The 138,921-nt window shown below is 31.4% G+C and overlaps 7 protein-coding genes, 2 long non-coding RNA genes and 2 pseudogenes across 49 annotated transcripts; 2 read left to right on the plus strand and 9 right to left on the minus strand.

The window, feature by feature from the left end:
- Window positions 1-25,262: 25,262 nt before the first annotated feature.
- Window positions 25,263-30,435, minus strand: LOC114381337. Of its 17 annotated transcripts, none has more exons than XR_003660013.1 (8): window positions 30,210-30,435; window positions 30,017-30,100; window positions 29,824-29,913; window positions 29,211-29,284; window positions 28,941-29,021; window positions 27,967-28,033; window positions 25,605-27,766; window positions 25,263-25,463 (listed from the first exon to the last, which is right to left on the minus strand). It is a non-coding gene; the product is annotated as an uncharacterized LOC114381337 (long non-coding RNA). The 17 variants fall into 17 exon arrangements; XR_003660011.1 differs by having other exon boundaries at window positions 25,575-27,766; XR_003660025.1 differs by adding an exon at window positions 29,361-29,514 and having other exon boundaries at window positions 25,384-27,766; window positions 29,215-29,284; window positions 30,210-30,429.
- A 4,287-nt stretch (window positions 30,436-34,722) lies between these two features.
- LOC114381123 (LEAF RUST 10 DISEASE-RESISTANCE LOCUS RECEPTOR-LIKE PROTEIN KINASE-like 2.3) lies at window positions 34,723-39,394 on the minus strand. The gene is made up of 3 exons (XM_028340304.1): window positions 38,520-39,394; window positions 36,651-36,674; window positions 34,723-36,117 (listed from the first exon to the last, which is right to left on the minus strand). The coding sequence occupies exons 1-3, from the start codon at window positions 39,274-39,276 to the stop codon at window positions 34,871-34,873; spliced, it is 2,028 nt and encodes a 675-aa protein (XP_028196105.1). The 5' UTR covers window positions 39,277-39,394; the 3' UTR covers window positions 34,723-34,870.
- A 4,022-nt stretch (window positions 39,395-43,416) lies between these two features.
- On the plus strand, window positions 43,417-45,712 carry LOC114381125 (rust resistance kinase Lr10-like). Of its 2 annotated transcripts, XM_028340306.1 has the most exons (3): window positions 43,418-43,698; window positions 43,773-44,241; window positions 44,439-45,712. In XM_028340306.1, the coding sequence occupies exons 1-3, from the start codon at window positions 43,636-43,638 to the stop codon at window positions 45,530-45,532; spliced, it is 1,626 nt and encodes a 541-aa protein (XP_028196107.1). In that variant the 5' UTR covers window positions 43,418-43,635; the 3' UTR covers window positions 45,533-45,712. The 2 variants fall into 2 exon arrangements, with proteins under 2 accessions (XP_028196106.1, XP_028196107.1); XM_028340305.1 differs by having other exon boundaries at window positions 43,417-44,241.
- Window positions 45,713-47,898: 2,186 nt separating this feature from the next.
- On the minus strand, window positions 47,899-54,046 carry LOC114381132. 18 transcript variants are annotated; one of them, XR_003659956.1, is made up of 9 exons: window positions 53,743-54,046; window positions 53,300-53,344; window positions 52,620-53,156; window positions 52,445-52,521; window positions 52,172-52,252; window positions 51,194-51,260; window positions 50,913-50,993; window positions 48,979-49,083; window positions 47,899-48,859 (listed from the first exon to the last, which is right to left on the minus strand). It is a non-coding gene; the product is annotated as an uncharacterized LOC114381132 (long non-coding RNA). The 18 variants fall into 18 exon arrangements; XR_003659959.1 differs by having other exon boundaries at window positions 48,979-50,993; window positions 52,620-52,769; window positions 53,060-53,156; window positions 53,286-53,344; window positions 53,743-54,037; XR_003659957.1 differs by having other exon boundaries at window positions 48,979-50,993; window positions 52,620-52,752; window positions 53,060-53,156; window positions 53,266-53,344; window positions 53,743-54,037.
- Window positions 54,047-55,799: 1,753 nt separating this feature from the next.
- Window positions 55,800-78,576, minus strand: LOC114381121 (LEAF RUST 10 DISEASE-RESISTANCE LOCUS RECEPTOR-LIKE PROTEIN KINASE-like 2.4). Its single transcript, XM_028340301.1, has 5 exons — window positions 77,737-78,576; window positions 77,362-77,394; window positions 75,217-75,240; window positions 73,723-74,954; window positions 55,800-55,906 (listed from the first exon to the last, which is right to left on the minus strand). The coding sequence occupies exons 1-5, from the start codon at window positions 78,524-78,526 to the stop codon at window positions 55,889-55,891; spliced, it is 2,097 nt and encodes a 698-aa protein (XP_028196102.1). The 5' UTR covers window positions 78,527-78,576; the 3' UTR covers window positions 55,800-55,888.
- On the minus strand, window positions 56,674-59,635 carry LOC114381128. Its single transcript, XM_028340309.1, has 4 exons — window positions 58,799-59,635; window positions 58,234-58,266; window positions 57,401-57,424; window positions 56,674-57,141 (listed from the first exon to the last, which is right to left on the minus strand). The coding sequence occupies exons 1-4, from the start codon at window positions 59,595-59,597 to the stop codon at window positions 56,894-56,896; spliced, it is 1,104 nt and encodes a 367-aa protein (XP_028196110.1). The 5' UTR covers window positions 59,598-59,635; the 3' UTR covers window positions 56,674-56,893.
- On the minus strand, window positions 67,459-71,711 carry LOC114381129. Of its 7 annotated transcripts, none has more exons than XM_028340313.1 (7): window positions 71,513-71,711; window positions 71,360-71,404; window positions 71,205-71,216; window positions 70,686-70,819; window positions 70,518-70,587; window positions 68,214-70,324; window positions 67,459-67,627 (listed from the first exon to the last, which is right to left on the minus strand). In XM_028340313.1, exons 1-5 carry the CDS (start codon window positions 71,700-71,702, stop codon window positions 70,552-70,554), a joined length of 417 nt encoding a protein of 138 aa, XP_028196114.1. In that variant the 5' UTR covers window positions 71,703-71,711; the 3' UTR covers window positions 67,459-67,627; window positions 68,214-70,324; window positions 70,518-70,551. The 7 variants fall into 7 exon arrangements, 4 of the variants coding, with proteins under 4 accessions (XP_028196114.1, XP_028196112.1, XP_028196113.1 ...); XM_028340311.1 differs by having other exon boundaries at window positions 70,514-70,587; XM_028340312.1 differs by having other exon boundaries at window positions 70,666-70,819.
- Window positions 78,577-87,120: 8,544 nt separating the features above from the next.
- On the minus strand, window positions 87,121-106,135 carry LOC114381568 (annotated as a pseudogene).
- A 7,707-nt stretch (window positions 106,136-113,842) lies between these two features.
- LOC114381126 (rust resistance kinase Lr10-like) lies at window positions 113,843-116,130 on the plus strand. The gene is made up of 2 exons (XM_028340307.1): window positions 113,843-114,654; window positions 114,852-116,130. The coding sequence occupies exons 1-2, from the start codon at window positions 113,901-113,903 to the stop codon at window positions 115,943-115,945; spliced, it is 1,848 nt and encodes a 615-aa protein (XP_028196108.1). The 5' UTR covers window positions 113,843-113,900; the 3' UTR covers window positions 115,946-116,130.
- Window positions 116,131-122,028: 5,898 nt separating this feature from the next.
- LOC114381131 lies at window positions 122,029-125,490 on the minus strand (annotated as a pseudogene).
- Window positions 125,491-131,616: 6,126 nt separating this feature from the next.
- On the minus strand, window positions 131,617-135,688 carry LOC114381120 (LEAF RUST 10 DISEASE-RESISTANCE LOCUS RECEPTOR-LIKE PROTEIN KINASE-like 2.5). The gene is made up of 4 exons (XM_028340300.1): window positions 134,835-135,688; window positions 134,199-134,231; window positions 133,410-133,433; window positions 131,617-132,980 (listed from the first exon to the last, which is right to left on the minus strand). Exons 1-4 carry the CDS (start codon window positions 135,643-135,645, stop codon window positions 131,725-131,727), a joined length of 2,124 nt encoding a protein of 707 aa, XP_028196101.1. The 5' UTR covers window positions 135,646-135,688; the 3' UTR covers window positions 131,617-131,724.
- Between the last annotated feature and the right edge of the window lie 3,233 nt (window positions 135,689-138,921).

The raw sequence follows: 138,921 nt of genomic DNA on the forward strand, positions 1-138,921 counted from the left end.
AATTGGATCCAAATGCGAGGAAGTGTTTTTTTATTGGTTATGGATCTGACATGTATGACTATTGGTTTTGGGATGACCTAAACAAGAAAGTTATTAGAAGCAGGAATGTCACTTTTAATGAGAACTTATTTTATAAGGACAAATTCTCTACAGAATCTACATGTGCAGATAAACTGTCAGAAATTTCTGAGAAAGCAACACTTGAAGAAATTTTAGAAAGTGATGTAGCCAACAGAAACCAGAATACAGGCGTAGAGGTTGAGTCAGAATCAGAACCATCAACTCCTCTAAGAAAATCTGGCAGAATTTCAGTACCACAATATAGGTATTCCCCTTCATTGCATTATTTGTTGTTAACTGATGCTGGTGAGCTAGAATGTTTCAATGAGGCTATGCAGAGGAATGACTCTATTGAGTGGGAGCTAGCAATGAAAGATGAGATGACGTCCCTTCAGAAGAATAAGACGTGGTCCTTAATTAAATTGCCAGAAGGAAAGAAAGCGCTACAAAATAGGTGGGTCTATAGGCTAAAGGAAGAATCTGGCAGTAGAAGAAGATACAAGGCGAGACTTATGGTGAAAGGGTTTCATTAAAAACAAGGAATTGATTTCATAGAGATCTTCTCTTCAGTTGTAAAGATGACTACCATCAGAGTTATTTTGAGAATTGTAGATGCAAAGAATCTTCACTTGGAGCAGTTAGATGTTAAAACTGCATTCTTGCATGAGGATCTAGAGGAAGACATTTATATGACCCAACCAAAAGGTTTTGAAGTGTCAAGCAAGGAGAATCTTGTATGTAAGCTTCATAAAAGTTTATATGGCTTGAAACAAGCATCGAGGTAGTGGTACAAGAAGTTTAATGAGTTTATGAGCAACTCAGGATTCAACAGATGAGACATGGACCATTGCTACTAATTAAGAAATATATTAATAGCTATGTTATTATTGTCGTGTATGATTATGACATGTTGATTGCAGGATCTAGTATGGCAGAAATTAAGAGGTTGAAGCAACAGTTGGCCGAAAACTTTGAAATGAAAGATCTTGGTCCAGCTAAATAAATCCTTGGTATGAGAATTCTTAGAAATAGATCAGAAGGAATTTTGAAGTTGTCTCAAGAGAAATATACACACAAGTTGCTTGATAGGTTTTACGTTGAAGATTCTAAGACCAGGAATACCCCTTTGGGATCTCATTTGAAGTTTTCAAAGAAGCAATCTTTGCAGACAGATGAAGAAAAATGTTACATGTCAAGAGTAGCATATGCATCAGCAGTCGGGAGTTTGATGTATGCTATGGTGTGTACCAAACCTGACATAGCACAGGTAGTGAGAGTTGTCAAAGAGGTTCCTATGAAATCCAGCAAAGGAGCATTGGGAAGGCGTAAAGTGGATACTCATATATCTGAAGGGTGCTTCAGGGATGTGTTTGTGCTTCAGAAAAAATCAATCTTACTTTACAGGGATTTTCAGATGCAGACTTGGGAGGAGATTTTGATACAAGAAATCACCGCAGGCTACATTTTTACTTTGGGAGGTACTGCTGTGAGTTGGAAGTCTAAACTTCAACATGTTGCTTTCTCAACCACAGAAGCTGAGTACATAGCTATCTCAGAAGCAACTAAGGAGATGATTTGGCTATAGAATTTTCTCAATGAATTAGGGAAAGAACAAGATAATTCTTCATTGTTTAGTGACAGTCAGAGTGCTATAAGTCTTGCTAAGTATCTAGTCTTCCATTATAGATGAAAGCATATTCAATTAAGATACCATTTTATCAAGGAGTTGATAAATGATGGTGACTTATCTTTGTTGAAGATCTTAGGATCAGAGAATCCAACAGATATGTTGACTAAAGTTGTTACAACTGGCAAGCTGAGGTTTTGCATTGCCTTAGTTGAACTTCAAGGATAATTGAAGATGAAGGCGCTACACTAGGTAAAGAGTGGATGAAATCATTGCTTACAAGGAGCTGCTAGAGTTTGGAACTTAGACCCCTAGTGGGAGAATTGTTAGAGTCTTATGGTCTTAGTCCCACATCGCTTGATTTGTAAAAACTTGTGTCTCATTAGTGTTATATGTAGAGACATCTTGTAAGCTTTAATGTGTGCAAGTAATAAAATTTCTCTTAGTGTAGCCGTGGATGTAGGCATATACATTGTGTGCTGAACCACGTTAAACTTCGTGTTTTGTCTCTTCTCCTTATTCCTTTCTCTTCTTATTGCTCTATACTAACACTACAGGCTTGGAATATTGAAACCCATGGATACACGATCTAAAGCTCCAAAAAAGATGATGAAATTTCATGAAACCCTATACTATTTGACCTTTTTGTGGTGGCATTAACAATGTTTTCTTCTCCATGACCATACCAAGAAAAAATTGTTGCATAACTTGCAATAATCTCGATAAATCATGGAACGATCTTTCCTAGTTATCGTAGATGTTTTCAATGGCTTTTTGTTTTGCTAACCATGCTTTCTGATATGTGGTAGTGTATCCTTTAGTGCTTCTGACATGTGCTGTCAAGGTTGACATTGGATTTGATGGGTCATTTTAAATCAACGTGTGGATGCTTTTACTAATGAGTATATAAGACAAGTTTGCATGATATTGTGAGATGGATGGATTTGAACATGTATGGGGTTTACATAGATTTCTTACTTCTCACTTCTTACTTGCAAGGATGTGTGTTGCCCTGCACCTCCAAGCACAACCATCATCATCATAAATGGCAATTAGCTTTGTTGAGTTCGATAGTTGCAACTTGTAGTTAGCTCCTTTGCTCACATGATATTGTTGCAACGCATGTTGTACCACTTCTTTTGTTTGAAAATGTATCCCTTCAAAGAGATTTCTCACCAGATGTTAGACTTCTTCATGATCCAATGTATGACAATATTCAAAATCTTCAAAATTAGATTCAAGGTCAACATTATTCATGTGTGGTCGCATGTAGTTTGGTGCTACAATTGTTCTTGAAGAAATAGGCTTAGCTTTTTCCTGAGGTTTGTTGCAATGTGGGCCACGACGGTCGAAATAAAATTACATATATTATTTCCTGAAAAAAAGGAAAACTTGGGGAGTTGCCACCAACGTTTATTTAAGAAAAACGTTGGGAAAACAAAAAGGATAAGGAATGGTCTACGATTTGAGAAAAAGGATTTGAGAGTTGTTTACTGTTAACTCATTGGCAAGTACATCAAATTGTCACAAGTAGTAAAGCTACTCGAAAGTCATTTGAGAGTCGTTTACTGTTAACTCAGAGGGACTTTGTTTGTACTTGAGTTGGTGTTGTTAGCGTTTTATGGTCTTTGTCCCACATCGCTTGGATTGTTAGAGTTTTGTAGTCTTAGTCCCACATCGCTTGGTTTGTAAAAACTTGTGTCTCATTGGTGTTATATATAGAGACACCTTGTAAGCTTTATATGTGCAAGTAATAAAAAGTTCTCTTAGTGTAGCCGTGGACGTAGGCACATACATTGTGTGTTGAACCATGTTAAACTTTGTGTTTTCTCTCTTCTCCTTATTCCTTTCTCTTCTTATTGCTCTATGCTAACAGATGTATATCCTAATTTTTAAGCAAGAGAAGAGTAAAAGAGATAAGAGATTGTAGATGTAAAATTTAAAGAAAGTAAGGGATAAGAGGGATAAGAAGGATAAGAAATTTAAAATAGAAGATAAGGAGAGATAGAAGATAAGATAAAAATGTAAAGAGATAGGAGATTTAAAGATAAAAAAGTAGAAGATAAAATAGATAAGAGATTTTAAGGTAAAAGATAAGAAAAGTAGAAGATAAAGATAATGATAATACATTTGAATGCTTAATGATAAATTCATAATTTAAAATATATTGGGGTTTAGCATGTCAAAACTACTTGTGATGCGACTTTAATAATTTTTCTCTATCTAATGTTATCTCGGTTTTCACCCACCTCTACTATGATACTCTATCTTGGGTTCCCCGCATGATAAGCCTAATTTATCTATTTTCTTTCCCGAATTCCTTAGTAAAGATAAAATAGTAAATTAGATTAAGAATAAAGATGCATGAAATAGGCTAAACAAACATCAGTTTATTCCTAGCAATGATTTCATATTGATGTCCTTTCCCAATTCTTTAGAAAATAACCATATTTCAATGTATTATTTTCTAAACAATGCATGAGTATGAGTTGCCAGACAACAATCAACAACAACAAATCACATAAAAGAACAATAAAAACCAGGATTGCATTAAATAGATAGTAAGGAAGAGTTATATTACAAGAGGTTGGTCTGTCAGGCTCCCAACAATGAGATACTCAGGCTTATGATGTATTCATTAGAGAGTTGAGTCTCAGTATGCCTCTTTCACGCTAAGCTTGTGTAGGCCTAATCTTCAACTTTTTCTTCAAATTTTTGCATCAATTTTTTCCTCAAAAGCATGTGCAATTTCCTTCTTTTGAATCTCTTTGGTAAAAAAATTAAAACGATATTAAAATCCTTATTATTTCATTAAAAACAATAGTAAAGTAGAAGATTTTTAATCATTCTTTGTCAAAATTGACTATCAATTAAACCCAAATTTTGGAGTTATCATTTACGCACAAGGAAGGTGTTAGCACCCAACCCCTGTCAAGAAGACGACAACCTTTAATTGAGTGTGCTAAAAATAAAATGACTTTTTAATTATTATCTTCCCTTGAGAACATGAATTATGTTTGTTATATTTTTTATTTAGAAAAAAGAAAGGGAATTTTTTTTTATGGAAAAAAGGGAATTTTATGTTTTTTGTTTTTAAGTTGACAAGGGGTTTGATCTCGCTCTTAAGTATCTTTAGGTGCAATGAGAAAATTAGACTTACGTAGTTCTTTGTAGAAAAAAGAGTTTACGTGTTGGGTTGATTTTATTTTATTTATTTGAAAGATTTTGGTTTTGTGGTATACTTTGTGAATTCAAGCAAGTCGGAGACCCAACATGGCATTCACAAAATTTACTCACACTTTATTGAAATACTACCAAACAAGTCGAAGACCCAGCATCCAGTGCACAGAACATCAAAAAGGAGAAATGAGTGATAATTTATTTTATAATTTTTACCGTTTTAGGAAAGATTTTAGTTTGGTGGTAAACTCTATGAAGTCAAGCAAGTCGGAGACCCACATGACTTCCACAAAATTTACTCATACGTTACTGAAACACCACCAAGCAAGTTGGAGACCCAACATGGAGTGCATGGAACATAAGCATGTACTAAAAAATGCAAATGCGGATTTGAAAAAATAAATAAATAATGGACATAATACTAGGAAATCAAATAAAAAGAATGAGAATAGAAAGGGACAAAATACAAGTGATGAGTACACTTAGTAATTAAGGATGCAATATTGAAATATGGGGAAAAAAGATGAATAATGAGATATTTACAATACATTATTAATTAAATTAACTAACTAGACAATGATAAAAAGAAAATTATATTGAAGAATAAAATAAACAATAGAGACAATAAAGAAATAAAATAAAATAAACAAACTATCCACTAATACTTATAATCATTTTTATTTTCCTTTTTTGTCAAAGTCAAAGGGTTGACTTTGACTTAGTCAACACTGACACAATGCTAACATGGCGGGTCTAGTCACCAATCTAAGTGGGTGCATATATAAAGAGCAGCTGTAACCATTAATATTTATTTTATTTCAAACCTTGCAAAAAAAAATTAAAATGAGCTAGGCCTAAACTAAAAGAAGGTACATGTGTTAAAATAGGAGGTTTTAATAACAAGTTTGTTTTATTTCAGACTTTGCAAAAATGGGTTAGGCCTAAAACGAAGGAAGGTGTGTATGTTTTAAAGAAAAGGTGTAAATAGAAATACTTTTTTTGGGCTAAGGTTGGAACCGGGCCAGGGCGACCCGACCCAACCTGTAATTAGGCATCAAGGTTGGAAAACCCTAGGTGCATAACTCCCTAAAATGGGGCAGCAAAAGAGGAACCACCATGGAGGGTGGTGCCCCCCTTTAGGCACCACTAGTGTAGGACCCAGTGACACAAGGCTACCATGAGGACGGTGACAACAGAGTAGAAGAGGCGTGGAAGTGACGACCTAAATGAAAAAGAAGAACATGGGAGATGATAGAATGCGAGAAAACCCAAAACGAAATGTAACAAAGAAAAGAATATATTGATTCATCTAGAGAAACCTCACTGGCGGCCAAGGTGCTCATCGACGAGAGGAAACAAACTAAAAATGGACTAAAAAATGGAAAAGAATGAAAAGAACGAGAGAGAAGAAGAGGAAAAATAAAAGCAAGAAAAGAGCAAGGAAGACGAGACAGTGAGGACGGTGACAACAGAGTAGAAGAGGCATGGAAGCGACGACCTAAATGAAAAAGAAGAACATGGGAGATGATAGAATGCGAGAAAACCCAAAACGAAATGTAACAAAGAAAAGAATATATTGATTCATCTAGAGAAACCTCACTGGCGGCCAAGGTGCTCATCGAAGAGAGGAAACAAACTAAAAAATGGACTAAAAAATGGAAAAGAATGAAAAGAACGAGAGAGAAGAAGAGGAAAAATAAAAGCAAGAAAAGAGCAAGGAAGACGAGACAGTGAGGGAATGCGGGATACCTAGAGACCCCTCTCCCTTCTCTGATGGCGGTGCCAAGTGTCGCCCTTTTGTTGGTCAATTCTCAATCCTCGGGATCCTGTTGCTTCTTTGTGCATTAATTGCATAGACTTTCCTCCTTTCCCCTTTTATGCATTGTGCTCTTCTCTTGACCGAATGGGCTCTCCTTGATAGCCCAATAAGTCAGACAATGTATATTTTTTTGTTCCCTTTTTTTTTTCTCGTTTCTCGTTTCTTTTTTCATTTTTTTGTTTCTTTTTCTTTTCTTTTCTTTTTATTTGCCTTTTTTTTTTCTTTGTCTTTCTTGTTTTGTTTCCTTTTTTTTGGGCCTAGACAAAATTAGGATTTGACAAGGTTGATTGCGTAAAACTTCATCTTTGTCTTCGCTAAAGGGACCAAGTTCTTCATTACGTAAGCTAGCCTCTACTTTAAACTCAGGCTCATTTGGTTGGGTTAATGAGGTAGGCTCTACTGCAAGGGTACTCTAGTTTGGGTAAGGTTGATCCTCAATAGCATAAAATGTTTGTGAGTCTAACAAATTGGCGAAAATTGGTGCCTGAAGAAGTTGAGTAAAAGAAGATGTGTTTGGTTCCAATAAACTTTCTTATGAGTGGGTTAAATAGAATGTCTCTTGGGTGGTATCGAATGTATGTGAAACTTTATATTGATGAAATATTAGTTGAGAGTTTGAGGTGGGAAATGTATATAGCTAAATGTTTGGATAAAATTCAGTGCATGTAAGAACCTCATGTTGGCGAACAAAAAATATCATACCTTTGACATCTTTGTTGTCAACAAGTTGCATTGTTGAAAACTTGAGCATTCCACACCCAACTAGTTATGAGTATCGAAATGAAATATCATAGACTTGGTTCAATGGTTGAAGTCGAATTGTTTGGTGGTTTTTTCTTTTCAAGGCTTCAAGTGTGAGAAATCGCTTTGTTTGAAAGAACACTAGGTGAGGGCATTGAAACGTATCTTCTTCATCTATTTTGATTATTTGACCATAGTAGTGTACTAACCAAATGATAGATGAGGAAGACATGTTGTGTATTGTGTTTGCAAAGGTGGAAGAAAGTAATAGCGAAAGAAAATGTTGTGTGGATGTGCTATGTGAATATGAATATGACCTCTATATATAGGGGTCACAGTTCAAGGTGTACAACCTAGGATTAGGGTCAGGGCTTGAAACATTGGATTCCTCGACGTAAAGAAAAAGTGTATCTGATACACTGATGTAATGTAAAAGTTTCTCTGTTGAGCTAACATAAAACAATGTTTCTGACGCATTGACGTAAAATAGTGGATCCCTTGACCCAAGGTTAGGGTTAAGGGTTGGGGCCATATATTATGGTTAGGGTTTATGGTGCAGACTTAGGGTTTGGGGTTCAAAATCAAAGCTAGGGTAATGCTTAGGGTTAGGGGCTAGAATTAGTAAAAATGGTACATAATTAGGGTTTAGGTTAAGTTTCATTGTTTTGTGTATTCACGTATTAAATTTCTTGACAAAAATGTGCATGCACATTTTTTATAACAACAAAAAAACACTTTATCTTAAGAAAAATCATTCCATGAAGGAAACTTTTGGCACTTATTATTATGTGTATCAATTATTTTGTTAAAATAATGTTTCCTTCCTATTGTTTTTTTGTTAATGATGTTGGATCAAGTGGCCTCGGAATAATTAAGAAGGGGGGGGTTGAATTAATTATTAATGTGTCTTGACTAATTAAAAATTTATCCTTCTTAATGTTACTAGATTCAACTAGGCTTTTACTACTAAGTTAAGAAAGTAAAGAACAAAAACAATAACTTAACCAAAAGTAAAAGCAGCAATTAAAAGTACACAGTGGAAATTAAAGAGTGTAGGGAAAAAGAAGACAAACACAAGATTTATATTGGTTCTGCCATAACCCGTGCCTACATCCGGTCCCCAAGCAACCAACTGTTCTTGAGATTTCTTTCAACCTTGTAAAATTATTTACAAGCCAAAGATCCACAAGGGATGTACCCTCCCTTGTTGTCTTTGAACAACCAAGTGGATGTACCCTCCACTTGAATTGATTCACAAGAGATGTACTCTCTCTTGTTCTCAGTATAACAACCCAAGTAGATGTACCCTCTACTTATACCACAAAGGATGTACCCTCCAATGTGTTAGGACAAAGAATTCTTAGGCGGTTAGTCCCTTGAATTCTCTGTGAGGGGGATACAAAAAATATCTCAGGCGGTTAGTCCTTTGAAATCTTTTGTAAGAAACAGAAGATATCTCAGGCGGTTAGTCATTTGAGATCTTTTGTCAAGAAGGAGAAGGGTAAAAACAAAAGAATTCTCAGGCGGTTAGTCCTTTGAATCTTTTGGCAAGAGAAAGAAGTGAATGAAGAAGAAGAGTAGCACAAGTTTTTTAACAATGAACTTTTCTTGGAAGAGAAAGTATTGAACAAAAACTTTATGAAAGAAATCTGTTAATCATGAAAGGAATCTGTCTTTTCAGCAGTATTTGAAATTCGTGCCATGGTCACATATTTATAATCATTTAATGACTCAAGTTAAAGTTTGTGACTCTTGGCAATTTCTTTAAAACTAGTCACTTTAAAAGTTGTGACTCTTTTGAAAACTAGTTACTTAAAGGTTGTGATTTTTGAAAAATCTTCAAAAACAAGTCGCCTTAAGAATTGTGACTTTTGGTAATTTATTTTTCGAAATCAGTCACTGGTAATCAATTACCATCATAGTGTAATTGATTACACATCAACAGATGTGACTCTTCATGTTTAAATTTGAAAATCAAAACGTTTAGAAACTCTGGTAATCGATTACAAGTATTGTGTAATCAATTACACAAGTTTAAAATGATTTGAAAATGTTTTATCACTAGTTGTGACTCTTGAAATTTGAAATCTAACGTTTTAAAACATTGGTAATTGATTATATGCTCATCGTAATCGATTACAGCTTTGTAAATCAGTTTGAAAAATAATGTTGGCTACTGGTAATCGATTACTACCTTCTGGTAATCGATTACCAGAGAGTAAATGTAACATCCCATTTTTCGTAAGCTAATTTAAAAAAATAATTTCTTTTTATTTATAAATAAATAGAGTAAACCTAGCTATAAATAGTGTTAGGTCATTTTTCATACTGACGTTGTCTCTTCTTTCCCTCATTTTCGTTTTTACCTTCTCCTCTCAAAACCCTTTCTTTTTTTCCCGCAGCCCACCAAACCTGTCTCAGAAAAATGACGATCTCAGACTCATTCACCGTTGGATCGTCGTGAAATTTGATCACCACGTTCACAACCCAATTCCGAGAATTCTCACCGTTGGGAATTTTTATATCATGTCTAAACTGAGAGAAATACCCTTCGCATTGTAGCCTTTTTCTTTCCCGCAGAAACCCAGAGTTGTCTTGGTAAAACTACGATCCCGATTTCGTTAACTGTTTGATTGTTGTGAAATTTGGATATGTTGTTTGAAATTCAATTGCGCACGCTTTGACCATTTGGATTTGCGAGATAATGTTCGTGGAGAGAGAAAAAGGAATCGCATGAAGATAGTCCAAATGGAGGCTTCAATCTCTTCTACGTTTCTCTGACGTTTGGGAACTCTATTGGAGCAGAAACTGGAGGAATCTTAGGGAACCGCTAGAGATGCTGCTATCACTATCGGAAGACACGTGAGTCCGCTTAGAGGTAAGGGATGAGTTATTCACAGTTGAGGATTAGTGAGAACATGTGTAGGGATCCTTAGAGGATTAAATTGGGGTTTTATTTTGGGATGTTTGTTAAATTGCAATTTTTCCTTTATGATTATAAATAAAATATTGATGTCCTAGTGAAAATTGATTGATAAATTGTGTTCTTGATATTTGTATATTTTGACCTATGATTTTGATATAATTGTGTAATATTATTTGAGGGGTTTTAGTCCTCATGTTGTGATAGTCTTTTATATAAATTGTTATATTGAGGATATGAAATGATGATTCAAATTGTGAGTATGTGATGAATTGTAGAATAACATGTTGCTTTGAGATTATAATATTGTTATTGAGATTGGGTATAAGTGTAAATTTGAACATGTGTTAATTTGTGAGATACGTGTAAACATGTGATGGTGGATTGTGACACTATGAGATGTGAAATTGTGAATGAGTTCTAGTTGTGGATAAGTGTGTAGTTAACACTTGATGTGAAATCACTTGTGTTGTAAGCTATGAATTGTACAATAACCCGACCAGCGTTATCTTGAGAAAAGCGTTGATGCGCAGTGTTAAAGAGAAAATGTAGGTTTCATATTTAGGAACCAGTGTTAAATCGTAGCGCAATTGTGTTGAACTTGTTTAAAATACGAGTGTAAGGTCGTGGGTATTGTATAATTCATGAGCAGTGTCTGCATGCAAAAAAAAATTATTTTAGGGGTTGGACCTGAATCAGGAGGGAGAGGCCCTGACGGACTCTTCGGAGTGTAGGCCTTGGGGGTCACCGGGTTTGAGTGCTCTTCGGAGTGTAGGCCTTCGGAGTGTTGGAACATTCTCGCAAAACATCGTGACCCTGACTGGTCTCCCTATGATCTTACTTAGTGAGAGTGACCTGACAAACCCATGGTGTGGTGTGTCTTGTTATCTACTCCTAAGCGCCCCAGGGTGGTTTTTCACTGACATGGTACCACATTGCATATAAGATTGAGTCTTAGCATAACTGTTGCATATGCTTGCTAATTGATGTGTTATTATATCTTGATCGAAGTGTGGGATTCTTGTGTAATGTGATTGATGATTGAAAAGTGAATTTTGAATGACGAAGTGGTGAAGTTACATGAGCTATGTTTAAGCAAGTGGTATCTCATTTATATAATATGTATATTTAATTGTCTTGTTTCTCTATTAGCTAGGAATGTGATAACTTACTCCCTGTGTGTTGTTGTGTTTGGATCCTGTGATGATCTTGAACTTGTGTTCGGGGGAGCAGATGAATAGGTGGATGACTATGAAGAACCTCATGCTAGAGGACACGGGAACACAACGCTCTGATAGGATGTGACATTAGGATATATGTTCTATATTAATTGTATGAAGCTTAGACGACTTTGTTTGAGTCGAGAATACTTTATTATTTATTTGGATAAGTTTGAATATGATGTAGAAGAAAATGAATGTGAGCCTTTTTCCCCTTTGAAAGACTTGTAAAAAAAAATGCTTTAAAAATACTTTTAATTAATATTTGAATTTTATTTTTCCTTATTAGTATATATGTGAGGGGTAGAGCGAGTCACAGTAAAACTCTTTGGTAAAAGATTTTGTGAAAAATTCTTGTGCTACTCAATGTTTTGAAAAACTTTTTTAGTACTTATCTTGATTGAGTCTTCTCTTGATTCTTGAATCTTGAGTCTTGATTGCTCTTGAATCTTGAATCTTGAAACTTGATTGTTCTTGAATCTTGATTCTTTGAAACTTGATTCTTGAAGCTTTTTCACTCCTGATTCTTTGGAGCTTGCTTAACTCTTGATTCTTTGACATCATAAAAATAATCTTGGAAATCATTGCTTCCACAAATGAAGCCAATAAAATAACTTTTGAGTCTTGATTTGACCCTAAAATGAATTAACGAAGTATCCAAAAACAAACAAAAATCAATAAAATTTCAAATTTCATTCCATACTTCAAACTTTTGGGCTTAAAACACACATGGCGATTATTTTTATTATAAAACAAACACTTAGTAATACAACAATAAATAGCACATATGATGACTATAAATCATTAAATAATAAAATAAAAATCAAATAATTTAGAGGGGTCTTCAAAACTCAATTCAAGGTTCATTGTTTCATCGAACTATTTATCAAAATCCTCAAAATTCAACGAGCTTGCAGAAATTGGTGGTTGGTGGTGGTTATGCACATGTTTGTGTGTGTCTGCAGTAGTAAGATATAACTTAATCCATGTCAGGTTGAAGGGTTGCCCAAATATAGAAAGCATAGCAATTATTTCCTCTTCATATTGCAGTATGTATGCTCTGTACTGAAAACAATCCCCAACAAATGATACTTGTAATCGAAAATGTATGTCCATGACCACTTTACCATTTGGTAAACTAATATTGTTTTCAATAGCTTGTTTCAAGGCATCAATTGACATTCTATTGTCAAGTTGAACGATCTTTGATGAAACCGCTTACAAATGTTGAACCATTTTTAGTTGTTGTGATGACACCATTGTGATGCATAATTGCAGTGGCTGATGAGCATCATGGTTTGGGTTTAAGGTAGCAATGAGGTTTTTAATTGAGGTAATGTATCAAATTTCCTTAGTATAAACTATATTTATAAAGTTTAATGACTTTCCACATGTACTTAAAAAAGAACAACCAAGATAACATCGACAAAATCAACGCCTTAGATAACATTGATTAGAGAAACACACATTGAACGACCAAGATCTCATTGACAAAGTAAAAGACCTAGATAACAATGTTTGGAGCAATGCACGTTAAACGACTAAGATCCCACTGAAAAAATGAACAACTTAGATTACATTAATTGGAACAATTCATATTGGACGACAAAGATCCCATCGACTAAATCAACGATGAAGATCGCACTAAATAAATTATGTTACTATTAAATTTTTGTCTATAAATACAATGAATGTAATACCATATTTAACTTCTTGATGTTAGTACCAAGGCCTAAACCATGGAAGCTACAAGTGAACCTCTTTGGAATAGATTTGAAGAAGTATATAATACATTATGTTTAATTGAATGTTAATTATGTTATGATTTACAAATATTCATGTTGTTAATATTTTTATTTTTGCATATAATAGTGATGTAATCCCATCATATGCTCAAGTTATGCCTTCTCCAGATCCCATAATTGAATCTTTGTTGGTTCAAGCTGGGTTTTTAGATGTTGCAAAACTCAAATTGATTAAAATCGACAACACTTTAGTGATCACTTTGGTTGAAAGGTTGATACCTGAATCACACACATTTCATCTTCCAGTTGATGAGTGCATAATCACTTTGGAAGATGTTGCTCTTCAGTTGGGTTTATGCGTTGATGGAAAACCAGTTACTTACCCAACATTTTATGATTGAGAACAAATGTGCCTATAACATATAGGTGTTGTTCCCCTAAAGAATGCACTAGTGAGATCAACACTGAAAATAAAATGCTTTAAGGAAAACATATCAACTCTCCTAACAGAAGCCACACCACAACAATTAGAAGCCCATTGTAGGGCATACATTTTAGGGTTGATTGGTGGGATCTTGATACTAGACAAGTTAGGAAACAAAGTTCACATGATGTATCTACCTCTATTAGCAAATCTTGAATGAGATGGACGATGCAACCGGGATTCGTCATGTTTAATACATTTGTACAGAGAAATGTGTAGGACAATTTATCCATCATCCAAAAAAATGGGAAGATGCATAGTGTTGTTGTAGTCTTAGGTATGGTATTTCATGTCATTCATTCAACCAAGGGTCGAGTGCATGTCATATCCACTAGCAAGCAAGTAAATAATTTTTTTACTCAAAGAAAAACCATTTTTGGTAATGTATTTGACACTACCATATTACATTTCACTAGATAAAGTGACAAAAGGCTACAATTTTCTAGAATCCCACATGGTGATGTTATAGGCTACAAATTAAGATCCAATAACATGTGTAACAAGAAGGTTGAACCATTTATTTTTGTTTTATTTATTTAAGTGTTAATTGCATTGTTGAATAAATTATTAATGCAAATTATATTTTTATTTACATTGGATGCCTTCTAAAGGGTTTAAGTTATTTCTACCAAAACATGAATACAAGGATTCCAAAATATGGAGTGTTTGTGTTGCTTTAATTTGTTTTTGAGTGGTAGTATGAAATCAAAATGATAGGATTATGCTTTAATTTGGATTTTGTCAAGATATACTAAATACACCGCATAATCTTGACAAACTACATGATATTGATATGAGGGGGCACAATGACACAAATTGGGTAGAGGATCATCAACAATGGATTGCAATTCGGAAGGAAAGGCTTCAATATGTGCTAATTAGCGAACCTATTAAAGGACATCCTGAACATATGAGTCATTAGATGAACTAGTACCAAGTAAATTCAAAAGTTTTCCTTACACGATTTGCAACTCATTCAAACATTGTTACCACATCTTGCTTAGCTCCGAAGATGGAAATTGAACAACATCCTCCATCACAAAGCCCACCAGTTGTTGCCATCATGCATGATGGAGGACTACAACCACCTCCTCAATCGTATGAATTCACACCATAACAACATCATCGTCAAGATTATGGGTACAATAGTTCTTTAGTGTTAGCAAAGAAGACTTTATAAGTAACCTCATTGGTATAGATCTTCGAACACTAGAATATGCTTATGGGTACATGCAAAGTATGTCCATACCTTTGTTTGCATCTTTTCGCCAAACTATTGTCGACAGTTCTTCAACCAAATATTAATGATTTCATCTAGGAAGAACAACATGTTGTTTCTGAAGAAAAACTTCAACCACAAGAACAAAGACAAGTATGTTGGCAGTCAACAAGAAACAAACAATCTCCCAAATATTGAATCGATGGACACAAATGACATCAATTGCCCTTGTTAAATTATTATGTACTATGAATGTCAATTTTATTTTTTTAATTGATTGAACATTAACTAAATTGACTGAACATTACTTTTTTTGGGATGATTTGACCCCATATTGCTTTTTCCCAGATGATTTGACTTCACATTGCTTATTTAAAGATGAAGTGATTGAACAATGCTTTTTATGAGATGATTTGCTTGAACACTGCTTTTTTCTAAATACACAAGTCAACTGTAACAAATTAAGATGCAATCTAACCATTTATATTGTCAATGCGATCTCAGAATTTGGTATGAGTCACTAGAGAATAGTTCATCACCTAATGTAAATAGCAGTTGGGGTTAGATGCAACTCAACACCTTTGTTTGATATTCATCATATTGCTTAAAATATAGAGAATGCATCCTCTCTTGTGTATCACGATGATGGCATGATTCCTCCATATGAAGGGATGTGTATGAATGTCTTAGTGATCCTAAAGTCATCACAATAACTGAGGACATGTCGCTTGATGCCTTGAGGAAAACAATTTTTGACACCAATGAAGGTTACAAAGTTTTACTTGATCTTTTTTACTAGCAACCAATTTACGTAGGTGATGATTGTATTGAATACGACTATGAGGAGCTCAAATGTGACGATGATGTGGGAATATTATTTTTCATCTAGTTAGAATTTAGTACCAAAGGTTCAATTGAGTCGAATGAAACTTTTTGGTGTTCTTTAGATGAAATCCTTGCCCTGCTGCACAAACCAAGGAAACCAAGAACGACTAATGAGATCATTGCTCTGATGTGTGATGAATCTGTGTAGTCATTATGCAAATTAGTTGTTACTTTTTTATAATAAACATGCAATTCATCATTGGAATTCTATTGATACTATTTTTTAAAGATTCTCTATTTTAATCGTGTTAGTCTGAGAGGATTATGATGATTATGTAAGTTTTTTTTTCTTCTTCAATCATGCAAAATAGCACTACATCCACAATTTCAAATGAAAAAAATATAACTATTGTATGATTGAAATATTTTTTTTCAAGAGTGAATTTCCATTTTCTTTTCATTTTTAAAAAAATATTTTAACCTTTCTATATAAAATTTAAAATTAATTTATTATTGATAAAATTTGTATTTAACCCAAAATTTATATTTATGGGACTACACTAACATTCGATCGATAAAACATCATAAAAATGAATAAAATAGCGCAAAAAGTCACCTCCATGAGTTATTTATCTAAGCTTTCTTTATTTATTTTTTCGTCTTCTTCAATCTAGATAAACATGATTTCATCTTTTTTTTTCTTTTTTTAGTTATGTTTAGTTTCAAACTATGCTACCTATTCTAGATATTTCATTTAAGGGTTAATTGTTTTTTTAAAACATACTATTTGATAAAAATATATCATAAGTATTTAAATTTTTTTTTATAAATTAATAAAAAAAAAACAAAGGAATGTTTAGAAATTAGCTCCCTAAGCATCAATTTCTAAACGTATACTAAAAAAAATAGGTGAGAAATCAGTTTGGGAGACTTGATTCTCTAGAAATCGGTTTTGAAATTAGCTCCCTAATAATCCCCTTCTTCTTTGTCTCTTCCAATTTCATAAAACTCTTCTTCCTTGGAGAGCCAATGACAATGCCTTTCGAACAAAGAGTTAAAGTTAAGGTAGCTCTGAGTCAGACTCAAAAGAGATATTAATTGTTGGGGTTTTTCCATTATCTTTGGTCCTAAGAGAATGAGTAGTTTGACTTTCTAAACTAGAAAAGGTTTAGGGGTGTTTGATAGCAGCGATCTTAGTTTTGGCCATTTTATGAGGTTTAGAGGAAAAAACACGTGAGAGAGATATTAGATAAGTGACCTCAATAACATAAGGGGGGTGAATTAAGTTTTAAATTTTTTTTCAATCAACAAGTTTGAATTCCCTTTTTAAAATGATAGGTTAAAAATATTGAAGATGAAGATGAAGGTTTAAATTATTTCAACAAAGTTCTTTAAGTATGCAAGATAAAAATATGTGCAATAAAATAACCAAGATAAGGGAAGAGAGAAATGTAAACTCATTTTATCCTGGTTCAACCACTTCCTGTGCCTATGCCTACGTCTCGTCCTCAAGCAACCCACTTGAGATTTTCCATTTTGTAAACTCTTTACAACTTCTAAACACACATTGAAATCCCTTTCCTTTGTGCTCAGGATTTTCACAAGTCAAGAGATGAACAGCCTCTTGATCACAACAAAGTTTATAGAATTGTACAGAAGAATTTCTCTCTTTTAGAGATAATAATACAAGTTGAAGATCTTAAAAACAATTCTCAATTGATTTGCAAGTGTTTGACCAATTATTTATTCAAAGAGAATTTTACACTCAAGTTCTGACTAAAAAAACTCTTAATATTTTTTAAGAATAGAAACATATTTTTAGGCCCTTTGTGGTTATTCAAAAACCATTTTGAAGAGATGTTTCTTTTCAAAATTCTCTCACTAGTAATTGATTATAGCATCTTGGTAATCGATTACACAATTATGTTTTTGAAGGGTCATGACTTTTGAAGGTTATTTTTTGAAGATTTGTTATTGGTAATCAATTACAAGCAGTTGGTAATCGATTACAAGATTTTAAAAATTTTCAAAATCCTTTTTGAAAAGCCCATTTGCAATCTGTCTCTGACAATTGATTACAATTCCTGGCAATCAATTACCAGTGCAAAAACATTTATTTTTGAACCGATGTGAGATTCTTTTAACACATAAACTAAGCCTTATCTTTCTCTTAATCTTTGTTTGCTTGATCTTGAATTCATCTTGAATCAATCATATTTGCTTAACTTTGAATTATTCTTGAAGCAATCTTGTGTGCTAACACTTTAGCATCATAAAAGCTTGTATAATCAAAAACTTTGTATACATACATTCATATTAGATTTGTCAAGTAAAAATTATCTTACCTTATGGATATCTCTCCACCTTTGGCAACATAAAACACAAGGAAGCACCATAACAAAGAAGGAGCAGAAAATCCATACATATGACAAAAATAATACCATAGAAAATATTATCCACATAGCAAAATAAATGAGTAAATTCTAACTAGAATTAATCACCAATATAAAGTACCAAAGCCTAAAAAACCAAAGGCAGAAAGTTTGATATACTAAGAAAGATACAGGCATATAATGCTATAAAGATGGGACTAGATAAACTCTATGGATCAGCCAGACAATCAAAGCATCGACAAATAAAGCTCATATCATCCTCAAGTCGTGTGATACATGAATCCATAACATCAAATTGGTCACGAAGCTCACTAAGAACATCACTCAGTAATGAAGAAGAGGGATCCCTTTGTGGTGGTGGAGAGGGTGTGCGTTCATCACAAGCATTTGGCGGAAGGTCTTGTTTACGAACCCATTAATCATCCATATCCTTCCGATATCCAAAGGATGCAACAACGACAACTCCAATGGCAAAAGAACGTTTAACTTTAACAAAAGGTTCATCATCTAGAGAAATGTTAAAGTGTTGTAGAAAAAGAGTAACAAGGTGGGGATAAGGAATAGATGCATTTACCCATAATCCCTTATGCACACGGCATCAGAAAAGATGATCTCAGTCCATTTGACAACTGATTTAAATGGCCCACAAAAAAAAATTAAATCATCCTTAGGAGCTTGAGCAAGATTTATGGAATGAGGAAGCAAGACTCGACACAAAATGTAGTGCATGATACGACATTCAAAAGTGAACGAACCAACAAGCAAATGGCTAGTCATATCAGCATTATCATTATAAATCATTTTTTGGGCATCATGACTAGAATAAATGGATTTCAAGTCATCAACCATGGTTCCCTCAAATGGTACACCTTGACTACTTAATTTGGTAGTGAATAGAATAAGGACTGATCAACAACAATAGGAATTTTATGCACCTTAGAAAATATTACTCCATCATGAATTGTCAAGTTATTATAAAAGACATGAATTAATTCAGGATAGTAAGGCAACTTTAGAGTCATAAAATCTATCAATTTAGAGTTTTGGAATACTTGATACCAGTCAAAAGTTTCACCTTCAAAGAACTCAAAATCTAGAAACTTAGGATCAAGAATGACTCGATTTGAAAAAGAGGAGTAGTACCTTTGACATTGATCGTTGGAGGAAAACAGAGTTAGAGAGCATGGTGAGGAAAGAGAGGGATTGGGTGGTGTTGGAGGGTCACCGAAAGTGTCATGGACTCGTGCCGACATTGGTCTGTAGTGGTGGTGGAGGCAAATGAACCCTTGCGCTTCTTGGATGATTCTTCCATTTCGTGAGTTTTTTTTTGCAGATTTTGATCGATGAGGCTTATAGATAATTGAAAATCATGAAGTTTGCACTTTGTTTGAAGCGATTTGGGTAAGAAATGAGAAAGTTGTGAGAATTTGAAGATTTGGGGATGAAGGGCGCCATAAGTGAGACATGGAGGAAGAGGGTTCTACAACAAGAGAGAGAAAACATGGTTTTTATAGGCAGGGATGAGTTGTAATCGATTACAGACGTGGGAGGAAGTTGTCAAACTACCTCTGATAATTGATTACATCCTATTATAATTGATTATTGTAGTTTTTTTATGGTAATCGATTACCATACCTTAAAACATGAAAATTTCAAACTAGCAAACATTATAGGCAATCAAATGGGCTAAAAATCTAAGTCATTTAGGTCCATAAGTCCTAATAGCAAGGAAACTCTCTTTGGGAAGAGGTTTTGTAAATATATTAGCCAATTGATTCTTTGTGTCAACAAACTCTAATATGTAATCCCCTTTTTGAACATGGTCTCGAAGGAAGTGATACCTTATTTCAATATGCTTTGTTTTAGAGTGCAGTATAGAATTTTTGGATAGATTGATTGCACTCGTATTGTAACAGTGGATAGGTGTATGATCAAGCTTTAAGCCATAACCAAAAAGTTGTTGTCTCATCCAAAGGATTTGTGCACAACAACTTCCAGCAGAAATATATTCTGCTCTGTAGTTGATAAGACAATACTATTTTGTTTTTTACTATGCCATGATACTAGAGTAGAACCAATAAAATGACAAGTTCCACTAGTGTTTTTTCTATCGGTTTTGCATCCAACAAAATTAGAATCGGAGTATCCTACTAAGCTATACGAAGAATTCTTAGGATACCATAATCCTATATTTGTAGTGCCCAATGAATATTTCATTATTCTTTTAACGACTCTTAGGTGAGATTCTTTGGGATTGACTTGATATCTAGCACACATACAAACACTAAACATGATATCAGGTCTACTTGTTGATAAATATAAAAGAGATCCAATCATATCTCTATATTTCTTTATGTCCACTGATTAACCGACTTCATCTTTATCCAAATAGCAAGAAATGCTCATAGGAATGACCATTTGTTTAGCATTTTCGATCCTAAACCTATTAAGCAATTCTTTGCAATATTTTGCTTGACTAATAAAGATTCCATTCTTTGCTTTATTTGTAGTCCAAGGAAGAAATTCAACTCATCCATCATGGACATTTCAAATTCACTTTGCATATCTTGAGAGAATTCTTTGCACTAAAAACCATAAGTAGACTCAAAGATTATATCATCTACATAAATTTGAACTAACAAAATATCATGCATGTTTGTTTTGATGAAAAAGTGTGGTATCGACCTTTTCTCTTGTGAAACCCCTTTATAAAAGAAATTTGCTCAATCGTTCATACCAAGCCCTAGGGGCTTGTTTTAAATCATATAAAGTCTTTTAATTTAAAGACATGATTAGGCAAATCTAAATTTTCAAATTCAGGAGGTTGATCAACGTACACTTCTTCTTGAATAAAACCATTTAAAAATGCACTTTTAATATCCAGTTGATAAAGTTTGAAATCCATTATGGATGCAAAGGCTAATAACATTCTAATGGCTTCTAATATGACTATTGGAGCATAAGTTTTTTCTTAATATATTCTTTCTTCTTGGTTATATCCTTTATCCACTAATCTAACCTTATTTCTAATAATTATTCCATGTTCTTCCAATTTGTTTCTAAATACCCATCTAGTTCCTATAACTGGATGATCATTAGGTTGATCAACTAATTCCCATATTTGATTTCTTTTAAATTGATTCAACTATTCTCGTATAACAATAATCCAATGTTCATCAATTATGGTTTCATTTATGTTATTAGTTCAATTAAAGAAACAAAAGTCATGTCATTGCATACATCTTTAAGAGAGTGTCGAGTTGTTACCCCTTTTGAGATGTCACCTATGATATTATCAAGAGGATGATATCTTAAAGTTCTTCACTAATTTGGAAGATCCACATTTGTTTGATTTTCATTGATTTGAGAGTCTCTATTATTTCCATTTCCTTTGCCTTTGTGACCTTTTTCATGAATGTGTATGTCTTCTAAGGAATCTATAATATCATCAAGTATTTCCTTTATTGGCCTTATAGGGTTAGTCTCATCAAAAGCCACATGAATTGATTCTTCAATAATCATAGTTCTTTTGTTATAAATTTTAAAATTTTTACTATTCAAGGAATATACCTTCATCTGATTTTGCAACAAACTCGCCTAAGTTGCATTTCCCATTGTTTAACACAAAGCATTTATGTCAAAAAACATGAAGATGGGAAAAGTTTGGTTTTCTTCCTTTGTACAATTCATATGGTGTTTTCTTTAAGATAGATCTAATTAATGTTCTATTCATTATATAACATGCAGTATTAACAGCTTCAGCCCATAAATATTTAGGAAGATTTGTATTATTAAGCAAAGTTCTAGCTAATTCTTCCAATAATCTATTTTTCCTCTCAACTACTCCATTTTATTGAGGAATTCTATGTGTAGAAAAGTTATGTTCGATGTCATTTTTATCACAAAATAATTCAAAATTTTTATTCATAAATTCTCCTCCATGATCACTACTAATGGATGCAATGCTGAAAATTTTCTTATTTTGAATGATTTTAGCAAGTTTCTTAAAAGTATGAAATGCATCTCTTTTGTGAGTAAGAAATAGAGTCCATGTGAATCTTGAATAATCATATACTATAACAAGAGCATAATAATTTCTACCAAAACTCATGGTTCTAGAAGAATAAAAAAGATCCATATGCAAAAGTTGTAATGGTTAAGTGGTAGAAACAATGTTTTTTTATTTGAAAGAGACCCTTACTTGTTTTCCTTTTTGACACGCATCACATAATCTATCTTTTTCAAATCTAAATTTTGGTAACCCAATTACTAAATCTTTTGAAATTAATTTATTTAAATGTTACATATTTATATGAGCAATTCTCCTATGCCACAACAATGATTTATCTTTGCTTAAAAAGCATTGAGCATGATTTGATGTTTTATCTAAATTTATCTTGTATATATTATCAGTTCTATATCCTATGTTTTATATTCTTGTCGAGTTTACTTTCAAAAAAACAATTATGAAAATCAAATGATACTAAAAAGCCTTTATCACATAATTGGTTAACACTTAGTAAACTATGTTTAAGACCATCAACAAGTAACCCATTTTCTATGGAGGTAGATTGATTCATACCTATTTTTCCGACTCCAAGAATTTTACCTTTGTTGTTGTCTCCATAAATCATATGTCCACTATTTTTGGGAGAAATATGAGTAAACTTTGATACATCTCTCGTCATGTGTTTAGAGCATCAGTTATGAATGTACCAACTTTTCTTTAAAGAAGCCTTCATTAATATAATCATATTTTTGATTTAGGTACCAAATTTTCTTGGGTCCTTGAATGTTAGTTTTGATTAAAGATCCTTTTGGAACCCATATCATTTTTCCAATGCTATTACTATTTTTCTTAAAATACCATGTTGATGCACTATGTCCTTTCTTACCACACTAAAAACATGTCAAGAAAGGAGAACTATTCTTTTGAGTAGATGTAAAAAAGTTTTTATACATTTTTTTGTTGTTTTTCAGGTTTATATCGTAATTCAGCCTTATCAAACACACATTTGTTTTCCTAGTATAATATCTAAATTATTTTTGTCAAGAGTAAATTTGACAAGAGAATCTTTTATATCTTTAATTTTTTCTTTAAATTTGTTACAACATTTACATGAGTGAGATGCTTCATTGCCATCTTGTATTAAATTTATATTAGAAGATTGGTTTGTACCTATTGGTTTCAATGTTTTAACTTTAGACTTAAGATTTTCTAATTCTACATTTAATTTCAAAACTTCATTTTCTAAATTTGAAATAATTTTCTTAGAAAATGAAACTACTTTGATAAGTTTGACTGATTCTTTATGTAAGTCATTGAATGCATATTTAAGAGGGGCATAAATTAAGTTTAAATTTTTTTCCAATCAACAAGTTCTAATTCCCTTTTTAAAATGACAAGTTTAGAATATTGAAGATGAAGATTCACATTATTTCAACAATATTCTTTAAGTATGCAAGATAAAAATATGTGCAGTAAAATAATCAAACTAAGAGAAGAGAGAAATGCAAATTCGTTTTATCTTGATTCAGCCACTCCGCGTGTCTACGTCTAGTTCCTAAGCAACGTACTTGAAATTTTCCACCAACTTTATAAACTCTTTACGACTTCTGAACACACCTTGAGATCCCTCTTCCTTGTGCTCAAGATTTTGATAAGTCAAGAGACAATCTCTTGATCATAACAAAGTTTATAAAATTGTACAAAAGGATTTCTCTTTTTTAGAGATGATAATATAAGTTGAATATCTTAAAAGAATTCTCAATTGGTTTACAGGTGTTTGCCCAATTGTTTATTTTGAGAGAATTTGACACTCAAGTTCTAATTAAAAAAAACTAAATATTTTTTAAAAACATACACATAATTATAGGCCTTTGGTGGCTATTCAAAAATCATTTTGAAGAGATGTGTCTTTTCAAAATATGTTTCAAAATTCTCTCACTAGTAATCGATTACATTATTATATTTTTTAAGGGTTATGACTTTTCAAATTTATTTTTTGAAGATTCGTTATTGGTAATCAATTACAAACAATTGGTAATCAGTTATAAGATTTTAACATTCAATTTTCAAAATACTTTTTGAAAAGCCCATTTGCAATCTGTCTCTGGCTGATAATCGATTACCAGTGCAAAGACATTTATTTTTGAACAGATAAAAACATTTGAAAATCAATTGATGTGGCCAAAACTTATCAACTAATGTGAGATTCTTTTAACACATAAACTAAGCATTATCTTTTTCTTGATCTTTGTTTGCTCGATCTTGAATTCATCTTGAAGCAATCTTGTGTGCTTACACTTTGTCATCATCAAAACTTATATACTCAAAAACTTTGTATACATACATTCACAAGAAAGAGATAAAGAGCAGGGGAGAGAAAAGTCAGAGAGTACAAGTGAAAACAAACTTTCACAACAACTAAATATATATAAGAGTAGAAAAGAAAGAGAGAGAGAGAAGATAAAAAGAAAAAGCCATATAAAAAGTTCAAATAAAAAAAAGATAGTTGTTGGGTCAAAATGAATATAATTCTTATAAATATGCTTTGAACATAAAACACCAAATAACATGAATGGGAAAAAGTGATCACCAATGCAATTAAGAAATAGAACACACACCCATGCAAATGTTTCAGTTAGAACAAAAAATACACAAAAATTCTTGGTTTAATTAAACATCATACTGACTCTTAACATTAATTAACAACTTAAGAAACTTGAACTTATCTTCAGTTAGAAGTTTAGTGAGAATGTTAGCTAATTGAAGTTTGGTTTAATTGTATTTCAGCCCAATATTTCCTTTTTGAGCATGATCTCTAATGAAGTGGTGTTTGATATCTATGTGCTTTTGACCGTGAATATTGAATTCGATTCTTTGATAGATTAATAGCACTTGTGTTGTCACACTAGAAGCAAATTTTTGTATATTCCAATGAGTAACCAACATCTGTTGCTTAATCAATATGATTTGAGAATAACAATCTACTGTTGAGACATACTCAACTTCAGAGGTTAATGGGGAAATTGTTGTTTACTTCTTGGATATCCAAGATACCAACGATTTTTTATGAAATCAATAGGCACCCCTAGTGCTCTTCCTTTCTACTTTATCACCAACAAAATAAACATCACAATATCCTACAAGATCAAACTTAGACCTTTTCTTAAACCAAAGACCATGATTAGTAGTTCCAACAAGATATCTTAAGATCCTTTTAACTGCAATAACATGAGAAATTTTTGGATAAGACTGAAATCTTGCACAAAGGCAAACGACAAACACAATATCTGGTCTACCAGAAGTTAAATATGATAAGGAATCAATCATACCTCTATACTCCTTTTATGAAATATCATAACCTTTCTCATCCTTGTCAACGATTGTGGAACGATGCATAGGGGTTGCCATAGGTTTGGCTTCATCCATTCTGAACCTTTTTAGAAGGGGCTTCATATATTTCTCTTGATGGATAAAAATCCCATGAACTTTCTGAATGATTTGAAGTCCTAGGAGAAACTTTAGCTCACCTTTCATACTCGTTTCGAACCCACCCTTCATTAACTCAGAAAACTCCTTTCACATCCTTTTTGAGGTTGCACCAAAGATTATGTCATCAACATAGATATGAATAATAAGAAGGTTTCCTTTTTGAGCCTTTCTGAATAGTGCGGGGTCCGTTATTCCTCTGGTGAATCCATTTGAAACTAGAAATGAACTTAGCCTTTCATACCAAGCTATTAGAGCTTGTTTCAAACCATAAAAGGCTTTGATAAGCTTGTACACATGACAAGGTCTTTCTTTATCTTCAAATCCTAGTGGTTGCTTCACATACACCTCTTCATTTATGAATCCATTTAGAAAGGCATTCTTAACATCCATTTGGTACAGTTTGATGTGTTTGTGTGCAGCATAAGCTAAGAGTATTCTAATGGCTTCAAGTATTGTTACTGGTGCAAAGGTTTATTCATAGTCAATTACTTGTTGATTGTATTCTTAAACAACCAGTCTAGCCTTGTTTTAAACCACTTCTCCTGCTTCATTGAGCTTGTTTTTAAACACCTCTTATTTCCAATCACTGACTGATTCTTAGGAGGAGGAACAAGATTCCAAAACGCGTTCTTGGTGAACTAATTAGTTCTTCCTCCATGGCTATCACCTAAGAATCTTCAGTTAGTGCTTCCTCAATGTTTTTAGGATCAATGGTTGAGAGAAGAGTCATTATTCCTCTGTATCAGTTTAGAAAGGCTCTTGTTTTTTACTCCATAATACGTTTCTCCAATGATTAGGTTTGGAGGATTTGAGGAGACAAATCTCCAATCTCTAGGCATATTAACTTCTATTTTATGTTATGAGCTTTGCCTTTTTGAACTCGGCCTTTTTTAGCTACCTCAGAAAAATCTTTTCAGTTTTCTTTGGGCCTTCTGAGTAAGTACATTGTTATGATAAATGGGACCCAACATCTAAATCAACATGCACAACCTTTTTTTTATCTTATAAGGAAAACTGTGAAAGGAAATATAAAATAAAGCTTGAAAAAATGCGGCCACTCTTTAAATGATAATCACAATGGCTTTTAAAAGTGATCGGTCATTGTCAGTCACAAAAGTGATAGCATATCCTTCTCTTCTAGCTCTTGCAGTACGACCCACTAGATAAACATAGCTTCTTACATTAACATGTTCAAAGCAAGATCAACATGCTATCATGTATGATAAATTGTAACTTATGTAACAACGAAGGAAAGTGATAAAAAACTGAAGGAAGTCAATAACACTAAATATTTCAAGCAGAGTTACTACCAATAGGGATCATAGACTATAAATGGTAACAACACGTGGATACACAAAGTTGATAATTGTTTGAACACCAATAATTTCATATCTATATCCAAATTCTAAAATGCCAAAAGAAATAGATTTAATAATTGCATGTTCTCGTTAAGCTGCCATAGTTTTATTGGATATATATCAAAAGGGAATGTTTGAGATAATAATACAATATTCAAATTCAAAGTGAGTAAAGAATAAATAAAAATCAAGGATTGACTCTTACATGGGCAGCCGAAAAATCCACATGCTGCTTCTTGAACGAAAAAAATCTATTGTATGGTTTCTAGATAAATTCTTATATCCCAATTTATTGTTTTTAATTGTTGTTGACAACTTGATAAATTGACCTTCGACATGAATTTCATAAGGTTATATATGCATTAAATATGCTAGAGTAGCATGGCTAGTGACTAATTATAATAGGTGAATCAAAGAAAGCTGTGAACAGAAACAATTACATATCTTTCGCAAGGCATTACAAATCATTCCAGTATCATAAGCTATTTCTCAAACTTAAAATTAACGAGTGATGAAACTAAAAAAGCTAAAAGGAAAATTAATCACCAAGCATCTAAAAGGAAAGAAAGGAATAAAAGAAATATTCAATATACCATTAAACTGTCATTCACATAGTGAATATTTGGAAAACCTTGTCAGAGCACTCTCCGATTTTCATCCAGATTCATCATGTTCTGAAAAGAAGGGGCAAGTAATTTCATTGTTTAGAATTTAATAATTTTTGTTTGCATAATGGCCTGTTACAAACATAGTGTCTGAATGTGAAAGGCAGCTTTAAGTCAAATATGATTAATAAAAAATTATTAGCAAAATCTATTTATTAAACAGAGTTGGATCATGTGCTATGTCAACAAAATAGAGAAGGAAATGAAACCTGTGAGAGTAGGTCCAGTCCTATCCACAAGCATCTCAATCTTTACATTTTATGCTTGGGATGCCACCTGGATTAAAGAAAATAAGAAATTAGAAAACTTGAAACCTCACCAACTTCCTAACAGTAAAACCTTCCATCTCAATGCACTAATTCATTCATCCACTCAAACACACACATACACACTCAAAATTATCAGGAATCCATAGAGAGAAAAAGATCATGTTTAAAGTAAGATCAACATGCTATCATGTATCATAAATTGTATCTTATGTAGCAATGAAGTAAAGTGATAAAAACTACAAGAAGTCAATAACACGCAACATTTCAAGCAGAGTTACTACCAATACAGATCATAGATTATAACTAGTAACAACAATAATTGTTTGAACACCAATAATGTTAGATCTATATCCAAATGGCAAAAGAAATAGATTTAATAATTGTACTTTGCTGTTAAGCTACCACAATTTTATTGAATATATATCAAAAGGGAATGTTTGAGATAAATATACTATATTCAAATTCAAAGTGAGTAAAGAATAAATAAACATCAAGGATTGACTCTTAAATGTGCAACCACATTTTTTGAAGCCAAAAAATCCACATGCTGCTTCCTGAGCCAAAAAATATGTTATGTGTATAGTTTCCAGATGAATTCTTATATCCCAATTTATTGTTTTTAACTATTGTTGACAACTTGATAAATTGGCCTTCCATGCGGATTTCATAAGGTTATTTATGGATTAAATATGCTTAGAGTAGCATGGCAAATTACTAATTATAATAGGTGAATCAAAGAAAGTTGTGAACAGAAACAACTACATATCTTTCACAAGGCATAATAGATGATTCCAATATCATAAGCTATTTCTCAAACTTAAAATTGGGGAGTATGAAACTAGAAAAGCAGAAAGGAAAATTAATCACCCAGCATCTAAATGGAAAGAAAGGAATAAAAGAAATATTTAATATACCATTGAACTATCATTCACATGGTGAATATTTGGAAAACCTTGTCAGAGGACTCTCTGATTTCCATCCAGGTTCATCATGTCCTGAAAAGAAGGGGACAAGTAATTTGAAACTTTGAAACCTCACCAACTTCCTAACAGTAAAACCTTCCATCTCTATGCACCAATTCATTCATCCACTCAAACACACACATACACAACACTAATAATAATTATTAATAAAAAACAACAAAGAAAATTGCTTAAAATTATTATTAAGGAAAAGAAAACTACCTACTTCCTACTTGAAGAATATTATAGAGTTTGGTCTCCTAAAGTAATTGCGGATAGTTCATTTTACCATTCTCCTGCAACACCAAACCAATGAAAAAATGAAAAATACAAAGGGTTTAGGAATCTGAATGTGCAAAAATGGATTATTACTTGCAAAGTGAAAGAACAACCGTGCTATAATTAAGCCAATAGTTGCATGAAGAATCCAAGTATCAACTTGCAATCTTAGGAGAATAAGCAACATAGCTTGAAACCAGACCAATACCACCCTGACCTAGGTAATGACTTGCAACTTCCTCTTTAACTGAAACCATAATAAGTCTAGATACATAATCAACAAAAATTGATATTTGATCAATTTCACAATGAATGAGGACAATTTTAAGCTTGCAACATTAGAAAAACTTTTTGTGTGCTATGTGATTGTTTTATAAGCATGGAATCAAGGCAACAAGCTATTGGATTGCACCTTGCCATTCAAAATTTAGAGCAAAACTAACAGTGAAATGAAAATTAGATGAAGTGCTCAAACTAAAGCAAAGAAGAAATAAGACAATTTCATCAAACACATTGCAAGCAACCTAAGTTTTGCAGTGGAAAAAAAAACACTTACATTATTTGAGCACTATCAATTGAGAATTAGTACCACAATTGCAGATCTGTTACAGGAATCCGTGTCTTTACTCCTCACCTTCCTTCCAAGCTGTCAAAAAAGAAATTTCATAGTAATAATACATAGTAATCAAAGAGGCTTCAAGACAACTCAGAATACAAGCACAAAATGCAAAAACTTAAGCACAACGTACACATAATATGTCTAAAATGAAGTGACCTGAGTTCTCTTACTTGTTCCCAATCTTGAAGCTTCATGACACTCAGTGGAAGAACAACTTTTCACAGAAGCAGAGTAATGAAAAAATATGAACTAAAATCCAATAAATGATGAAAAAACAGAGTGAGAAAATATTGGAGAATCACAAAATAGGATTTAAAAATTACCTTGAATGGATGCGATTTTGTATGCAAGAGTCTGGAAAGAATGTGAGACTATGAGAATGAGAGAATGCGAGGAGTGATCTCTAGAAGGCGAATGCGAAGGCGACACGAATTCGAGCACGAAGTGAAACTGGTCGTCATGGTGGAGAGATCGTAATAAATAGTGAAGAATGAGAAAGGAATGCAGAGAGAGAGTTGTTGTGTCGGGACACGTTATCAAAATAAAAAATAAACAAGTGTTAATAAAATAACATACTTAGAATTAAAACTGTGTATCATTTGTAGCGGTCAAAATAAGCCACCAAAAACTAATTCCTAGAAAAACCATCAAAAAAGACATTTTTTTCCATGCTTCCTAAACTCACCCACTTAATTCTTATCACTCAAGCTTCATTCATCTTGGTCAAACCATTCAAAGACTTACTATTCACCCCTAAACACAAGGTTTTCACCTATGTAATTATAATCATATATATACAAACATCACAAACAACCACCTTATAATTAACTAATTACATATATTTAAATTAAATTCAATTATTCTTGCAATTTAATTAAAATCACTTAACTAGACATTAAAAAAACATATTGTTACAATAATAATTTATTTTAACTAATAATTATGGATAGATAGTAAAGACTAATATATTACAGAGGAGTCTTTTTTTTATTCATTAATTTGGTTTTTATAATATGCTTTGTATCCAATAATAATTAAAAAAATTAAAATAAATTTATTTAATATAGTTAGCTGAATTTATTTTTTTTATAAAAAACTAAATTTATTAAACTTATGAATAATTTCTTTTATTTAATAACATTCATGATTTTTTTTAATCATGTTGAGGTTTTAAATATCTTTATAAATTAATATTTCCACTAAATATTATATATATTCAAAATTTTATTAGAAATATTTTTTAAAAATTGTATATTGAATATCAATAATGCGTGTAATTAAATTCTTTTTTCAATATAATTAGGTATGTTAAATTTGATTATGTCTAATCAACAACTTTGTATGAATTTGATTTCGTAATATATATTACAGACTTAATTTTTAATCTTTGAAATTATAAAATTAATATATTAATGCAAGCAATTTAACAATTCATTTTTTACTTCATTAAACATAACTAGCTTTATATATTATTAATTTAATTTAAAATTGATAAAATAATATCTTGTTAGATTTGTTTGAATTAATTCAAAATTAATTAAATAATATTTGATTAAACTTAAAGTTCATTATACGACATGGCAAGAGCAGCAACATGTCAATAAACAAATGCATGAATTATCAACCTGTGTGGGTTATTTATAATTTACACCAAACTAATTCCACCAACACGGTTAAATGTGAATCTTTATGTGGAATGATTGCTATTAAGACATTCCAAAAAAATCAAAGTCAAAATATTCAATAATCTCTAAATTTCTAGACTTTCAATATGAAAACATATAGTTTCTTATTCTCTTTAATTAATGCGTAATGCGCTTTACTACTTTCTAGTGTTGCATACCAAAATTACTTATATATCACCTTAGGACTCCCACAAAAAAATATTTCAAGACAATACAAAAAAACTTAAGCATTCATGATAAATTGTAATATAATTGTTTTCCAACAATAAGTCATATGATGATACTAGGATGTCATCAACATATAATACCAAAATAATAAATTTACTCAAACTAAACTTTTACCATACACAATCATCAACCAAATTTTCCTCAACATCATAAGAGATAATCTTGATGAATTTTGTAATATATCATAGATGAGATACTTGTTTAAAGCATAAATGAATTTCTTTAGTTTACATACCATAGACTTTAGATTATCTTAAACAAGGTTTTCTGGTTGCACTGTATAAATTGTTTCATCAATGTTTCCATTTAGAAATCTAATCTTTACATCCATATATGCAAAACAATTATCAAAATGATCTGCAGTGTCATTATAGTCCTAAGAAAGTCTTTCTAAAAAATTAGAGAAAATTTTTTTTTGTGATCAATGTCTTCTTCTTGTAAAACTTTTGGCAACATGACAAATTTTATATATTTCAATATTACCCATTGAATCCCTTTGGACTATAAATATTTATCTACAACTTATGAGTTTTACACTTTCAGGAAATTTGATGATATCCCAAATGTCATGTTCAACCATTGGTTTTATTACATCATTTATGACATCAATCTACTTGAGAGTTAGAGCACAACATGACTTGACTAAGGTCAATTAAACTTCTTCAGTTAACCTAATGTCATATTCATGTTCTTAAAGAAATATGACATAATCATATCAAATTATATTTTCTCCTTTCTCTGATGGATCTTCTTGATGACACTTCTTGAGGTTATTGAGTTTGAACTTTAAGTAATACTTGAGAATCTTAGTGTTGTCTTATCTTTTAATAATGTTAGGAGTAACATCATTATTTAATTATCATATCTATTTTTTGAACAATGGTAAGTACAAAGACTTATCTATTATCAATAACATGTTATTCTTTAAAGACAACACTCATTGTGTTTCCTTTTCCTCCAAACTCAATTTCCTCAAGGAGTCTTGCATTCTCGTCTCAAACATGATATATCCTAAAATAAGATGTAAAACTTATGCATGCAAAAGCTTTAAATAAAGAGGAACCATTTGTGGCAGTCATAATAAGTCACCAGAAATGAAATACATTTCTGGTGAATTCTTCCGATTCCCAAAAAAAAAACCATCAACAAAGACATTTTTTTTACGTGCATCCTAAACCCACCCACTTAATTCCTATCACTCAAGCTTCATTCATCTGGGTCAAACCATTCAAAAACTTATTATTCACCCCTAAAACAAGATTTTCACCAATGTAATTATAATCATATATATATATATATATATAAAAGCATCATAAACCATCACCTTATAATTAATTAGTTTCATATATTTAAATTAAATTAAATTATTCTTGCAGTCTAATTAAAATCACTTAACTAGACATTACGAAAAATATAATGTTACTATAATAATTTATTTTAACTAATAATTATGGCTAGATAGTAAAGATTAATATAGTACACATGAGTCTTTTTTTTTATTCATTAATTCGGTTTTTATAATATGCTTTGTATCCAATAATAATTAAAAAATTAAAAGGAATTTATTTAATTTAGTTAGCTAAATTTATTAATTTTATTTTAAAAAACTAAATTTATTAAATTTATGAATAGTTACTTTTATTTAATGACATTCACGATTTTTTTAATCATGTTGAGTTTTTAAATATCTTTATGAATTAATATTTCCATAAAATATTATATATATATATATATATATTCAAAATTTTATTAGAAATATTTTTTAAAATTGTATATTGAATATCATTAATGCGTGTAATTAAATTATTTTTTCAATATAATCAGGTATTTTAAATTTGATTATGTCTAATTAACAACTTTGTATGAATCTGATTTCGTAATACATATTATAAACTTAATTTTAATTTTTGAAATTATAAAATTAATATATTAATGCAAGCAATTTAACAATTCATTTTTACTTCATTAAATACAATTAGCTTTATATATTATTAAATTAATTTAAATTTGATAAAACAATATCTTGTTAGATTTGTTTGAATTAATTCAAAATTAATTAAATAATATTTGATTATACTTAAAGTTCATTATATGACATAGCAAAAGTAGCTACATGTCAGTAAATAAATGCATAAATTGAATTATCGATCGGTGTGGGTTATTTATAATCTACACCGAAGTAATTTCCAAATATTAAATTTCTTAAAACTATTATAGAACTTATTGATGTCTATATGAGAGCCCTACTTTTAGTTAATTGAACTAATTTTTTAATTATTCAGGAAAATCAGATGAAAATTTTCAAAATTCTAATTCCGAGGACTACATTTGTAATACTGAGTATTATTTAGTTTCGAGTTTTAATACTTTGCTTGGACTGGGGCCTAAGAAATGATAAAATAAATTATTTATTCCTAGAAAATCGCATAACAGGATGAGATAGTAAAAATTGTAAAAGAGGTTTAAATTTTTTTTTCAAGTCATATAAATGTGCTTAAAATAATAATTTTAAATTTTTTCTAAGAACTAATTGAGACACTTTTTGCAAAAAATGTTTGAATTAATTAATTTTTTATAGGGTTTTAATTCTAATTAGTAATTACTAATTATAATTTTTTATTGATAAATATTAGTTTGTAAGTTAATTTTATTAGAAATAAGAGTTGAAATTTTTTACTGATAATCTTTTTCATCTTCCTTCTATATGGTTGAATCAACCTTATATCTCATAATTACTAGTTATCATTAATTTCATAAATTTTTTGATTGTCTACCCATTTTTACGGTGTAAGCCTACATTGCTAGCTTATAACACAATCATAGCTTTGGTAGAATTATATGCTAAAACTTACAAGTAACACATACACATTCAAGTAGAATCAGTTTATATCATGAATCATGATTACATATCAGGGAACTTTAATTTGAACAAAATCTTAAATTTTCGTAACCCATTTTTTTAAACTTTGAAAGATAAAACAATAGGAAATCTTTTAGATAAAATAAATATTACAGATGAACAGGTGTTTAAGACAATAAGGTGAATACAAATACATAACTACTGTGCATTATCAAATAACATCCTCTACCAAAGGATTAGTCACAATTTCCTTGGAATAACTAGAAGAACTAATGAAGTCCGTTGACATTGTTTGACTAGAGTAGATGCTTTGATCATTTTCCATTGTATCATGTGGATATAGAGAAGGCTTTGGAGGTATTTCCAGGCTTTCAATATCTCCTTCAAGCATTTCCACTACTTTGTTCATTGAGGGGCGATCGCTTGGTTTCAACTGTATACACCAAAGTGAAACAATGATCATCTTCTTTTCCTCCTCTGTGACACCTTCCATTTCTATATCTGTCTCTTTTCCAAGTTGATTATAAATCCAAGTAGGAAAGTAAAGTTGACTTGAATGATCATCTGCATGGGGATTTGGGTTCTTCCTCTTATTTGTCATATCTATCAAAAGCATCCCAAAGCTATAAACATCAGCCTTGTGGGATATTCCTCCAATATTTCCATAAAATAATTCTGGAGCCATATATCCAATTGTCCCTCTTGCCTCTGTCCTAGTCACAATGCTATTATCTATTGGATATAGTTTTGCCAATCCAAAGTCAGAGACCTTTGGGGTGAATGTTTCATCAAGAAGGATGTTATGGGGTTTGATATCAAAATGCAAAATTTTCATCTCACACCCATGATGGAGATAAGCAATCCCACGAGCTACTCCAATTGCTATATTATATATTTCGTCATATGTTAAATGTATATTTCCATCTTTGGGAAAAATAAATTTGTCAAGAGATCCATTGGGCATGAATTCATAAACAAGGGCACGTTTTGAGCCTTCAACACAATATCCAATTAGTTGTACTACATTTTGATGATGTATTCTTCCAATTGTTGCAATTTCACTAATAAAGTCTTGGCCGCTACCTTTTGCTTTATGTAGCATTTTAATTGCCACAGAAGGCCCACTATGCAACTTTCCCTTGAATACAATGCCATAGCCTCCTCCACCCAATTTCTCCTTGAAACCTCTAGCCATCTTCTTAATTTCTTTGTATGAGTATCCAATAGGCATCAGGTTATTTTGTTCCAGATAATTTTCAATATTTTCATATATTGACAAATGCCTTTTTCTCCATTTGTATATCAAAAGCACAATAAACAATGTCATCCCAAACAAAAACTTGCCTGCCAAGAATGGTAGAAAGTAGTGTCCAAAGGTAATAAATACAAATGAGTTATATCCATACTCATCATAATGACCAAGTCTAAATTTTGGGTCTCTTATAACTCCAAACAATCCTGCCAATTAATATCACCAATGTGATGATTATGTTATAACAATGGTAAAGGAAAAAAGATGACTATCATACAACCTATATGCACCATTTGTTAATCTTAGAAGATTCTTGATTTAATTACTTATCTAGTTCTTAAAGTTTCTAAACTTATCTCTTTTAATATTTATAGTTAATAAGTTGATTTTTTAGTTTTTCAAATTTATATTTTAATTATCAAAAGGTTCCTACCGTTAAAATTCTTAAACTAACGGAGTTAAATTTTTTTAATGAGAGAGACCTTTTTAAAATTAAAATGTAAACTTCGAGAATTAAAATATTTACTTATTAACTATAAACACTAAGTTTGAAAACTATAAAGACTACATGAATAATTAAACCAAGATTCTTAATTATTGGAAGAGTCAAAGACACAAAGTGGGGCATACCATCATATAATCAATAGTAATAATACTGTCAAAATAACAGATACTAACTCTAGTGAAATGTTTTGCATGGTTAATATTATGTGTAGCATATAAAAATAGAGGAACTCACCTATTTTGACAGCCAAAATAGTTTCTGCAAACAAAAAAAAAGGTTTACTTGAGTGAATAGTGTGATAAAGAATCGTTTGATTATAATGTTAATGTGAGATGCAATAAGTAAGGTATTTGTTAAAGTAGAATATCAATTTAGTTCTTAAAATTGATATTATCCATCAAATTTGACAAATATCAACCAATTTAGTTGTTGAGGATTTTGCATATCGGTCAGTTTCGTTACTAATGCATCAAGGACCAAATTGATTAGTGGTTATCAATTTCTTCTCTTATAGAAAGGAGAAAAACAAATAGTTACTGTCAAATCTAGCTAGGGATCAATTTGATGTTTAACTTATATTGTTGAATTATGTTATATTATACTAAGAAATCATATAAGTCATGGTTTCTAATCCAAGTCAATGGTTCTATTCGACTGTATGTATTAAATAACTTGCACGTACATATACATACATTTAAGAAGGATGATTCATCAGATGGATTAGTATTAAGGTTTAATAGTTATGCATGCAATGACAATGTAAATAAAATAATTCGCAAATGATGATTAAGCAACTAAAAGGAAGAAAAAAAAATTGAATGACATAAAATTATATTATTTATGAATTTTTTTACATTTGTATATAATTTTTTTTAATTTCTTAAAATACTTATTAACAACCCAAAATAATTTTATAGAATCAACCAATGAAAAAGTATTCTTGATATAACTTTTGAGATAATTATTATAAAAACTTCAATATATTTTGAGTCCTTATAAAACAAAAAATTAAGTTTATAAAATCCTTACCTTTTGCATATGATAGCAGCTCTTGGACCATGTCACTATTGACCAAAAAAAAAAAAATCAATTTCGGATTTCATCACAACGAGACAGAGAAGACAACTAGCATAAGTGTCAAAGTTTATACCCATTATCAGTTTAAAAACATTTAATCAAAACAAAAAAAATGTTTTATTTAATCCTTGGGTTCATATAAACACAGGTAAAAAAAAATAAAACTAATAAATTAATTTTTTTTGTTTAAAAAATGATTTTATTAATGGGATGAATAAGAAATATAATTTAAAATATAAATACAGACTTTTGAAACCTTGTTTTACCAAATGCAAAAATATATGGTTTAACAGATTAAAGATGGTTCTATTGATGATTTGTAAATATATAATTATTTACGATGTTAATTGAAGAAATATAATTGGGTATTGATAGAGTGCACAAAGATTATTTTTTCAAAGTGTACGAGAATTCACGTTTAATATATTGGTTGGATGTTCGAAATGAGTGAGTAAAACGGCAATGATCAAAGCAGGGAATAAAATAAACATTGTTATGTTTACGGTTTAAACAAATATTTCAAATTTTGCAAATGATGACGAGAAACTCATAATATATATTAAGAAAATTAAGGGGTGTTTGGTTTGAGTATTTTTTATTTTTATTTTTTTTGGAAATAGAAAATGATGATAAAAATATATTTGGTTAGATTTTTAAAAATATTTTTGGTGAAAATATTTTCTCAAATGAATTAAAAATTAAAAATAATAAAATCTCATTTTCAGTTGAAATCAGAAAACTCATTTTGGATAAAATGAAAACTAAAATGAAAACATAGTAACAAAAAATATAATTTTAAGCAAATCTAAAAATACATTTTAAGATGCATTTTTAGTATTTTTATTTCTTAAAAACAAAAAACAAGAAATCAAACAAAATATATTTTTAAAATTTTAATCTTTAAAAAATAAAAATAATTTTAAAAAAATGAAAACAAAAAAAGTAAAAATAAAAAATACAAACCAAACATATCCTAATTAATTAATAATTTTTACATCCTTTACCACATTCAGTAAGCTTTTGTACCATTCATATTTTGGGTGCATTGAAGCATGTGACTGGAAGCGTGAAATGCGCAGTTGGAATTTCCACACTGATCGTCACAGGCGAGATTGATCCATGAAAGCTCAAATCCATAGAGAAGCGCTCTGTGCATCTGAGTGTATGAAGAATTATTTGTATCCAAACCCCACCATGATGTGGGAGCAACCAGCTTTACCTCACAACCAACTTCAAAGTCCTTTGCTATTAAGTCACCAGCAATAGCGTATATGTACCCTTTGGAGAAGTGCCACTTGATGCAAGGATCAGTTTCCACATACTTCTCATTGTCAATCACTGCATGCCTACAATTTAAGAAAACTATATGCTGGAAAGCGCGCTCCCAAGAATCTCGATTTCTAAATAGATGGGATGAATTCACTTCAGTTGAACAACCAATTTCACTAAAATTGGCTGGAGACAAGAAGTGGCGAGGAAGGGAGGAGCAATTTGGCTGTTGAACACCCGGATCCACCACACGGATTGTGAAATTGTTGTAGTTGATAGCCTGCACATGATATTTTCCAGAGTACAAATATAACACCGTAACATTATTTTCACAAGCTAGCTCATACCATTTGTCACCGCAACCTTTTGGGTCGCCTGTTAATCGAAATGGATAAGTTATGTGGGTGATTTTGCCACAGGAAGAAGGGGGGCAAGCATGCTCTTGCTCACTGGTAGCACAAATTTGCTGGACTAGTAATAACACGAACACCAATAAAGCTCTCTGTCTCCACATGACGCTCAAACTGTTTCTCGCTCACCTTTAAGTGCATAGTGCATAGTGCATAAGATCAAAGTCGATATTTAAAGAAAAATTTTCTGTCCTAATATCTTTCTTTTTTACTTTTTCCACATCTTAAATTAATTCCACCATTATTGTATTGTGTAACATCCTGATTCAATCACAACAAAATAAAAGAGATGCGCAAAAATTATAGATATGATGATACTTTTATAATGTCTTAAAAGAATTAATTATTATTATCTATAACAACAAATTATATACATATTTTATTTTCCCTTAAAAATATTATATTTAAGCATGTTTGATAAAAAGTAATTATGATATGAGTGATTTTTTTTCAGTGAAGATTCTGATCAACAAAAACTGATGGAGACAATGCTTGGCACTTCATATGCATGCACCTTGTAGAATTAAATGAAATTGAACAAATAATGCAGCTAATTTTAGTTATTATATATAACACTGAAAGCTAATGAGATTTGAAAGATGGAAGATGTGAAAGGTAATGAGGCACGTAAGCATCAAGAATTCAAATCAATTTTTATTTTCATTTTTGTAAAGGAGCACCAAATCAATTATCCTGTGCAGCTAGTGGCACCGAATCAATGTTCTTTTTTTTTCTTCTGAATTGGACGAATAGCTCTTCTCTCTGAGTCAAAAATGACATTTATTTTGTTATAAATTATCTACATATATTTCATGCATAAACTTATAATTCATGCACACATTTCCTTGAACAAACTTTAGTTATTGTCACAGGTATCATTCATTTGTCTTTGGCTACACTTTTCTGTAGTATTATGTGTAGAAGGTAAAGGACAATGTAGATTTAGGAGAATTCCACACACTATATCCAAAAAGTCCAGCACACCATTTTGGACTCGTGGAATAGAAAAATTTATTAAAGTCAGTGCTTACATAGCTGGTATCACTCATTTGTCTTTGACTAGACTTTTCTGTAGTATTATGTGTAGAAGGTAAATGACAGTGTAGATTTAGAAGAATTCCACACACTATATCCAAAAAGTCCAGCACACCTTTTTGGACCCGTGGAATAGAAAAATTCATTAAAGTCAGTGCCGACAGCTTAATGCAGGTTTAAATTTTAAAGAATTTGATAAGGTCAAGTTTGTATCGGTATATGTCTGAGTTTACTTTCTCTGTCATAATTGTGTGGGGGAGACAATGCTTGGAACTTCATATGCGTGCGTGCACGTACGGCACCTTGACCTTGACAGACTTTCAAAAAACAAAATTAAATTTAAACTCTATGTAAATTTTAATCATAAGAAAAACAAAAATATATAAGACAAAATTTTCTTTTTTCAATCAAGGAGACTATGTCCAGTTTTTAATTGATTGCATTTTAAATAACAACTATAATGAAATAATAAAAATAATAAAAATAAGTGATAAATAAATATTGGTTAAAAAAAATTTAAATTATTGTTCAACACTTATATAAAGATACAAAATTTATTTTCTTAGGATCACACGCATAAGCAGTCTTTTAATATTAATGAGTTACTCAAGGATTGAAAAGAAAAAATAAAATAAGAAAAATTTGTTGAGACAATTGATAGAGAATAAAAAAGATAAAGAAAAACTTAAATTACTTGTTTCAAAAGACAAGTAAAATAATATTCTTCTAAACTTTAATAGTATAAATCTTTTAAATTGTTAAAGGGACCTCAACTCAATTGAAAACTTATGTGTATTGTAGCTTTGCCCTTAAAATCATGTGCTGCTGATATAAGAATATAAATATGGTTGTATTTGGTTTAGTGTTATAGTATAATTAAAGTACATGATAATAGTTAGAGGGAAAATTATAGTAGAGTAGTTATACACATGTAGGTTAAGTCGAATTGTAATTAGCTTGGGACATTTCTTTCATGTGTCTTACATTTGAATATTAAGTTATTAACATTCCTTTAATTGTGCACCCTTATTGATATTTGAAAGGTAATCTATGTAATTGAGAGGAGAAATACATATATTAATTGCATGTATAAATATGTGAATTAGCTTGTGAGCGTGTTTTTGCAGCTTTGTATGTGAATGATTATATTGGTATATGTATATTTGTGTGTTTATTTAAGTATAATTGAAATGTTGTATTGTTCATATGATAAATTGATAATTTTGAATTATATTATAGATATATTTATCTAAGATGACATGCAGTTATTATAGATACTTCCATCTGGGATATGGGAGAAAGATTCTAGATACCTTCATTTATGATGAGAAAGATAACAAGACACCGTTGCATATTGCATGAAACATGAATTCATGGACCCTTTGAGATTCACACTGGTTCTAGGAACCAAAGAATTGAGTCTAACGACTAGAAACTAAGTTGTGTCTATGTTATATTTATTTGAATGTGTTGATGTATTGTTGTTTATTTAAATATTTTATTTATTGTGAATGTCATAAATTATAATTGTTTTAATCTGATTTTTATTGGAGTATATAGATACATACATTTATATACATATATATGTGTATATATATATATGTGTGTGTGTGTGTGTATATATTCATATATATACATACATATATAATTTTATTTTAAATTTATTGCATATATCATAACTAATTTTTTGAATTATTATGTCTGCTAAGAACAATACTATTTACAAATATTCTAGAATTATTTTATTCATTATGATTATCATTTCAATAAAAGTGTTATTTTCATATCATGATGTTGTTGGAACTAAGGAGACTTTTGAAGACTTAGTTATCTTTAGATATTTTTTTAGTTATGTTGAATTGGCAACTTTATACTTTTAGCGTCGATTATTTTTAGATGTTCATATTTAAAAATAATGTTTTTATTTATATAAAAATTTAATTATTTGACTTTATTTGTTATACATAAAATATTTTTAGATTACCATAATTTTAAAATTTTATATTGTTTTAATATGAATTATTATTTTAATGATGGGTGTTACTCAAGAAACCTTAATTTTTTGAACTTGTAGCCTAGAAAAAGTCACTAAAGTTTGTACCGTGAAGCTTAATGCAGGTTAGTTTCGAAGAATTTGACAAGATTGTCTTGTATTATATATGTCTAAGTTCAAAGAGTTTGACAATGTTGTATTACATATGTGCAAAAGGTAAAGCATAACATTAACAGAAACAGTTACACACACTATACTGAATAGTCCAACACACCTTAATTTGGACTTGTGGCCTAGATGTCACTAAGGTTGGTGCGTGAAGCTTATAGCATGCTTAAGTTTCGAAGAATCTGACAAGGTTGTCTTTTGTTATATATATCTTTTGTTATTGTTGTGAGGAGACAATGCTTAGGACTTAAATACGCTTAGTTGACCTTGAGAGTTAAATGAAATTGAAGAAATCATATAGGTTATTTTAATTAGGTCTAATAAATATTCAGTCTTTTGTTAAATTTTAGATTTTGAGTCTTAGTCTCCTTTGAATTATTTATTCATTTTTAGACCTTTTATATATATTTTATCTAATAATTAATCACTGAGAGAGAGTGAAAATGACATAAAAAGACAGAAATTTAATTTTGAATAGATTAATTATGATTATTAAAAATAAATAAGAGTTTAAAATAAAAAATAAATGACTAAAACTCAAAATCTGAAATTCGATGTAGATTAACAATTTATTTAACCCTTTTATTATTATAAAACTAAAATTGATAATTATTCAGAGCTTATAGGTTGGAATTGTTGGATTACATGCAATAATATCTTATTTATAAATTTCTGAAACCTTATTTTGATTTTTACATACAGAATATGGGCTTAGCTGTTTTAGCTTAATCAGAGTCTATAGATTTCGTAAGAAATTCATAAGTCTCACCCATGATGATCTTATTATTTTTTTATCACGATTACCTTTGATAAAATATACATATAATCTATAAAAAAACATACTGAACAGGAAGATAAATGCATACTTATAATTATCAATATTTAAGATAGGGAGTAGGGACTTGAACTAAGGGACCTCATTTTTCCTTTTAAAAAATTGTGTGAAAAAACAGGGACTTTGACTGAGAAACCGAGTTTTTCTCCCTTTCTATCTGGTTTCCGCACCTGATTGAAAAATAAAAAAATATAAATTAAAACTGTAAGCATGAACTAAAAGAGACACCGAAGTGTAGTTTGTTAAAATCACAATTCTTTCCTCAACAAAAGAAAATAATGCTCCAAGGGAATTCCATATTGATCACACTGTTACTAATGCTACTTCTTATCAGAAATGGCAACGGTCAGAACAAGGGCAATAAGGAATTGTCTTGTGGACCTGGCGAACCCCTTATTAGATTTCCCTTCCAACTGGTGAAGGGGATCAAAGATGAATGTGCTAATCCCGGGTTTTGTTTATATTGTACTAAAAAAAATGAAACCATGGTTGTGCTCTCTACAATAGAATTCCGTGTCTATTCCATAGACTACGAATTTAACTTCTTTAGGTTGAAGGACCCGGAAAATTGCCTTCCGAACAAGTTTCTACAAATCAACAATTTTTTTCTTCAGCATAACCAACTTGAACTAGGATTTCCTGGACATGAAGGAACAAACAACTTGAGCTTCTTTAACTGTTCTTCAGTTGGGTATACATACCTCAGAAGATTTGTTTATGGTCCTTACTGTTTGGATTTTAGTCAACAAGATATGATCTCCTGTCCGATTTACGTTTCTAGTTCTTACGACAGCGTCCTCGATTTGGATCTAACATCCTGTACCAGGATGTTTGACCTCATTTCGCCAGCTGAGGCAGACGACCTGCAGTGGAATTCTTTGAATATGAGATGGTCCATACCAAATTGTACAAAGTGCGAAGCAAAAGGCAAGAGATGTAAATGGAAGAACAACAGCAACACAGAAGGAGACATTGAATGTTTTGGCTACAAACGGAAAAGAATCCATGTTCCCCAATCTTTTATTTTCGCTACTACAGGTTAGACCAGACTCTTTCACACTACTTCATTGAATGTTATAGGTTCTGAAACTATTTTAGACTTTTGAGTTTAGGCTTAACTCGATTTAAAAGTTAGTTAAAGGTTGTTCTTTATTTATATATTTTATTTTCACTGTATCACAAGTGGATGTAAAATATCTCACTCATTTAAATTAAGTATGCTACTGTTATTGTAGGCTCAATTTTTTTGGGGCTGGTGGTCATTGTTGTCTTTAAGATAGCACTCTATTTTAGACAGAAAGAAGACGACCAAGCAAGAGTGGCCAAGTTTTTAGAGGATTACAGGGCAGAAAAGCCTGCAAGATTTACCTATGCTGATTTGAAAAGAATCACCGGTGGCTTTAAAGAAAAGTTAGGGGAAGGAGCTCACGGGGCTGTATTCAGAGGAAAACTTTCAAATGAGATTCTAGTGGCTGTGAAGATCCTCAATAATACAGAGGGAGAAGGGAAGGAGTTCATTAATGAAGTGGGAATCATGGGAAAAATTCATCACATCAACGTGGTTCGTTTGCTTGGCTTCTGTGCAGAAGGATTTCATCGTGCTCTTGTCTACAATTTGTTTCCAAACGGATCCTTACAACGAATTATAGTTCCACCGGACGACAAGGACCATTTCCTTGGCTGGGAGAAGCTGCAACAGATTGCTCTTGGTATAGCTAAAGGGATTGAGTATCTTCATCAAGGTTGTAATCAACCCATTATTCATTTTGACATCAATCCTCACAATGTGCTACTTGATGACAACTTCACTCCAAAAATTTCTGATTTTGGCTTAGCCAAATTGTGTTCCAAGAATCCTAGTTTGGTGTCCATGACAGCTGCAAGAGGAACCGTGGGATACATTGCACCTGAAGTTTTCTCCAGAAACTTTGGGAATGTGTCTTATAAGTCTGATATTTACAGTTATGGAATGTTATTGTTAGAAATGGTTGGAGGAAGAAAGAATGTAGACATGTCTTCTGCCCAAGATTTCCATGTTTTGTATCCGGATTGGATCCATAACCTGATTGATGGAGATGTACATATCCATGTTGAGGATGAAGTTGATATTAAAATTGCAAAGAAATTAGCAATTGTTGGACTTTGGTGCATTCAGTGGCAGCCAGTGAATCGTCCATCTATAAAATCTGTCATACAAATGTTAGAAACTGGAGAGGAAAACCAGTTAAATGTGCCTCCTAATCCATTCAACTCAACCACTTCAACTATTACTAGTGGACACACTAGAGTTACAAGACGACCTTTGGAGTTAGAAGTTATTCAAGAATGATTTCTAGTGGGAGAAAATTAATAGTTTAATTTGTAGAAAAGTAGTAGATGTATGTATTTTATGTAATATGATTAAATCCAACCCCTCGTGTTTAAGCGTACTTTTTCTACTAAGAAGGAAAGTTTTGGTGTGTTTGAATTAACTACGTGAAAGGATGTTAATAATTTGGTTATGTCATCATTCAATATTCATTGGGAACTTAAAGGATGATAAATTCTCTACTGATATAAACATCTATAATCTTAACTTTCATTTAATTTGAGGTGGTTAGGTTATGTGTCGCCATGGCTGAGAAAAAATTCTTGTAATTATACGTTATGTTTGTGATTATTGAGAATATATAGAGCATAAAAGCAAAGGGGTCCAGAATGAGAAGAGAAAAGGATTCTCTAAAAAAGAATGAAAAGCAAAGTTTTCTTTCACATTGACAACACTAATATCCAGAATCAGTTTCCATAATCATATTTAATTTTGATAATCAAAACTTATAACATTCTTTAAAGAATGATTTATAGATTGAACTATATATAAGACCCTGAGTCAAATTTTTGAGGTTACCGCGGTTACTAGTTTTGAGTATGTATATTTGGAATTTTAGTTTAGTTAAAAATATTTTTTTAAAACATTCTATATGTTGCTATGCATAGCCATAAACGTTGACGCAAGTCTTGTACTGGGAGTTAGTCAATCACAAATATTTTTTTGGCAAATGTAATGACAATCTAGATTATTGCAAGTTGGTCCATACAAGTACCTAGAAGTTCACCACGCGTCTAGACATGGGCAAAGAAAAAACTTCCATTAACATCCATCTTGACCAAGCTTTATGTAGGAACAAATTCTGATGTGTTTCTTGGAACGAAGTTTAGTTATTGTCACAACAGGTAGTATTCATTAGCAAAATAAGTCATGTACGTATTTTTTGGATCAAACTTTAGATATTGTCACATGTACTATTCATTAAAATTTGATTAAACTTTTATGTAATATTATAAGTAAACGTGAAGGACAATGTGTAGATAGAAAGCATTCCACACATTATACCCAAAATTCCCTCACACCTTTAGACTCGTGACCTAGAAAAAAGTCACTAAAGTCTATCCCGTCAAGCTTGATGTAAGTTTAAATTTTAAAGAATTTGATAAAGTGAGTGTCGTTCTCACTATCATTATTGTTTGGGGGATACAGTGGTTGGAAGACTTCATATGCGTGCACCTTGACCTAGACAGTGTTAAATGAGATTCAACAAATCATATATATAACTAATTCTAATTATTATAAAATTGAAATTTCTAATTATTTTGAGCTTATATATATATGTTGAACTTGTTGGATTATAATTGGAGTAAAAACTTATTTAAAATTCTGAAATTTTATTTTGATTTTTACATGTATGCATATAGTGAAGCGAATAGATTCATAAGAAAATGTGTAAACCATCAGATTGTATCATTTTTATCACTGCTATAAAATGCTAAAAGACTTAAGTTTTTGGAAAGATCAAAATTAAAGTAAGCATGCTGCCTGATATATGTACCAGTTGCCACAAACTTCTTTAATTATATAAATTCTATACGTTTGAATTCATATAATTTAACATATTTAACAGAATAAAAAGAAGAGCATTTCTCCGACCAGTACCTATTTAAATAGGGATTGGGTAACCTTGTACAGTTGTACGTGGAACATTTAATTTTCTTAACTACTAGTCTTTTTCATCTTCATATGTGTCGGTGAAGTTGACTAAGTGTGGTCCTTCTAGAGCATGAAAGACTGGACCAAACGCTGAAATGCGCCAATATTTAGTTGTTGCATCACACTAAATAGAGTTAGAGCTACAGCACCTTAGATGAAATCCTTTGGTGATCTCCAATCACCATAAAAATTTAATCCATCAGATGATGTGCCAAACATAAAAAAATATATATTACTTGAAAGTCATAGTGATATTGGTAAGGAAGCCCATCCATTCCTTTGGATGAAAAACACAATGTTTATGACGGAGATGCAGATAAACCAACCACGGATGAAAAGGTCTTAATACAAATTTACATGCTTCAGATGCTGTTGATAATGCCAACACATTTTATTTCATTTGAAAGAATCTATTTGATTTAGTATCTATGGATGGAAGCACTCGTGAACCAAGTGCTTACATACAATAAACTGGTAAAGTCTCTGTAAATTAAATAATGATGATAAGGCATTAATTTTGAATTCTTAAATGTTAAAAAGAATGTGATAATTATTTTTTCACACCTTAATTTGTGAGCAAATTATCTTAGGTTTTCTTTAGAATTTTTGTACATAATTGTTGTTTTTACTAACAATTTGTATAAAATGATTTTAAAGATAGTTTTGGATGCTTTTGAGTAAATTTAGATATTACAAGAGCATATTTTGATCATCAAAGAATGAAGAGCGGCATACATGATCTCGCTACATTGAGATGTGTATTAGCCACAACAAAACAAGAAACTTGATAAGCTGAAACTAACATGGACTCGCCTTAGCGAAGGTGCAATTTGTCACAACAAATCTACAAAGCTAAAGACCTTGAAGTTAAGAGACACTCGCCACAACGGGTCATCCATTTCTACTAGTGCTCTTCCTTTCTACTTTATCACCAGCAAAATAAACATCACAATATCCTAAAAGATCAAACTCAGACCTTTTCTTAAACCATAGACAATGATTAGTAGTTCCAACAAGATATCTTAAGATCCTTTTAACTGCAGTAACATGAGAAATTTTTGGATAAGACTGAAATCTTGCACAAAGGCAAACGACAAACACAATATCTGGTCTACTAGAAGTTAAATATGATAAAGAATCAATCATACCACTATACTCCTTTTATGAAGTATGATTACCTTTCTCATCCTTGTCAATGATTGTGGAACGATGCATAGGGGTTGCCATAGGTTTGGCTTCATCCATTCTGAACCTTTTTAGATGGGACTTTGTATATTTCTCTTGATGGATAAAAATCCCATAAACTTTCTGAATGATTTGAAGTCCTAGGAGGAACTTTAGCTCACCTTTCATACTCGTTTCAAATCCATCCTTCATTAACTCAAAAAACTCCTTGCACATCCTTTTTGAGGTTGCACCAAAGATTATGTCATCAACATAGATATGAATAATAAGAAGGTTTCCTTTTTGAGCCTTTCTGAATAGTGCGGGGTCCGTTATTCCTCTGGTGAATCCATTTGAAACTAGAAATGAACTTAGCCTTTCATACCAAGCTCTTAGAGCTTGTTTCAAACCATAAACACATGACAAGGTCTTTCTTTATCTTCAAACCCAGTGGTTGCTTCGTATACACTGATAAGGGAGGAAAACAGGAAGCATTGACAGAGGTGCAACAAGCAGAACAAGTCGAGCAAGCAATGGTGGTGCAAAAAGAGGAAAAGCCCAAAAGAAGAGTATCAAAACCTTCATACCTCAATGACTATATCTGAGGGTGATTTTGGCACTGCGAATCCTCCTTGGTTGATGCTGTCGGGATGCAGGGGACAAGCCTAACCAATTTGATTCTGTAAATATTCCTTGTGCACAAAATGTTAAGAAATCTGTTAGCGAGGAATAGTATAAATAAACATCTAATATATAAGACTAACAGAATCATGAATGAATGAAATTCCCTTGCTTGAACTTTCTCCTTCTTCTTCTTCTTGGAGGTCTCTAGTCCTCGAAACCAGGCTTGCTTAGTAACACGTATCATACACCTCTTCATTTATGAATTCATTCAGAAAGGCATTCTTAACATCCATTTGGTATAGTTTGATGTCTTTGTGTGCTGCATAAGCTAATAGTATTCTAATGGCTTCAAGTATTGTTACTGCTGCAAAGGTTTATTCATAGTCAATTCCTTCTTGTTGATTGTATTCTTAAACAACCAGTCTAGCCTTGTTTTTAACCACTTCTCCTTCTTCATTGAGCTTGTTTTTGAGCACCCACTTATTTCCAATCACTGAATGATTCATAGGAGGAGGAACAAGATTCCAAACTGTGTTCTTGGTGAACTGACTTAGTTCTTCCTCCATGGCTATCACCCAAGAATCTTCACTTAGTGCTTCCTCAATGTTTTTAGGCTCAATGGTTGAGAGAAGAGTCATCATTCCTCTTTATCTGTTCAGGAAGGCTCTTATTTTTTACTCCATAATACGTTTCTCCAATGATTAGGTTTGGAGGATGCGAGGAGACAAATCTTCAATCTCTAGGCATATTAACTTCTATTTTTTGTTCTGAGCTTTGCCTTTTTGAACTCTGCCTTTTTGAGCTACCTCAGAAAAATCTTTTCATTGTTCTTTGGGCCTTTTGAGTAAGTACATTGTTAATTATGATAAATGGGACCCAACATGCAAATCAACATGCACAACCTTTTTTTTATCTTATAAGGAAAACTGTGCAAGGAAATATAAAATAAAGCTTGATAAAATGCGGCGACTCTTTTAATGATAATCACAATGGCTTTTAAAAGTGATCGGTCATTGTCAGTCACAAAAGTGATAGCATATCCTTCTCTTCTAGCTCTTGCAGTACGACCCACTCGATAAACATAGCTTCTTACATTAACTTTTTTAAAATCAGGAATCCATAGAGAGAAACAGAACATGTTTAAAGCAAGATCAACATGCTATCATGTATGATGAATTGTAACTTAACAACGAAGGAAAGTGATAAAAAACTGAAGGAAGTCAATAACACTAAACATTTCAAGCAGAGTTACTACCAATAGGGATCATAGACTATAAATGGTAACAACACGTGGATACGCAAAGTTGATAATTGTTTGAACACCAATAATTTCAGATCTATATCCAAATTCCAAAATGCCAAAAGAAATAGATTTAATAATTGTATGTTCCCGTTAAGCTGCCATAGTTTTACTGGATATATATCAAAAGGGAATGTTAGAGATAACAATACAATATTCAAATTCAAAGTGAGTAAAGAATAAATAAAAATCAAGGATTGAGTCTTACATGGGCTGCAAAAAAATCCACATGCTACTTCTTGATCGAAAAAATCTATTGTGTATGGTTTCTACATAAATTCTTATATCCCAATTTATTGTTTTTAATTGTTGTTGACAACTTGATAAATTGACCTTCCACATGAATTTCATAAGGTTATATATGCATTAAATATGCTAGAGTGGCATGGCTAATGACTAATTATAATAGGTGAATCAAAGAAAGCTGTGAACAGAAACAACTAAATATCTTTCACAAGGCATTACAAATCATTCCAGTATCATAAGCTATTTCTCAAACTTAAAATTAATGAGTGATGAAACTAAAAAAGCTAAAAGGAAAATTAATCACCAAGCATCTAAAAGGAAAGAAAGGAATAAAAGAAATATTCAATATACCATTAAACTGTCATTCACATGGTGAATATTTGGAAAACCTTGTCGGAGCACTCTTTGATTTTCATCCAGATTCATCATGTTCTGAAAAGAAGGGGCAAGTAATTTCATTGTTTAGAATTTAATAATTTTTGTTTGCATAATGGCCTATTACAAACATAGTGTCTGAATGTGAAAGGCAGTTTTAAGTCAAACATGATTAATAAAAAATTATTAGCAAACTCTATTTATTAAACAGAGTTGGATCATGTGCTATGTCAACAAAATAGAGAAAGAAATGAAACCTGTGAGAGTAGGTCCAGTCCTATCCACAAGCATCTCAATCTTTACATTTTATGCTTGGGATGCCACCTGGATTAAAGGAAATAAGAAATTAGAAAACTTGAAACCTCACCAACTTCCTAACAGTAAAACCTTGCATCTCAATGCACCAATTCATTCATGCACTCAAACACACACATACACACTCAAAATTATCAGGAATCCATAGAGAGAAAAAGATCATGTTTAAAGTAAGATCAACATGCTATCATGTATGATAAACTGTATCTTATGTAGCAATGAAGGAAAGTGATAAAAACTACAAAAAGTCAATAACACGCAACATTTCAAGTAGAGTTACTACCAATACAGATCATAGATTATAACTAGTAACAACAATAATTGTTTGAACACCAATAAATAATGTTAGATCTATATCCAAATGCCAAAAGAAATAGATTTAATAATGGTATGTTGCCGTTAAGCTACCACAATTTTATTGACTATATATCAAAAGAGAATGTTTGAGACAAATATACAATATTCAAATTCAAAGTGAGTAAAGAATAAATAAACATCAAGGATTGACTCTTGCACGGGCAACCACATTTGTTGCAGCCAAAAAATCCACATGCTGCTTCCTGAGCCAAAAAAACTATTATGTGTATAGTTTCTAGATGAATTATTATATCCCAATTTATTGTTTTTAACTATTGTTGACAACTTGATAAATTGGCCTTCCATGCGGATTTCATAAGGTTATTTATGGATTAAATATGCCTAGAGTAGCATGGCAAATTACTAATTATAATAGGAGAATCAAAGAAAGTTGTGAACAAAAACAACTACATATCTTTCACAAGGCATAATAGATGATTCCAATATCATAAGCTATTTCTCAAACTTAAAATTAGGGAGTATGAAACTAGAAAAGCAGACAGGAAAATTAATCACCAAGCATCTAAAAGGAAAGAAAGGAATAAAAGAAATATTCAATATACCATTGAACTGTCATTCACATGGTGAATATTTGGAAAACCTTGTCACAGAACTCTCTGATTTCCATCCAGATTAATCATGTCCTGAAAAGAAGGGGACAAGTAATTTGAAAATTTGAAACCTCACCAACTTCCTAAGAGTAAAACCTTCCATCTCTATGCACCAATTCATTCATCCACTCAAACACACACATACACAACACTAATAATAATTATTAATAAAAACAACCAGGAAAATTGCCTAAAGTTATTATTAAGGAAAATAAAACTACCTACCTACTACTTCCTCCTTGAACAATATTATAGAGTTTGGTCTCCTAAAGTAATTGTAGATAGTTCATTTTACCATTCTTCTGCAACACCAAACCAATGAAAAAATGAAACAAATACAAAGGGTTTAGGAATTTGAATGTGAAAAAATGGATTATTACTTGCAAAGTGAAAGAACAACCATGCTATAATTAAGCCAATAGTTGCATGAAGACTCCAAGTATCTACTTGCAATCTTAGGAGAATAAGCAACATAAGTTGAAACCAGACCAAACCACCCTGACCTAGGTAATGACTTGCAACTTCCTCTTTAACTGAAACCATAATAAGTCTAGATACATAATCAACAAAAATTGATATTTGATCAATTTCACAATGAAGGAGGACAATTTTAAGCTTACAACATTAGAAAAGCTTTTTGTGTGCTATATGATTGCTTTATAAGCATGGAATCAAGGCAACAAGCTATTGGATTGCTCCTTGCCATTAAAAATTTAGAGCAGAACTAACAGTGAAATGAAAATTAGATGAAGTGCTCAAACTAAAGCAAAGAAGAAATAATACATTTCATCAAACACATTGCAAGCAACCTAAGTTTTGCAGTGGAAAAAAAACACTTACATTATTTGAGCACTATCAAATATCAATTGAGAATTAGTACCACAATTGCATATCTGTTACAAGAATCGGTGTCTTTACTCCTCACCTTCCTTCCAAGCTGTCAAAAAAGAAATTTCATAGTTATAATTCATAGTAATTAAAGAGGCTTCAAGACAACTCAGAATACAAGCACAAAATGCAAAAACTTAAGCACAACGTACAGATACTATGTCTAAAATGAAGTAACCTGAGTTCTCTTACTTGTTCCCAATCTTGAAGCTTCATGACACTCAGTGGAAGAACAACCTTTCACAGAAGCAGAGTAATGAAAAAATATGAACTAAAATCCAATAAATGATGAAAAAACAGAGTGAGAAAATTGTAATACTTAGTTTATAAAATAACCGAAAGGGGTTAAAAATAAAAGGGGTTGTTAGAGTTTAAGTGGGTCTCATTGCTTTCACTTGTATAAATAGCAGTATCCTATTGTAATCAGATTAATTCATAAAAAATTAGTAACATTCAGTCCCTTGGGACTGTGCTTCCTCGTGTGAGTTCCACGAGTGAGTTTCCCTTCTTCCTCTGTATTCTAATTTTTTGTGAGGTCTTGGTTCTATATTCTGAGAGTAGAAAGGAATCATAGGTTGATAATCTACAACCTAACAAAAATATTGGAGAATCACAAAATAGGATTTAAAAATTACCTTGAATGGATACGATTTTGTATGCAAGAGTCTGAAAAGAATGCGAGACTATGAGAATGAGAGAATGCGAGGAGTGATCTCTAGAAGGCGAATGCGAGCACAAAGTGAAACTGGTCGTCATGGTGGAGAGATCGTAATCAATAGTGAAGAGTGAGAAAGGAATGCGGAGAGAGTTGTTGTGTCAAGGGACACGTTATCAAAATTAATAAAAAATAAACAAGTGTTAATAAATAAATTAAAACTGTGTATTATTTGTGGCGGTCAAAATTAGCCATCAGAAATTCATTTCTGTGGTTTCTTCTAATTTCCTGAGAAACCGTCAAAAAAGACATTTTTTTTCCATGCTTCCTAAACTCACCTACTTAATTCCTATCTCCTATCCCTCAAGCTTCATTCATCTTGTCCAAACCATTCAAAAACTTACTATTCACCCCTAAAATAAGTTTTTCACCTATGTAATTATAATCATATATATACTAACATCACAGACCATCACCTTATAATTAATTAATTACATATATTTAAATTAAATTTAATTATTCTTATAAACTAATTAAAATCACTTAACTAGACATTAAAAAAAACATAATGTTACTATAATAATTTATTTTAACTAATAATTATGGATAGATAGTAAAGATTAATATAGGACATAGGAGTCTTTTTTTTATTCATTAATTCAGTATTTATAATATGCTTTGTATCCAATAATAATTAAAAAATTAAAAGAAATTTATTTAATATAGTTAGCTAAATTAATTAATTAAAAAAAACTAAATTTATGAATAGTTACTTTTATTTAATAGCATTCATGATTTTTTTAATCATGTTGAGGTTTTAAATATCTTTATGAATTAATATTTCCATAAAATATTATATATATATATATATATATATATATATATATATATATATATATTCAAAATTTTATTAGAAATATTCTTTAAAAATTATATATTGAATATCATTAATTCGTGTAATTAAATTCTTTTTTCAATATCATCAGGTATGATAAATTTGATTATGTCTAGTTAACAGCTTTGTATGAATATGATTTAGTAATATATATTATGAACTTAATTTTTAATTTTTGAAATTATAAAATTAATATATTAATACAAGCAATTTAACAATTCATTTTTTACTTCATTAAACACAATTAGCTTTATATATTATTAAATTAATTTAAAATTGATAAAACAATATCTTGTTAGATTTGTTTGAATTAATTCAAAATTAATTAAATAATATTTGATTAGACGTAAAGTTTATTATATGACATGGCAAAAAACAGCTACATGTCAATAAATAAATGCTTGAATTATCGAACCGTGTGGGTTATTTATAATCTACACCCAAGTAATGAATTCCCAAATATTAAATTTCTTAACACTATTATAGAACCCATTGATGTACATATGAGAACCCTACTTTTAGTTAATTAAACTAATTTTCTAATTATTCAAAAAAATCGGATGAAAATTTTCAAAATTCTAATTCCCAAGGCTACATTTGTAATACTGAGTACTATTTAGTTTCGATTTTTAATACTTTGTCTGAATCGGACATAAGAAATGATAAAATAACTTATTTGTTTCTAGAAAACCGAATAACAGGATGAGATAGTAAAAATAGCAAGAGTGGTTTAAAAATTCTTGTCAAGTCATATAAATGTGCTTAAAATAATAATTTTAAAATTTTTCTAACAATTAATTGAGACAATTTTTTCAAACAATGTTTGAATTAATTAATTTTTTTATAGGGTTTTAATTCTAATTAGTAATTACGAATTATAATTTTTTCATCAATAAATATTAGTTTGTAAGTTAATTTTGTTAGAAAGAACAGTTGAAATCTTTTACTCATAATCTTTCTCATCTTCCTTCTATCTTTATTGTAATTGTTGAATCAACCTTATATCTCTTAATTACTAATTATCATTAATTTCATAAATTTTTTTATTGTTTGCCCATTTTTACGATGTAAGCCTACATTGCTAGCTTATAACACAATCCTAGTTTTGATAGAATTATATGCTAAAACTTACAAGTAACATATACACATTCAAGTAGAATCAGTTTATATTACGATTAGATATAAGGGAACTTTGAATAAAATCTTAAATTTGGGTAACTACTGTGCATTATCAAATAGTATCCTCTACCAAAGGATTAGTCACGATTTCCTTGGAATAACTAGAAGAACTAATGAAGTCCGTTGACATTGTTTGACTAGAGTAGATGCTTTGATCATTTTCCATTGTCTCATGTGGATATAGAGAAGGCTTTGGAGGTATTTCCAGACTTTCAATGTCTCCTTCAAGCATTTCCACTACTTTGTTCATTGAGGGGCGATCGCTTGGTTTCAACTGTATACACCAAAGTGAAACAATGATCATCTTTTTTGCTATTTTATTTTCCTCCTCTATGACACCTTCCATTTCTATATCTGTCTCTTCTCCAATTAGTTGATTATAAATCCAAAAGGGAAAGTAAAGTTGACTTGAATGATCTGCATGGGGATTTAGTTTCTTCCTCTTACTTGCCATCTCCATCAAAAGCATTCCAAAGCTATAAACATCTGCCTTGTGGGATATTCCTCCAATATTTTTATAAAATAATTTCGGAGCCATATACCCAATTGTCCCTCTTGCCGTTGTCATAGTCACAATGCTATTATCTATTGGATATAGTTTTGCCAATCCAAAGTCAGAGACCTTTGGGGTGAATGTTTCATCAAGAAGGATGTTATGGGGTTTGATATCAAAATGCAAAATTTGCATCTCGCACCCATGATGGAGATAAGCAATCCCACGAGCTACTCCAATTGCTATATTATATATTTTGTCATATGTTAACTGTATATTTCCATCTTTGGTAAAAATAAATTTGTCAAGAGATCCATTGGGCATGAATTCATAAACAAGGGCACGTTTTGAGCCTTCAACACAATATCCAATTAATTGTACTACATTTTGATGATGTATTCTTCCAATGGTTGCAATTTCACTAATAAAGTCTTGGCCGCTACCTTTTGCTTTATGTAGCATTTTAATTGCCACAGAAGGCCCACTACGCAACTTTCCCTTGAATACAAAGCCATAGCCTCCTTCACCCAATTTGTCTTTGAAACCTCTAGCCATCTTCTTAATTTATTTGTATGAGTATCCAATAGGCATCAAGTTATTTTGTTCCAGATAATTTTCAATATTTTCATATATTGACAAATGCCTTTTTCTCCATTTGTATATCAAAAGCACAATAAACAATGTCATCCCAAACAAAAACTTGTCTGCCAAGAATGGTAGAATGTAGTGTCCAAAGATAATAAATATTGAGTCATAGGCACCGATTTCACGTTCAAGTTCTGGGTTTGGTCCTCTTATAGTTTTAGACAATCCTGTAAATTAATATCACAAATGTGACTATTATCTTACAACGGATGATAAATGAAAAAAAGATGACCTATATGCACAATATGTTAATATTAGAAGATTCTTAATTATTGGAAGAGTCAAAGTAACAAAGTGGTACATATATAGCATCATATAATCAATAGTAATAATAATGACGTCAAACTATTATAACACATACTAACTCTAGTGAAATGTTTTGCATGGTTAATATTATGTGTAGCATATAAAAATAGAGGAACTCACCTGATATGACATAAAAAATGGCTTCTGCAAAAAAAGAAAGAAATGATTTACTTGAGTCAATAGTGTGATAAAGAATTTTTTGATTACAATGTTAATGTTAGATGCAATAAGTAAGGTATTTGTTAAAGTAGGATATCAATTTAATTAGTTCTTAAAATTGATATTATCCATCAAATTTGCAAATATCAACCAATTTAGTTGTTGAGGATTTTGCATATATCGGTCAGTTTCGTTACTAATATTAAGTTGCATCAAGGACCAAATTGATTAGTGGTTATCAATTTCTTTTGTTATAGAAAGGAGAAAAATAAATAGTTACTGCCAAATCTAGCTAGGGATCAATTTGATGATTAACTTATATTGTTGAATTATGTTATATTATACTAAGAAATCATATAAGTCATTGTTTCAAATGCAAGCCAATGGTTCTATTAGTCTGTATGTATTAAATAACTTGCACGTACATATACATACATTTAAGAAGGATGATTCATTGGATGGAATAGTACTAAGGTTTAATGGCTATGCATGCAAAGACAATGTAAATAAAATAATTGGCAAATGATGATTAAGGAACTAAAAGGAAGAAACAAAATTTGAGTTACATAAAATTATATTATTTATGACTTTTTTTTTTACATTTATATCTAATTTCTACAATAAATGTTTTTTTAATTTCTTAAAATACTTAATTATTAACGAAACCTAAAACAATTTTATACAATCAACCAGTAAAAAATATTCTTAAGATGACTTTTGAAATAATTATTATAAAAATTTCAATATATTTTGATTTGAGATAAAACAAAAAATTAAGGTTATAAAATCCTTACCTACTGCAAAGGATAGCAGCCTGGACCTTATCCCTATTGACAAAAAAAAAAAAAAAAATCAATTTCGGATTTCATCACAACGAGCTAGACAGAGAAGACTATTTAGCATATAGATATAGGTACAAAAAATAAAACTAATAAATTGTTTTTTTTGTTTAAAAAATGATTTTATTAATAGGATGAATAAGAAATATAGATTAAAATATAAGTACAGACTTTTGAAACCTTGTTTTACCAAATGCAAAAATATATATGGTTTAACAGATTAAAGATGGTTCTATTGATGATTTGTAAATATATAATTATTTACAATGTTAATTGAATAAATATAATTGGGAATTGACAGAGTGCACAAAGATTATTTTTTTAAAGTGTAAGAGAATTCACATATAATATATTGGTTGGATGTTCGAAATGAGTGAATAAAATGGCAATGATTAAAGTAAGGAATAAAATAAACATTGTTATGTTTAAGGTTTAAACAAATATTTCAAATTTTGCAAATGATTACGAGAAATTAATTAATATATACCAACGAAATTAATTAATTAACAATTTTTACAACCTTTAGCACCTTCAATAAAGTACCGCCGTCCCCCCAGGAAATTGCGGCAGAAGTACATGGAGCATTGAAGCTTCTGACTGTAAGCGTCAAATGCGCAGTCGGGATTTCCACACTGATCGACACAGGCGAGATTGATCCATGAAAGCTCAAATCCATAGAGAAGCGCTCTGTGCATCTGAGTGTATGAAGAATTATTTGTATCCAAACCCCACCATGATGTGGGAGCAACCAGCTTTACCTCACAACCAACTTCAAAGTCCTTTGCTATTAAGTCACCAGCAATAGCGTATATGTACCCTTTGGAGTGCCACTTGATGCAAGGATCAGTTTCCACATACTTCTCATTGTCAATCACTGCATGCCTACAATTTAAGAAAATTATATGCTTCTGGAAAGCGCGCTTCCAAGGATAACATCGATTTTGAATTTGGTATCGATCCAAGTAAAAATTATCACTATCACTGAAATTGGTTGGAGACAAGAAGTAGCGAGGAAGGGAGGAGCAATTTGGCTGTTGAACACCCGGATCCACCACACGGATTGTGAAATTGTTGTAGTTGATAGCCTGCACATGATATTTTCCAGAGTACGAATATAACACCGTAACATTGTTTTCACAAGCTAGCTCATACCTGTTGTCACCGCAACCTTTTGGGTCGCCTCTTAATCGAAATGGATAAGTTATGTTGGTGATTTTGCCACAGGAAGAAGGGGGGCAAGCATGCTCTTGCTCATTGGTTGCACAAATTTGGTGGACTAGTAATAACAGGAACACCAATAAAGCGCTCTGTCTCCACATGACGCTCAAACTGTTTCTCGCACACCTTTAAGTGCATAGTGCATACAAAATCAAAGTCGATATTGAAAGAAAAATTGTAAGGTTATTTCTGTCCTAATATCTTTTTTTTTTTTTACTTTTTACGCATCTTAAATTAATCTCAGCATTATTGTATTATGTAAAATTCCGATTGAATGATATTAGAATGAGAAAGATTTAGAGACTATAAGTATAAGACGGTACGATTGATGATGTCTTAAAAGAATTAATTGGTATTATCTATACCAACAAAATACATGTACTTTTCGATCGTTCATTGCGTAAGAATTTTTGGTTAAATATGTTTGACTTGGAGTAATTATGAAACAAATGATCTTCTTCTATTAAAGAGTTTTGACTAACAAGAATTAATGGAGATAATATTTGGAACTTCATTTGCATATACATTTACTTTGTAGAATTAAATGAAATTGAACCAATAATGCAGCTAATTTTAGTTATTATATATAACACTCAAAGTGATAGTTTTCCGGAGCTTATAGGTTGAAATGGTTGGACTACAGTAAGAGCTTATTAAAATTCTGAAACTTTATTTTTGAATTCTACATACATGCGCGATAGGAAAATAAATGTATGCTTATAATTATTGATATTTAAGACATGGACTTAGGGGACCTCATTTTTCCAATATTAAAAGAATGTGTGATTACGTAGACTTTAACTTGTCCCTGAGGGGGTATTAAGTCTTGGAAAAATCAACACGATTTTGAAGAGTTCTTCTAAGGTTTCGGTCAATTTTCACGTGGTTGGGCTTGGAAGGTTTTGATTAATAGTAGAGGTAAACATTAACAGTGATAGCGAGACGTTAGGCTTTTTGAATTTTTGTGAAGAGGATGAGATTTGAAGGATGCAAGATGTGAAAGCTAATGAAACACGTAAGCGTCAAGAATTTGCATAAGCACCGAATCAGTTTTTATTTTTATTTTGGCAAAATTACACTTTGGTTTCCTAGTTTATCTCTAATTTTGGATTTGGTCTCTCTATAATTTAATTCATAAATTTGGTCCCCAGTTTTATAAATCCCTGCAAAATTGGTCTTGGAAACCGGATTTGGACGTTGACCGTTAATCTCAGACGTTGACTGCCATGTGTGACTACCACATATCAATGTCAAGTGTCAATGCCACGTGTCAAAGTCTGAGTGGTTCCCTATTAATGCTTCATTTTTTGTAGGTAAAATTGTAGTTTTGGTCCCCCAGTTTTACTCCAATTTCGATTTTGGTCCCCTTATAATTTAATTCGCATATTTGGTGCCTAAGTTTTATAAATCCCTTTATAAATTCAGCCAAATTTCATTACTGGAGAAGTTGTATTTCAAATTTCAAACAAAAATATCATTGTCATACATAGGCCACTTAAGCAGTCGTATACACATAATACCGCATGGGGGAACAAAAAAAGAGAAAAAAAAGTTATTACAAAACCTGTTAAAGTAAGAGATCTGAAAATTTCATACCGAGGTTGAGATTCATGCGCCACTTTCCCAAGTTGAACAATCCCGGAAGTGGGAGAGAGACAAAGAGTGATTTTGCTCTGGGTTCCAAGTGAGTGAAAAACTTACGATGAAAAAAAAGTGCGAGATTTATTAAGACCTACTACCATGTCTCTAGCACTAGTGGCTAAACCATTCAAAAGACCAATTTTATAGGAACAATTTATAAATGGATATATAAAACTGAGGGACTAAATGTGTGAATTAAACTATAAGGGGACCAAAATCGAAATTGGAGTAAAACTGGGGGACCAAAAGTGCAATTTTACCTACAAAAAATGAAGCCTTTACAGAGAACCACTCAGACGTTGACACGTGGCATTGACACGTGACAGTCAATGTCTGAGGTTAACGGTCAACGTCCAAATCGGGCTTCCAGGACCAATTTTGCAGAGATTTATAAAACTGACGGACCAAATTTGTGAATTAAATTATAGGAGGACCAAATCCGTAATTGGAGATAAAGTGGGAGACCAATTTTGCCTTTTATTTTTGTAAAGAAGCACCAAATCAATTATCCTGTATGCAGCTAGTGGCACCGAATCAAATGCGCTAGGTCTGTTTTGATTTTTCATGTCTTGGAGGTGTTTTCTAGCTCATATATATATATATGGACCAACAATGTTTTCTTTTTCTGAATTGGATTAATAGCTCTTCTCTCTGGGTCAAAAATGACATTTATTTTGTTATAAATTATCTACATATAGTTCATGCATAAACTTATAAGTCATTCACACATTTCCTTGAACAAACTTTAGTTATTGTCACATCCATCATTCATTTGTCTTTGGCTAGACTTTTCTGTAGTATTATGTGTAGAAGGTAAAGGACTGCTTAGATTTAGAGCAATTCCACATACGGGTGAGTAAATGGGCTCGGGCCCATAGACTGTCCCGCAGGGTCCGTGTTTGCGCGAGTAATAGACTAATTTTTTTAAATAGTCTGTGGTCATGCAAAAATTTTAGGTTCATCTCACTTAACCAACGGACTGTGCAGATTTGGTCCGCGAGGTCTGCGGGTTGCTCGTAAGTCTAGTTAATCCATGGTTTGAGAATCCCACCAACTACAGTACCTTGAGAATCCTGCTTAATCCAGATCTTTCATTGTTGGCTTGTGATATTTTATGCATCCAAATTACAATTGTGGCTTCCGAATCTACATTTAGTATTGGTTCACGGGTGCATAACAAATATCGAACTAGGCTTCTTGCTAACAACGTGCAAGCCTTGATATGTACTAAAAATTGGTTACTAGGATTTGATAAGCAAAGTAAATAATGTGTAATAATTGTTGTCTTAATTTTAATCACTTAACTTGAGTTGATTCTAATATTTATTATTGTTTTGAGTTTTAGGAAAAGAAGATGAAGATGTGGAGATGGAGATGGCTCAAGCTACTTCAAATATGAAATCATTTGTTGTTGGAGATGTTTAAGTTTCATATTTTAGATTTATTGTTTGAATTTTCTTTTGTTAAAACATTATTTATTTTATTGATGTAATTGACTAATTGTTGAGATTTTATTTACATTTGTGTTGAACTTAATTTGGTTGTGTTACATTTTTGTTGAAATTGGAATTCATTTAAAATTAGGCCCACAGACCGGCCCGTTTGATCCGCGGAGTTCACAGGGGCGGGGATGCATCAATTTATTAGGTCTATGTAAGAATGCGAGGTGGGCTGACCCGATCCGATGCCAATTCTGGCGGACCTTACGCAGGGTGGGCCGGTCCGCTTACCCATCCCTAATTCCACACACTATATCCAAAAGTCCAGCACACCTTTTTTGGACTTGTGGACTAGAAAAATCCATTAAAGTCAGTGTTGCGCAACTTAATGCAGGTTTAAATTTAATTTCAAAGAATTTGGTAAGGTCAAGTTTGTGGCAGTATATGTCTGAGTTTCACTTTCTCTATCATAATTCTGTGGGGGAGACAATATTAGAATTTTAGAGGATCCTTATAAAATATCAATATAATCATCAGGAACACATTATGTTAGATTATCAAGAAGAGTTTTAGGAATGTCTGGATCCATAATGTCTAATCAAACAAATGCAGCAGAATCTGAATCCGTGGTGATTTTTGATCTATGTACTCTTCTTAGGATATGTTACGGAACAGATAATCGGCTAACATCGTAACCAGTGACTTCATGGTTCTTACTCAACCATAAGCTATTTATTCCTTAATAGGACCTTCATAACTCTTCAGATGTGAAGAAGAGAAACTATATCCGACGACTCGGTATATTGAGGACCATAACCTAATAGGGTTCTCATTATTCCCTAATGCATCAACAATGACATATGCTCATTTAAGTCCATATCATTTGACTTAGTTGTCTAATAGGCTCACTTAATTTGATCACATAAAATAAAACCCATTAATAATAAATAGCTAATATAATTGTTTTATAATATTAGCCTACATTAATTATTGGAATAGAAAATTCCAACAATCTCCTACTTGGGCTACATATTGTAACAATTATATCAAAAATCCTTAAGCACACATTTGTATGCTATTTACCTTTAGACTTCCATCTTAACAACCTAGTTCATCTCATGTATCAATAATAGACTCATTGCGGCTTTCGTCACTACAAAAAATGTAACTAGATCCCAATGACCATCACATCAGTACACTCAATGACATAGGTCAATATGAATAAGCAACATGAAAATCACATGCAATGTGATCTTAGTCATGCCTATTTCCAATTAGCCCAAACTTTATTCTTTATATAGATCTATCCAAACACAACATAAATATTGCAAATAAAATAAGCTGATAATAAAATGATAAACTTTAACTTTATTTCTGCAGAAAATCTAAACAACAAAATGTTTGTAAACCATAAGATATAAAACATAAGTAAGAATCTCACTAAACTAAAATACTATTAGGAATTAGACCTATATGAACAGTGTGCTCATGAAAAACTTTAAGTGTCATACCTTTAGTTAGTGGATCAACTAGCATGCAATGGGTTCCTATATGTTCTATACAAATATGTATTTTCTAAATTCTTTATTTAACAACCAAATACTTTATGTCAACAAATTTTTACTTGGTTAAATCCTTAATTATACCATTAAGATATTGTCCCAATAAACACCTGATGGCTACCTAATGTTGACAACAGGAAAGTTAGTTACAATAATTTAACAATCATAAATTCTAGTATGATATCGAATAGAAAAATATTAACTCCACCAACACGGTAAAATGTGGATCCTTATGTGAAATGATTGCTATTAAGACATTCCGAAAAAATCAAAGTCAGAATATTCAATGATCTCTAAACTTCTAGACTTTCGATATGAAAACATGTAGTTTCTTGTTCTCTTTAATTAATACATAATGTGCTTTACTACTTTTTAGTGTTGCATACCAAAATTACTTATATATCACCTTAGGACTCCCACAAAAAATTATTTCAAGACAATACAAAAAAAATAAAGCATTCATGATAAATTGTAATATAATTGTTTTGCAACAATAAGTCATATGATGATACTAGGATGTCATCAACATATAATACCAAAATAATAAATTTACTCCAACTAAACTTTTAGCATACACAATCATCAACCAAATTTAACTCAACATCATAAGAGATAATCTTGATGAATTTTGTAATATCATAGACGAGAGACTTGTTTAAAGCAAAAATGGATTTCTTTAGTTTACATACCATAGACTTTACATTATATTAAACAAGGTTTTCTGGTTGCACCGCATAAATTGTTTCATCAATGTTTCCATTTAAAAACGTAATCTTTACATCCATCTATGCAAAACAATTGTCAAAATGATCTACAATGTCATTATAGTCCTAAGAAAGTCTTTCTAAAAAATTAGAGAGAAAGTCTCTTTGTGATCAAGTCTTTTTTCTTGTAAAACTTTTGACGACAAGATAAACTTTATATATTTTAATATTACCCATTGAATCCCTTTCGACTATAGATATTTATCTATAACTTATGGGTTTTACACTTTCAAGAAATTTGATGATATCTCAAATGTCATGTTCAAGCATTGATTTTATTACATCATTTATGACATCAATCCATTTGAGAGTTAGAGCACAACATGACTTGACTAAGGTTAATTAAACCTTCTCAGTTAACCTAATGTTATATTCATGTTCTTAAAGAAATATGACATAATCATATCAAATTACATGTTTTCTTTCTCTTGTGGATCTTCTTAATGACACTTCTTGAAGTTATTGAGTTCGAACTTTAGGTGATGCTTGAGAGAGAATCTTAGTGTTGTCTTGTTTTTTAATAATGTTAAGAGTAACATCAATATTTAATTACCATATCTTTTTTTGAACAATGGTAAGTACAAAGACTTATCTATTGTCAATAATAGATTATTCGTTAAAGACAACACTCATTATGTTTCTTTCTCCTCCAAATTCAATTTCCTCAAGGAGTCTTGCATTCTCGTATCAAACATGATCCTAAAGTGAGATTGTAAAACTTATACATACGAGAACTTTAAATAAAGATGAATCATTTGTGACAATCATAATAAGCCACCATAAATACATTTATGGTGGTTTCTTCTAATTCCAAAAAAAAACCGTTAACAAAGACATTTTTTTGCATGCTTCCTAAATCCACCCACTTAATTCCTATCTCTCAAACTTTATTCATCCGGGTCAAACCATTCAAAAACTTACTATTCACCCCTAAAACAAGATTTTCACCTATGTAATTATAATCTTATATATATACAAACATCACACCATCACGTTATAATTAATTAATTACATATATTTAAATTAAATTAAATTATTCTTGCAATCTAATTAAAATCACTTAATTAGACATTACAAAAAAACATAATGTTACTATAATAATTTATTTTAACTAATAAATATAGATAGATAGTAAAGATTAATATAGTACGTAGGAGTCTTTTTTTATTCATTAATTCGGTTTTTATAATATGCTTTGTATCCAATAATAATTAAAAAAATTAAAAGGAATTTATTTAATATATTTAGCTAAATTTATTATTTTTTAAAAAAACTAAATTTATTAAATTTATGAATAGTTACTTTTATTTAATAACATTCACGATTTTTTTTTAAATATCTTTATGAATTAATATTTCCATAAAATATTATATATATATATATATATATATATATATATTCAAAATTTTATTAGAATATTTTTTAAAAATTGTATATTGAATATCATTAATGCGTGTAATTAAATTCTTTTTTCAATATAATCAGGTATGTTAAATTTGATTATGTCTAATTAACAACTTTATATGAATTTGATTTCCTAATATATATTATAAACTTAATTTTAATTTTTGAAATCAAAAAATTAATATATTAATGTAACCAATTTAACAATTTATTTTTTACTTCATTAAACACAATTAGATTTATATATTATTAAATTAATTTAAAATTGATAAAACAATATCTTTGTTAGATTTGTTTGAATTAAATCAAAATCATTTAAATAATATTTGATTATACTTAAAGTTCATTATATGACATGGCAAAAGCAGCTACATGTCAATAAATAAATGCATGAATTATCGATAGGTGTGGGTTATTTATAATCTACACTGAAGTAATTCCCAAATATTAAATTTCTTAACACTATTATAGAACCCATTGATGTACATATGAGAGCCCTACTTTTAGTTAATTGAACTAATTTTCTAATTATTCAGGAAAATCGGATGAAATTTTTCAAAATACTAATTCTCAAGGATACATGTGTAATACTGAGTACTATTTAGTTTCGATTTTTAATACTTTGTCTGGACGAGGCCTAAGAAATGATAAAATAAATTATTTGTTCCTAGAAAACCACATAACAGGATGAGATAGTAAAAATAGCAAGAGAGGTTTAAAAATTCTTTTCAAGTCATACAAATGTGCTTAAAGTAATAATTTTAAAATCCTAATAATACTAATTAGAATTGAAACCCTATAAAAAATTAATAGCACGGGGCGGGGTGTACTTCCCCGCGTTATTATTATTTTATAGGCATGGCACCCGCACGAGGCGGGGTGTTCTTTCCCGCTCCCTGTCCCTGAACCTTACCCTACTCCCCGTCCCTGCTCCCCGTGTTGAGGGTATTTTTTGCCCCGTTCCCGTTCCCCAGCTCCCCGCGGGGACCCCGTTTTACATTAAAAATGTCAAAAATTATAAAAAAATATTTTTTTTTTGTTTTATCTCAATTTTTCAACAATAATAAATTTAAGGTTTAATTCTAAGTTTAAAACATGACGAAAAATACAAAAATAAATCAATAATAAAAGTAATAAAATCAAACAAGCATAAAAACATCCAAGAAATATCCAAGTACACATTAATGTTATAGTATTACACAATAAAAATTATAAAACTAGCATAACATTACAAGTCTTTATACAATAAATTAACATCATCATACTGAATCAAGTCTTCATACTTCCATCCAAGTGCAATGAAGCATCTTCAACATCATACCTACACAATGAAACATGTAAAGATGTGTTTAGAAAATATAAAAAAGTCATGAATTAATATAATAAAATTTTCATACTGTCGACATTGTTGTGTCTGCATTGTCTTTGTGATTTGTGAGATATATATATATATATGATAATATTGTCTTGTATTTTTTTACTAATTTTATTCCCCGTTGTGTCTACATCGTCTTTATATTTTCTATATCTCATAATTACTAATTATCATTAATTTCATAATTTTTTTATTGTTTTCCCTTTTTACGGTGTAAGCCTACATTGCTAGCTTATAACACAATCCTAGCTTTGATAGAATTATATGCTAAAACTTACAAGCAACACATACACATTCAAGTAGAATCAGTTTATATCAGGATTACATATCAGGGAACTTTGAACAAAATCTTAAATTTTGGTAACCCATTTTTTTTATACTTTGAAAGATAAAACAATAGGCAGTCTTTTAGATAAAATAAATATTACAGATGAACAGGTGTTCAAGACAATAAGGTGGATACAAATACATAACTACTGTGCATTATCAAATAGCATCCTCTACCAAAAAAACAAAGAAAATAAACTCGTACTTGTGGAGTTTTCAGATGAAAACTGCATTTGTAGTGTGCTCTTCCACCTTCTCTGCATGCAATAGAGGTTGACTAAAAAAAAATGTAAGCTTTTGTATTGTGAGAAACAAAGAAAACATAAACAGAGAAACAAAGAAAACAAATCTGTTTGAGATAAAAATCGAAGCTTTTTGGAGATAAAAATCGCAGCTTTAGTGTTCTTTCACCTTCTCTGCATACAATAACGAAGGTAATGAGAGAAGTCAGAAAAAAATAAAAAAATTTCAACCTTTGTATTGTTAGAAGTCACAAAAAAAACGAATATACACTCAGAGAGTTTTGAGATAAAAATGACAACTTTGGTGTGTTCTTCCACCAAGAACACGATATAGAAATGCAAACCTGGAGAGGAACGCAAATACGATATCGTTGTCATGAAATATGAGATAAAAATCATAATTTTGGTGTAAAAAATCACAGCTTTAGATGTAAAAAAACAGGGAGAATGAAAAAATGGAAAGAAGGAACAGAGAAGGGGGAGATAACAATTCGGGAGAGAGAAATGAGAGAAAGTAAAAATGGTAAAAGAAAATGGCACTTTCGATTTCTGAAGGAAGACAGAAGGAAAATACGTGCAACAATAAATGAAAATGGTAAAACGCGTACCACAATAAATGCTTGGCATTTCGGTTACCCAAGCACATCGGGAGAAGGAAACGTATTGGAAACGCTTAGAATTGAAAACACATCATTTTATAGGCCATTCACTATAGCAGGATGTGACATTTTTGGACGGGAAAGTGGATTAACCACAACACGACACGTGGACCATCCAGGACCTTATTTGTATAATGATAGATGATACGTTTTTCCAATGATTAGGTTTGGAGGATTTGAGGAGACAAATCTCCCATCTCTAGGCATATTAACTTCTATTTTCTGTTCTGTGCTTTGCCTTTTTGAACTCTACCTTTTTTAGCTACCTCAGAAAAATCTTTTCATTTTTCTTTGGGCCTTCTGAGTAAGTACATTGTTATGATAAATGGGACCCAACATCTAAATCAACATGCACAACCTTTTTTTATCTTATAAGGAAAACCGTGCAAGGAAATATAAAATAAAGCTTGAAAAAATGCGGCGACTCTTTAAATGATAATCACAATGGCTTTTAAAAGTGATCGGTCATTGTCAGTCACAAAAGTGATAGCATATCCTTCTCTTCTAGCTCTTGCAGTATGACCCACTCGATAAGCATAGCTTCTTACATTAATTTTTTTAAAATCAGGAATCCATAGAGAGAAACAGAACATGTTTAAAGCAAGATCAACATGCTATGATGTATGATAAATTGTAACTTATGTAACAATGAAGGAAAGTGATAAAAAACTGAAGGAAGTCAATAACACTAAACATTTCAAGCAGAGTTACTACCAATAGGGATCATAGACTATAAATGGTACCAACACGTGGATACGCAAAGTTGATAATTGTTTGAACACCAATAATTTCAGATCTATATCCAAATTCCAAAAATGCCAAAAGAAATAGATTTAATAATTGTATGTCCCCGTTAAGCTGCCATAGTTTTACTGGATATATATCAAAAGGGAATGTTTGAGATAATAAAAAAATATTCAAATTCAAAGTGAGTAAAGAATAAATAAAAATCAAGGATTGACTCTTACATGGGCAGCCAAAAAATCCACATGCTGCTTCTTGAACCAAAAAATCTATTGTGTATTGCCTTCCGCATGGATTTAATTGTTGTTGACAACTTGATAAATTGGCCTTCCCCATGAATTTCATAAGGTTATATATGCATTAAATATGCTAGAGTAGCATGGCTAATGACTAATTATAATAGGTGAATCAAAAAAAGTTGTGAACAGAAACAACTACGTATCTTTCACAAGGCATAATAGATGATTCCAATGTCATAAGCTATTTCTCAAACTTAAAATTGGGGAGTATGAAACTAGAAAAGCAGAAAGGAAAATTAATCACCAAGCATCTAAATGGAAAGAAAGGAATAAAAGAAATATTCAATATACCATTGAACTGTCATTCACATGGTGAATATTTGGAAAACCTTGTCAGAGCACTCTCTGATTTCCATCCAGATTCATCATGTCCTGAAATGAAGGGGACAAGTAATTTGAAACTTTGAAACCTCACCAACTTCCTAACAGTAAAACCTTCCATCTCTATGCACCAATTCATTGATCCACTCAAACACACACATACACAACACTAATAATGATTATTAATAAAAAACAACAAGGAAAATTGCTTAAAGTTATTATTAATGAAAAGAAAACTACCTACTTCCTCCTTGAAGAATATTATAGAGTTTGGTCTCCTAAAGTAATTGCGGATAGTTCATTTTACCATTCTCCTGCAACACCAAACCAATGAAAAAATGAAACAAATACAAAGGGTTTAGGAATCTGAATGTGCAAACATGGATTATTACTTGCAAAGTGAAAGAACAACCGTGCTATAATTAAGCCAATAGTTGCATGAAGAATCCAAGTATCTACTTGCAATCTTAGGAGAATAAGCAACATAAGTTGAAACCAGACCGATACCACCCTGACCTAGGTAATGACTTGCAACTTCCTCTTTAACTGAAACCATAATAAGTCTAGATACATAATCAACAAAAATTGATATTTGATCAATTTCACAATGAATGAGGACAATTTTAAGCTTACAACATTAGAAAAGCTTTTTGTGTGCTATGTGATTGTTTTATAAGCATGGAATCAAGGCAACAAGCTATTGGATTGCACTTTGCCATTCAAAATTTAGAGTCGAACTAACAGTGAAATGAAAATTAGATGAAGTGCTCAAACTAAAGCAAAGAAGAAATAAGACAATTTCATCAAACACATTGCAAGCAACCTAAGTTTTGCAGTGAAAAAAAACACTTACATTATTTGAGCACTATCAATTAAGAATTAGTACCACAATTGCAGATCTGTTATAGGAATCAGTGTCTTTACTCCTCACCTTCCTTCCAAGCTGTCAAAAAAGAAAATGCATAGTTATAATACATAGTAATTAAAGAGGCTTCAAGACAACTCAAAATACAAGCACAAAATGCAAAAACTTAAGCACAACGTACACATAATATGTCTAAAATGAAGTAACGTGAGTTCTCTTACTTGTTCCCAATCTTGAAGCTTCATGACACTCAGTGCAAGAACAACCTTTCACAGAAGCAGAGTAATGAAAAAATATGAACTAAAATCCAATAAATGATGAAAAAACAGAGTGAGAAAATATTGGAGAATCACAAAATAGGATTTAAAACTTACCTTGAATGGATGCGATTTTGTATGCAAGAGTCTGAAAAGAATGCGAGACTGAGAATGAGAGAATGCGAGGAGTGATCCCTAGAAGGCGAATGCGAGCACGAAGTGAAACTGGTCGTCGAGGTGGAGAGATCGTAATCAATAGTGAAGAGTGAGAAAGGAATGCGGAGAGATGCTGTGTCAAGGGACACATTATCAAAATAAAAAATAAACAAGTGTTAATAAAATAACATACTTAAAATTAAAACTGTGTATCATTTGTGGCGGTCAAAATAAGCGACCAAAATACATTTCTGATGGTTTCTTCTTATTTCCAAGAAAAACCATGAAAAAATGACATTTTTTTCCCTAAACTCAGCCACTTAATTCCTATCACTCAAGCTTCATTCATCTTGGTCAAACCATTCAAAGACTTACTATTCACCCCTAAAACAAGTTTTTTACCTGTGTAATTATAATCATATATATACAAACATCACAAACCATCACCTTATAATTAATTAATTACATATATTTAAATTAAATTTAATTATTCTTACAATCTAATTAAAATCACTTAACTAGACATTAAAAAAAAATATAATGTTACTATAATAATTTATTTTAACTAATAATTATGGATACATAGTAAAGATTAATATAGGACATAGGAGTCTTTTTTTTATTCATTAATTCGGTTTTTAAAATATGCTTTGTATCCAATAATAATTAAAAAAATTAAAAGTAATTTATTTAATATAGTTAACTAAATTTATTATTTAAAAAAAACTAAATTTATTAAATTTATGAATAGTTACTTTTATTTAATAACATTCATGATTTTTTAATCATGTTGAGGTTTTAAATATCTTTATGAATTAATATTTCCATAAAATATTGTATATATATTCAAAATTTTATTGGAAATATTTTTTTAAAATTGTATAGTGAATATCATTAATGTTTGTAATTAAATTCTTTTTTAATATAATCAGGTATGTTAAATTTGATTATGTCTAATTAACAACTTTGTATGAATCTGATTTACGTAATATATATTATAAACTTAATTTTTAATTTTTGAAATTATAAAATTAATATATTAATACAAGCAATTTAACAAGTCATTTTTTACTTCATTAAACACAATTAGCTTTATATATTATTAAATTAATTTAAAATTGATAAAAAAAATATCTTGTTAGATTTGTTTGAATTAATTCAAAAATAATTAAATAATATTTTATTAGACTTAAAGTTTATTATATGACATGGCAAAAGCTGCTACATGTCAATAAATAAATGCTTGAATTATCGAACCGTGTGGGTTATTTATAATTTACACCAAAGTAATTCCCAAATATTAAATTTTTTAACACTATTATAGAACCCATTGATGTACATATGAGAGCCCTACTTTTAGTTAATTGAACTAATTTTCTAATTATTCAGGAAAATCGGATGAAAAATTTTAAAATTCTAATTCCCAGGGCTACAATTGTAATACTGAGTACTACTTAGTTTCGATTTTTAATACTTTGTCTGGATCAGGCATAAGAAATGATAAAATAACTTATTTATTCCTAGAAAACCGCATAACAGGATGAGATAATAAAAATAGGAAGAGAGGTTTAAAAATTCTTTTCAAAAGTCATATAAATGTGCTGAAAATAATAATTTTAAATTTTTTCTGAGAATTAATTGAGACAATTTTTGCAAACAATGTTTGAATTAATTAATTTTTTATAGGGTTTTAATTCTAATTAGTAATTACTAATTATAATTTTTTTATCAATAAATATTAATTTGTAAGTTAATTGTGTTAGAAATAACAGTTGAAATCTTTTACTCATAATCTTTCTCATCTTCCTTCTATCTTTATAATTGTTGAATCAACCTTATATCTCTTAATTACTAATTATCATTAATTTCATAATTTTTTTTATTGTTTGCCCATTTTTACGGTGTAAGCCTACATTGCTAGCTTATAACACAATCCTAGCTTTGATAGAATTATATGCTAAAACTTACAAGTAACACATACACATTCAAGTAGAATCAGTTTATATCATGATTAGATATCAGGGAACTTTGAATGAAATCTTAAATTTTGGTAACCCATTTTTTTAAACTTTGAAAGATAAAACAATAGGAAATCTTTAGATAAAGTGTTCAAGACAATAAGGTGGATACAAATACATAACTATTGTACATTATCAAATAGCATCCTCTACCAAAGGATTAGTCACAATTTCCTTGGAATAACTAGAAGAACTAATGAAGTCCATTGACATTGTTTGACTAGAGTAGATGCTTTGATCATTTTCCATTGTCTCATGTGGATATAGAGAAGGCTTTGGAGGTATTTCCAGGCTTTCAATGTCTCCTTCAAGCATTTCCACTACTTTGTTCATTGAGGGACGATCGCTTGGTTTCAACTGTATACACCAAAGTGAAACAATGATCATCTTTTTTGCTATTTTATTTTCCTCCTCTGTGACACCTTCCATTTCTATATCTGTCTCTTTTCCAAGTTGATTATAAATCCAAAAGGGAAAGTAAAGTTGACTTGAATGATCTGCATGGGGATTTAGGTTCTTCCTCTTACTTGCCATCTCCATCAAAAGCATTCCAAAGCTATAAACATCAGCCTTGTGGGATATTCCTCCAATATTTTTATAAAATAATTCTGGAGCCATATACCCAATTGTCCCTCTTGCCGCTGTCATAGTCACAATGCTATTATCTATTGGATATAGTTTTGCCAATCCAAAGTCAGAGACCTTTGGGGTGAATGTTTCATCAAGAAGGATGTTATGGGGTTTGATATCAAAATGCAAAATTTGCATCTCGCACCCATGATGGAGATAAGCAATCCCACGAGCTACTCCAATTGCTATATTATATATTTTGTCATATGTTAAATGTATATTTCCATCTTTGGTAAAAATAAATTTGTCAAGAGATCCATTGGGCATGAATTCATAAACAAGGGCACGTTTTGAGCCTTCAACACAATATCCAATTAATTGTACTACATTTTGATGATGTATTCTTCCAATTGTTGCAATTTCACTAATAAAGTCTTGGCCGTTACCTTTTGATTTATGTAGCATTTTAATTGCCACAGAAGGCCCACTACGCAACTTTCCCTTGAATACAAAGCCATAGCCTCCTTCACCCAATTTGTCTTTGAAACCTCTAGCCATCTTCTTAATTTCTTTGTATGAGTATCCAATAGGCATCAAGTTATTTTGTTCTAGATAATTTTCAATATTTTCATATGTTGACAAATGCCTTTTTCTCCATTTGTATATCAAAAGCACAATAAAAAATGTCATCCCAAACAAAAACTTGCCTGCCAAGTATGGTAGAATGTAGTGTCCAAAGGCAATAAATATTGAGTCATAGGCACCGATTTCACGTTCAAGTTCTGGGTTTGGCCCATTTATAGTTTCAAACAATCCTGTGAATTAATATCACAAATGTGACGATTATGTTATAATAGATGATAAAGGAAACATGATGACTATCATACAACCTATATGCACAATTTGTTAATATTAGAAGATTGTTAATTATTGGAAGAGTCAAAGACACAAAGTGGTACATACTATCACATAATCAATAGTAATAACAATGTCAAAATATTATAACACATACTAACTCTAGTGAAATGTTTTGCATGGTTAAAATTATCTATAGCATATAAAAATTGAGGAACTCACCTTTTATGACAGCATTAAAAGCTTCTGCAAAAAAAAAAAGGGTTACTTGAGTGAATGGTGTGATAAAGAATCTTTTGATTACAATGTTAATGTGAGATGCAATAAATAAGGTACTTGTTAAAGTAGAATATCAATTTAATTCTTAAAATTGATATTATTATTAGTTGCTATTCATGAGTTAATTTGATATTGAATATTTGCAAGGAAATAGCGCTTTGCCTCCAATTTATGATTCTTTTTGTAGGAATTGTACATATTTATCTTTATTGTGTGATTATATAGAGCAGAAACTCCATTTTTGGGACTTAATGTTGAATCCAGCTCAGTTTCGGGCCAAATAAGAAAAGGTTCAAGCAGCTGATGACTCGTTTAGTGAGGCAGATCCGCTCAGCGTGTGACATCTGCTTAACGAGGCATCCAGTTCACTTAGCAGATGGGAAACCTTAGAAGAGGATAAGTAAGAGATGTGCTCGTCCAACGAGGTCATTGTCTCTTTTCGTGCTTAGTGCGCCCACTCTCGTTTTGCGAAAATTCACTAACTCTCGCTTAACGAGACATGCTTGCTAAGCGAGCCTTCAGAAGCTGAAAGGTCCAAGAGCCTTTAAAACACTGAAGTTGGCGAAAATAAACAACAAGAAGCAATAAAGAGACGAGTGAGGAGCAACAAAGGGTGCTTGGCTTAGGAAAATAGAGAGACTTAGGGTTTAGAGGTCAAAGGAGACATCCTCCATCATCTTCTTCCAATTTCTTTCACCAGAAACAATTTCTTTCTTAGTTTTAAAGTTTTGCTTGTAATGGAAGGCTAAGCCTCTTTGTTGAGGAGATCAACTGAACAATCTTGATGTAATATTCTCACTATCTATTTAATGTTATTTTTCTTTGTTTATTGCTTCTATCTATGTTTATTTTACATGCTTGTGACTTGATCACCCATTTGTATGTGTAGTTAAGCTTTTTAGTATTGGATAATGCTTTAAAACCTTAGAACTTGGTAGAACAAGCTAGAAATTTGTATGTCTAGGAATGAAGTGCAGTGATTTAGTTCATATTATGTTGTAGGATTAAGACAACTCCTTTAGAACAAGTTTGTTGAGGGATCAAGGACAAAGTCTAAAGAGAGCTAGGTTCATTCATGTGAGAAATCATGGTTTGAGTAGTTTCTCAGCATAAGAACACTAAGATAACATTAAATAGAGAAAAATATATTTTAAACATCAAGAGAAATTAAGTAGAACAACCCAACACTGTTAACTTGATAGTTTTCACCTTATATAGCTTTAGATATTGTGTTTATGTTCAAATAGATTTTCTAGTACAGAACTCAGCATTTATCCTGTTTTTAATCCCTATAAGTGTTTACATACTGAATGTACATGGTCTAAGTGAAATAAATTTTCTGAGGATATGATATTTAGTCGTACTGTTTTATATTACTTGTGTAAATCGGTACACTTGCCGATGTTAACAACAATTATCCATCAAATTTGACAAATATCAACCAATTTAGTTGTTGAGGATTTTGCATATCGGTCAATTTCGTTACTAATATTAAGTTGCATGAAGGACCAAATTGATTAGTGGCTATCAATTTCTTTTCTTATAGAAAAGAGAAAAATAAATAGTTATTGCCAAATCTAGCTAGGGATCAATTTGATGTTTAACTTATATTGTTGAATTTATGTTATATTATACTAAGAAATCATATAATAAGTCATTGTTTCAAATGCAAGCCAATGGTTCTATTCGTCTGTATATATGTATTTAATAACTTGCACGTACATATACATACATTTAAGAAGGATGATTCACGGATTAGTAGTAAGGTTTAATAGTAATGCATGCAATCACAATGCAAATAAAATAATTGACAAATGATGATTAAGCAACAAAAAAGAAGAAAAAAATTGAAAGGCATAAAATTATATTATTTATGAATTTTTTTACATTTATATATAATTTTTATAATAATTTTTTTTGTTTTAATTTCTTAAGATACTTATTAACAACCCAAAATAATTTTATACAATCAACCAAATCAACAAATAAAAAAGTATTCTTGATATAACTTTTCAGATGATTATTATAAAAACTTGAATGTATTTTGAGTCCTTATAAAACAAAAAATTAAGGTTATAAAATTCTTACCTTCTGCAGATGTTAGCAGCCTGGACCATGTCCCTATTGACAAAAAAATATATCAGTTTCGGATTTTATCACAACGAGACACAGAGGACTATTAACATATATGTCAAAGTTTATACCTATTATCAGTTTAAAAAGTTTTATCTAAAAAAAAAGTTTTATTTAATCCTTGGGTTCATATAGACACAGGTAAAAAAATAAAACTAATAAATTAATTTTTTGTTTAAAAAATGATTTTATTAATAGGATGAATAAGAAATATAAATTAAAATATAAATACAGACTTTTGAAACCTTGTTTTACCAAATGCAAAAATATATGGTTTAACAGATTAAAGATGGTTCTATTGATGATTTGTAAATATATAATTTTTACAACCTTTAGCACATTGAAGCTGGAACAGCTGTCCCCCCAGGAAATTGCGGCAGGGGCATTGAAGCTTCTGAATGGAAGCGTCAAATGCGCAGTCGGAATAAAAATATCCACACTGATCGCCACAGGCGAAATTGATCCATGAAAGCTCAAATCCATAGAGAAGCGCTCTGTGCATCTGAGTGTATGAAGAATTATTTGTATCCAAACCCCGCCATGATGTGGGAGCAACCAGCTTTACCTCACAACCAACTTCAAAGTCCTTTGCTATTAAGTCACCAGCAATAGCGTATATGTACCCTTTGGAGTGCCACTTGATGCAAGGATCAGTTTCCACATACTTCTCATTGTCAATCACTGCATGCCTACAATTTAAGAAAACTATATGCTGGAAAACGTGCTCCCAAGAATAATCTCGATTTTGTAAGGCTAGGTATGGATACCCTTCATCAATTGCACTGAAATTGGTTGGAGACAAGAAGTAGCGAGGAATGGAGGAGCAATATGGCTGTTGAACACCCGGATCCACCACACGGATTGTGAAATTGTTGTAGTTGATAGCCTGCACATGATATTTTCCAGAGTACAAATATAACACCGTAACATTGTTTTCACAAGCTAGCCAATACCTGTTGACCCCGCAAACTTCTGGGTCGCCTTTTAATCGAAATGGATAAGTTATGTTGGTGATTTTGCCACAGGAAGAAGGGGGGCAAGCATGCTCTTGCTCATTGGTTGCACAAATTTGGTGGACTAGTAATAACAGGAACACCAATAAAGCTCTCTGTCTCCACATGACGCTCAAACTGTTTCTCGCTCACCTTTAAGTGCATAGTGCATACAAAATCAAAGTCGATATTTAAAGAAAAATTGTAAGGTTATTTCTGTCCTAATATCTTTCTTTTTTACTTTTTACGCATCTTAAATTAATCTCAGCATTATTGCATTATGTAAAATTCTGATTGAATCATATTAGAATGAGAAAGATTTAGAGACTATAAGTATAAGACCGTACGATTGATGATATCTTAAAAGAATTAATTGGTATTATCTATACCAACAAAATACATATATTTTTTGATCGTTCATTGTTTAAGAATTTTTGGTTAAACATGTTTGACTTGGAGTAATTATGAAATAAATGATCTTCTTCTATTAAAGAGTCTTGATTAACAAGAATTAATAGAGATAATATTTGGGACTTCATTTGCAAGACACCTTTACTTTGTAGAATTAAATGAAATTGAACCAATAATGCAGCTAATTTTAGTTATTATATATAACACTCAAAGTGATAGTTTTCCGGAGCTTATAGGTTGAAATTGTTGGACTACAGTAAGAGTTTATTAAAATTCTGAAACTTTATTTTTGAATTTTACATACATACGCGATAGGAAAATAAATGTATGCTTATAATTATTGATATTTAAGACATGGACTTAGGGGACCTCATTTTTCCAATATTAAAAGAATGTGTGATTACGTAGACTTTAACTTGTCCCTGAGGGGGTATTAAGTCTTGGAAAAATCAACACGATTTTGAAGAGTTCTTCTAAGGTTTCGGTCAATTTTCACGTGGTTGGGCTTGGAAGGTTTTGATTAATAGTAGAGGTAAACATTAACAGTGATAGCGAGACGTTAGGCTTTTTGAATTTTTGTGAAGAGGATGAGATTTGAAGGATGCAAGATGTGAAAGCTAATGAAACACGGAAGCGTCAAGAATTTGCATAAGCACCGAATCAGTTTTTATTTTTATTTTGGCAAAATTACACTTTGGTTTCCTAGTTTATCTCTAATTTTGGATTTGGTCCCTCTATAATTTAATTTACAAATTTGGTCCCCAGTTTTATAAATCCCTGCAAAATTGGTCTTGGAAGCCAGATTTCGACGTTGACCGTTAACCTCAGACGTTGACTGCCATGTGTGACTGCCACATGTCAATGTCAAGTGTCAATGCCACGTGTCAAAGTCTGAGTGGTTCCCTGTTAATGCTTCATTTTTTGTAGGTAAAATTGTAGTTTTGGTCCCCAGTTTTACTCCAATTTCGATTTTGGTCCCCTTATAATTTAATTTGCATATTTGGTGCCTAAGTTTTATAAATCCCTTTATAAATTCAGCCAAATTTCATTACTGGAGAAGTTGTATTTCAAATTTCAAACAAAAATATCATTGTCATACATAGGCCACTTAAGCAGTCGTATACACATAATACCGCATGGGGGAACAAAAAAAGAGAAAAAAAAAAGTTATTACAGAACCTGTTAAAGTAAGAGATCTGAAAATTTCATACCGAGGTTGGGATTCATGCGCCACTTTCCCAAGTTGAACAATCCCGGAAGTGGGAGAGAGACAAAGAGTGATTTTGTTCTGGGTTCCAAGTGAGTGAAAAACTTACGATGAAAAAGAAGTGCGAGATTTATTAAGACCTACTACCATGTCTCTAGCACTAGTAGCTAAACCATTCAAAAGACCAATTTTATAGGAACAATTTATAAAGGGATATATAAAACTGAGGGACTAAATGTGTGAATTAAACTATAAGGGGACCAAAATCGAAATTGGAGTAAAACTGGGAGACCAAAAGTGCAATTTTACCTACAAAAAATGAAGCCTTTACAGGGAACCACTCAGACGTTGACACGTGGCATTGACACGTGACAGTCAATGTCTGAGGTTAACGGTCAACGTCCAAATCGGGCTTCCAAGACCAATTTTGCAGAGATTTATAAAACTGAGGGACCAAATTTGTGAATTAAATTATAGGAGGACCAAATCCGTAATTGGAGATAAAGTGGGAGACCAATTTTGCCTTTTATTTTTGTAAAGAAGCACCAAATCAATTATCCTGTATGCAGCTAGTGGCACCGAATCAAATTCGCTAGGTCTGTTTTGATTTTTCATGTCTTGGAGGTGTTTTCTAGCTCATATATATATATGGACCAACAATGTTTTTTTTTTCTGAATTGGATTAATAGCTCTTCTCTCTGGGTCAAAAATGACATTTATTTTGTTATAAATTATCTACATATAGTTCATGCATAAACTTATAAGTCATTCACACATTTCCTTGAACAAACTTTAGTTATTGTCACATCCATCATTCATTTGTCTTTGGCTAGACTTTTCTGTAGTATTATGTGTAGAAGGTAAAGGACTGCTTAGATTTAGAGCAATTCCACATACGGGTGAGTAAATGGGCTCGGGCCCATAGACTGGCCCGCAGGGTCCGTGTTTGCGCGAGTAATGGACTAATTTTTTTAAATAGTCCATGGTCATGCAAAAATTTTAGGTTCGTCTCACTTAACCAGCGGAATGTGCAGATTTGATCCGCGAGGTCTACGGGTTGCTCGTAAGTCTGCTTAATCCATGGTTTGAGAATCCCACCAACTACAGTACCTTGAGAATCCTGCTTAATCCAGATCTTTCATTGTTGGCTTATGATATTTTATGCATCCAAATTACAACTGTGGCTTCCGAATCGACATTTAGTATTGGTTCACGGGTGCTTAACAAATATCGAACTAGGCTTCTTGCTGACAACGTGCAAGTCTCGATATGTACTAAAAATTGGTTACTAGGATTTCATAAGCAAGGTAAATAATGTGTAATAATTGTTGTCTTAATTTTAATCACTTAACTTGAGTTGATTCTAATATTTATTAGTGTTTTGAGTTTTAAGAAAAGAAGATGAAGATGTGGAGATGGAGAAAGCTCAAGCTACTTCAAATATGAAATCATTTGTTGTTGGAGATGTTTAAGTTTCATATTTTAGATTTATTGCTTGGATTTTCTTTTGTTAAAACATTATTTATTTTATTGATGTAATTGACTAATTGTTGAGATTTTATTTACATTTGTGTTGAACTTAATTTTGTTGTGTTACATTTTTGTTGAAATTAGAATTCATTTAAAATTAGGCCCACAGACCGGCCCGTTTGATCTGCGGGGTTCACAGGGGCGGGGATGCATCAATTTATTAGGTCCATGTAAGAATGCGAGGTGGGCTGACCCGGTTCGATGCCAATTCTGGCGGACCTTACGCACGGTAGGCCGGTCCGCTTACCCATCCCTAATTCCACACACTATATCCAAAAGTCCAGCACACCTTTTTTGGACTTGTGGACTAGAAAAATCCATTAAAGTCAGTGTTGCGCAACTTAATGCAGGTTTAAATTTAATTTCAAAGAATTTGGTAAGGTCAAGTTTGTGGCAGTATATGTCTGAGTTTCACTTTCTCTATCATAATTCTTTGGGGGAGACAATATTAGAATTTTAGAGGATCCTTATAAAATATCAATATAATCATCAGGAACACATTATGTTAGATTATCAAGAAGAGTTTTAGGAATGTCTGGATCCATAATGTCTGATCAAACAAACGCAGCAGAATCTGAATCCGTAGGTGATTTCTGATCTATGTACTCTTCTTAGGATCTGTTACGGAACATATAATCGGCTAACATCGTAACCAGTGACTTCATGGTTCTTACTCAACCATAACCTCTTTATTCCTTAATAGGACCTTCATAACTCTTCAGATATGGAGAAGAGAAACTATATCCGACGACTCGGTATATTGAGGACCATAACCTAATAGGGTTCTCATTATCCCCTAATGGATCAACAATGACATATGCTCATTTAAGTCCAAATCATTTGACTTAGTTGTCTAATAGGCTCACTTAATTTGATCACATAAAATAAAACCCATTAATAATAAATAGCTAATATAATTGTTTTATAATATTAGCCTACATTAATTATTGGAATAGAAAATTCCAACAATCTCCTACTTGGGCTATATATTGTAACAATTATATCAAAAATCCTTAAGCACGCATTTGTATGCTATTTACCTTTAGACTTCCACCTTAACAACGTAGTTCATCTCATGTATTAATAATAGACTCATTGCGGCTTTCGTCACTACAAAAAATGTAACTAGATCCCAATGGCCATCACATCAGTACACTCAATGACATAGGTCAATATGAATAAGCAACATGAAAATCACATGCAATGTGATCTTAGTCATGCCTATTTCCAACTAGCCCAAACTTTATTCTTTATATAGATCTATCCAAACACAACAAAAATATTGCAAATAAAACAAGCTGATAATGAAATGATAAAATTTAACTTTATTTCTGCAGAAAATCTAAACAACAAAATGTTTGTAAACCATAAGATATAAAACATAAGTAAGAATCCACTAAACTAAAATACTATTAGGAATTAGACCTATATGAACAGTGTGCTCATGAAAAACTTTAAGTGTCATACCTTTAGTTAGTGGATCAGCTAGCATGCAATGGGTTCCTATATGTTCTATAAAAATATGTATTTTCTAAATTCTTTATTTAACAACCAAATACTTTATGTCAACAAATTTTTACTTGGTTAAATCCTTAATTATACCATTAAGATATTTCCCCAATAAACACCTGATGGCTACCTAATGTTGACAACAGGAAAGTTAGTTACAATAATTTAACAATCATAAATTCTAGTATGATGTCGAATAGAAAAATATTAACTCCACCAACACGGTAAAATGTGGATCCTTATGTGAAATGATTGCTATTAAGACATTCCGAAAAAATCAAAGTCAGAATATCCAATGATCTCTAAACTTCTAGACTTTCGATATGAAAACATGTAGTTTCTTGTTCTCTTTAATTAATACATAATGTGCTTTACTACTTTTTAGTGTTGCATATCAAAATTACTTATATATCACCTTAGGACTCCCATAAAAAATTATTTCAAGACAATACAAAAAAAAATAAAGCATTCATGATAAATTGTAATATAATTGTTTTGCAACAATAAGTCATATGATGGTACTGGGATGTCATCAACATATAATACCAAAATAATAAATTTACTCCAACTAAACTTTTAGCATGCACAATCATCAACCAAATTTAACTCAACATCATAAGAGATAATCTTGATGAATTTTGTAATATCATAGACGAGAGACTTGTTTAAAGCATAAATGGATTTCTTTAGTTTACATACCATAGACTTTACATTATCTTAAACAAGGTTTTCTGGTTACACCGCATAAATTGTTTCATCAATGTTTCCATTTAGAAACGTAATCTTTTCATCCATCTATGCAAAACAATTGTCAAAATGATCTACAATGTCATTATAGTCCTAAGAAAGTCTTTCTAAAAAATTAGAGAGAAAGTCTCTTTGTGATCAAGTCTTTTTTCTTGTAAAACTTTTGACGACAAGATAAACTTTATATATTTTAATATTACCCATTGAATCCCTTTCGACTATAGATATTTATCTATAACTTATGGGTTTTACACTTTCAAGAAATTTGATGATATCTCAAATGTCATGTTCAAGCATTGATTTTATTACATCATTTATGACATCAATCCATTTGAGAGTTAGAGCACAACATGACTTGACTAAGGTTAATTAAACCTTCTCAGTTAACCTAATGTTATATTCATGTTCTTAAAGAAATATGACATAATCATATCAAATTACTTGTTTTCTTTCTCTTGTGGATCTTCTTAATGACACTTCTTGAAGTTATTGAGTTCGAACTTTAGGTGATGCTTGAGAGAGAATCTTAGTGTTGTCTTGTTTTTTAATAATGTTAAGAGTAACATCAATATTTAATTACCATATCTTTTTTTGAACAATGGTAAGTACAAAGACTTATCTATTGTCAATAATAGATTATTCGTTAAAGACAACACTCATTATGTTTCTTTCCCCTCCAAATTCAATTTCCTCAAGGAGTCTTGCATTCTCGTATCAAACATGATCCTAAAGTGAGATTGTAAAACTTATACATACGAGAACTTTAAATAAAGATGAATCATTTGTGACAATCATAATAAGCCACCATAAATACATTTATGGTGGTTTCTTCTAATTCCAAGACAAAACCGTTAACAAAGACATTTTTTTGCATGCTTCCTAAATCCACCCACTTAATTCCTATCTCTCAAGCTTTATTCATCCGGGTCAAACCATTCAAAAACTTACTATTCACCCCTAAAACAAGATTTTCACCTATGTAATTATAATCTTATATATATACAAACATCATAGACCATCACGTTATAATTAATTAATTACATATATTTAAATTAAATTAAATTATTCTTGCAATCTAATTAAAATCACTTAACTAGACATTACAAAAAACATAATGTTACTATAATAATTTATTTTAACTAATAAATATAGATAGATAGTAAAGATTAATATAGTACGTAGGAGTCTTTTTTTATTCATTAATTCGGTTTTTATAATATGCTTTGTATCCAATAATAATTAAAAAAATTAAAAGGAATTTATTTAATATATTAAGCTAAATTTATTATTTTTTTTAAAAAAACTAAATTTATTAAATTTATGAATAGTTACTTTTATTTAATAACATTCATGATTTTTTTTAAATATCTTTATGAATTAATATTTCCATAAAATATTATATATATATATTCAAAATTTTATTAGAAATATTTTTTAAAAATTGTATATTGAATATCATTAATGCGTGTAATTAAATTCTTTTTTCAATATAATCAGGTATGTTAAATTTGATTATGTCTAATTAACAACTTTATATGAATCTGATTTCCTAATATACATTATAAACTTAATTTTAATTTTTGAAATTACAAAATTAATATATTAATGTAACCAATTTAACAATTCATTTTTTACTTCATTAAACACAATTAGCTTTATATATTATTAAATTAATTTAAAATTGATAAAACAATATCTTTGTTAGATTTGTTTGAATTAAATCAAAATCATTTAAATAATATTTGATTATACTTAAAGTTCATTATATGACATGGCAAAAGTAGCTACATGTCAATAAATAAATGCATGAATTATCAATAGGTGTGGGTTATTTATAATCTACACTGAAGTAATTCCCAAATATTAAATTTCTTAACACTATTATAGAACCCATTGATGTACATATGAGAGCCCTACTTTTAGTTAATTGAACTAATTTTCTAATTATTCAGGAAAATCGGATGAAAATTTTCAAAATACTAATTCTCAAGGATACATGTGTAATACTAAGTACTGTTTAGTTTCGATTTTTAATACTTTGTCTGGACGAGGCCTAAGAAATGATAAAATAAATTATTTGTTCCTAGAAAACCACATAACAGGATGAGATAGTAAAAATAGCAAGAGAGGTTTAAAAATTCTTTTCAAGTCATACAAATGTGCTTAAAGTAATAATTTTAAAATCCTAATAATACTAATTAGAATTAAAACCCTACAAAAAATTAATAGCACGGGGCGGGGTGTACTTCCCCGTGTTATTATTATTTTGAAGGCACGAGGTTTTATAGGCATGGCACCCGCACGAGGCGGGGTGTACTTTCCCGCTCCCCGTCCCTGAACCTTACCCTACTCTCCGTCTCTGCTCCCCGTGCTGAGGGTATTTTTTGCCCCGTTCCCGTTCCCCGGCTCCCCGCGGGGACCCCATTTTACATTAAAAATGTCAAAAATTATAATTTTTTTTTGTTTTATCTCAATTTTTCAACAATAATAAATTTAAGGTTTAATTCTAAGTTTAAAACATGACGAAAAATACCAAAATAAATCAATAATAATAGTAATAAAATCAAACAAGCATAAAAGCATCCAAGAAATATCCAAGTACACATTAATGTTATAGTATTACACAATAAAAATTATAAAACTAGCATAACATTACAAGTCTTTATACAATAAATTAATATCATCATACTGAATCAAGTCTTCATACTTCCATCCAAGTGCAATGAAGCATCTTCAACATCATACCTACACAATGAAACATGTAAAGATGTGTTTAGAAAATATAAAAAAGTCATGAATTAATATAATAAAATTTTCATACCGTCGACGTTGTGTCTGCATCGTCTTTGTGACTTGTGAGATATATATATATATATATATATATATATATATATATATATATATATATATATATATATATATATATATATATATATGATAATATTGTCTTGTATTTTTTTTACTAATTTTATTCCCCATTGTGTCTACATCGTCTTTGTATTTTCTATATCTCATAATTACTAATTATCATTAATTTCATAAATTTTTTTATTTTTTGCCCTTTTTACGGTGTAAGCCTACATTGCTAGCTTATAACACAATCCTAGCTTTGGTAGAATTATATGCTAAAACTTACAAGCAACACATACACATTCAAGTAGAATCAGTTTATATCAAGATTACATATCAGGGAACTTTGAACAAAATCTTAAATTTTGGTAACCCATTTTTTTTATACTTTGAAAGATAAAACAATAGGCAATCTTTTAGATAAAATAAATATTACAGATGAACAGGTGTTCAAGACAATAAGGTGGATACAAATACATAACTACTATGCATTATCAAATAGCATCCTCTACCAAAGGATTAGTCACAATTTCCTTGGAATAACTAGAAGAACTAATGAAGTCTGTTGACATTGTTTGACTAGAGTAGATGCTTTGATCATTTTCCATTGTCTCATGTGGATATAGAGAAGGCTTTGGAGGTATTTCCAGGCTTTCAATGTCTCCTTCAAGCATTTCCACTACTTTGTTCATTGAGGGACGATCGCTTGGTTTCAACTGTACACACCAAAGTGAAACAATGATCATCTTTTTTGCTATTTTATTTTCCTCCTCTGTGACACCTTCCATTTCTATATCTGTCTCTTTTCCAAGTTGATTATAAATCCAAAAGGGAAAGTAAAGTCGACTTGAATGATCTGCATGGGGATTTAGGTTCTTCCTCTTACTTGCCATCTCTATCAAAAGCATCCCAAAGCTATAAACATCAGCCTTGTGGGATATTCCTCCAATATTTTTATAAAATAATTCTAGAGCCATATACCCAATTGTTCCTCTTGCCGTTGCCATAGTCACAATGCTATTATCTATTGGATATAGTTTTGCCAATCCAAAGTCAGAGACCTTTGGGGTGAATGTTTCATCAAGAAGGATGTTATGGGGTTTGATATCAAAATGCAAAATTTGCATCTCGCACCCATGATGGAGATAAGCAATCCCACGAGCTACTCCAATTGCTATATTATATATTTTGTCATATGTTAAATATATATTTCCATCTTTGGTAAAAATAAATTTTTCAAGTGATCCATTGGGCATGAATTCATAAACAAGGGCACGTTTTAAGCCTTCAACACAATTTCCAATTAATTGTACTACATTGTGAAGATGTATTCTTCCAATTGTTGCAATTTCACTAATAAAGTATTGGCCGCTACCTTTTGCTTTATGTAGCATTTTAATTGCCACAGAAGCCCACTACGCAACTTCCCCTTGAATACAAAGCCATAGCCTCCTTCACCCAATATGTCTTTGAAACCTCTAGCCATCTTCTTAATTTCTTTGTATGAGTATCCAATAGGCATCAAGTTATTTTGTTCTAGATAATTTTCAATATTTTCATATATATATGGACAAATGCCTTTTTCTCCATTTGTATATCAAAAGAACAATAGACAATGTCATCCCAAACAAAAACTTGCCTGCCAAGAATGGTAGAATGTAGTGTCCAAAGGTAATAAATATTGAGTCATACGCATCATATTTACGTTCAAGTTTTGGGTTTGGTCCTCTTATAGTTTCCGAAAATCCTGTGAATTAATATCACAAATGTGACTATTATGTTATAACGGATGATAAATGAAAAAAAAAATGACTATCATACAACATGTATGCATAATCTGTTAATATTAGAAGATTCTTAATTATTGGAAGAGTCAAAGTCACAAAGTGGTACATACCATCATATAATCAATAGTAATAATAATGTCAAACTATTATAACACATACTAACTCTAGTGAAATGTTTTGCATGGTTAATATTATGTGCAGCATATAAAAAATAGAGGAACTCACCTATTATGACAGCAAAAATGGCTTATGCAAAAAAAGAAAGAAAAGGTTTACTTGAGTGAATAGTGTGATAAAGAATCGTTTGATTACAATGTTAGTGTGAGGATTTTGCAAATAAAGAATCTTAAAATTTCTATTATCCATCAAATTTGACAAATATCAACCAATTTAGTTGTTGAGGATTTTGCATATCAGTCAGTTTTCGTTACTAATATTAAGTTGCATAAAGGACCAAATTGATTAGTGGTTATCAATTTCTTTAGTTATAGAAAGGAGAAAAACAAATAGTTACTGTCAAATCTAGCTAGGTATAAATTTGATGTTTAACTTATATTGTTGAATTATTTTATATTATACTAAGAAATCATATAAGTCATTGTTTCAAATGCAAGCCAATGGTTCTATTAGTCTGTATGTATTAAATAACTTGCACGTACTGTTGAGGTGTTTGGCAAGTGTACCAATTCGCTCTAAGTAGTAATTCTCGGAAGTCCGAGTATCGTTTCCACAGGAATTTTATTGCACTTTATTGAATACTCTTCAATTTGTAAGTGAGAAGTAAAGAGTAAAAAGCCAGAATAAATGCAAGGGTAAATTGCTACTACTAGATCAAACAATTTAAAAAGATAATTAATGAAGATGAAGATGCTAAGACCGGACAAACCTAATTGGCCTACGATGCATGAGATTATGATGTTCATTACCAATGCAATTGAACTAGTTCTACCCACATCTGTTAATTTTACTTGCCCCTGATGCCTCACGATGATAAGCCTATTTTAACTACCTATCTCCAAAATGCCTTTGTGAATACTCAATAATTAAAATGCATTAAGGTTGAATTATAGATGTTTCTAAATGCATGGGCATTGGGCCATCATTCTATGCCTAGCAATGCTAACCCAATGATTCTTTTCTTTATTTGTTCTATTAGGTGTTACCCTTTCCTAAGCGTGTAACCCCTAAAAACTGATGCATGCATTGCCTCTTAAACCCTTATTAGGAAATACCCTTTCCCGAGCGAATAAAACCCAAAAAAATTTAAGACATAAATGCAAGATAAAAAGAAAAGAATTAGAAAATAAAACCTGGAAGGATTTCTCTTTGCATTGATAACTCTTGAAGTACACCATACATCGTTGGCTTTTTAGGCCTGCCAGGCCCTAGCTAGGGGAGTAGCCGCTCATGGCCATTGAGGGGCTTTACAACTGAGGGGTGAAAGAAAGAATGGATAGGAAAAATAAAGAATATAGAGAGAAAGGAAGAGCTTAGGCTTGGAATGTTAAGAGAAGTACTCTGAGGCGAGGTGTGTGATTCCTCCTGGACTGACTCTCTATTTATAGCTGCTAAAATGGGCTTTGGGCTTTCGTAGGCGTGCTTAGCGCGACACCTCACGTTTAGCACGTTTAGATCGTGCGCTTAGCGCGTGCTGCAGGCTTAGCATGTGCTTTTATTGGATCGCGCACTTGGCGTGTGGTTCGTGCTTAGCGCGAGTAACGGATCCTGCGTCTTCGTGCTTAACACCTCACTTAGCGCCTGTGCTGCCGTGCCCGCTTAGCGCCCGTACTGGACTGGGTCTGCTTCCAACTTTCTTCTTTTCTTTAGCATTTCTCTTGCTTTTTGCTTATTACACCTTCAACCTTCAATCTGCAGCCAAAAATCTAAACTTTATCAATTCTTAGCTTTTTAATTAAAATAACTGCTAAATAATTAATTTTAAGCCAAAATTTGCATGATTTTCTATTATTAATTCATAATTATTTAGCAGTTATCAAAATTCCCTAAATTAAACTTTGCTTGTCCCCAAGCAAATAAATTCTCAAGCAATTTCTAATTGTTCCAACACTGTCAATGGCTGCAGTTCTTCAATTCCTTGACTGGTTCTTTCTGCATTTGGCATAATCTTAAAATGAAAGCACAAAAAACACAAGAGCTGAATCGGTTAATTATCTGGAATTCAATCAAGTTTGGCTTGCCTTACTTTCCTCTCAAGGCTGGTGTTTCCCTCTACTCATAAGTGTCTGGTTTAGTGTTTGCAATCTAACAACCTGCAAGTAAGATTCCAGAGATTTGCATTTCATCTCTGTTAAGGTTATCTTTAATTACCTTTGGCGGATCACTAAGGACTTTATTGGCTTGTATCGGGGCCTGGCTATCAAAAAAAAAAAATCATGGTTTTTCTTGGAAATTCAAACTTAGGATTATAAGAGAGCAAAATTTCAATTCTACCTAGGCCTTTTACTTAGCCCTTTTATTTCTCCACAACACTTTTCCTTTGACACCTCTCTTTATTTTATTTTATTTTGCCCTTTTAAAAGTTTTTTTTTAAAAAAACCTGGAAGGAATTGGGCTTATAATTTGCAAAAGGTGTCTTACTGTATGCTATTCTATTATCTTGGCCACTTATCCTTTCATCCCCAAATCCCCCAAATTAAGACCTTTATAACCCCTTTTTTTGCTCTCTTAAAATCCTAAAAAGGGTCAAGACTATCAATTTTTGGCTCAAGGGTCAATTCAAAATAATCTATTGGCTCAACATGGGTGCAAAGGGTAGAATTATGTTGGGTTGGCTTTTTGGCTAAGTAGCTAAACGAAACAAACATGGCCTTGATCATATCCATCTTAAGTAACTAATCTAACAGTCTAAGAATGACGCAAAACTAGGAACTTAAGAATAGGCGTTTTCTCTCACAATTAAGTTCACACTCTCACCAGGACTAAGTAAGTATTCGGCGTACCAGGTATGACCATGTTCCATCAAGCTAACCTTTTCCACTCTATGCGGTTCATGTTCCATTTCTTGACCTGACTTTTGCTTCCAGAACCAGTGTTTCTCCAATGATCAGTAGCATCTCAAGTGTTGGACCTTTCAAAACAAGCTAAAGAATTATGACTTCTCAAGTTATCATGCAATTATTACTCAGAAAACACATACTGAATTCTAATATTATTACTACTACTTTTTAAGTTCCAAACAGACTACATTAAAAATAAAGACATAAAAACATAAAACATCAAAACATAAACTAAGATCCTGTGCTGCCTCCGCCCGAAATCTGCCCATGGGCCCCAATCTGCTGCTGCCAAATCAACAATAATGTCGTCATCAACTACAGCATCTCCCGAGCCAGCTCCAGATGGCTCTTCCCCCCTATCAGTAAAGGGTTGGGCTCTTGGTCATGCGACCTACTGAATATAGGCCTTTGGAGTTGTGAGGGGCGGATCCATCTTCATATGTAAGGACAATCGATGCAGGTCTTGAATAATGATTTGCTGGCCCTGATACAGGGACCTGAGCATCTGTCCATGCATATGTAGGGGTGCTGAAGTGGATGCAAGTGGAGGGATCGATCCCTGAGAGGAAGGCTGAGAAGGAGGTTGAGGAGGAAGAGGAGCCTCTGATGCTGATGCTGGGGCTCTGGTGCATGCTGTAGAAGCAAGCTTCATGATGATGAATCAAGTTGATTCAAGTAGTTTTGATGATGACAAAGATGATGACAAAAAGCCCAAAGAATGATTTCAAGATTGAGTCAACAAGTTCAAGATCAATATTAATTTCAATTTTCATGAGAAGAAATCAAGAAGATTCAAGAATCAAGAGAAGTTTGATTTCAAGATTCAAGAGAAGATGAATTCAAGATTCAAGAGAAGAAATCAAGAAGATTTCACAAGGGAAGTATTGAAAAGATTTTTCAAAAAAAAAAACATAGCACAGTTTTGTTTTTCAAAAGAGTTTTTCTCAAAATTTTCTAAGTTACTAGAGTTTTTACCCCCTGGTAATCGATTACCAGTTTCCTGTAATCGATTACCAGTGGCAAAGTTTGATTTCAAAAGCTTTTAACTGGATTTGCAACGTTCCAATTGTTTTTTGAATGGTGTAATCGATTTCAATATATTGGTAATCAATTACCAGTGTATCTGAACGTTGAAATTCAAATTAAATTGTGAAGAGTCACATCTTTTCATAAAATGCTTTGTGTAATCGATTACATGGTTTTGGTAATCGATTACTAGTGACAAGTTTTGTATAAAAATCAAGAGATTTAACTCTTCCAATGGTTTTCTCAAGGTTATAACTCTTCCAATGGTTTTCTTGACTAGACATGAAGAGTCTATAAAAGTAAGACCTTGACTTGCATTTTAAGTACTTGATATAACTTTTCATATATACTTTTGAACGTCTTCTTGAACTTCCTTTGCCAAAAGCTTTCTAAGTTTTCTGGTTTCCAAAACTTGTTCTTTCACAGAAAACAAAAGTGTGTTATATCTTTTCATTCTCTTCTTCCTTTGCCAAAAAGAATTCGACAAGGACTAACTGCCTGAATTCTTTTTGTGTCTCTCTTCTCCCTTTTCCAAAAGAACAAAGGACTAACCGCCTAAATTATTTTGTGTCTCCCTTCTCCCTTTTCAAAGAATTCAAAACGACACAATCTGAGAATTCTTTTGATTCTTCTGTTTCCCTTAAACAAAAGATTTCAAAGGACTAACCGCCTGATATATCTTTTGTTTTCCCTTCACAAAGTTTCAAAGGACTAACTGCCTCAAAACTTTGTCTTAACACATTGGAGGGTACATCCTTTGTGGTACAAGTAGAGGGTACATCTACTTGGGTTGTTGTAACTGAGAACAAGAAAGGGTACATCTCTTGTGGATCATTTCAAGTGGAGGGTACACCCACTTGGTTGTTCAAAGAGAACAAGGGAGGGTACATCCCTTGTGGATCTTTGCTTGTAAAGGTTTTTACAAGGTTGAAAGAAATCTCAAGGACCGCAGGTCGATTGGGGACTGGATGTAGGCACGGGTTGTTACCGAACCAGTATAAAATTCTTGTGTTTGTCTTCTTCTTCCCTATACTCTTTAATTTCCGCTGTGCACTTTAATTATCGCTTTTACTTTTGGTTAAGTTTCTTTTTCTATTCTTTATTTTCTTAACTTTGTAGTAAAAGCCTAATTAAATCTAGTAACATTAAGAATGATAAATTTTTAATTAGTCAAGGCACATTAATAATTAATTCAACCCCTCTTCTTAATTATTCCAAGGCCATTTGATCCAACACATGCACGACGGACCCCTGAAAATGTGATAGAGGGGTCTGCGGGGTTCCAGCAATTCTTCCGAATATAAGCAAGGTTGATCACAGGACTGAGTGACTCAAAAATTAGGGTATCGGAGACAACCCTCTGAATGTCACACAGCGCTGAGATCAGTGCTGGAAACCCGAGCTTGGAAGTGCTGGACTAGACGATCTGGCTGATCTGCCGAGAAATGAGGTTGCCCAGGTCCAGGTCCATCTTTATCACCAAGCCATATATGGAGTCGGGCCCTGTCAACATTAATATTAGAAGTGTGAGAAGTAGGAGCAAGATTAAAATACGAAAGGACACTCCATGTTTGAGCGAGTGTCGTCAGGTCCTTCCGCAGCAACTTCCAAGGGGCACCATCCATATTCAGCACAAAACGCCCCCTTGGTGTACACAAGGTGGAAAGGATGGCGTCGTGATCGGGAGGAGTGTGGAGGTACTGGGAGTAAGCTGGGTACTCCTCCCCATCTACCAGGATGAACGGGGTGTCAAGGAAGTCATTAATCATCTTAGCATCAAACCTGACCATATAAGTTGGAGTAGAACTCCTTCACCAGAGCGATGTCAATCCTCTTCTCTGGAAGCCTGGTCAAGACTTGGTCCCATCGACGCCTCTGGAGCTCCTGAAGGAACTCGTCAAACATCCTGGGTGCGAGCTCTACATTCCTCTCCGAAAGAATGTTCCGGAGCTGAATGTTGTCCTAGTATCTATGCTGGATGCTTCCCCAGGTGTGGGCACAGCTCGACGTTTGCTGGAAGCCGTCTGAAAAGAAAAAGAAAAACAAAAAAAAGAAGAAACAGACTGCAGTTAGTAAACAGAGGGGGATGCAAAAAGAAATTCAGAAAGTGTGAATAGTAAGCAAGGGGTGCAAAAAGTAAAGCACGAGGTTGATGGGCCCTAAGGCCCAGCCTCGTGCTTAGTGCCTTCTTCCTGGTGGTGTTGGCACGCGCTTAGCGCAACTGGTACGCGCTTAGTGCATTCACTGAGATTCATGAGCACGCTTAGCGCGACGGTGCCGGTTAAGCGCGTGTTGCATTTTCATATCCTATCTGCTGCAAGCTTAACGCACTCTTCTTTCTTCTTTCCCATGTTGCCTGTTCCCGCTAAGCCTCTGTGTAGGGCTTAGCGTGATGGTACCTACAAATCATTGTGGCAACAGTCCAGATTCCAAATCTTACCTCTTTTCGTGAAAAACTGAGTGAAAGGCATAGGAACGTGAGTAGGCTTTTGGAAAATGAAGAGAAAAAAGAGTAAAGGGAGTGGAAGTGTAAAAGAGAAGAAAGGAAATGAGCTGAGGTGGCTAAAAATTTTAAAGGCACCAAAGGCAGATGAGGGGTTGGGCAGCTTCAAAAACTGTCCAGCAATTTATGGTTTGCGTGCTTAGCGCGTAGGTGGCCGCTAAGCGCACCAAGGGAAGCATCCCTTGGTTTTCCCTCAATATTTTAAAATTTTAAAATTGAAAATGTACCTGGGCGCTTAGCGCCTAGATGCACGCTAAGCGTGTGACTTCGTGTAGCCCACTCCTTTTCTGCTGTTTGCACCCCTACTGTTGTTGACTTCACCTGCTGGACTTTTACTGATTGCACCTCCTATTTGCTATTTGCACCTGTTGGGCTTTTTTTTTTTATTAAAAGAAGACTACATTTGTACAAAAATACATTGGGTTGCCTCCCAACCAGTGCTCAGTTTAATGTCTTCAACTAGACACTAGGCTTTCTTCAAGGATCATTCAAGTAGATAATGGTCGTCAATCTCTCTAATTGCCCTTCGTTATAAATCTTTAAGCGCTGTCCATTGACGATCCATTTCTTCTCAAAATTCTCTTCTCTAGGGTCCACCAATTATACTGGTCCATGAGGTCTGACTTTTTTTTATTATAAACGGCCCTGACCACTTAGACTTCAACTTACCTGGGAACAACCTTAGCCTTGAGTTAAAGAGTAATACATGCTGCCCTAGCTGGAATTCTTTCCTTTGTAGCTTCTTGTCATGATATGCCTTCATTTTTTGCTTGTAGATTATGGATGACTCGTAGGCATTTAGTCTCATTTCTTCCAATTCCAGCAACTGTAGTTTCTTCTTTTCTCCGCATGTGTTGTTATCAAAGTTGAGCAATTTGAGAGCCCAATATGCTTTATGCTCCAGCTCCATTGGTAAATGACATGCCTTCTCATACACTAGCTGAAATGGTGATAAGCTGATGGAAGTCTTGAATGCTGTCCTGTAGGCCCAGAGAGTATCGTCGAGCTTCAAGGCCCAATCCTTTCTTGATGATGCAACTGTCTTCTCCAGGATTTGCTTGAGCTCTTTGTTAGAAATTTTCGCCTGGCCGTTCGTTTGAGGGTGATAAGGTGTGGCCACCTTATGTCTTACATTATAGTGCTCCAGGACTTTCTTCAACTGATTGTTGCAGAAGTGCGTTCCCCCATCACTAATCAAGGCTCGTGGGACTTCAAAATGGGAAAAAAATGTTCTTCTTTAGAAATTTTATCATTACCCTGGCATCGTCTTTTGGAGTGGCTATGGCTTCCACCCATTTGGAGACGTAATCCACGGCTACCAGGATATAGACATTCCCGTATGAAGAAGGAAGAGGCCCCATGAAGTCTATGCCCCAACAGTCAAAGATCTCTACCTCCATGATGTTCTGCAAAGGCATCTCATTCCTTCGCGAAATCCCCCCTGTTCTCTGGCCTTTATCACAACAACGCACAAACTCGTAAGCATCTTTAAAAATAGAGGGCCAGAAAAAACCTGATTGTAACACTTTTGCTGCTGTTTTGTCCCCACCGTGGTGTCTGCCATAGGGTGAACTGTGGCAGTGCCAAAGAATGCTCCGTGCTTTCTCCTTTGTGACGCATCTCCTCAATAGATTATCAACCCCTGCCCTGAACAAATGAGGATCATCCCACACATAGAAGTATGCGTCATGCAAGAATTTCTTCCTCTGACTCCAACTAAATTCTTCTAGAATGATTCCCGTGGCTTTGTAGTTAGCCATATCTGCAAACCAAGGTCTGGTGGCAACCTACAAAAGAAACTCATCAGGAAATTCCCTTTTTACCTCTGGTTTTTCCTTGGTGACTTCTTCATTCTTTAACCGGGACAAATGATCGACTACCACATTCTCGGATCCTTTCTTGTCCTTGATGATGATGTCAAATTCTTGTATCAGTAGGACCCATCTAATCAACCTCGGCTTTGAGTCTGTCAAGGCGAGCAGGTGCTTGATGGCAGCATGATCTATGAAAATGGTGACCCTCGACCCTATCAAATAAGACCTGAATTTCTCCAAGGCAAAGGCAATGGCTAACATCTCTTTTTCTGTGGTCGCATAATTCAATTGTGCTTCGTTAAGGACCTTGCTAGCATAATAGATGGCGTGAAATACCTTGGCGTGCCTCTGTCCCAAAACTGCTCCTACTGCATAATCATTGGCATCACACATTAATTCAAAATCTTTACTCCAGTCTGGTGCAATCATTACTGGTGCAGTGGTGAGCTTATTCTTCAGTGTCTGAAATGCTGCTGAACATTCTTCATCAAACTTAAAAACCACGTCCTTATTCAGCAGATTGCTTAAGGGTCTGACAATCTTCGAGAAGTTCTTGATGAACCTCCTGTAGAAACCTACATTCCCTAAGAAACTTCTGACGCCTTTAACATTCAGTGGTGGCGGCAACTTCTCAATGACGTCTATCTTTGCCCGATCAACCTCAATCCCTCTAGCTGAGATCTTGTGGCCCAGGACTATGCCCTCTCGAACCATGAAATGACACTTTTCCCAGTTTAGTACCAAGTTAGTCTCCACGCACCTCTGTAGTACCATCTCTAGGTTCCTTAAGCAGTTGTCAAATGAGGGTCCAAAAACTGAGAAGTCATCCATAAATACTTCAATGCTCTTCTCCACCATGTTTGAAAAAATGGCTAGCATGCACCTCTGGAATGTGGCTGGTGCGTTACATAACCCGAATGACACCCTTCTGTAAGCAAAGATGCCAAAGGGGCATGTAAAGGCTGTCTTCTCTTGATCCCTGGGGTCCACCGCGATCTGGCTGTATCCTGAGTATCCGTCCTAGAAACACTAATATGCCTGCCCTGCAAGCCTCTCCAGCATCTGATCCATGAAAGGTAAGGGGAAATGGTCCTTCCGTGTGACTTCATTCAACTTGCGGTAGTCGATACACATTGATGCAAGCTCCATGGGAGCTTGTAGGCCTAGGATCTTCTTCATCAATGGATTCCTTTGCTTCTTGGAAGATAAATGGCAGCGGAATGGGGAAGGAAGAGAGAGAGGAGACGCCACTTCAAGGAGAAGATGAGTCTAGAAGAAGCTCACCACCATAGGAGGCCATGGATAAGAGCTTGGAGGAAGAAGGAGAAGAATGAAGGAAGAGGGAGAGAAGAGCACGAAATTTTGTGCTCTAAATGAGCTTTGAAATCTGAAGTTTAATATTCAAATGTTCAAAGTTGAAAAAAATGCACACACATGACCTCTATTTATAGCCTAAGTGTCACACAAAATTGGAGGGAAATTCAAATTTCACTTGAATTTGAAATTGAATTTGTGGAGCCAAAATTTCACTAATTATGATTAGTGAATTTTAGTTATGGTTCAGCCCACTAATCCAAGATCAATTCCAAGATTCTCCACTAAGTGTGCTTAGGTGTCATGAGGCATGAAAAGCATGAAGGACATGCACAAAGTGTGACTATATGATGTGGCAATGGGGTGTAGTAAGCAAATGGTCACCTCCCCCTCTAAAATTTAATTGGATTGGGCTTCTACCAATTCAATTAAATTTATTTCCAACCACACACATCAAATATCCACTTAGTGCATGCGAAATTACAAAACTACCCCTAATACAAAAACTAGTCTAGGTGCCCTAAAATACAAGGGCTGAAAAATCCTATATTTCTAAGGTACCCTACCTACATTATGGAGCCCTAAATACAAGGCTCACAAATAATGAAACCTTAATATAATATTTACAAAGATAAGTGGGCTCGTACTTAGCCCATGGGCCCGAAATCTACCCTAAGGCTCATAAGAACCCTAGGGCCTTCTCTTGCATCTCTGGCCCAATCTACTTGGAGTTTTTCTATCCAATGCCCTTGCGGGGTAGGATTGCATCACACATCCGCCAACAAGTGACAATTCGTGTAGGTATCAAGTTATTCCTCTCATTTCGTACGACTGTCATTCCGCCTTTCTTAGGAACCACCTGTACTGGGCTTACCCAAGCACTGTTAGAGATGAGGTATATGAGCCCAGCCTCCAAAAGCTTGAGCACCTCCTTTCTTACCTCTTCCTTCATCGTTGGATTCAACCGCCTCTAGGTTTGTCGGACTGGCTTGTAGTCTTCTTCCATCATTATCCTGTGCATGCAGTAAGCAGGGTTGATTCCTTTGAGATCCGATATGTGCCATCCAATTGCTTTCTTGTGTTTCTTCAGAATGTCTACCAACCTGTTTTCTTCTTCTGTTGTGAGTGCATTACTGATCACTATAGGCTTATCTTCCTCCAAGAACATATACTTCAGATGATTGGGCAATATCTTCAACTCTACCTTCTTCTTCTCGGACGAAACTTCCTTCTTTAGTGTCTCAAAATCGGCTTCTCCCTCAGGAATACTGTCTTGATGATCCAAGTCTTCCAAGAAAGCCTTCAGATCTTCTTCCTCTTCACTGGTTAGGCAGTCTAGCGCATTTACCATGGTTTTTTCCAGCAAAGTCTGTGGTGTCTTGAGAATACTGACGTCTTCCTTATCAATCTCCTCCACTCTGAAGAACTTCCAACCCTCCTGTGGGTACTTCATTGCCTTGAAAAGGTCGAAGGTTATCTTCTGATTGTCAATACTCAGCTCTAAGTTTCCATTCCCTATGTCCATCACAAAATTGGCAGTCATCATGAAGGGTTTGCCTAAGATAAGGGGAATCTTTGTGTCTTCTTAGATATCCATGATAACAAAGTCCACCGGAAAAGTGAAGTGGCGTACCTTGACCAGGACATCTTCTACCACCTCGTATGGTCTTGTGATTGAGTAGTCTGCCAGTTGAAGCGTCATCTTGGTGGGGTCTATCTTCAAATTCCCAATTCTTCTGCACATTGATAAGGGCATCAAATTGATACTTGCTCCTAGATCAATGAGGGCCTTGTTTACCGCTTCCTTCCCTATGGTGCATGGGATGGTAACACTTCCGGGGTCCTTAAACTTCTTGGGTAGCTTCCTCTGAATTATTGCACTGCAGCTGCCTCCTACCACAATATTCTCGTTGTCAATATACTTCCCATTCTTGGTGAGGATGTCTTTCATAAATTTGGAGTAGAGGGGCATCTGCTGTAAGGCTTCCCCGAATGGCATGGTGATTTCTAGCCCTTTGAATATTTCCAAGAAACGTTTGATGTAACGCTTCTTGTTCTTCCTGGTGGGTGCCATAGGATATGGGAGATCCTGTGGGAGGGCTAGTGGTTCTTCCTTCTTGGCTTCTCGTGCTCTCTGGCTCTTGGTCTTAGGTGCTGATGTCACCTTCTCTTCTTCTTTTGTCTCTTTTTCTTCTTTCTTCTTTGTCCTTCTTTCTTCTGGCAGGTCTTCTCCTTCAATATTACCCTCCTCCTGCGCTCTTCTCTGCCCTCGAGTCAGCACTGCTTTACATTCTTCCTTCGGGTTCTTCTCCGTGTTAGCCTTGAAAGTTCTAGTAGGTCGTTCGGCTTTATCATGCGCCAGTTGGCCCATTTGAACTTCCAGATTCCAAATGGTTGCGTCCGTGCTCTTCAGATGTGACCTTGTCTCCTGGATGAATTGCAGCAGCAGTTCCTCTATGTTGGTGGGCTTCTCTTGCTGATTTGGACCTTGGCTAGGGTGCTGGTATGGTGGCTGGTTCCTGTGTTCCTTGTATTGATTTCCTTGATTCCTCCAGCCTGAGCCTTGCGTAAAGTTTCTTCCTTGATTGAATCCCAGTGGCCCGTGATTAAATCCTGTTGCCCCTTGATTGAATCCAAACGGATTTCCTAGGTTGTAGCCTTGGAATCTGTGGCGATTCGGTATGCCCATATAATTTACTTCTCGAGAGGGATCTTGTTGGATTACACATTGTCTGGGCTCATGTGTCCCTCCGCATGTGGGGCATCCTTCAACCTGCAAAACAGAAAAGTGGGAAGAACTTACCGCTTGTAATTGTTAAGGTAACTTGCTGAGGGTTTCCGTAAGGGCTTCTATTTGCCTAGTCAACAGCTTGTTTTGTGCCAAAGTTGCGTCCTGTGTGCTGAGCTCCAAGAGGCTTCTTTTTGTAGGGACATAAGTGCGATCACGAAGGATAGTTTGATCGCTAGCAGCCATGTTCTCGATGAGCTCCATTGCTTCTTCGGGAGTCTTCATCTTGATCTTCCCTCCTACGGATGCATCTAGCAGCTATTTTGATTGAGGTCACAGGCCATCTATGAAGATGTTTAGTTGTGCTGGCTCGCTGTATCCATGTGTTGGTGTTTTTCTTAGCAACCCGTGGAAACGATCTAGTGCTTCGCTAAGGGATTCATTGGGAAATTGATGGAAAGAAGAGATCTCCATCTTCCCTTCAGCGGTCTTTGACTCTGGGAAGTACTTCTTTAAGAATTTTTCCACTACTTCTTCCCATGTTCTTAAGCTGTTGCCTTTAAAGGAGTGCAACCATCTTTTCACCTTTCCTGCTAGTGAAAAGGAGAAGAGGTTAAGGTGTATCACATCTTCTGGAACTCTGACGATTTTAACGGTGTTGCATATCTCTATGTATGAGGCTAGATGCGCATATGGGTCTTCATTTGGGAGACCATGGAAGAAGTTTCCCTTAATTAACTGAATAAGAGAGTGTGGGTAGGAGATGTTGGCTGCTTGGACCTCCGACCTTGCAATACTGGTGAAGAACTGAGGGGTGGCGGTATTAGAGAAGTCTTATAGTGTGACTCTTCATGCCGACTCCCTGTCCATCTGAGTGTGATTTGGAGAAGGAGGAGGTGAGGTGTAACTGCTTCCTGCTCCCTTCTTCTTCTTGCAGTGTTGTTACGTCGGCAAGTAGCTTCAATTTCTAAGTTAATAGGAACAACGTCTCTAGATGTAGTTCTACCTCGCATAAAAACAAAAGGCACTACCCGTGCAATTTATGGGAGAAGAAAGAAAGGATAGAAGAGAAAGTAAAGAATACTAGATGAATGAGTCAAGAAAGGAAGAATTGAGCTTACAAATTGACATAGTATGACAATTAAGTGCGAGAACAAAATCCCCGGCAACGGTGCCAAAAACTTGTTGAGGTGTTTGGCAAGTGTACCAAATCGCTCTAAGTAGTAATTCTCGGAAGTCCGAGTATCGTTTCCACAGGGATTTTATTGCACTTTATTGAATACTCTTCAATTTGTAAGTGAGAAGTAAATAGTAAAAAGCAAGAATAAATGCAAGAGTAAATTGCTACTACTAGATCAAACAATTTAAAAATATAATTAATTAAGATGAAGATGCTAAGACCGGACAAACCTAATTGGCCTACGATGCATGAAATTATGATGTTCATTACCAATGCAATTGAACTAGTTCTACCCACATCTGTTAATTTTACTTGCCCCTGATGCCTCACGATGACAAGCCTATTTTAACTACCTATCTTCCAAATGCCTTTGTGAAGACTCAATAATTAAAATGCATTAAGGTTGAATTCTAGATGTTGCTAAATGCATGGGAATTGGGCCATCATTCTATGCCTAGCAATGCTAACCCAATGATTCTTTTCTTTATTTGTTCTATTAGGTGTTACCCTTTCCTAAGCGTGTAACCCCTAAAAACTGATGCATGCATTGCCTCTTAAACCCTTATTAGGAAATACCCTCTTCCGAGCGAATAAAACCCAAAAGAAATTTAAGACATAATGCAAGATAAAAAGAAAAGAATTAGAACATAAATCCTGGAAGGAATTCTCTTTGCATTGATAACTCTTGAAGTACACCATACATCGTTGGCTTTTTAGGCCTGCTAGGCCTTAGCTAGGGGATTAGCCGCTCATGGCCATTGAGGGGCTTTACAACTGAGGGGTGAAAGAAAGAATGGATAGGCAAAATAAATAATATAGAGAGAAAGGGAGAGCTCAGGCTTGGAATGCTGAGAGAAGTGTTCTGAGGCGAGGTGTGTGATTCTTCCTGGACTGGCTCTCTATTTATAGCTACTGAAATGGGCTTTGGGCTTTCGTAGGCGCGCTTAGCACGACACCTCATGCTTAGCATGTTTAGATTGTGCGCTTAACGCGTGTTGCAGGCTTAGCGTGTGCTTATGTTGGATCGTGTGCTTGGCGCGCGTAACGGATCCTGCGTCTTCGTGCTTAACGCCTCGCTTATGCCCGCTTAGTGTGTACTGGACTGAGCCTGCTTCCAACTTTCTTCTTTTCTTCAGCTTTTCTCTTGCTTTTTGCATATTACACCTTCAACCTTCAATTCTACAGCCAAAAATCCAAACTTTATCAATTATTAGCTTTTTAATTAAAATAAATGCTAAATAATTAATTTTAAGTCAAAATTTACTTGATTTTCTATTATTAATTCACAATTATTTAGCATTTATCACGTATATATACATACATTTAAGAAGGATGATTCATTGGATGGAATAGTATTACGGTTTAATGGCTATACATGCAAAGACAATGTAAATAAAATAATTGACAAATGATGATTAAGGAACTAAAAGGAAGAAACAAAATTTGAGTTCCATAAAATTATATTATTTATGACTTTTTTTTTTACATTTATATATAATTTCGACAATAAATGTTTTTTTAATTTCTTAAAATACTTAATTATTAACAAAACCTAAAACAATTTTATACAATCAACCAATAAAAAATATTCTTAATATGACTTTTGAAATAATTATTACAAAAATTTCAATATATTTTGATTTGAGATAAAACAAAAAATTAAGGTTATAAAATCCTTACCTACTGCAAATGATAGCAGATTGAACCATATCCCTATTGACAAAAAAGAAAAAAAGAAGTCAATTTCGGATTTCATCACAACGAGCTAGAGAAGACTATTTAGCATATATGTCAAAGCTTATACCCATTATCAGTTTAAAAACTTTTATTCAAAACAAATTTTTTTTTTTATTTAATCCTTGGTTTCATATAGATACAGGTAAAAATATAAAACTAATAAGTTATTTTTTTTGTTTAAAAAATGATTTTATTAATAGGATGAATAAGAAATATAAATTAAAATATAAATACAGACTTTTGAAACCTTGTTTTACCAAATGCAAAAAGATATATGGTTTAACAGATTAAAGATGGTTCTATTGATGATTTGTAAATATATAATTATTTACAATGTTAACTGAAGAAATATAATTGGGTATTGATAGAGTGCACAAAGATTATTTTTTTAAAGTGTACAAGAATTCACATTTAATATATTGGTTGGATGTTCGAAATGAGTGAGTAAAATGGCAATGATCAAAGCAAGGAATAAAATAAAAATTCTAACTCTAGTGAAATGTTTTGCATGGTTAATATTATGTGTAGCATATAAAACCAGAGGAACTCACCTATTATGACAGCATTAAAAGCTTCTGCAAAAAAAAAAAATTACTCGAGTGAATAGCGTGATATAGAATCATTTGATTACAATGTTAATGTGAGATGCCATAAGTAAGGTATTTATTAAAGTAGAATATCAATTTAATTAGTTCTTAAAATTGATATTATCCATCAAATTTGAAAATATCAACCAATTTAGTTGTTGAGGATTTTGCATATCGGTCAGTTTCGTTACTAATATTAAGTTGCATCAAGGACCAAATTGAAGTGGTTATCAATTTCTTTTCTTATAGAAAGGAGAAAAATAAATAGTTACTGCCAAATCTAGCTAGGGATCAATTTGATGTTTAACTAATATTGTTGAATTATGTTATATTATACTAATAAATCATATAAGTCATTTTTTCAAATGCAAAGCCAATGGTTCTATTCGTCTGTATGTATTAAATAACTCACGTACATATACATACATTTAAGAAGGATGATTCATGGATTAGTAGAAAAGGTTTAATAGTAATGCATGCAATGACAATGCAAACAAAATAATTGACAAATGATGATTAACAACTAAAAGGAAGAAAAAAAAATTGAATGGCATAAAATTATATTATTTAATTTTTTTTACATTTATATATAATTTTTATAATAAATATTTTTTTTGTTTTAATTTCTTAAGATACTTATTAACAACCCAAAATAATTTTATACAATCAATCAAATCAATCAATAAAAAAGTATTCTTGATATAACTTTTGACATAATTATTATAAAAAATTCAATATATTTTGAGTCCTTATAAAACAAAAAATTAAGGTTATAAAATCCTTACCTTCTGCATATGATAGCAGCTTGGACCATATCCCTATTGACAAAAAAAAAATCAATTTCGGATTTCATCACAACGAGACAGAGAAGACTATTAGCATATATGTCAAGTTTATACCCTTTATCAGTTTAAAAACTTTTATTCAAAACAACAAAAAAGTTTTATTTAATCCTTGGGTTCATATAGACACAGGTAAAAAAAAATAAAACTAATAAATCAATTTTTTGTTTAAAAACTGATCTCATTAATAGGATGAATAAGAAATATAAATTAAAATTTAAATACAGACTTTTGAAACCTTGTTTTACCAAATGCAAAAATATATATGATTTAAGAGATTAAGGATGGTTCTATTGATGATTTGTAAATATATAATTATTTACAATGTTAATTGAAGAAATATAATTGGATATTGATAGAGTGCACAAAGATTTTTTCTTAAAGTGTACGAGAATTCACATTTAATATATTGGTTGCATGTTCCAAATGAGTGAGTAAAATGGCAATTGTCAAAGCAAGGAATAAAATAAACAATGTTATGCTTAAGGTTTAAACAAATATTTCAAATTTTTCAAATGATCACAAGAAACTCATAATATATACTAATCAAACTAAATTGTAACAAACTAAATTAATAACTAATTTGTAACTAATTAAACTAATCTTTAATTAACTTGAAACTAATTAAACTCATTTTTATCTCTAATAGTCTAAGAAGCACTGATGCAGCACTCATCGACATGTGCCGCGTCGGACTTGCATCGAACATGCAAGCGGGTACAACTCCGGTGCGACGCGGTGTCCGTTGCTTTCGCTGTCACTGGGCACGGTTGGACAATAGGACACACACGATTGGACGCGGCCCACCAAGTGGACACGCGCGATTGGACTCGGCCCAACAAGCCTCAGCTATTTTTATTATTTATTTAAAAAATGCTTACCAAATACGAAAACGGTTCTTCTTTGTCTACTCTTGCCGTTTCCCGCAAGCGAACCAAACGCCTCCATTGCTGCACGTCGTTGCCTCCGTTTCGTCGCGCAGGTAGGCCCTTGTTTCTTTTCTCATTTGCTCCTTGTTTCTTTTTTCAATTTTTCTCGTTGTCGTTTCTAATTTCTTCATAATGAACAAGCATTATTCTCGCTGTCGTGTTATTATTTTTTGGTTTTTCTCGTTGTCGTGTTATTGCCGTTACTATGAATACAACAGTATAGGTATGATAAGCCTTATTTATCGAAAGCAGGTATGGCCGTATAGCAAGCCTTATTTTTTGGTTTTTCTCGCTGCCGTGTTATTGCCTTTTTGAAAGGTCACTATTGTTTTACACTTTTACTACTCTTTTAAGTATTTAATTTTTAAATGGTTTTTTTATTCTTTTTTTTTCTGAAAGCTTTTTATTTGTATTAGTAAAAAAACAAGGTGATTTCTCTTCTAATACCAAACATTCCTTAATTTGGTGGCATTTGGTTGATAAGTTCGTAGCTCTTGCATAATTTTTTGGTTTAGAATTTAAATTTACTGTCTACCTCTAATCATATACTGTTTTGAATAAAATTAAGTTACAACATGGCCAATAAGACATGAACAACATTGATTAGAAATTGCTTTTGTTGTTTGTTTTTTACTTAGAAATTTTTTACATTTTTAATTTTGTAATTTTATTTTATTTAATTATATATATAGTCGTGTTCGTGTCCTATATTTTGGACACTAAATATCCACGTGTTCAGTGTTCATGTCCATGTCCGTGCTTTATAGTTAATAGTTCTTCTGACATTTCGGTTAATTTTGAAGAGTTCTTCTGAGGGAGTATTAAGTCTTGGAAGGATTTGATTAATATTAGAGGTGAACATTAACCGTGATAGCGAGACGTTAGACTTTTTGAATTTTTGTGAAGAGGATGAGATTTGAAGGTTGGAAGATGTGAAAGCTAACGAAACACGTAAGCATCAAGAATTCAAATCAATTTTTATTTTTATTTTTGTAAAGAAGCACCAAATCAATTATCCTATATGCAGCTAGTGGCACCGAATCAAATGCGCTAGGCATGTTTTGATTTTTCAAGTCTTGAAGGTGTGTTCTAGCTCATATATATATATATATATATATATATATATATATATATATATATATATATGGACCAACAATGTTCTTTCTTCTTCTTTTTTTCTGAATTGGACGAATAGCTCTTCTCTCTGGGTAAAAAAGACATTTATTTGGTTATAAATTATCTACATATATTTCATGCATAAACTTATAAGTCATGCACACATTTCCTTGAACAAACTTTAGTTATTGTCACATGTATCATTCATTTGTCTTTGGCTACACTTTTCTGTAGTATTATGTGTAGAAGGTAAAGGACAACGTAGATTTAGGAGAATTCCACACACTATATCCAAAAAGTCCAGCACACCTTTTTGGACCCGTGGAATAGAAAAATTCATTAAAGTCAGTGCCGACAGCTTAATGCAGGTTTAAATTTTAAAGAATTTGATAAGGTCAAGTTTGTATCGGTATATGTCTGAGTTTCACTTTCTCTGTCATAATTGTGTGGGGGAGACAATGCTTGGAACTTCATATGCGTGCGTGCACGGCACCTTGACCTTGACAGACTTTCATAAGGTCGAGTTTGTATAGGTATATTTCTCCCTCTCTGTCATTAATTTTGTTTTACAAGTGATTATAAATAAATGAATATAATTATATAAAATTATTAATATACGATTAATGGTGTCACGAAATTATGGAACACCAAATGTAGTTAATATATGTGCAAATGTAGATTCATCCATGACACCTCAAATTCATAGACTAAGGCCATGTGCATAAGAGAATAGGAAGATTTATTTGTATCCAAACCCCACTATGATGTGGGAGCAACCAGCCTTACATGACAACCAACTTCAAAGTCCTCTGCTATTAAGTCACCAGCAATAGTGTATATGTACCCTTTGGAGTGCCAGTTGATGCAAGGATCAGTTTCCACATACTTTTCATTGTCAATCACTACATGGTTACAATTTAAGAAATTCTTAAATTTAATAAAGAGCGTTGAATTGGGATTTTTAATTATTTTTTAAAAATAATATTATTGTTTGATGATAGTTTTAGTAAAAATTAATACATATTTTTACAAATAAATTTAAACAATAGATACAAATTTTGTAAAAACACAATTTAAAAATAAATAAATTAAAACTCTATCAATTTAAAGCATAAGAAAAACAAAAATATATAAGACACAGATTTTTTTTTCAATCACGGAGACTACTTCCAGTTCTTAATTGGTTGCATTTTAAATAATAACGATAATGAAACAGTAAAAATAATAAAAATAAGAGATAAATAAATATTGGTTAAACAACACTATACTACTCATTTACTTTGGATCACACGCATAAACACTCTCTTAATATCCTTGAGTTACTGAAGGATGGAAAAGAAGGAATAAAGTGGAAAAAATTTATTAAGACAATTGATAGAGAATAAGAATTAAAGATAACGAAAAATTTAAATTACAAAGAGTAAAATAATATTCTTCTAAACTTCTATAGTATAATTATTTTAAATTGTTAAAGGGACCTCAATTGAAAACTTATGTGTATTGTAACTTTTTCCTTAAAATCATGTGCTGCTCATATAAGAATATAAATCTGTTTGCATTTGGTTTAATGTTATAGTATAATTATAAGTTAAAGTACATGATAATAGTTAGAGGAAAAATTAGAGTACGAGTAGTTATACACATGAACATTAAGTCAAATTGTAGTTAGCTTGGGACATTTCTTTCATGTGACTTACATTTGAATATTAAGTTATTAACATTCCTTTAATTGTGCATCTTTAGGAAATTGATATTTGAAAGGTAATCTAGGTAATTGAGAGAAGAAATATATATATTAATTGTATGTCCAAATATGTGAATTAGCTTGTGAGCGTGTTTTTGTAGCTTTGTATGTGAATAATTATATTAGTATATGTATATTTGTGTGTTTATTTAAGTATAATTGAAATGTTGCATTGTTTATTCGATAAATTGGTAATTTTGAATTATATGATAGATACCTCTATCTAAGATGACATGCAATTATTATAGATACTTTCATTTGAAATAGGAGAGAAAGATTCTAGATATCTTCATCTATGATGAAAAAGATAGCAAAAAAACACCGTTGCATATTGCATGAAATATGAATTCACAAACCCTTTGAGATTCACATTGGTTCTAGGAATCAAAGAATTGAGTCTAATGATTCTAGAAATTACTAAGTTGTGTCTCTGTTATATTTATTTGAATGTGTTGACGTGTTATTGTTTATTTAAATATTTTATTTATTGTGAATGTCATAAATTATGATTGTTTTAATCTAATTTTTATTGGAATATATAGATACATATATTTATATACATATATATGTATGTATATGTATATATACATACATATATAATTTTATTTTAAATTTATTGCATATATCATAACTAATTTTTTGGATTATCATGTCTGCTAAGAACAATATTATTTACAAATACTTTAGGATTATTTTATTCATTAGAATTATCATTTCAATAAAAGTATTATTTTTATATCATGAAATTGTTGGAACTGAAGAGACTTTAGAGGACTTAGTTATCTTTAAATATTTTTTTAGTTATGTTAATGTCACTGATTACATTATATTTTTAACATTGATTATTTTTAGATGTTCATATTTAAAATAATGTTTTTATTTATATAAAAACATAATTATTTGACTTTATTTGTTATATATAAAATATTTTGATTATCATAATTTTAAAATTTTATATTCTTTTAATATGAATTATTATTTTAATGATGGGTGTTACACAAGAAACCTTAATTTGGACTTGTAGCCTAGAAAAAGTCACTAAAGTTTGTATCGTGAAACTTAATGCAAGTTTTAAGTTTCGAAGAATTTGACAAGATTGTCTTGTATTATATATGTCTAAGTCGAATGGTTTGATAAGGTTGTCTTGTATTATATAAAGCTTAATGTTAATAGAAGCACTATACTGAATAGTCCAACACACCTTAATTTGGAATTGTGGTCTAAATGTCACTAAGGTTGGTGCCGTGAAGCATAATGCAGGTTTAAGTTTCGAAGAATCTGACAAGGCTGCCTTTTGTTATCTATGTCTTTTGTACCATTAATTGTTTTTATTGTTTTGAGGAGAGGACTTAAACGCGTTTAGTTGACCCTGATAGAGTTAAATGAAATTGAAGAAACTATAGGTTATTTTAATTCGGTCAAATACATTTTTAGTCTTTTGTTAAATTTTAGATTTTGAGTCTCAGTCTCCTTTGAATTATTTATTCATTTTTAGACCTTTTTATATTTTTTTTCTAATAATTAGTCACTAAGAGAGTGAAAATGACATAAAAGACAGAAATTTAATTTTGAATAGACTAATTATGATTTTTAAAAATAAATAAGAGTTTAAAATGAAAAATAAATTACTAAAATTCAAAATCTGAAATTCGATGTAGATTAACAACTTATTTTGCACTTTTATTATTAAAACTAAAATTGATAATTATTCAGAGCTTATTAGGTTGGAATTGTTGGATTACAATAATAACTTATTTATAAATTTCTGAAACTTTATTTTTATTTTTACACACAGAATATAGATAAAGTTGTTTTAGCTTAATCAGACTCTATAAGTTTCGTAAAAAATTCATAAGTTTCGTCTATAATAATTTTATCATTTTTTTATCATGATTACTTCCAATAAAAAAAATATAATCTATATAGTAGCAGTGAAGCTAAAATTTGTGCTGTGAAGCTTAATGCAAGATTTTAAGTTTCGAAGAATTTGACAAGGTTGTCTTGTATTATATATGTCTAAGTCGAAGAGTTTGACAAGGTTGTATTATATATGTGCAAAAGGTAAAGGGCATAACGTTAACAGAAGTAGTTCCACACACTATACTGAATAGTCCAACACACCTTAATTTGGACTCGTGGCCTAGATGTCACTAAGGTTGGTGCCGTGATTGCAGGTTTAAGTTTCGAAGAATCTGACAAGATTGTTTTTTGTTATATATATCCTTTGTTATTGGTGTGAGGAGACAATGCTTAGGACTTAAATGCGCTTAATTGACCTTGAGAGTTAAATGAAATTGAAGAAACCATATAGGTTATTTTAATTAAGTCAAATAAGTTTTTAATCTTTTGTTAAATTTTAGATTTTGAGTCTTAGTCTCCTTTGAATTATTTATTCATTTTTAGACCTTTTTATATATTTTTTTCCAAATAATTAGTCGCTAAGAGAGAGTGAAAATGACATAAAAAAGACAGAAATTTAATTTTGAATAGATTAATTAAGATTATTAATAAAAATAAATAAGAGTTTAAAATAAAAAATAAATGACTAAAACGCAAAATCTGAAATTCGATGTTAATTAACAACTTATTTAACCCTTTTATTATTATAAAACTAAAATTGATAATTATTCAGAGCTTATAGGTTGGAATTGTTGGATTACAATAATATCTTATTTATAAATTTCTGAAACTTTATTTTGACTTTTACATACAGAATATGGGCTTAGCTGTTTTAGCTTAATGAGAGTCTATATATTTCGTAAAATATTCATAAGTCTCACCCATAATGATCTTATTATTTTTTATTATGATTACCTTTTGATAAAATATACATATAATCTATAAAAAAAGGCATACTGAACAGGTAGATAAATGAATACTTATAATAATTAATATTTAAGATAGGGAGTGGGGACTTGAACTAAGGGACCTCATTTTTCCTTTTAAAAAATTGTGAAAAAACATGGACTTTGACTGAGAAATCGAGTTTTTCTCCCGTTCTATCTGGTTTCCGCACCTGATTGCAAAATCAAAAAATATAAATTAAAACTTTAAGCATAAACTAAAAGATACACCGAAGTGTAGTTTGTTAAAATCACATTTCTTTCCCCAACAAAAGAAAATAATGCTCCAAGAGAATTCCATATTGATCACACTGTTACTAATGCTACAATTTATGGCATTTCTTTCCTCATTTATTGGAAATGCCATAAATTGTAATTGTTTTAATTTAATTTTTATTGGAGTATATATATATATATATATATATGCACATGCATATATAATTTATTTTAAATTCATTATGGATATCATGACTAATTTTTTAGATTATCATGTCTGCTAAGAATAATACTATTTACAAATATTCTAGGATTATTATTTCAATAAAAGTATTATTATTAAAGCACAACGGTTGTTGGAGTTGAGAGGACATAGTTATCTTTAGATACTTTTTTAGCTTTGTTAGAACGCACAACAAATATTAAATGTGACGGATTATACTTTTAGGACCCATTATTCATAGATGTTCATATTTAGAAATAATGTTTTTATTTATATAAAAAATTAATTATTTGACTTTATTTGTTACACAAAATATTTTCAGATTATCATAATTTTAATTTTTTTTTATTCTTTTAATATGAATTGTTATTTTAATAATGGGGTTACACAAGAAACTTTAATTTGGACTTGTAGCCTAGAAAAAGTCACTAAAGTTTGTACCGTGAAGCTTAATGCAGGTTTTAAGTTTCGAAGAATTTGACAAGGTTGTCTTGTATTATATATGTCTAAGTTGAATAGTTTGATAAGGTTGTTTTGTATTATATATGTCTAAGTCGAATAGTTTGATAAGGTTGTCTTGTATTATATAAAGCATAAATGATAATAGAAGCACTATATTGAATAGTCCAACACACCTTAATTTGAACTTGTGGCCTAGATGTCACTAAGGTTGGTGCCGTGAAGCTTAATACCGGTTTAAGTTTCCAAGAATCTGATAAGGTTGTCTTTTGTTATATGTCTTTTGTACCACTGTCATTATTGTTTTGAGGAGAGGATATAAATGCGTTTAGTTGAACCTGATAGAGTGTAAATGAAATTGAAGAAACTATAGGTTATTTTAATTAGGTCAAAGAAGTTTTTAGTCTTTTGTTAAATTTTAGATTTAATTTTGAGTCTCATCTCCTTTGAATTATTTATTCATTTTTAGACCTTTTTATATTTATTTCTAATAATTAGTGGCTAAGAGAGTGAAAATGACATAAAAAAGACCGAAATTTAACTTTGAATAGATTAATTATGATTATTAAAAATAAATAAGAGTTTAAAATAAAAAATAAATGACTAAAATTCAAAATCTGAAATTCTATGTAGATTAACAACTTATTTAGCACTTTTATTATTATAAAAATAAAATTGATAATTATTTAGAGCTTATAGGTTGGAATTGTTGGATTACAATAATATCTTATTTATAATTTTCTGAAACTTTATTTTGATTTGTGCATACAGAATATGGGCTTAGCTGTTTTAGCTCAATCGGAGTCTATAGATTTCGTAAAAAAAATCATAAGTCTCACCCATAATGATCTTATTATTTTTTTTCATGATTACCTTTTGATAAAATATACATATAATCTATAAAAAAGCATAGTGAACAGGTAGATGAATGAATACTTATAATAATTAATATTTAAGATAGGGAGTGGAAACTTGAACTAAGGGACCTCATTTTTCCTTTTAAAAAATTGTGTGAAAAAACATAGACTTTGACTGAGAAACCCAGTTTTTCTCCCTTTCTATCTGGTTTCCGCACCTGATTGCAAAATCAAAAAATATAAATTAAAACTGTAAGCATAAACTAAAAGATAAACCGAAGTGTAGTTTGTTAAAATCACAATTCTTTCCCCAACAAAAGAAAATAATGCTCCAAGGGAATTCCATATTGATCACACTGTTACTAATGCTACTTCTTATCAGAAATGGCAACTGTCAGAACAAGTGCAATAAGGAATTGTCTTGTGGGCCTGACGAACCCCTTATTAGATTCCCCTTCCAACTGGTGAAGGGGATGAAAGATGAATGTGCTAATCCCGGGTTTTGTTTATATTGTACTCAAAAAAATGAAACCATGGTTGTGCTCTCTACAATAGAATTCCATGTCCTTTTCATAAACTACAAACGTAACTACTTTAGGTTGAGGGACCCAGAAAATTGTCTTCCGAACAAGTTTCTACAAATCAACAATTTTTTTCTTCAGCACAACCAACTTGAACTAGGATTTCCTGGACATGAAGGAACAAACAACTTGAGCTTCTTTAACTGTTCTTCAGTTGGGCATAGATACCTCACAAGATGGGTTTGTTATAGTGAATACGTTGTTGGTCAACAAGATATGATCTCCTGTCCGATTCACGTGTCTAGATATTACGACAGTGTCCTCGAATGGGATCTAACATCCTGTACCAAGATGTTCGACACCATTTCGCCAGTTGAGGCATACGACCTGCAGTCGAATTCTTTGAATATGAGATGGTCCATACCAAATTGTACTAAGTGCGAAGCAAAAGGCAAGAGATGTAAATGGAAGAACAACAACACAGAAGGAGACATTGAATGTTTTGACTGCAAACCGAAAAGAATCCATGTTCCCCAATCTTTTATTTTCGCTACTACAGGTTAGACCAGACTCTTTCACACTACTTCATTGAATGTTATAGGTTCTGAAACTATTTTAGACTTTTGAGTTTAGGCTTAACTCGATTTAAAAGTTAGTTAAAGGTTGTTCTTTATTTATATATTTTATTTTCACTGTATCACAAGTGGATGTAAAATATCTCACTCATTTAAATTAAGTATGCTACTGTTATTGTAGGCTCAATTTTTTTGGGGCTGGTGGTCATTGTTGTCTTTAAGATAGCCCTCTATTTTAGACAGAAAGAAGACGACCAAGCAAGAGTGGCCAAGTTTTTAGAGGATTACAGGGCAGAAAAGCCTGCAAGATTTACCTATGCTGATTTGAAAAGAATCACTGGTGGCTTTAAAGAAAAGTTAGGGGAAGGAGCTCATGGAGCTGTATTCAGAGGAAAACTTTCAAATGAGATTCTAGTGGCTGTGAAGATCCTCAATAATAAAGAGGGAGAAGGGAAGGAGTTCATTAATGAAGTGGGAATCATGGGAAAAATTCATCACATCAACGTGGTTCGTTTGCTTGGCTTCTGTGCAGAAGGATTTCATCGTGCTCTTGTCTACAATTTGTTTCCAAACGGATCCTTACAACGATTTATAGTTCCACCGGACAACAAGGACCATTTCCTTGGCTGGGAGAAGCTGCAAAAGATTGCTCTTGGTATAGCTAAAGGGATTGAGTATCTTCATCAAGGTTGTAATCAACCCATTATTCATTTTGACATCAATCCTCACAATGTGCTACTTGATGACAACTTCACTCCAAAAATTTCTGATTTTGGCTTAGCCAAATTGTGTTCCAAGAATCCTAGTTTGGTGTCCATGACAGCTGCAAGAGGAACCTTGGGATACATTGCACCTGAAGTTTTCTCCAGAAACTTTGGAAATGTGTCTTACAAGTCTGATATTTACAGTTATGGAATGTTATTGTTAGAAATGGTTGGAGGAAGAAAGAATGTAGACATGTCTTCTGCCCAAGATTTCCATGTTTTGTATCCGGATTGGATCCATAACCTGATTGATGGAGATGTACATATTCATGTTGAGGATGAAGGTGATATTAAAATTGCAAAGAAATTAGCAATTGCTGGACTTTGGTGCATTCAGTGGCAGCCAGTGAATCGTCCATCTATAAAATTTGTCATACAAATGTTAGAAACTGGAGAGGAAAACCAGTTAAATGTGCCTCCTAATCCATTCCACTCAACCACTTCAACTATTACTAGTGGACACACTAGAGTTACAAGACGACCTTTGGAGTTAGAAGTTATTCAAGAATGATTTATAGTGGGAGAAAATAAATAGTTTAATTTGTAGAAAAGTAGTAGATGTATGTATTTTATGTAATATGATTAAATCCAACCCATTGTGTTTAAGCGTACTTTTTCTACTAAGAAGGAAAGTTTTGGTGTGTTTGAATTAACTATATGAAAATAAATTAAACTATTAAACAATTATTATTTTAATTGATGGTACAATTTTTTTTTATATTTGGATACGTTTGGTGAAATGTGATTTTCAAATAATCTTTTTCATTTGAGATATTTAAAATGGTCGATTATGCTAAAAAAATTGATAAATATTTTACTATATTATATATATATATATATATATATATATATATATATATATATATATATATATATATATATATATGAAGCAAATTTTAATCGAAAAAAAATTAGTAGTAATATATTATTAAATCTAAAACTTGAAAAAATAAATAATAAAAGGAAATTTTAAATAATTAACAATTTCACACTTTTTCAAATATATAAAATAGGTATTAAATAATGACAAAATTCTTTGTCATGGAGACAAACTAAAAAAAAAGAACAATAAGAAAAGCTCTTTTAAGAAATGACTTTTAAATCTACAACATATTAAATTAAATTAAATTTAAAATGATTATTAATTAGATCATTTTTCAAAAGTATTATATAATGTTGAAATTATTTTTGTTGGACAAGTGACCTCAAAAATTTAAGAGGGGGTGAATTAAGTCTTAAAAAAATTTCCATTAACAAATTTTAACCTCCTTTTAAATGATATATGATGGACTGAGAATGCAGAAGAAGAATAAACAATCAATTTAACAATATTTTTTTAAATGTGCAAGACAAAGTAAACTACAGTGAAATAATTGAGAGAAGGAAAGAGAGAAATGCAAACTCAATTTAGACTGGTTCGACCACTTTCCGTGCCTATGTCCAATCCTCAAGCAACTCACTTGAGATTTTCCACTATCTCTGTAAACCCTTTACAGACTTTGAACACATCTTGAGATCTCTTACCCTTGTGTACATGATTCTCCAAGAGACAACCCGTCTCTTGATTATATTTCTCACAATCCAAGAGACAATCATTCTCTTGATTACAACTCAGTTTATGATATGAATATAAAGATTTCTCTCTTTTATAGTAAATGATAAAAAATGAAGATCCTAGAGGAATGTCTCTCTTTAGAGATAATAATATAAATTGAAGTTCTTAGATGAATTATCAATAGATTTGTAAGTGTTTGTCCAATAATTATTGAGAGAGCATTTGACAATTAAGTTCTCTTAGAATATCTGCTTTTCGAAGTCAGACACACGTATATATTGGCCCATTGTGACTTTTCAAAATGATTTGAAGAGATGTGTCTTTTCAAAAAGCTTTTCTAAAATTTTCTCATTGGAAATCAATTACAGATTTCTGATAATCGATTACAAAATTCAAATTTCAAAACTCTTTTTAAAAGCTGATTTGCAAACTTGTCTTCTAGTAATCGATTATACTACGTGGTAATTGACTACCAAAGCCTTTGATCTCTTGGAAAAAATTTGTTTTAAGGCAAATACCAATCAACCAATAAGATTGTTTGAGGCCTTATCTTCTTCTTGATCTTGTTTGCTTAACCTTGAGTTAATCTTGAAGTAATGATTAACCTTTGAATATTTGTTGAAGCAAACTTGTTTGATTCTACTTTGACATCATCAAAACTCTCTATTCATACATTCAAATTCTTCCCCTTTTTTATGAGGACAATCATTATCAAGTGAATTCTTTTTGGCATCATCAAAACTTGAATGATTCACATTCTCCTCTTTTATGATAATGACAGTCATTATCAATTGAATTCTTTTCGGCATCATCAAAACCTGAAACCTGCATGATTCACATTTTCTCTCCTTTTTTATGATGACAATTATATGTAGGTTAGAAGTAAAAAAATATCTATGTGAATCATTTACTCCCGCTTGATTTTACAATGATTGCATATATAAAAAAATTGTCTCAAAAGAATTATATATATATATATATATATTATATTCAAAATTTTATTAGAAATATTTTTTAAAAATTGTATATTGAATCATCAATGCGTGTAATTAAATTCTTTTTTCAATATAATTAGTTATGTTAAATTTGATTATGCCTAATCAACAACTTTGTGTGAATCTGATTTCATAATATATATTATAAACTTAAATTTTAATTTTTGAAATTATAAAATTAATATATTAATGCAAGCAATTTAACATTCATTTTTTACTTCATTAAACATAATTAGCTTTATATATTATTAAATTAATTTAAAATTGATTAAATAATATCTTGTTAAATTTGTTTGAATTAATTCAAAATTAATTAAATAATATTTGATTAGACTTAAAGTTCATTATATTATATGACATGACAAAAACAGTTACATGTCAATAAATAGATGCATGAATCAATCTTATATCTCCTAATTACTAATTATGATTAATTTCATAAATTTCTTGATTGTTAGTACATTTTTACGGTGTAAGCCTAAATTGCTAGCTTATAACACAATCCTAGCTTTGGTAGAATTATATGCTAACACTTACAAGTAACACGTACACATTCAAGTAGAATCATTTTATATCATGATTACATATCAGGGAACTTTGAACAAAATCTTAAATTTTGGTGACCATTTTTTTAAACTATAAAAGATAAAACAATAGGAAATCTTTTAGATAAAATAAATATTATAGATGAATAGGTGTTCAAGACAATAAGGTGGATACAAATACATATTGTGCATTATCAAATAGCATCCTCTACAAAAGGATTAGTCACAATTTCCTTGGAATAACTAGAAGAACTAATGAAGTCTGTTGACATTGTTTGACTAGAGTAGATGCTTTGATCATTTTCCATTGTCTCATGTGGATATAGAGAAGGCTTTGGTGGTATTTCCAGGCTTTCAATGTTTCCTTCAAGCATTTCCACTACTTTGTTCATTGAGGGGCAATCGCTTGATTTCAACGGTATACACCAAAGTAAAACAATGATAATCTTTTTTGCTATTTTATTTTCTTACTCTCTTACACATTCCATTTCTATATCTGTCTCTTTTCCAAGTTGATTATAAATCCAAAAGGGAAAGCAAAGTTGACTTGAAAATAAATTATACTATTAAACAATTATAATTTTAATTGATGGTACAATTTTTTTTATATTTGGATACGTTTGGTGAATGTGATTTTCAAATAATCTTTTTCTTTTGAGTTATTTAAAATGATCGATTATGCTAAAAAATTGATATATATATATATATATATATATATATATATATATATATATATATATATATATATATATATATATATATATATATGAAGCAAATTTTAATCGAAAAAAAATTAGTAGTAATATATTATTAAATCTAAAACTTGAAAAAATAAATAATAAAAGGAAATTTTAAAATAATTAACAATTTCACACTTTTTCAAATATATAAAATAGGTATTAAATAATGAGAAAATTATTTGTCATGGAGACAAGCTAAAAAAAAGAACAATAAGAAAAGCTCTTTTAAGAAATGACTTTTAAATCTATAATATAGAAGTTGATCAAAATAAATTCATTTGACAAATATAAATGTGGTTTTAAAATAATCATTTTCATTTGAGTTATTTTAAAAAAAATCGGTTTTATATTTGGACATGTTTGGTGAAAATATATTTTTAAAGTAATCTATATCATTTGAATTATTTAAAAGAATTTCTTTTTTAAAAAATCTTTGATAAAAAAAACATATCTATATTGTAACTATATAAACAATTTAAAAGTACGAAATTAAAGATAAATGTTGAAAAGCATATTAAATAAAATTAAAATTTAAAATAATTATTAGTTAGATAATTTTTCAAAAGTATTATATAACAATGATTTTTTTAAATGCGCAAGACAAAGTAAACTATAGTAAAATAATTGAGAGAAGGGAAGAGAGAAATGCAAACTCAATTTATACTGGTTCGGTCACTTCCCGTGCCTACCTCTAGTCCTCAAACAACTCACTTGAGATTTTCCACTATCTCTGTAAATTCTACAGACTTTGAACACACATTGAGATCTCTCATCCCTGTGTTCAAGATTCTCCAAGAGATAATCCATTTCTTGATTAGATTTCTCACAATCCAAGAGACAATCAGTCTCTTGATTACAACTGAGTTTCTGAGATGAATATAAAAATTTCTTTCCTTTATAGTAGATGACAAAAATTGAAGATCCTAGAGGAATTTTTCTCTTTTAGAGATAATAATACAAATTGAAGTTCTTAGATGAATTCTCAATAGATTTGCAAGTGCTTACCTAATAATTGTTGAGAGAGTATTTGACAATTAAGTTTTATTAGAACATCTCTCTTGCTTTTCGAAGTCAGACACACATATATATAGGCTCATTGTACCTTTTCAAAATGATTTGAAGAGATGTGTATTTTCAAAAAACTTTTCTAAAATTTTCTTACTGGTAATCGATTACAGATTTCTGTTAATCGATTATACAGTTATATTTTGAAGGGTCATGACTTTTCAATTTGAATTACAAGAGTTCTGTTACTGGTAATCGATTACAAATATTTGATAATCGATTACAAAATTCAAATTTCAAATTTCAAAACTCTTTTTAAAAGTTGATTTGTAAACTTGTCCTCTGGTAATCGATTATACTGCCTGGTAATCGATTATCAGAGCCTTTGATCTCTTGAAAAAATTTGTTTTAACGCAAAAATCAATTAACCAGTGAGATTGTTTAAGGCCTTATCTTTTTCTTGATCTTGTTTGCTTGACCTTGAATTAATCTTGAAGTAATGGTTAACCTTTGAATATTTGTTGAAACAACCTTGTTTGATTCTACTTTGACATCATCAAAACTTTGTATTCATACATTCACATTCTCTGCCTTTTTTATGATGATAATCATTATCAAGTGAATTCTTTTTGGCATCATCAAAACCTGTATGATTCACATTCTTCCCCTTTATGATAATGACAATCATTATCAAGTGAATTCTTTTGGGCATCATCAAAACCTGAAACCAGCATGATTCACATTCTTCCCCTTTTTTGATGATGACAACCATCTGTAGGTTAGGAGTAGAAAAATATCTACATGAGTCGTTTACTCTCCATTAATTTTGCAATGATTGCATATATAAAAAAATTTGTCTCAAAAGAATTAGATAATTCACTATCTTATCTTTTATCTATTTCTCCCCCTTTCAAATAAAAAAAAAGATTCATGAATTTTTTAACCATGTTGAAGTTTTAAATATCTTTATGAATTAATATTTGCATAAAATATTATATATATATATATATATATATATATATATATATATATTCAAAATTTTATTAGAAATGTTTTTTAAAAATTGTATATTGAATCATCATCAATGTGTGTGATTAAATTCATTTTTCAATATAATTAGTTATGTTAAATTTGATTATGTCTAATCAACTACTTTGTGTGAATATGATTTCGTAGTATATATTATAAACTTAATTTTTAATTTTTGAAATTATAAAATTAATATATTAATGCAAGCAATTTAACATTCATTTTTGATTTCATTAAACATAATTAGCTTTATATATTATTAAATTAATTTAAAATTGATTAAATAATATCTTGTTAAATTTGTTTGAATTAATTCAAAATTAATTAAATAATATTTGATTAGACTTAAAGTTCATTATATTATATGACATGACAAAAGCAATTACATGTCAATAAATAAATGCATGAATTAATCTTATATCTCCTAATTACTAATTATGATTAATTTCATAAATTTCTTGATTGTTAGTACATTTTTACAGTGTAAGCCTACATTGCTAGCTTATAACACAATCCTAGCTTTGGTAGAATTATCTGCTTAAACTTACAAGTAACACATACACATTCAAGTAAAATGAGTTTATTTCATGATTACATGTCAGGGAACTTTGAACAAGATCTTAAATTTTGGTAATCCATTTTTTTAAACTATTAAAGATAAAACAATAGGAAATCTTTTAGATAAAATAAATATTATAGATGAATAGGTGTTCAAGACAATAAGGTGGATACAAATACATAACTACTGTGCATTATCAAATAGTATCCTCTACAAAAGGATTAGTCACAATTTCAATTCCTTGGAATAACTAGAATAACTAATGAAGTCCGTTGACATTGTTTGACTAGAGTAGATGCTTTGATCATTTTCCATTGTATCATGTGGATATAGAGAATGCTTTGAAGGTATTTCCAGGCTTTCAATGTCTCCTTCAAGCATTTCCACTACTTTATTCATTGAGGGGCAATCGCTTGGTTTCAACTATATACACCAAAGTGAAATAATGATCATCTTTTTTGCTATTTTATTTTCCCCCTCTGTGACACCTTCCATTTCTATATCTATCTCTTTTCCAAGTTGATTATAAATCCAAAAGGGAAAGTAAAGTTGACTTGAATGATCTGCATGGGAATTTAGGTTTTTCCTCTTACTTGCCATCTCCATCAAAAGCATCCCAAAGCTATAAACATCAGCCTTGTGGGATATTCCTCCAATATTTTTATAAAATAATTCTGGAGCCATATACCCAATTGTCCCTCTTGTCGCTGTCATAGTCACAATGCTATTATCTATTGGATATAGTTTAGCCAATCCAAAGTCAGAGACCTTTGGGGTGAATGTTTCCTCAAGAAGGATGTTATGGGGTTTGATATCAAAATGCAAAATTTGCATCTGGCACCCATGATGGAGATAAGCAATCCCACGAGCTACTCCAATTGCTATATTAAATATTTCGTCATATGTTAAATGTATGCTTCCATCTTTGGTAAAAATAAATTTGTCAAGAGATCCATTGGGCATGAATTCATAAACAAGGTAATGTTTTAAGCCTTCACCACAATATCCAATTAGTTGTACTACATTTTGATGATGTATTCTTCCAATTGTTGCAATTTCACTAATAAAGTCTTGGCCGCTACCTTTTGCTTTATGTAGCATTTTAATTGCCACAGAAGGCCCACTACGCAACTTTCCCTTGAATACAAAGCCATAGCCTCCTTCACCCAATTTTTCTTTGAAACCTCTAGCCATCTTCTTAATTTCTTTGTATGAGTATCCAATAGGCATCAAGTTATTTTGTTCCAGATAATTTTCAATATTTTCATATATTGACAAATGCATTTTTCTCCATTTGTATATCAAAAGCACAATAAACAATGTCATCCCAAACAAAAACTTGCCTGCCAAGAATGGTAGAATGTAGTGTCCAAAGGTAATAAATATTGAGTCATACGCATTGAATTCATGTTCAAGTTGTGGGTTTGGTCCTCTTATAGTTTCATACAATCCTGTGAATTAATATCACAAATGTGACTATTATGTTATAACGGATGATAAAGGAAAAAAGATAACTATCATACAACCTATATGCACCATCTGTTAATATTAGAAGATTCTTAATTATTGGAAGAGTCAAAGTCACAAAGTGGTACGTACCATCATATAATCAATAGTAATAATAATGTCAAACTATTATAACACATACTAATTCCAGTGAAATGTTTTGTATGGTTAATTTTATGTGTAGCATATAAAAATAGAGGAACTCACCTATTATGACAGCAAAAATGGCATCTGCAAAAAAAGAAAGAAAAGGTTTGCTTGATTGAATAGTGTAATAAAGAATCGTTTGATTACAGTGTTAATGTGAGATGCAATAAGTAAGGTATTTGTTAAAGTAGAATATCCATTTAGTTCTTAAATTTTTTAATATCCTTCAAATTTGACAAATATCAACCAATTTAGTTGTTGAGGATTTTGCATATCGGTCTGTTTTCGTTACTAATATTAAGTTTCATCAAGGACCAAATTGATTAGTAGTTATTAATTTCTTTTGCTATAGAAAGGAGAAAAATAAATAGTTATTGTCAAATCTAGCTAGGTATCAATTTGATGTTTAACTTATATTGTTGAATTATGTTATATTATACTAAGAAATCATATAAGTCATTGTTTCAAATGCAAGCCAATGGTTCTATTAGTCTGTATGTATTAAATAACTTGCACGTACATATACATAAATTTAAGAAGGATGATTCATTGGATGGAATAGTATTAAGGTTTAATGGCTATACAGGCAAAGACAATGTAAATAAAATAATTGGCAAATGATAATTAAGGAACTAAAAGGAAAAGGAAGAAACAAAATTTGAGTTCCATAAAATTATATTATGTATGACTTTTTTTACATTTATATATAATTTCTACAATAAATATTTTTTTTTAATTTCTTAAAATACTTAATTATAAACAAAACCTAAAACAATTTTATACAATCAACCAATAAAAAATATTACTTTTGAAATAATTATTATAAAAATTTCAATATATTTTGATTTGAGATAAAACAAAAATTAAGGTTATAAAATCCTTACCTGGTGCAGATGATAGCAGATTGGACCATATCCCTATTGACAAAAAAAAAATATCAATTTCGGATTTCATCATAATCGAGCTAGCTAGAAAGAGAAGACTATATAGCATATATATGTCAAAGTTTATACCTATTATCAGTTTAAAAACTTTTATTCAAAACAAAAAAATGTTTTATTTAATCCTTGGTTTCAGATAGATACAGGTAAAAAAAAGTAAAACTAATAAATTATTTTTTTGTTTAAAAAATGATTTTATTAATAGGATGAATAAGAAATATAAATTAAAATATAAATACAGACTTTTGAAACCTTGTTTCACCAAATGCAAAAATATATGGTTTAACATATTAAAGATGGTTCTATTGATGATTTGTAAATATATAATTTTTGCAACCTTTAGCACATTCAGTAAGCTGGAACTGCTGTCCCCCCAGGAAATTGCGGCAGGGGCATTGAAGCTTCTTAATGGAAGCGTCAAATGCGCACTCGGAATTCCACTTGGGAATGCCACTTGATGCAAGGATCAGTATCCACATACTTCTCATTGTTAATCACTGCATGGCTACAATTTAAGAAAACTATATGCTGGAAAACGTGCTCCCAGGAATAAGCTCGCTTTAGAAAGGCTAGGTATGGATCCCCTTCAATTGCACTGAAATTTGATTGAGACAAGAAGTAGCGAGGAATGGAGGAGCAATATGGCTGTTGAACACCCGGATCCACCACACGGATTGTGAAATTGTTGTAGTTGATAGCCTGCACATGATATTTTCCAGAGTACAAATATAACACCGTAACATTATTTTCACAAGCTAGCTCATACCTGTTGTCACCGCAACCTTTTGGGTCGCCTTTCAATCGAAATGGATAAGTTATGTTGGTGATCACAGGAAGAAGGGGGGCAAGCATGCTCTTGCTCACTGGTAGCACAAATTTGCTGGACTAGTAATAACAGGAACACCAATAAAGCACTCTGTCTCCCCATGACGCTCAAACTGTTTCTTGCTCACCTTTAAGTGCACAGTGCATACAAAATCAAAGTCGATATTTAAAGAAAAAATTGTAAGGTTATTTCTGTTCTAATATCTTTCTTTTCTACTTTTTACACATTTTAAATTAATCTTACCATTATTGTATTATGTAAAATTTTGACTGAATCACATCAAAATGAGAGAGATTTAGAGACTATAAATATGAGACCGTATAGTTGATGATGTCTTACAAGAATTAATTGATATTACCTATACCAATAAAATACATATATTTTTTGATCGTTTATTGTTTAAGAATTTTATGATTAAACATGTTTGACTTTGACTTGGAGTAGTTATGAGATAATTTTAGTTATTATATATAACACTGAAAGTGATAGTTTTCCCGAGCTTATAGGTTGAAATTGTTGGACTACAGTAAGAGCTTATTAAAATTCTGGAACTTTATTTTTGAATTTTACATACACACGCCATAGGAAAATAAATGTATGCTTATAATTATTGATATTTAAGACATGGACTTAGGGGACCTCATTTTTCCAATATTAAAAGAATGTGTGATTACGTAGACTTTAACTTGTCTTGTGGGCTTACGTCCCTGAGGGGTATTAAGTCTTGGAAAAATCAACACGATTTTGAAGAGTTCTTCTAAGGTTTCGGTCAATTTTCACGTGGTTGGGCTTGGAAGGTTTTGATTAATATTAGAGGTAAAATTTAACAGTGACAGCGAGACGTTAGGCTTTTTGAATTTTTGTGAAGAGGATGAGATTTGAAGGATTGGAAGGTCCTACTTAACCAACGGACTGTGCGGATTTGGTCCACGGGTTGTCCGTAAATCTGCTTAATTCATGGTTTAAGAATCCCACCAACTATAGCACCTTGAGAATCCTGCTTAATCCAGATTTTTCATTGTCGGTTTGTGATATTGTATGCATCCAAATTGCAACTGTGGCTTTCGAATCGGCATTTAGTATTGGTTCACGGGTGCTTAACAAATATCGAACTAGGCTTCTTGCTGACAACGTGCAAGCCTTGATATGTACTAAAAATTGGTTACCAGGATTTGATAAGCAAGGTAAATAATATGTAATAATTGTTGTCTTTTAATCACTTAACTTGAGTTGATTCTAATATTTATTATTATTTTGAGTTTTAGGAAAAGAAGATAAAGATGTGGAGATGGAGAAAACTCAAGCTACTTCAAATATGGAATCATTTGTTGTTAGAGATGTTTAAGTTTCATATTTTAGATTTATTGCTTGGATTTTCTATCGTTAAGACATTATTTATTTTATTGATGTAATTGACTAATTGTTGAGATTTTATTTATATTTGTGTTGAACTTAATTTGATTGTGTTGCATTTTTGTTGAAATTGAAATTCATTTAAAATTAGGCCTACAGACTGACCCGTTTGACCTGCAGGGTCCACGGGGCGGGGATGAATCAATTTATTAGGTTCATGTAAGAATGCGAGGTGGACTGACCCGGTTCGCTGCCAATGCAGGCGGGCCTTACGCAAAGTGGGCTGACCCACTTACCCACCCCTAATTCCACACACTATTTCCAAAAGTCCAGCACACCTTTTTGGACTTGTGGACTAGAAAAATCCATTAAAGTCAGTGTTGTGCAGCTTAATGCAAGTTTAAATTTAATTTCAAAGAATTTGGTAAGGTCAAGTATGTGGTGGTATATGTCTGAGTTTCACTTTCTCCATCATAATTCTGTGGGGGAGACAATATTAGAATTTTAGAGGATCCTTATAATATATCAATATAACCATCAAGAACATATTACGTTAGATTATCAAGAAGAATTTTAAGAATATCTGGATCCATAATGACTGATCAAACAAACGTAGCAGAATCTGAATCCGTAAGTGATTTCTGATCTATGTACTCTCAGGATATGTTACGGAACAGATAATCGGCTAACAGCGTAACCAGTGACTTCATGATTCTTACTTAACCAGAGCTTCTTTATTCCTTAATAGGACCTTCGTAACTCTTCAGATGTGGAGAAGAGAAACTATATCAGACGGCTCGGTATATTGAGGATCATAACCCAATAGGGTTTAAGTCCATATCATCGACTTAGTTGTCTAGTGGGCTCACTTAATTTGATCACATAAAATAAAACTCATTAATGATAAATAGCTAATATAATTGTTTTATAATATTAGCCCACATTAATTATTGGAATAGAAAATTCCAACAATCTCCTACTTGGGCTACATATTGTAACAATTATATAAAAAATCCTTAAGCGTGCATTTGTATGCTATTTACCTTTAGACTTCCACCTTAACAACCTAGTTCATCTCATGTATCAATAATAGAATTATTGCAGCTTTCGTCACTACAACAAATATAACTAGATCCGAATGACCATCACATTAGTACACTCAATGACATAGGTCAATATGGATAAGCAACATGAAAATTACATGCAATGTGATCTTAGTCATGCCTATTTCCAACTAGCCCAAACTTTATTTTTTATATAGATCTATCCAAACACAACATAAATATTGTAAATAAAACAAGCTGATAATGAAATGATAAACTTTAACTTTATTTCTGCAGAAAATCCAAACAACAAAATGTTTGTAAACCATAAGATATCAAACATAAGTAAGATTCCCACTAAACTAAGTACTATAAGGAATTAGACCCATATGAACAGTGTGCTCATGAAAAACTTTAAGTATCATATCTTTAGTAAGTGGATCAGCTAGCTTGCAATGGGTTCCTATATGTTCTATACAAATCTGTATTTTCTAAATTCTTTATTTAACAACCAAATACTTTATGTCAACAAACTTTTACTTGGTTGAATCCTTAATAATACCACTAAGATATTGCCCCAATAAACAACTGATGACTACCTAATGTTAGCAACGACAACAGGAAATTTAGTTACAATAATTTAACAATCATAAATTCTAGTATGATGTCGAATAACAAAATATTAACCCCACCAACACGGTTAAATATGGATCCTTATGTGGAATGATTGCTATTAAGACATTCTGAAAAAATCGATGTCAGAATATCCTATGATCACTAAACTTCTAGACTTTCGATATGAAAACATTTAATTTTTTGTTCTCTTTAATTAATGCATAATGTGCTTTACTATTTTCTAGTGTTGGTATATATCACCTTAGGACTCCCACAAAAAATTATTTTAGGACAATACAAAAAAACTTAAGCATTCATGATAAATTGTAATATAATTGTTTTGCAACAATAAGTCATATGATGATACTAGGATGTCATCAACATATAATACCAAAATAATAAATTTACTCCAACTAAACTTTTAGCATACACAATCATCAACCAAATTTACCTCAACATCATAAGAGATAATCTTGATGAATTTTGTAATATCATAGACGAGAGAATTGTTTAAAGCATAAATGGATTTCTATAGTTTACATACCATAGACTTTAGATTATCTTAAACAAGGTTTTCTGGTTGCACCATATAAATTATTTCATCAATATTTCCATTTAGAAACATAATCTTTACATCCATCTATGCAAAACAATTATCAAAATGATCTGCAGTGTCATTATAGTCCTATGAAAGTCTTTCTAAAAAATTAGAGAGAAAGTCTCTTTGTGATCATTGACTTCCTTCTTGTAAAACTTTTGATGACAAGACAAACTTTATATATTTCAATATTACCCATTGAATCTCTTTCGATTATATAATATCTACAACTTATGGGTTTTACACTTTTAGGCAATTTGATGATATCCCAAATGTCATGTTCAACCATTGGTTTTATTACATCATTTATGACATCAATTCACTTGAGAGTTAGAGCACAACATGACTTGACTAAGGTCAATTAAACCTTCTCAGTTAACCTAATATCATTCATATTCATGTTCTTAAAAAAATATGACATAATCATATCAAATTACATTTTTCCTTTCTTTGGTGAATCTTCTTAATGACACTTCTTGAGTTTATTGAGTTTGAACTTTAGGTGATGCTTGAGAGAGAATCTTAGTGTTGTCTTGTCTTTTAATAATGTTAGGAGTAACATCATTATTTAATTACCATATCTGTTTTTTGAACAATGGTAAGTACAAAGATTTATCTATTGTCAATAACAAATTATTCTTTAAAGACAACACTCATTATGTTTCCTTCCCCTCCAAACTCAATTTTCTCAAGGAGTCTTGCATTCTCGTCTCAAACATGATCTTAAAGTGAGATTGTAAAACTTATACATGCAGAGAGCTAGCTTTAAATAAAGATGAATCATTTGTGGCGGTCATAATAAGCCACCAAAAATACATTTATGGTGGTTTCTTCTAATTCCCAGAAAAAACCGTCAACAAAGACATTTTTTTACGTGCTTCCTAAATCCACCCACTTAATTCCTATCTCTCAAGCTTCATTCATCCAGGTCAAACCATTCAAAAACTTACTATTCACCCCTAAAACAAGATTTTCACCTATGTAATTATAATCATATATATATATATATATATATATATATATATATATATATATATATATATATATATATATATATATATATATATAAACATCACAAACCATCACCTTATAATTAATTAATTACATATATTTAAATTAAATTATTCTTGCAATCTAATTAAAACCACTTAACTAGACATTACAAAAAACATAATGTTACTTTAATAATTTATTTTAACTAATAAATATGGATAGATATAAAAAGATTAATATAGTACATAGGAGTCTTTTTTATTCATTAATTCGGTTTTTATAATATGCTTTGTATCCAATAATAATTAAAAAAATTAAAAGGAATTTATTTAATATAGTTAGCTAAATTTATTATTTTTTTAAAAAAACTAAATTTATTAAATTTATGAATAGTTACTTTTATTTAATAACATTCATGATTTTTTTAATCATGTTGAGGTTTTAAATATCTTTATGAATTAATATTTCCATAAAATATTATATATATATATATATATATATATATATATATATTCAAAATTTTATTAGAAATATTTCTTAAAAATTGTATATTGAATATCATTAATGCGTGTAATTAAATTCTTTTTTCAATATAATCAGGTATGTTAAATTTGATTATGTCTAATTAACAACTTTGTATGAATATGATTTCGTAATATATATTATAAACTTAATTTTAATTTTTGAAATTACAAAATTAATATATTAATGCAAGCAATTTAACAATTCAGTTTTTACTTCATTAAACACAATTAGCTTTATATATTATTAAATTAATTTAAAATTGATAAAACAATATCTTGTTAGATTTGTTTGAACTAATTCAAAATTCATTAAATAATATTTGATTAGACTTAAAGTTCATTATATAACATGGCAAAAGCAGCTACATGTCAATAAATAAATGCATGAATTATCGATCGGTGTGGGTTATTTATAATCTACACCGAAGTAATTCCCAAATATTAAATTTCTTAACACTATTATAGAACCCATTGATGCACATACGAGAGCCCTACTTTTAGTTAATTGAACTAATTTTCTAATTATTCAGGAAAATCAGATGAAAATTTTCAAAATTCTAATTCCCAAGGCTACATTTATAATACTAAGTACTATTTAGTTTTGATTTTTAATACTTTGTCTGGACGGGGCCTAAGAAATGATAAAATAAATTATTTGTTCCTAGAAGACCGCATAACAGGATGAGATAGTACAAATAGCAAGAGAGGTTTAAAAATTCTTTTCAAGTCATATAAATGTGCTTAAAATAATAATTTTAAAATTTTTCTAAGAATTAATTGAGACAGTTTTTGCAAACAATGTGTGAATTAATTAATTTTTTATAGGGTTTTAATTCTAATTAGTAATTACTAATTGTAATTTTTTATCAATAAATATTAGTTTGTAAGTTAATTTTGTTAGAAATAAGAGTTCAAATTTTTTACTCATAATCTTTTTCATCTTCCTTCTATTTTCATTGTAATTGTCGAATCAACCTTATATCTCATAATTACTAATTATCATTAATTTCATAAATTTTTTTATTGTTTGCCCATTTTTACGGTGTAAGCCTACATTGTTAGCTTATAACACAATCCTAGCTTTGGTACAATTATATGCTAAAACTTACTAGTAACACATACACATTCAAGTAGAATCAGTTTATATCAGGATTATATAGCAGGGAGCTTTGAACAAAATCTTAAATTTTGGTAACCCATTTTTTAAAACTTTGAAAGATAAAACAATAGGAAATCTTTTAGATAAAATAAATATTACAGATGAACAAGTGTTCAAGACAATAAGGTGGATACAAATACATAACTACTGTGCATTATCAAATAGCATCCTCTACCAAAGGATTAGTCAAAATTTCCTTGGAATAATTAGAAGAACTAATGAAGTCTGTTGACATTGTTTGACTAGAGTAGATGCTTTGATCATTTTCCATTGTCTCATGTGGATACAAAGAAGGCTTTGGAGGTATTTCCAGGCTTTCAATGTCTCCTTCAAGCATTTCCACTACTTTATTCATTGAGAGGCGATCGGTTGGTTTCAACTGTATACACCAAAGTGAAACAATTATCATCTTTTTTGCTATTTTATTTTCCTCCTCTGTGACACCTTCCATTCCTATATTTGTCTCTTTTCCAAGTTGATTATAAATCCAAAAGGGAAAGTAAAGTTGACTTGAATGATCCGCATGGGGATTTAGGTTCTTCCTCTTACTTGCCATCTCCATCAAAAGCATTCCAAAGCTATAAACATCAGCCTTGTGGGATATTCCTCCAATATTTTTATAAAATAATTTTGGAGCCATATACCCAATTATCCCTCTTGCCGCTGTCATAGTCACAATGCTATTATCTATTGGATATAGTTTTGCCAATCCAAAGTCAGAGACCTTTGGGGTGAATGTTTCATCAAGAAGGATGTTATGGGGTTTGATATCAAAATGCAAAATTTGCATCTCGCACCCATGATGGAGATAAGCAATCCCACGAGCTACTCCAATTGCTATATTAAATATTTCGTCATATGTTAAATGTATACTTCCATCTTTGGTAAAAATAAATTTGTCAAGAGATCCATTGGGCATGAATTCATAAACAAGGGCACGATTTGAGCCTTCAGCACAATATCCAATTAGTTGTACTACATTTTGATGATGTATTCTTCCAATTGTTGCAATTTCACTAATAAAGTCTTGGCCATTACCTTTTGCTTTATGTAGCATTTTAATTGCCACAAAAGGCCCGCTACGCAACTTTCCCTTGAATACAAAGCCATAGTCTCCTTCACCCAATTTCTCTTTGAAACCTCTAGCCATCTTCTTAATTTCTTTGTATGAGTATCCAATAGGCATCAAGTTATTTTGTTCCAGATAATTTTCAATATTTTCATATATTGACAAATGCCTTTTTCTCCATTTGTATATCAAAAGCACAATAAACAATGTCATCCCAAACAAAAACTTGCCTACCAAGTATGGTAGAATGTAGTGTCCAAAGGTAATAAATATTATTGAGTGATATGCATACGCAGAATAATGACGACTTTCAAATTCTGGGTGTCTTATAGCTTTAAACAATCCTGTGAATTAATATCACCAATGTGTAATTATGTTATAACAATGATAAAGGAAAAAAGATGACTAACATACAACCTATATGCACAATTTGTTAATCTTACAAGATTCTTGGTTTAATTACTCATCTAGTTCTTATAATTTTTAAACTTATCTCTTTTAGTCCTTATAGTTAATAAGTAGATTTTTTAGTTTCGAAGTTTATATTTTAATTATCAAAAGGTTTCTATCAAAAGATTGGAATTAAAAAAATTTAACGACAAAAACCTTTTTGAAATTAAAATGTAAACTCTGGTGACTAAAATATCTAAATGAATAATTAAACTAACATTCTTAATTATTAGAAGAGTGAAAGACACAAAGTGGTGCATACCATCATATAATCAATAGTAATAACAATGTCAAACTATTATAACACATACTAATTAACTCACCTATTTTGACAGCAAAAACAGCTCCTGCAAACAAACAAAAAGGTTTACTTGAGTGAATTGTGTGATAATTAAAGAATCGTTTGATTACAATGTTAATGTGAGATGCAATAAGTAAGGTATTTGTTAAAATAGAATATCAATTTAGTTCTTAAAATTGATATTATCCATCAAATTTGACAAATATCAACCAATTTAGTTGTTGAGGATTTGGCATAGCGGTCAGTTTCGTTACTAATGCATCAAGGACCAAATTGATTAGTGGTTATCAATTTCTTTTCTTATAGAAAGGAGAAAAACAAATAGTTACGGTCAAATCTAGCTAGGGATCAATTTGATGTTTAACTTATATTGTTAAATTATGTTATATTATACTAAGAAATCATATAAGTCATTGTTTCAAATGCAAGCCAATGGTTCTATTCGACTGTATGTATTAAATAACTTGCACGTACATATAAATACATTTAAGAAGGATGATTCATCAGATGGATTAGTATTAAGGTTTAATAGTTATGCATGCAATGACAATGTAAATAAAATAATTGGCAAATGATGATTAAGCAACTAAAAGGAAGAAAAAAAATTTGAATGACATAAAATTATATTATTTATGAATTTTTTTACATTTATATATAATTTTTATAATAAATATTTTTTGTTTTAATGTCTTAAAATACTTATTAACAACCCAATATAATTTTATAGAATCAATCAATACAAAAGTATTCTTGATATAACTTTTGAGATAATTATTATAAAAACTTCAATTTAAGGTTATAAAATCCTTACCTTCTGCATATGATAGCAGCTTGGACAATTTCCCTATTGACAAAAAAAAAATATCAATTTCGGATTTCATCACAACGAGACAGAGAAGACTATTAGCATACATGTCAAAATTTATACCCATTATCAGTTTAAAAACTTTTAATCAAAACAATAAAATGTTTTATTAAATTCTTGGGTTCATATAGACACAGGTAAAAAAATAAAACTAATAAATTAATTTTTTGTTTAAAAAATGATTTTATTAATGGGATGAATAAGAAATATAAATTAAAATATTAATACAGACTTTTGAAACCTTGTTTTACCAAATGCAAAAATATATATGGTTTAACATATTAAAGATGGTTCTATTGATGATTTGTAAATATATAATTATTTACAATGTGAATTGAAGAAATATAATTGGGTATTGATATAGTGCACAAAGATTTTTTTTTTAAAGTGTACGAGAATTCACATTTAATATATTGGTTGGATGTTTCAAACGAGTGAGTAAAATGGCAATGATCAAAGCAAGAAATAAAATAAACAGTGTTATGTTTAAGGTTTAAACAAATATTTCAAATTTTGCAAATCATCACGAGAAACTCATAATATAAACTAACGAAATTAATTAATAATTTTTACAACATTTACCTCGTTCAGTGGGGTACTCAGGAGGGTACTTAGGAGGGTACTCCCTTCCCAGGAAATTGCCACGGGAGCATTGAAGCATCTGACTGGAAGTGTCAAGTGCGCAGGTGGAATATCCACAATGATGGTCACAGGCGAGATTCATCCATGAAAGCTCAAATCCATAGAGAAGCGCTCTGTGCATCTGAGTGTATGAAGAATTATTTGTATCCAAACCCCACCATGATGTGGGAGCAACCAGCTTTACCTCACAACCAACTTCAAAGTCCTTTGCTATTAAGTCACCAGCAATAGCGTATATGTACCCTTTGGAGTGCCACTTGATGCAAGGATCAGTTTCCACATACTTCTCATTGTCAATCACTGCGTGCCTACAATTTAAGAAAACTATATGCTGGAAAACGTGCTCCCAAGAATAATCTCGATTTTGAAAGGCTAGGTATGGATCCACCTCATTATCGAAGAAACTATAAACATCACTGAAATTGGTTGGAGACAAGAAGTAGCGAGGAAGGGAGGAGCAATTTGGCTGTTGAACACCCGGATCCACCACTCGGATTGTGAAATTGTTGTAGTTGATAGCCTGCACATGATATTTTCCAGAGTACAAATATAACACCGTAACATTGTTTTCACAAGCTAGCTCATACCTGTTGCCGCAACCTTTTGGGTCGCTTTTTAATCGAAATGGATAAGTTATGTGGGTGATTTTGCCACAGGAAGAAGGGGGGCAAGCATGCTCTTGCTCACTGGTAGCACAAATTTGGTGGACTAGTAATAACAGGAACACCAATAAAGCTCTCTGTCTCCACATGACGCTCAAACTGTTTCTCGCTCACCAAGTGCATAGTGCATACAAAATCAAAGTCGATATTTAAAGAAAAATTGTAAGGTTACTTCTGTCCTAATATCTTTCTTTTTTTACTTTTTACACATCTTAAATTAATTTCACCATTATTGTATTATGTAACATCCAATTGAATCACACTTACAGACTATATTTTTTGATAGTAAATCGTTTAAAATTTTTATAATTAAACATGTTTGATTTTGAGTAATTATGGAATGAATAACTTCCATGGAAGATTTTGACCAATAAGAATTGATGGAAACAATGCTTGGGACTTCATATACATCACCTTTACTTTGTAAAATTAAATGAAATTGAACAAATAATGCAGCTAATTTTAGTTATTATATATAACACTGAAAGTGATAGTTTTCCCGAGCTTATAGGTTGGAATTGTTGGACTACAGTAAGAGCTTATTAAAATTCTGGAACCGATAGGAAAATAAATGTATGCTTATAAATATTGATATTTAAGACATGGACTTACGGGGCCTCATTTTTCCAATATTAAAAGAATGTGTGATAACGTAGACTTTGACTTGATCACGCTATTGTTAATGCTTCTTCTTATCAAAAGTGGCAGCGCTCATAATGAGTGCAAGGAATTGTACGTCTTGTGGGCTTACGTCCCTGAGGGAGTATTAAGTCATGGAAAAATCAACACGATTTTGAAGAGCTCTTCTGAGATTTCGGTCAATTTTCACGTAGTTGGGCTTGGAAGGTTTGGATTAATATTAGAGGTGAACATTAACAGTGATAGCGAGACGTTAGGCTTTTGAATATTTGTGACGAGGATGAGATTTGAAGGACGAAAGATGTGAAAGCTAATGAAACACGTAAGCGTCAAGAATTCAAATCAATTTTTATTTTTATTTTTGTAAAGAAGCACCAAATCAATTATCCTGTATGCTGCTAGTGGCACCGAATCAAATGCGCTAGGCATGTTTTGATTTTTCAAGTCTTGGAGGTGTTTTCTAGCTCATATATATATATATATATATATATATATGGACCAACAATGTTCTTTCTTCTTTTTCTTTTTTTTTTTTCTTGAATTGGACGAATAGCTCTTCTCACTGGGTCAACAATGACATTTATTTTGTTACAAATTATCTACATATATTTCATGCACAAACTTATAAGTCACGCACACATTTCCTTGAACAAACTAGTTATTGTCACAGGTATCATTCATTAGTCTTTGGCTAGACTTTTCTGTAGTATTATGTGTAGAAGGTAAAGGACAACGTAGATTTAGGAGCAATTACACACACTATATCCAAAAGTCAGCACACCTTTTTGGACTCGGGGACTAGAAAAATTTATTAAAGCCAGTGCTGACAGCTTAATGCAGGTTTAAATTTTAAAGAATTTGATAAGGTCAAGTTTGTATCGGTATATGTCTGAGTTTCACTTTCTCTGTCATAATTGTGTGGGGGAGACAATGCTTGGAACTTCATATGCGTGCACGGCACCTTGACTGTTATGTGACAGAGGGTGGGGTAGTGCCTTTCTTCCAAGCAAGGCTCCTCCTAAGAAAGTTTATACTAATTCTAAGCTTTTCTGCATGCCTTTTATTCATTCATGCAACTCTTATATACTATAATTATTTACATGCATAACTAACTCAACAAACTAATGGTATTAACAACTTGTTGGTAACTAACCCAACAGAATAATTAAAAAAATTAAAATAAATTTATTTAATATAGTTAGCTGAATTTATTTTTTTTATAAAAAACTAAATTTATTAAACTTATGAATAATTTCTTTTATTTAATAACATTCATGATTTTTTTTAATCATGTTGAGGTTTTAAATATCTTTATAAATTAATATTTCCACTAAATATTTTATATATATATATATATATATATATATATATATATTCAAAATTTTATTAGAAATATTTTTTAAATATTGTATATTGAATATCAATAATGCGTGTAATTAAATTCTTTTTTCAATATAATTAGGTATGTTAAATTTGATTATGTCTAATCAACAACTTTGTATGAATTTGATTTTGTAATATATATTATAGACTTAATTTTTAATCTTTGAAATTATAAAATTAATATATTAATGCAAGCAATTTAACAATTCATTTTTTACTTCATTAAACATAACTAGCTTTATATATTATTAATTTAATTTAAAATTGATAAAATAATATCTTGTTAGATTTATTTGAATTAATTCAAAATTAATTAAATAATATTTGATTAAACTTAAAGTTCATTATACGACGTGGCAAGAGCAGCAACATGTCAATAAACAAATGCATGAATTATCAACCTGTGTGGGTTATTTATAATTTACACCGAACTAATTCCACCAACACAGTTAAATGTGGATCTTTATGTGGAATGATTGTTATTAAGACATTCCAAAAAAATCAAAGTCAAAATATTCAATAATCTCTAAATTTTTAGACTTTCAATATGAAAACATATAGTTTCTTATTCTCTTTAATTAATGCGTAATGCGCTTTACTACTTTCTAGTATTGCATACCAAAATTACTTATATATCACCTTAGGACTCCCACAAAAAATATTCCAGGACAATACAAAAAAACTTAAGCATTCATGATAAATTGTAATATAATTGTTTTCCAACAACAAGTCATATGATGATACTAGGATGTCATCAACATATAATACCAAAATAATAAATTTACTCAAACTAAACTTTTACCATACACAATCATCAACCAAATTTTCCTCAACATCATAAGAGATAATCTTGATGAATTTTGTAATATATCATAGATGAGATACTTGTTTAAAGCATAAATGGATTTCTTTAGTTTACATATCATAGACTTTAGATTATCTTAAACAAGGCAATTTGATGATATCCCAAATGTCATGTTCAACCATTGGTTTTATTACATCATTTATGACATCAATTCACTTGAGAGTTAGAGCACAACATGACTTGACTAAGGTCAATTAAACCTTCTCAGTTAACCTAATATCATATTCATGTTCTTAAAAAAATATGACATAATCATATCAAATTACATTTTTCCTTTCTTTGGTGGATCTTCTTAATGACACTTCTTGAGTTTATTGAGTTTGAACTTTAGGTGATGCTTGAGAATCTTAGTGTTGTCTTGTCTTTTAATAATGTTAGGAGTAACATCATTATTTAATTATCATATCTATTTTTTGAACAATGGTAAGTACAAAGACTTATCTATTATCAATAACGTGTTATTCTTTACAGACAACAC

Source organism: Glycine soja, chromosome 13, assembly GCF_004193775.1.
Source record: "Glycine soja cultivar W05 chromosome 13, ASM419377v2, whole genome shotgun sequence".
Classification (NCBI taxonomy): Eukaryota; Viridiplantae; Streptophyta; class Magnoliopsida; order Fabales; family Fabaceae; genus Glycine; species Glycine soja.

Excerpts from the sequence above, each read along its gene's own strand:
- LOC114381123 (XM_028340304.1), bottom strand. The coding sequence starts at position 39,276 with ATGTGGAGACAGAGAGCTTTATTGGTGTTCGTGTTATTACTAGTCCAG. Across the intron at positions 36,675-38,519 it reads ATGCACCCAAAATATGAATG|AAACTATTTTGGCTGTCAAA; the intron begins GTACAAAAGCTT and ends TTTTGTTTGCAG. Across the intron at positions 36,118-36,650 it reads TATTTTGGCTGTCAAAATAG|GATTGTTTGGAGTTATAAGA; the intron begins GTGAGTTCCTCT and ends ATTAATTGGCAG.
- LOC114381125 (XM_028340305.1), top strand. The coding sequence starts at position 43,482 with ATGCTCCAAGGGAATTCCATATTGATCACACTGTTACTAATGCTACTT. Across the intron at positions 44,242-44,438 it reads TTTTATTTTCGCTACTACAG|GCTCAATTTTTTTGGGGCTG; the intron begins GTTAGACCAGAC and ends CTGTTATTGTAG.
- LOC114381128 (XM_028340309.1), bottom strand. The coding sequence starts at position 59,597 with ATGTGGAGACAGAGCGCTTTATTGGTGTTCCTGTTATTACTAGTCCAC. Across the intron at positions 58,267-58,798 it reads CTTTATTGAAGGTGCTAAAG|GGATAAGGTCCAGGCTGCTA; the intron begins GTTGTAAAAATT and ends TTTTGTCAATAG. Across the intron at positions 57,142-57,400 it reads CATTTTTTATGTCATATCAG|GATTGTCTAAAACTATAAGA; the intron begins GTGAGTTCCTCT and ends ATTAATTTACAG.
- LOC114381129 (XM_028340313.1), bottom strand. The coding sequence starts at position 71,702 with ATGTGTCCCTTGACACAGCATCTCTCCGCATTCCTTTCTCACTCTTCA. Across the intron at positions 71,405-71,512 it reads CAAAATCGCATCCATTCAAG|GTTGTTCTTGCACTGAGTGT; the intron begins GTAAGTTTTAAA and ends CTTCTGTGAAAG. Across the intron at positions 70,588-70,685 it reads ATTGGCTTAATTATAGCACG|GAGAATGGTAAAATGAACTA; the intron begins GTTGTTCTTTCA and ends TTGGTGTTGCAG.
- LOC114381121 (XM_028340301.1), bottom strand. The coding sequence starts at position 78,526 with ATGTGGAGACAGAGAGCTTTATTGGTGTTCCTGTTATTACTAGTCCAC. Across the intron at positions 75,241-77,361 it reads GCTGCTAACATCTGCAGAAG|AAGCTTTTAATGCTGTCATA; the intron begins GTAAGAATTTTA and ends TTTTTTTTGCAG. Across the intron at positions 74,955-75,216 it reads TTTTAATGCTGTCATAAAAG|GATTGTTTGAAACTATAAAT; the intron begins GTGAGTTCCTCA and ends ATTAATTCACAG.
- LOC114381126 (XM_028340307.1), top strand. The coding sequence starts at position 113,901 with ATGCTCCAAGGGAATTCCATATTGATCACACTGTTACTAATGCTACTT. Across the intron at positions 114,655-114,851 it reads TTTTATTTTCGCTACTACAG|GCTCAATTTTTTTGGGGCTG; the intron begins GTTAGACCAGAC and ends CTGTTATTGTAG.
- LOC114381120 (XM_028340300.1), bottom strand. The coding sequence starts at position 135,645 with ATGTGGAGACAGAGAGCTTTATTGGTGTTCCTGTTATTACTAGTCCAC. Across the intron at positions 134,232-134,834 it reads TGAGTACCCCACTGAACGAG|GGAAATTGTCCAAGCTGCTA; the intron begins GTAAATGTTGTA and ends TTTTGTCAATAG. Across the intron at positions 133,434-134,198 it reads GCTGCTATCATATGCAGAAG|GAGCTGTTTTTGCTGTCAAA; the intron begins GTAAGGATTTTA and ends GTTTGTTTGCAG.